Here is a 144,179-nt window from a genome sequence, read left to right as displayed (position 1 = left end):
GATTATGTCATGTGAAATGCTGGACTGCATGAAGTACAAGCTGCAATCAAGATTATCGGGAGAAATATCAATAACCTCAGATACACAGATGACACCACCCTTATGGCAGAAAGTCAAAAGTAACTAAAGAGCCTCTTGATGAAAATGAAAGAAGAGAGTGAAAAAGTTGGCTTAAAACTCAACATTCAAAAAATGAAAAGCATGATGTCCAGTCCTATCACTTCATGGCAAATAGATGGAGAAACAATGGAAACAGTGAGAAACTTTTTTTTTTTGGGGGGGGGGCTCCAAAATCACTGTAGATGGTGACTACAGTCATGAAATTAAAAGACACTTGCTCTTTGGAAGAAAAGCTATGACCAAGCTAGATACGTATTAAAAATAGAGACATTATTTTACCAGCAGAAGTCTGTCTAGTCAAAGCTATGTTTGTTTGTTTGTTTGTTTGTTTTTTCCAGTAGTCATGTATGGGTATGAGAGTTGATCCATAAAGAAAGCTGAGCACTGAAGAACTGATGCTTTTGAACTGTGGTTTTGGAGAACACTCTTGAGAATCCCTTAGATAACAAAGAGATCATACCATTCAATCGTAAAGGAAAGCAGATCTGAATATTCATTGGAAGGACTAATGCTGAAGCTGAAGCTCCAATAATTTGGCGACCTGATGTGAAGAACTGATTCAATGGAAAAGTCCATGATGTTGGGCAAGACTGAAGGCAGGATTATAAGGGGCAACAGAGAATGAGGTGGTTGGATGACATCACCAACTCAATGGACATGAGTCTGAGCAAGATCTGGGAGTTGGTGATGGACAGGGAAGCTTGGAATGCTCCAGTCCATGGAGCTGCAAAGAGTCAGTATGACTGAGCTATTGAGCTGAACTGAAAGCAGTCACCTGTATACAGGTTATGCAATACACATTAAATGGATACTTAAGTCTACAGAAGGCAATATAAACCCTATAAACACATTTCTGGAACTTCTAAATTTAATATCTCAAATTATAAATATTCTCATCTCTTTTTAGGTTCTACTCATTAGCAAATCTCCTGTGATTTATTACATTGTGTATTCTCAATATTTCCTAAAAAATATCAATTTTTTTATTTGTTTGTGAGCTTGATTTGGCATTGTTAAAAGGTAAACTGGAGCATGGGTTTCCTGAGCAACTCAGCTGATAAAGAATCCACCTGCAATGCGGGAGACACTGTTTTGATTCTTGGGTCTGGAAGTTTCCCTGGATAAGGTATAGGCTACCCACTCCAGTATTCTTGGTCTTCCCTGGTGATTTAGATGGTAAAGAATTCACCTGCAATGTGGGAGACATGGGTTCCTTCCTTGGGTTAGGAAGTTTCCCTGGAGGAAGGCATGGCAACCAATTCCTATATTGTTGCCTAGAGAATTCCATGGACTAGGAACCTAGCAGGTTACAGTCCATAGGATTGTAAAGAGTCAGACCTGGCTGAGCAACAAAGCACAGGACAGAAAACTGAAGCATATTAAAATGTTAAGAGATTATTTGAGCTAGGAAAATTTGAATCAGGTAGTGCCAAGCTGGAAGTGTTTAAGAGCCCTCCACCAATATCACAGGGATAAATTATATAAAGATAAGGTGGAAGTAATTAAGAAAATCAGTGATTGTCCATAGCTTAAAGTCTAGTTTGTAATTCATAACTTTGATAGACTTCAGTTCAGTTCAGTTCAGTTCAGTCACTCAGTCATGACCGACTCTTTGCAACCCCATGAATCGCAGCACACCAGGCCTCCCTATCCATCACCATCTCCAGGAGTTCACTCAGACTCACGTCCATCGAGTCCGTGATGCCATCCAGCCATCTCATCCTCTGTCGTCCCCTTCTACTCCTGCCCCCAATCCCTCCCAGCATCAGAGTCTTTTCCAATGAGTCAACACTTCTCATGAGGTGGCCAAAGTACTGGAGCTTCAGCTTGAGCATCATTCCTTCCAAAGAAATCCCAAGGTTGATCTCTTTCAGAATGGACTGGTTGGATCTCCTTGCAGTCCCAGGGACTCTCAGGAGTCTTCTCCAACACTACAGTTCAAAAGCATCAATTCTTCAGCACTCAGCCTTCTTCACAGTACAACTCTCACATCCATACATGACCACAGGAAAAACCATAGCCTTGACTAGATGGACCTTAGTGGGTAAAGTAATGTCTCTGATTTTTAATATACGCTCTAGCTTGGTCATAACTTTTCTTCCAAGGAGTAAGAAAACCTTTTAATTTCATGGCTGCAGTCACTATCTGCAGTGATTTTGGAACCCCCAAAAATAAAGTCTGACACTGTTTCTACTATTTCCCCATCTATTTGCCATGAAGTGATGAGACCAGATGCCATGATCTTCTTTTTCTGAATGTTGAGCTTTAAGCCAACTTTTTCGCTCTCTTCTTTCACTTTCATCAAGAGGCTTTTTAGTTTCTCTTCACTTTATGCCATAAGGGTAGTGTCATCTGCATATCTGAGGTTATTGATGTTTCTCCCGGCAATCTTGATTCCAGCTTGTGTTTCTTCCAGTCCAGCGCTACTCAGAATGTACTCTGCATATGAGTTAAACAAGCAGGGTGACATATACAGCCTTGAGGCACTCCTTTTCCTATTTGGAACCAGTCTGTTGTTCCATGTCCAGTTCTAACTGTTGCTTCCTGACCTGCATATAGGTTTCTCAAGAGGCAGGTCGGGTGGTCTGGTATTCCCATCTCTCTCAGAATTTTCCACAGTTTATTGTGATCCACACAGTCAAAGGCTTTGGCATAGTCAATAAAGCAGAAATAGATGTTTCTCTGGGACTCTCTTCCTTTTTCCATGATCCAGTGGATGTTGGCAATTTGATTTCTGGTTCCTCTGCCTTTTCTAAAACCAGCTTGAACATCAGGAAATTCACGGTTCATGGATTGCTGAAGCCTGGCTTGGAGAATTTTGAGCATTACTTTACTAGCATGTGAGATGAGTGCAAGTGTTAAGCAGTTTGAGCATTCTTTGGCATTGCCTTTCTTTGGAATTGGAATGAAAACTGACCTTTTCCAGTCCTGTGGCCACTGTTGAGTTTTCCAAATTTGCTGGCATATTGAGTGCCGCATTTTCACAGCATCATCTTTCAGGATTTGAAACAGCTCTACTGTAATTCCATCAACTCCAGTAGCTTTGCTCATAGTGATCCTTTCTAAGGCCCAAATGACTTCACATTCCAAGATGTCTGGCTCTATGTTAGTGATCACATCATCATGATTATCTGAGTGGTAAAGATCTTTTTTGTGCAGTTCTTCCATGTATTCTTGCCACCTCTTCTTAATATCTTCTGGTTCTCTTAAGTCCATATCATTTCTGTCCTTTATTGAGCCCATCTCTGCATGAAATGTTCCCTTGGTATCTCTAATTTTCTTGAAGAGATCTTTAGTCTTTCCCATTCTGTTGTTTTCCTCGATTTCTTAGCATTGATCACTGAAGAAGGCTTTCTTATGTCTTCTTGCTATTCTTTGGAACTCTGCATTCAGATGCTTATATCTTTCCTTTTTTCCTTTGCTTTTCACTTCTCTTCTTTTCACAGCTATTTGTAAGGCCTCCCCAGACAGCCATTTTGCTTTTTTGCATTTCTTTTCCATAGGGATGGTCTTGATCCCTGTCTCCTATACAATGTCATGAACCTCTGTCCATAGTTCATCAGGCACTCTATCTATCAGATCTAGGCCTTTAAATCTATTTCTCACTTCCACTGTACAATCATAAGCGATTTTATTTAGGTCATACCTGAATGGTCTAGCGGTTTTCCCTACTTTCTTCAATTTAAGTCTGAATTTGACAATAAGGAGTACATGATCTGAGCCACAGTCAGCTCCCAGTCTTGTTTTTGCTGACTGTATAGAGCTTCTCCATCTTTGGCTGCAAAGAATATAATCAATCTGATTTCGTTGTTGACCATCTGGTGATGTCCATGTGTAGAGTCTTCTCTTGTGTTGTTGGAAGAGGGTGTTTACTATGACCAGTGCATTTTCTTGGCAAAACTCTGTTAGTCTTTGCCCTGCTTCATTCCGCATTCCAAGGCCAAATTTGCCTGTTACTCCAGGTGTTTCTTGACTTCCTACTTTTTCATTCCAGTCCCCTATAATGAAAAGGACCTCTTTTTCAGGTGTTAGTTCTAAAAGGTCTCGTAGGTCTTCATAGAACCATTCAACTCCAGCTTCTACAGCATTACTGGTTGGGGCATAGACTTGGATAACTGTGATATTGAATTGTGTGCCTTGGAAAAGAACAGAGATCATTCTCTTGTTTCTGAGATTGTATCCAAGTATTGCATTTCACACTCTTTTGGCTTAGATTTTGGTTTGCCTATATAGGTGTGTACAGCATTAGAGCTACCTTGTTCTAATGGGTGCTTCTTTAATTAATTTAACAAAATTCACATCAAAGAACTTGAAGCTCAGACATCACTGACTCGGTGTACATGAGTTTAAGCAAGCTCCAGGAGTTGGTGTTGGACAGGGAATCTGGTGTGCTACTGTCCATGGGGTGGCAAAGAGTCGGACATGACTGAATGACTGAAATGAACTGAACTGAGTTCAGAAATATTCCTACCAAATAATCTTCCCCACATATTAGATACAAAACTCCCTGTCCGCCCCCCTTATTCATAAAGTTATTGTCCTATATTGAAACTTGGGAGAATCATCTGAGAATGCATTTTATATCTTTATGTCTGTCTCATAGAGAAAAATCACAATTTATCTCACACAGAATATTTTTGCCATGTGTAGAAGCCTGCACATGTAAAAATTCAAAAATACGCACATGTAAAAATACGATTGTGTTTTTACAATCACTTACCTACATGAAGCAAAGGGCCTGGTATTCAGTATTCAAAAAGCAGTAGTTATATTTGGTAAATAAATATATAAATGGATAATTTGGAAATTTATGTATAAATTCAATGAATTTATTAACAATGTTTGAAGGAAGTTTACTGTTATTCAGTGCCTAAGTCATGCCTGACTGTTTGCAACCCCATAGACTGTAGCACTCCAGTGTTATCCGTCCTTCACCATCTCCTTGAATTTGCTCAAACTCATGTCCATTGAGTCAGTGATACCATCTTATCATCTCATCCTCTGTTTCACCGTTTTGCCCCTTCCCTCAGTCTTTCCAAGAATCAGGATCTTTTCCAATGAGTCAGCTGTTTGCATCAGGTGGGCCAAAGTGTTGGAGCTTCAACTTCAGCATCAGCCCTTCCAATGAATATTCAGGTTTGATTTCCTTTGGTTTTCTTTAGAATTCACTGATTTGATCTCCTTTCTGCCCAAGGGACTCTCAAGAGTCTTCTCCAGCACTACAATTTGCAAGAATAAATTCTGTGGAACTCAGCCTTCTTTACAGTCACACTCTCACATCTGTACATGACTACTGGAAAAAGCATAGAGTTGTCTACAGACCTTTGTCAGCAAAGTGATGTTTCTGCTTTATAATTTAAAAAAAAAAGAAAGAAAGAATAGTGATGGGAAGAAGAGTTGTCTGTCATTTAGGAAAACTCAGTCACAAAATTCCTTACTCTTGCCAACTACACACTGTTACTTACTGTAGACACTTGCTGTCCACCTCTGCAAGGATTTAATCATGTGCTGCTGCAGCTGCTGACATTCAACTGTTACTGAAAGTAGTTAAGGCTGGAGAGTAGAAATGAGAAACTCTGTGCTCTGGTAAAACTGGCAGAACATGTCTTCAAATACATATTTTCAGGACCTGATTTTATGAGCTCAGTCTTTGCATCCACATATCTAGAAAAACATTGAATCCCTTAATTGTGACATCAGCTCCTCGTGACTAACAGAAATTTTTGCAAAGGCTTTTGATTGCATGAACTCCTCTTTCACCAGAATCACATATATTGAACTATCCCTCTCCCCAGACATACACCTCTTTGGAATAGTTTTTCAGAGCTATCTGAGGTGCTGGCTCCTGGGCTGCAGTCCTCCTTTTGCCTCCAATAAAACTTAACTTGCAACTTTCATTTTGTGCATATTTTAAATTTGATACCTTCACCTTCTAGATGGTGGCCCCTTCAGTCCCTTCAGGACAGTCTGGTGCTATGAGGTATGTGCACGCTAAATCTATTTCAGTAGTGTTCCTACTCTTTTTGATTCTGTAGACTGTCACCAGACTCCTCTATCCATGAGATCCTCCAGGGAAGAATGCTGGAGTGGATTGCCATACTCTCATTCAGGGCACCTTCCTGGCTCAGGTATTGAACCCACCTCTCCTGTGTCTGTCACACTGGCAGGCGGATTTTTGTTTTTACCACTAGGGACACCTGGAACTTCATGCAAACTGATTGCAGAATCACCTAAGAAAGTGTTTAGTATTGCCCCTGTTGGTCATATTTTTTTCGTTTATCAGCTCTGCTGCTACTGCTAAGTTGCATCAGTCATGTTTGACTCTGTGTGACCCCATAGACGGAAGCCCATGAGGCTACCTCGTCCCTGGGATTCTCCAGGCAAGAACACTGGAGTGGGTTGCCATTTCCTTCTCCAATGCATGAAAGTGAAAAGTAAAAGTGAAGTCACTCAGTTGTGTCCAACTCTTAGCGACCCCAATGGACTGCAGCCTACCAGGCTCCTCCATCCATGTGATTTTCCAGGCAAGAGTGGAATCCACTGGAGTGGATTGCCATTAAAATCCCTTTAAAAACCCTTAGAGATGACACTAGGGTTAACTAGATTATATACTCTTTCTTCTAACTAGGTATGTATCTTTTTTTTTTCTTAAAGGTAGAATTCAGTGACTGCCTCCTTTTCCTGATAATTCAGTTCAGTTCAGTTCAGTCGCTCATTTGTGTCCAACTCTTTGAGACCAGGCCTCCCTGTCTATCCCCAGCTCCCGGAGTTCACCCAAACTCATGTCCATTGAGTCCGTGGTGTCATCCAGCCATCTCATCCTCTGTCATCCCCTTCTCCTCCTGCCCCCAATCCCTCCCTGCATCAGAGTCTTTTCCAATGAGTCAACTCTTCACATGAGGTGGCCAAAGTATTGGAGTTTCAACTTTAGCATCATTCCTTCCAATGAACAACCAAGACTGATCTCCTTTAGGATAGTCTGGTTGGACCTCCTTGCAGTGCAAGGGACTCTCAAAAGCCTTCTCCAACATCACAGTTCAAAAGCATCAATTCTTTTGTGCTCAACTTTCTTCACAGTCCAGTTCTCACATCCATACATGACCACTGGAAAAGTCATAGCCTTGACTAGACAGACCTTTTTTGCAAAGTAATATCTCTGTTTTTTAATATGCTGTCTAGGTTGGTCATAACTTTCCTTCCAAGGAGAAAGCATCTTTTAATATCATGGTTGCAATCACCATCTGAAGTGATTTTGGAGCCCCAAAAAATAAAGTCTGACAGTATTTCCGCTGTTTCCCCATCTATTTCCCATGAAGTGATCTGACCAGATGCCATGATCTTAGTTTTCTGAATGTTGAGCTTTAAGCCAACTTTTTCATTCTCCTCTTTCACTTTCATCAAGAGGCTTTTTAGTTCCTCTTCACTTTCTGCCATTGGGTGGTGTTATCTGCATATCTGAGGTTATTGATATTTCTCCCAGCAGTCTTGATTCCAGCTTGTGCTTCTTCCAGCCCAGCACTTCTCATGATGTACTCTGCATATTAGTTAAATAAGCAGGGTGACAATATACAGCCTTGACGTACTCCTTTTCCTATTTGGAATCAGTCTGATAATTAGTGTAATATACATTGTCAGTCTGTATAATTCATAAATTCTAAAAATTAAGAATAAAAATAATTATTATTCCATTTTTAAGATCAAACCACTGTGCTAATCACTAGACATAAAAAATAATCCATTAAAATGATGCTTAAAAAATGATGCATTTAAAAACTCACTTTAACACATCTAGCAAATATTTTCCAAAAATATCATGGCAATTCAATCTACCACAGTTAAGGAAGCAGTGTTTATTTCTCAAACTTTTCCATATTGAACACTGCAAAACTTAAAAAAAAGATTTTCAAGTTTTAATTTGAAAATGACATATTGTTTTAATATATACATTTCATTTTAAACAGATGAAACTTAGAAAAATTAGTTTAATCTTATCATCTATCTATTTTTCCAATCATTTTCTTAAGCTTTATTCATATACGTTAATAACATTGTATATATTTTGCATTACAAATCCTCATTTTTAAACATTTTGATTAATTTATACTTAATATTCCTGTCCACAACTGCTGATTTTTTTCTTTTAGTATTTTTTTAAATTATTATTTTGGAAATAATTTCCCAGTAAAAAAAAAGTTTCTCCTAAATTGTACTTAATAAAGTTTCAATAGAATTTTCTGGACAGGAATGCTGAAGGGAGTTACATTTCCTACTTCAGGGGATCCTTTCTGACTCAGGGATTGAATTGGCATTTCCTACATTGGTTGGCAGTTCACTAGTATCAATTGGGAAGCCCTTATAAAGTTTTACAAATCTTTATTTTACTAAGCCTTTGTATCCTAGCCTTTTAAAAATTTTGTTTGGCAAATACACATCAAACAAATAGGTCATTTTCACTTTTTAAAGTACACACTCCAGTGGCTTTAAGTTAAAAACTGTTATCACACTGTATCTCCAGAATTTTTCATCTTCCCAAGCTAAATCGCTGTACCCATTAAAGACAAACAAACAAACAAAAATCTTCCCATCAACTATTTTCTTCAGGCTCTGTTAACTGCCTGTCTACTTTCTGTCTCCACGAATTCTAACACTCCAGGTATCTCACATAAGTGCATCACATTAAAAAATGTTCTCTCAGTCTGACTCCAGTCCACCTGAGGTACTTCCTGACAGTGGCATCAGGCCTATTCCAGCCACAGCTTTGTATCTGACAGTATGATGTTAGTGTCTAGCATTGATTGGAAGCCTGATACATTAAACTCTTCATGACAATCCCTCAAAAAATTGCCGAATTTAACCAGATTGGTAGAGTTTGAAGATAGTCATTCAGGCCACAAATCCAATTTTGTTATTACAGTTATGTAATAAAGCACTTTGAACTCCAGCTTTATCACAGGTGAGAATAGTATCAATCATTTCAGTCACTCGGTCGTGTCCAACTCTTTGCGATCCCGTGGAATGCAGCACACCAAGCCTCTCTGTCCATCACCAACTCCTGACTCATGTCCATTAAGTTGTGATACCATCCAACCATCTCATCCTCTGTAATCCCCTTCTCCTCCTGCCTTCAATCTTGCCCAGCATCAGGGTCTTTCCAATGAGCTCATTCTTCGCATCAGGTGGACAAAATATTGGAGTATCAGCTTCAGCATCAGTCCTTCCAATGAATATTCAGGACTGATTTCCTTCAGGATTGATTGGTTTGATCTTCTTGTAGTCCAAGGGACTCTCAAGAGCCTTCTCCACTACCAAGCTCAAAAGCATCAATTCTTCAGTGCTTAGTTTTCTTTATGGTCCAACTCTCATATCTGTAAATGACTACCAGAAAAAACCAGAGCTTTGACAAGGTGGACCTTTGTCAGCAAATTAACACCTCTACTTTTTAATATACTGTCTAAGTTGGTGGTAGCTTTTCTTCCAAGGAGCAAGAGTCTTTTAAATTCATGGCTGCAGTCACCATCTGTAGTGATTTTGGAGCCCTCCAAAGTAAAGTCTTTCACTGTTTGCATTGTTTCCCCATCAATTTGCCATGAAGTAGTGGGACTGCATACTATAATCTTCGCTTTCCAAATGTTGAGTTTTAAGTCAGCTTTTTCACTCTCCTCTTTCACTTTCATCAAGAGGCTCTTTAGTTCTTCACTCTCTGCAATAAGGGTGGTGTCCCTGCATATCTGAGGTTATTGCTGTTTCTCCCATCAATCTTGATTCCAGCTTGTGCTTCATGCAGTCTGGCATTTCACATGATGTAATCTGCATGGTGACAATACACCCTTGAAGTACTCCTTCCCTAATTTGGAATCAGTCTGTTTTTCCATGTTCAGTTCTAACTATTGCTCCTTGACCTGCATATAGATTTCTCAGATGGCAGATAGGTGGTCTGGTATTCCCATCCCTTGAAGAATTTTCCACAGTTTACTGTGATCCACACAGACTGGCATAGTCAATGAAGCAGAAGTAGATGTTTTTCTGGAACTCTCTTGCTTTTTCAGTGATCCAATGGATGTTGGAGATTTGATCTCTGGTTCCTCTGCCTTTCCTAAATCAAGCTTGAACAGCTGGAAGTTCACAGTTAATGTACTGTGAAGCCTGAATTGGATAATTTTGAGCATTATTTTGCTAGCATGTGAGATGAGTACAATTGTGTGGTAGTTTGAAGATTCTTTGGTATTGCCTTACTTTGGAATTGGAACGATGACTGACCTTTTCCATTCCTGTGGCCACTGCTGAGTTTTCCAAATTTGATGGCATATTGAGTGTAGCACTTTCACAGCATCATCTTTTAGGATTTGGAAGAGCTCAACTGGAATTCCATCACTTCCACTAGCTTTGTTCTTAGTGATGCTTTCTAAGGCTTTCTTGACTTCACATTTCAGGATATCTGGCTCTAAGTGACTTATCACATCATCATGGTTATCTGGGTTATGAAGATCTTTTTTGCATTGCTCTTCCGTGTTTTCTTGCCACCTCTTCTTAATATGTGCTGCTTCTTTCAGGTCCAAACCATTTCTGTCCTTTATTGTGCCCAACTTTGCATGAAGTTTTCCCTTGGTATCGCTAACTTTCTTGAAGAAATCTCTAGTCTTTCCCATTCTATTTTTCTCTATTTATTTGCTTTGACCACTGAGAAAAACTTTCTTCTCTCTTTTGCTATTCTTTGGAACTCTGAATTCAGATGGATATATCCTTCTTCTTCTCTTTGCTTTTAGCTTTTCTTTTTTTCTCAGCTATTTGTAAAACCCCCTTAGACAACTATTTTGCCTTTTCACATTTCTTTTTATTGGGGTTAGTCTTATCATTGCCTCTTGTACAATGTCACTAACTTCCATCCATAGTTGTTCAGGCACACTATCAGATCTAATCCCATGAATCTATTTGTCGCTTCCACTGTATAATCATAAGGGATTTGATTTAGCTCATATGTGAATGATCTAGTGGTTTTCCCTACTTTCTTCAATTTAAGTCTGAATTTGGCAATAAGGAGTTCATGATCCTTAAGAGAATAGTATATGTGATAAAGATTTTGAACTCCAACTTTATCACAGGTGTGTGTGTGTGTGTATTGGGGGGGGTAGCTAACATTCTAACATTTTGCAGCTATAATGCCCACAGCCTGAGTCAAATTTTCTTTACAATGCATGAAATGTACCCTCATGGATATAATGACAATTCTCAGAAGACAAGGAAAACTAGATACTCACAAACCTGTGATTGCTCTGGGCTCCCTGCATTTCCCCCAATAGATATTGCTCCTATAGGTCTGGTTTGTATGCTATCAAACCATTTGTCTTTGACTTCTTTAAATGTTTTTTCTCAGGAGCATGCATGCTTAGTCACTCAGTCACGTCTAAGCTTTTGTCACCCCAGGGACTGTAGCCCACCAAACTCCTCTGACCATGGGATTCTTCAGGCAAGAATACTGGAGTGGGTTGCCATTTCCTTCTCCAGGGGATCTTCCCAACCCAACCCAGCAATCAAACCCATCTCTCCTGCATTTCAGGTGGATTCTTTATCATCTGAGCCGCCAGGAAATCCCTTAAATGTGACTTGCTATCTTCAAATGACCTGGAATCTATAATATCTTACAAAAATATTTTTAAGTGAATGTATGTATCATATACACACATATATGCAATGATTGTTGTAATATGTTTCCATTAAAATATATGTAGATGTTCAAATGAAGTATATTTTAAATTCTCTTCTATTTAATAATATACATTTTATAGTTTAAAAAAATTCTCTTTATTTTAGAGAACAAGCCTTAGAATTGTTACCTTAAAAATCAGTTAATTTTTTTTATTTCTTTTCTTAAATGTTAAAGGAACGTCTGAATCAAAAGATTTATTTTTCTGTCTGTCAATAATTGACTTCCAGTTAAATTCAGAGCACAAAGCATCTGGATTGACTGTCAGAGTATAAGATTCCCAGCAGCTTTATCCTTTATATATTTCTTATCTCTTGGTGGAAAAGCAATATACTACAGTGAGAAGGAAGCCCTCCGGGTATAATACTTAAGTTCTTTTGAAGGCTATATATTCACTACTTATGTAGCATTATAGTATTTTCTATTCTCTATAACCATTAGCCATCTTAGAATTAAATATCATTACCTTTAAAAAACATATCTTACTTTAAGATTATGTGCCTCAAATGGAATTTACTAGCAAGAGGAGAAGGGGGCAAGAGAAGATGAGATCGTTGGATGCATCACTGACTTAATGAACATGACTTTGAACAAACTCTGAGAGACAGTGTAGGACAGAGAAGTCTGGCATGCTGCAGTTCATGGGGTCATAAAGAGTTGGACACAGCTTAGAAACTGAGCAACAAAAACTAGTTCATTATGGGATTCCCAGGTGGCTTGGTGATAAAGAATCTACCTGCCAGTGTAGGAGACACAGGGAGACATGGGTTTAATTACTGAGTTAGAAAGCTAACCCTAGAGGTGATATGGCAATCCACTCCATTATTCTTGCCTGAGAAATCCCATGGGCAGAGGAGCCTGGTGGGCCACAGTCCATGGCGTTGCATAAAGTTGGATGGGACTGAGAAACTGAGTACAGACATACATTAGTTCATTATACAGTTGTAATAAGTGATATTTCAGAAAGTAAAATAATGTAACACTCACATAATAGTGATCTAATGATAAAATTACTTTCCAATAAAAATTTCTGTCTTTAAATTTCAAGTTTTTACAGGATAAAAATAGGAAAAATATTAAAGCTTTCTAGTATAATTAATCCACTCAGAATGTTATCTTTTAACTAAAACTGTTAAACAAATATTCAGCTGCCAGGTAGCTCAGTGGTAAAGAATCCACCTGTCAATGCAGGAAATACAAGAGATATGGGTTCCATCCTTGGGTCGGGAAGATCTGCTGGAGGAGAAAATGGCAACCCACTCCAATTTTCTTGCAGGCAAATTCCCATGGAGAAAGGAGCCTGGGAGGCTACAGTCCATAGCATCACAAAGAGTCAGACAAGACTGAGTGACTGAGCACACACACGTTGAACAAAAATCAATACAAAATAGCTAATATGGGTGAAACAGAAAGAATAGGTTTATATAGGATTTTAAACTTTAGTTTATAATTACAAATACTAGTTAACATATAAATTATGAACAACTTTCATATGTCTTGAAAATGAATAGGCAAAGTAAAATACTGGCACACCTTTTAACTTTTACTCACAAGTCAAGAAACTAGAACTTAAATAATAAATTAAAAATAACTCTTGCTAACTTCATATTCTTAGACTGTTAATTTAAAGACGTAGACTAGACTCAAGAAGTAGAATAAACACAAGTTGACATATAAGATATGTAGATAGATTTTATCTAGGTGGAATGAATGTCTAACAGTGCTTTAAAAACACATTGATATAGTATTTAAATACTTCAGGAGGGTCTGATTAATATATTGCAAATTTCACATGAAAATACACTTAGTAGTTTTAAGAAAAAATACATTTTTCAATTTGATTAGAAAAATTTTTTGAATTTTTATAGAATAGAGATAGAAGGAATATTTTAGTTCATAGATCAGAGATTCATAGAGGTCAAAGTTATGTTATAAGAGATACATAAACACTTGTTTTTATTCTAACTCTAAATTAAGGAGAAGGGATATTAAACATTACTTAAAAGTAAACATTAATAAAAAATATGCCGGTTTTTATTGGTGTAATTTAGAGAAAGCAAGAGATAAAAGAGAAAATAGAAACACAATATTACAGTCAATATGACCATACAAAAAGAACCGCTCAGTTTTTAATTTTAAATCAAGAAACAGTTTCTACAAGCAAATGCAGCAGGTACCTCATCTATGGAAACTCACAGAAGTAGAAAAAATGTGGGGGTCAGATTAGACCAGGTATCACTGCCAGTTAGCTCTGAGCAACAGAAGTGTGTGGACGCAATGAAACTAATTGAACATTAGTCTAAGAATGTACATAATGACTAGAACTTATTCACAAAGATAACACAAGCAGTGAAACTCAGAGATAAGGCAGAATGTCTGCCAGACATCAAGCTGTTAGTAGAAGTGGCAGACACACAGTATGTGATTAAAGAAACCACAATAGTTGAAATAATTTACTGTGTAAATGTCAGTTGTCTGCATTTTCTTCCAGTCTGTTGGTAATGGTTTCTATCCTGACAAGGTCTTAGAAGTGGGGACCTCTAAAATTTCCTGGATCTTAACAGTCAAGTAAACTAAAGATGTGAGAGAGAAGCTTAGACACTTGACACAAACAAGTGTAACCTTTCATAAATTGGCATTACCACACTGTGCAATTTTCCATTTATACTACTAAAACCTTTTAAGTCTTTGTCAGTTAAAATGACTGTCAACTTTGGCACAGTATCTATTCTCTTTTTTTCACAATCTGCATAAACCTGGTTTTGCATGGCCTACAGGACAGAAGTTTATGACCAATAATTTCAACTATTTCAGAAAAATAAAAGGAAACAGAAATTGGTCAAATGACTAAACCAAAGCCCTCAATATAAATTACATATTTCAAAACTTTGAGGTGATATTTTGAATCATAATTAGGGGTGAATGAATTGCTAAAATCTATCAAATACTATTTAGAAAAGTAACTTCAAATCATATTCAAAACTTCAATGATTCAAAATAATATATAGTGCCAAAGTCATTCAGTTTTGGTATAGGTTAAAGTTTTTCTCTAATTATAGTAGATTATGTCCATAGGTGTTTGAAGAACTTATTAAAGAAAGAATACACAAGTAAGTTAGCTAAAAGACAGCTTTTCTGCAGAGTCACAAAATTGCAAGCTTTGAATTATTATTTCTATAAAAGTACACATCAGAATAGGAAGAAATCAGTTATCATTTTACATTACTTTCATGCTTAGGTAAATTATGTCTTCGTGAGTAAAAAATAAATTAAAAAAAAAAGATAAAAGAGGAGAAAAAGAAACAACAATGTCTGGAAGCTTTGAAAAAATACTCAAAATTTCAATTACACAATGCAGCTTCCCTGATGGTTCAGACTGTAAATAATCTGCCTACAATGCAGGAGACTTGGGTTCAATCCTTGGTTTGGGAAGATCCTCTGGAGAAAGAAATGGCAGCCCACTCCTGTATTCTTGCCTGCAGAATCCCGTGGACAGAGTATCCTGGCAGGCTACAGTCCATAGGGTTGCAGAGTCAGACATGACTGAGCAACTAACACACACACACACACACACACACACACACACAGCTTGGTAGGGAAGCATAGGATTTCTGAACACTTTTTCTGTGATTTAGTACTCTATAAAATAGTCACTCATGCCTGACACTTTGCAACCCCATGGATAGTAGCCAGCACCAAGCTCCTCTGTTCATGGGATTTCAAGGCAAGAGTACTGGAGTGGGCTGCCATTTCCTTCTCCACAGAATCTTCCCAACCCTGGGATCGAACCCAGGTCTCTCACATTGTAGACAGACACTTTGCTGTCTGAGCCACCAGGGAAGTCATGGAAAAGAAATGCAAAAAAGCAAAATAGCTGTCTGAGGAGGCCTTAAAAATAGCTGTGAAAGAAGAGAAGTGAAAAGCAAAGGAGAAAATGAAAGATATAAGTATCTGAATGCAGAGTTCCAAAGAATAGCAAGAAGACATAAAGAAGCCTTCCTCAGCAATCAATGCAAAGAAATAAAGGAAAACAACGGAATGGGAAAGACTAGAGATCTCTTCAAGAAATACAAAGAGAACCAAGGGAACATTTCATGAAAAGATGGGCTTGATAAAGGACAGAAATGGTATGGACCTAACAGAAGCAGAAGATATTAGGAAGAAGTGGCAAGAATACACAGAACTATACAAGAAAGATCTTCATGGCCAAGATAATCATGATGGTGTGATCACTCACCAAGAGCCAGACATCATGGAATGTAAAGTCAAGTGGGCCTTAGAAAGCATTGTTACAAACAAAGCTAGTGGAGTTGATGGAATTCCAGTGGAGCTGTTTCAAATCCTGAAAGATGATGCTGTGAAAGTGCTGCACTTAATATGTCAGCAAATTTGGAAAACTCAACAGTGGCCACAGGACTGGAAAAGGTTAGTTTTCATTCCAATCCCAAAGAAAGGCAATGCCAAAGAATGCTCAAACTATTGTACAATTGCACTCATCTCACACGTTAGTAAAGTAATGCTCAAAATTCTCCAAGCCAGACTTCAGCAATACATGAACCATGAACTTCCAGATGTTCAAGCTGGTTTTAGAAAAGGCAGAGGAACCAGAGATCAAATTGCCAACATCTGCTGGATCATCAAAAAAGCAAGAGAGTTCCAGAAAAACATCTATTTCTGCTTTATTGACTATGCCAAAGCCTTTGACTGTGTGGATCACAATAAACTGTGGAAAATTCTGAAAGAGATTGGAATGCCAGACCACCAGACCTGCCTCTTAAGAAACCTATATGCAGGTCAGGAAGCAACAGTTAGAACTGGACATGGAACAACAGACTGGTTCCAAATAGGAAAAGGCATACGTCAAGGCTATATATTGTCACCCTGCTTGTTTAACTTGTATGCAGAGTACATCAGGAGAAACGCTGTGCTGGAGGAAGCACAAGCTGGAATCAAGATTGCCAGGAGAAATATCAATAACTTCAGATATGCAGATGACATCACCCTGATGGCAGAAAGTGAAGAGGAACTAAAAAGACTCTTGATGAAAGTGAAAGTGGAGAGGGACAAAGTTGGCTTAAAGCTCAATATTCATAAAACGAAGATCATGGCATCTGGTCCCATCCCTTCATGGGAAATAGATGGGGAAACAGTGGAAACAGTGTCAGACTGGAGTTTTTTGGGCTCAATGGTGACTGCAGCCATGAAATTAAAAGACACTTACTCCTTGGAAGAAAATTTATGACCAACTTAGTTAGCGTATTGAAAAGCAGGAACCTTACTTTGCCAACAAAGGTCCATCTAGTCAAGGCAATGGTTTTTCCAGTGGTCATGTATGGATGTGAGAGTTGTACTGTGAAGAAAGCTGAATGCCAAAGAATTGATGCTTTTGAACTGTGGTGTTGCAGAAAACTCTTGAGAGTCCCTTGGACTGCAAGGAGATCCACTCCTCTCTCTGAAAGAGATGGGATTTCTTTGGAAGGAATGATGCTAAACCTGAAACTCCAGGACTTTGGCCACCTCATGCGAAGATATGACTCATTGGAAAACACTCTGATGCTGGGAGGGATTGGAGACAGGAGGAGAATGGGACAACAGAGGATGAGATGGCTGGGTGGCATCTCTGACTCCATGAATGTGAGTCTGAGTGAACTCCGGGAGTTGGTGATGGACAGGGAGGCCTGGCGTGCTGCAATTCATGGGGTCACAAAGAATCGAACACTACTGAGCAGCTGAACTGAACTGAAAATAGACAGGTTCATCCTGCCTCTGTGAATACATTTTTCCCCTTAAATGGACAGAATTTATGTATTATCATTATTTTCCTAATGTGATTTATATAAGTATGAAGAGCATTATAAAATATATATGTTATATAGAAAAAAGTATTTTTTTTCTTAATCTGGTAGCTATAATTTAGAGTAGTTCACTTGGTTGAATATCTATATTATTTGAAGTTACTATCTTGAATTTTCATTGGTATATATATATATATATATATATATATATACACATATAACTTTCACTGTTTAACAATATGTACTCATCTGTTAATAACTGAAGATATAACCTTACTAACTAAAAATATTATACTAATGCTAGAATATTATGGGATGATATATGAGGAAAAAATTGTATGTGCTGAGTTGTGTCTGAATCTTTATTACCCTGTAGATTGTACCCTGCTAGGTTCTTGTCCATGGAATCTTCCAGTCAAGCATACTGGAATGGATTGCCATTTTTTACTCCAGAGTATCTTGCTGACCCAGGGATTGAACCTATGTCTTTTGTGTCTTCTGCATTGGCAGTCAGATTCTTTACCACTGTGCCACCTGGAAAGGTAATGTGTATAATAAAGTCAACTTCAAATTGGTACTTGCCATGGGCACTTGCCACCTTATCTACTTCTACAAGGATTAAATCATATGCTGTTGCAGCTGCTGACCTTCAATACTCACTGAAAGGAATTCAGGGTGAAGAGAAGAAATGATGCACTCTGCTTAGAGGGAAAAGCCATTCTAAATTTTCATATTGTTCTTGTCTCTGAGCACTTCTCCCATCCTCATCCACACTCATTCAAGTTTGTTAATGCCAATCTTTGAGTATGGTCTAAATTTGAACACAGAATATTCATTGTAACTGAAGTACCATAGAACAGGTATAAAATGCTACCTTTGAGTATAATTATGTCCTTAGAAATGTCGTTGTTTTTTTTTTTTTTTTGTCTAATATCATTATTCTGTCTTCCTGTCCACTTATGGACATTGTAAAATAAAATAAATAAAAGAAAAAAAAAGGAGTAAAAGGATCTCTGCATCAGTTCTAAAAGGTATGGAAGGCTAATGCTTTACAAGGGACTTACCTAGTGGCTCAGTGGTAAAAAATCTGCCTACCAATGCAGGAGACAGGGATTCAATTCCAGGGTCACAAATATCCCCTGAAGAAGGAAATAGCAAGCCCCTCCAGTATTCTTGCCTGAGAAATCCCATGAATAGAGGGGCCTTCAGGGCTATAGTCCGTGGTGCCACAAAGAGTTTGACATGACTTAGTGATCAAACAATATTTACAAACACGATGTTTCTGCTAAGCTAGGTTTCCAGGTGGCACTAGTGGTAGAGAATCCACCTGTTAATACAGGAGACGTAAGAGACACAGGTTTAATCCCTGGATCTGGAAGGTCCTCTGGAGAAGGAAATGGCAATCCATTCCAGTATTCTTGCCTGGAAAATTCCATGGACAGAGGAGCCTGGTAGGCTACAGTCCATGGGGTCACAAAGAGTTGAACACAACTGAGTGACTTCACTTTCTAATCGTGGATAAATTGTTTCACTTTCTATTATGGTATTAAAACTGTGTTAAACATATATATATATATATATATATATATGATGGTTGAATCATCTGAGAAGCAGGCTTCAGGATAATTTAAACATGCAACGATGTTAGAATTTGGAGAGAACTTCATAAGATTAGGTCAGCCATCTAAGTACAATTGAAATCTGAAAACATAAAAAAACTAAAAACAGATTAGGTAGAAAGTCTATAACTGCTATTTTAAATACTGTTAATCTTCTAAGTCCTGCGTCTACACATGAACAGTAGCTTATTTCACTATTCAAAGGCAAGTATTTAACCACTGCATATAATAGCAAGTATTTATTGGACACGAAAGGCAATGCCAAAGAATGCTCAAACTGCTGAACGCTTGTACTCATCTCACACACTAGTAAAGTAATACTTAAAATTCTCCAAGCCAGGCTTCAGCAATACATGAACCATGAACTTCCTGATGTTCAAGCTGGTTTTGGAAAAGGCAGAGGAACCAGAGTTCAAATTGCCAACATCCGCTGGATCATCAAAAAAGCAAGAGAGTTCCAGAAAAACATCTATTTCTGCTTTATTGACTATGCCAAAGCCTTTGACTGTGTGGATCACAATAAACTGTGGAAAATTTTGAAAGAGAATGGAATGCCAGACCACCTGACCTGCCTCTTGAGAAACCTGTATGCAGATCAGGAAGCAACAGTAAGAACTGGACATGGAACAACAGACTGGTTCCAAATAGGAAAAGGCATACGTCAAGGCTGTATATTGTCACCTTGCTTGTTTAACTTATATGCAGAGTACATCAGGAGAAACAATGGGCTGGAAGAAGCACAAGCTGGAATCAAGATTGCCAGGAGAAATATCAATAACTTCAGATATGCAGATGACACCTCCCTGATGGCAGAAAGTGAAGAGGAACTAAAAAGACTCTTGATGAAAGTGAAAGAGGAGAGTGAAAAAGTTGGCTTAAAGCTCAACATTCATAAAACGAAGATCATGGCATCTGGTCCCATCCCTTCATGGGAAATAGATGGGGAAACAGTGGAAACAGTGTCAGACTGGAGTTTTGGGGGCTCCAAAATCAATGTGGATGGTGACTGCAGCCATGAAATTAAAAGATGCTTACTCCTTGGAAGAAAAGTTATGACCAACTTAGTTAGTGTATTGAAAAGCAGAGACCTTACTTTGCCAACAAAGGTCCATCTAGTCAAGGCTATGGTTTTTCCAGTGGTCATGTATGGATGTGAGAGTTGTACTGTGAAGAAAGCTGAGTGCCAAAGAATTGATGCTTTTGAACTGTGGTGTTGCAGAAGACTCTTGAGAGTCCCTTGGACTGCAAGGAGATCCAAACACTCCTCTCTCTGAAAAAGATCAGCCCTGGGATTTCTTTGGAAGGAATGATGCTAAAGCTGAAACTCCAGTTCTTTGTCCCCCTCATGCGAAGATCTGACTCATTGGAAAATACTCTGATGCTGGGAGGGATTGGGGGCAGGAGGAGAAGGGGACGACAGAGGATGAGATGGCTGAATGGCATCGCTAACTCGACGGATGTGAGTCTGAGTGAACTCCGGGAGTTGATGATAGACAGGGAGGCCTGGCATGCTGTGATTCATGGGGTTGCAAAAAGTCAGACACGACTGAGTGACTGAACTGATACTGATACTGGTTGAACACTGGTAAAACTGCTGTATGTAATTTTGTTATACCATTTCCCTAAAGTTTATAGCTCTATGAAGAAATGTAGCCACAGAATGTACCTAATAGATGCCCCCAACCATAGTAAGCATATTTGATCCAGGTACCTGACAGCAATGATTTGGAATCCACCTCAACATTTGCACTAAATCTGCACTTCCACTTAGGGAACTCTCAGGCATTAATTAAGCTCAGCAAGGCTGCTTTTGTAGACTCATTCCTGGGTCTTTTAGTTTCTTTTTTTTTTTTCTTATGTTTTCAGATTTCAGTTGTTTTTAGATGACTCACCTAATCTTATGAAGTTCTCTCCAAATTTTCTCTAACATCCTTGCATGTTTAATTTACCCTGAAGCCTGCTTCTCAGATAATTCAACCAGCACAGATATATATATATATATATATCTCCACATACACACATTAAAACTGTATATACATACATTAAAACTGTATACTTATATATATATGTATATATATATATATATACAGTTTTAATTCCATAATAGAAAGTATAACAATTTATCCATGATTAGAAAGTGAATTGGCTCAGTCGTGTTCAACTCTTTGTGACCCCATGGATGTAACCTACCACGCTCTTCTGTCCATGGGATTTTTCAGGCAAGAATACTGGAATAGGTTGCCATTTCCTTCTTTAGAGGATCTTCCCGACACAGGGATTGAACCTGGACCTCCCCGATTGTCAGCAGATGCTTTACCATCTGAGCCACCAGGGAAGTCCATTACTACTTGGAAAAGTACAGATGTGTGACTACACTGAGGTCCTCAAAAATGGAATCACTGGACAATCAACTTGTTACACGAGCTGTAGAAAAGAATACTTGTGAACTGATCCTCAGGATCTCCATATAGATTGAAATACATCCCATCTATGGCATGTGTGTGCTAAGTCACTTCAGTTGTATCTCACTCTTTGCTGTCCCGTGGGCTATAGCCCTCCAGCCTCTTCTATCCATGGGATTATCCAGGTAAGAATACTGGAGTTGCCATTTTCTTCTCCAGAGAACCTTCCAGACTCAGAGATTGAACCTGTGTCTCTTACATCTCCTGTATTAACAGGTGGATTCTCTACCACTAGTGCCACCTGGAAACCTAGCTTAGCAGAAACTTGGTGTTTGTGAATATTGTTGTTGTTTGGTCATTAAGTTATGTCAAACTCTTTGTGGCACCACGGATTGAGCCCTGAAGGCCCCTCTATTCATAGGATTTCCCAGGCAAGAATACTGGAGGGACTTGCCATTTCCTTCTTCAGGGGATATTTGTGACCCCGGAATTGAATCCCTGTCTCCTGCATTGGCAGGCAGATTTTTTACCACTGAGCCACTAGGGAAGTCACATGCAAAGCATTATCCTTCCATAGTTTTTAGAAATGATGTAGTGATCCTTTTACTTCTTCTTTTTCTTTTATTTATGTTATTTTATTTTACAGTGTCCATATGTGGACATGTAGACAGCATCTTTTTAAAAGTAGGTTTATAATTTTAATGAACTGAATTGTTTGCATATATTTGCATAGATTTATTTAACATAGGTGTATCTCTAGATATTTATTCATTAAAATATTCCTTTAAGTTATATTTACTTTTCTATCCCTAGTTATTTAAAGTACCTTTTTAACAAATGAGAAAACTAAAGTTCTATTTATATGTGTATTTAGCTTTTGACCTGTTTCTAACTTACATAATATTTGAAAGTTCAATAAAGCATTGAGATTTATTTTTTAAATAAAATAATATAATCTGTTTTGTTTTGTCAGCTAATTAAAAGGAAGATGAGCTCCTTTGGTTGTGTACCTAATGCATTCTGAGCATGTCTATGAGGTTCTAATATAATATGTACCTTCCTTGTTTAAGATAATCAACTTCAAAAGGAAAAGGCAACTTTTATTATAACTTTACACTTACTGCAACATATTTGAAGTTCCTTTTAATTATCAACATTGTCAATAACTCTGAATACTAAACTATCATATTGACCATTAAATCGCTACCATAACAAATAAAATGGTCGCAAGGTTAAAGGCTTGAATCTCGAAACTATTCTATATATTTAGTGGATAGGTGAGGATTCTAACAAGGATAATAGGAGTCATAAATCATTGAGCTGATGAAATTTGATTGAAGAATGAAAATAAATAATGTTTTCCCTCTCTTTCATCTCTTATTTTTAATGTTTTATAACATTTATAATTATCTTAAGTATTAATCCTAGAAAACAAAAACAAATAAGGAGAAAAAAGTCAGTAGACAACCTGAGAGATTTCATTTGAACCAAGACTACCAACATCCATACAAAGCTAGGAAATTATTAGGAATCAGGAAGTGACCAACACATAGCAAACTATTATTAAACACTTTCTTACTTATTATCATTGAGTACAGATTATACTGGATGGTAGTGTTCCTTTGGGAAAAAAAAAAATTCTGATACTTATTTACACCTGATCATCGTTTCATTGTTTGATAAATTTTCATCTTCATTTGTGGATGAATGATCTGAGTCATTTGTGGTTCAACGGTATTTGCATTTCTGCTCCCAGTGTTTAAAAAATATAAACATTTGAATCCATTAACAAGCTTCAATTTATGGCTTGGAAGATTGCTTTATTTTGAACAAATGCTGTTGGATAAAAATCTAATGAATTTACATAATGGAATGTATAAATGTAATGGATTAACAACATTAGTGTATTTGTTGCAGTAATTTACTTTTTCTTTTTAGATGAAAAAGAATGTTTTTAATTTTCCTTTAACAGATATTATTAATCTTGTTGACAATGTGGCTAAACATGTTGTCAGATCTATTTACCACTAACAATAAAAATGTCTTACATCTGAGCCTCTCTGAAAAAAAAAAAAGGCATATAAATTTCTCAAAGACTGTTTTGAATACAAGCAGATATATAGGAAATATTTGAAACATCCAATGAGAAATAAAAAACATTATTATATTCCACTACTTCTAAGAACTTAAAGTAAAAAATAATATCATGTCAAAACAAAATGAAAATTATAGTTATACATTGTCATATATTATTGGCTTCATATATTTTAAATATAATAACATAAGTTTAAAAGTTGCAGGCTTTGCTTTTAATAAATGAGTTTGAAAATAATTATTTTATACCCTTATTGCTATCTAGTTATATAATAGTATATCTGTTATAGTTGTATGTCATTAGAATTATGTTAATTTCATTTCAATTTTCTGAATTATGATAAATACACATTTCTATACCAAATAGTTATAGGTATCTGAAAATTATTAGGAAACCAAAAAATTCATATATATATATATACACATATAGACATATATATATATATCTACACATATGACTTTAATTCTAAGTGGTTGATTAGAAACAAAGTTTACCTTTGTGAGAGTCAAGACCTTAAATTATGAAATGAGTATTATTTAAAGTAAATAAATAAAATGAAGTGATTTAAGAAAGATGGTGGTGTTCCACTAACATATACAAATAGCGAAGAGATTTGAATGGCATAAAAAGAAGAAAGATTTTTACAATACAATAGAACTGAGGATAATACCACCACATACAGAGAAAAATGAGGCTCACCAAAAAAAATCAGTTCTTTCCCATTGTGACCTGAAAGATTGGGGCATTGAAATTTAGGGTTTGCAGTCTGTACAGATAATTAATTAGGGAACAATAAAACAGCTTTCGGAGACAGCAATGGCACCCCACTCCAGTACTGTTGCCTGGAAAATCCAATTGGCAGAGGAGCCTGGTAGGCTGCAGTCCATGGGGTCGCGAAGAGTCTGACATGACTGAGCAACTTCACCTTCGAAGGAAATGGCAACCCACTCCAGTGTTCTTTCCTGGAGAATCCCAGGGACGGCGGGATTGCTTCAAGACTGAAGCAACTTAGCAGCAGTAGCAGCAGCAAAACAGCTTTAATAAAGCCAAAATATTTTCTAGCTTTATTACATTTTAATTCATAATTTATATCTTTAGATATTCTCTTCTGTCTCATCTTTCTGGTTCCCTGCTCTTCCTCTATTATTAAGGGATTGTGTGATTTTACTGAGTCCACCAGCAGAATCTTATTTCAGGTTTGCTGATTAGTAATATTCATTACATCAGCAAAATTCCTTTACCGTGTAAGCAAGCATATTCACTGTGTCACATATTCTTGGATAGTATCTTATTTAGGGGTCATTTCTATCAAATCCCTATTAAAATACTAGTGATATTTTTTTCAAGAAAGAGGAAAAACAGCCCTGAAATTCATATGAGCCAAAGAGGACACCAAATAATTATATATTCTCAGCACAATCTTGAGAAAGAACAAAACTGGATCATCACACTTTCCCATTTCAAAAGATATTACAAAACTACAGTAATGAAAACAGCATAGTGAAAGTTGCTCAGTCATATCTGACTCTGCAATCCCATGGACTGCAGCCCACCAGGCTCCTCCATCCATGAAATTCTACTGGCCAGAATACTGGAGTGAGTAGAGAAGGGATCTCCCCAACCCAGGGATTGAACCCAGGTCTCCCGCATTACAGGCAGATTCCTTCCCATCTGAGCCACCAGGTGAACCCAGGAATAATAGAGTCGGTATCTATGGGGTCACACAGAGTTGGACACGACTGAAGCGACTTAGCAGCAACAGTAGCAGTAGCAGCCTATCTCTTGAGCGGATCTTCCTGACCCAGGAATTGAGCCAGGATCTCCTGAATTTCAGGCAGATTTTTTACCAGCCGAGGTACCAAGGAAGCCACAATATAGTAGGGATGTAAAGACAGATATATAGACTGAAAGAAAAGAATAGACAGCCCAGACATAAACCTATATATAAATGATGGGATAATCTACATTGGTGCCAATACTACACCATGAGGAAAGGATAGTCTCTTCAACGAATAATGTTGGGAAAACTGGATATCCATTAAAAAAGGCATAAAATTGTGCCTTATATTATACAAAATACACAAAATAGACTAAAAAAGGTGTAAAGATTCAAATGTAACACATGGAGCTCTAAAACCTCTAGAAGAAAACACTCAAAGTATTCATAACACTAATCTTAGCAAAGATTTTGCAGGTATGACGCTAAAAGAGGAAAAGTGAAAGTGAAGTCGCTCAGTCGTGCCCGACTCTTTGTGACCCCATGGACTGTAGCCTACTAGGTTCCTCTGTCCATGGGATTCTCCAGGCAAGAATACTGGAGTGGGTTGCCATTTCCCTCTTCAGGGGATCTTCCCGACTCAGGAATCGAACCCAGATCTCCCACATTGCAGGCAGACGCTTTAACCTCTGAGCCACCAGGGAAGCATGACGCTAAAAAGCACAATCCAAAAATAACAACAAAAACATGTGGCTACTACACAATAAAGGAAATACTGAACAAAGTGAAAGCTAACCTATGCAAATGAAAATATTTGCAAAGCACTGTGCTTCAAAACAGTCTTCTTCATCACAGAAGTCAGGTTTGGGGGATATCAAATGGGCAGTTATTTGAAGCTCTGCTTCACTACCATTTTAATAGGGCTGAGAGATGGAAACATTGAACAATGTGTTAACCTTGTGATGGAGACAATCCTCAGTGTTCTGTTGTTGTTCATTCACTCAGTCGTGTCCAACTCTTTACGACCCCATGGACTGCAGTATACCAGTGGCGTTCTAGCATGGACTAAAACTCACTATTCCTGCATATGACCGTAGTTTTCATGGAGAGAAGAAAGATTTTGCACAGGTTCTTAAAAGGAAACATTCAAATTTGTAGATATTATGAAATAGTCCTTCTGATCTCCATCTTGTCAAACACATTGTGAGCATGTTATGACAGCCTGTGGGAGCATAGGCTATCTAATGCAAGCACCACAAGTACTGAAAAATGCCCTTATGCAAGGTGTGCTGTTATTTTTTCAATGTTAATGTTTTATTGGAATGTAAATATATCTGTTGAATAGTGTACAGAGGTATCTAGCCAATGAATTTTTGCAAACTGAATGCATCTGTATAAGCACCCAGATCAACTTATAGAACTTCACCGGCATTCCAGAAGCCCTCTTGTTTTCTACTACTCCCAGACCCCAAAAAAGAAAAACATATCCCTGACATAGTCCAAGTCTTAGATCTGTGAATTTATTGTCTGATCAATTTTGGACTAGTTTTACCATTGTTTCCTCAAATATGTTTTTCTGTTTCCCACTCTGTCTTCTCCTTTTAGAATTCCAATTATGCATGTATGTTAGGGCTTTTGAAGAAATCCCATTGTTAACTGATTCTCTGTTCATTATTTTCTATTCTCCTTTCTGTTAGTGGTTTTGATTTAGTTACTATTGCTACATCTTCATAATAATCCATCTTTTCTTCTATAGTGCCTAATCTGCTATTAATTTCAAACAGTATATGTTACATCTCAAATGTTATAATTTTCTTCTCCAGTGATTTGATTTGTTTTATAAATCTCATATCTACACTGAACATGTTCAGTCTTTTGTTTAAAATTTTAAATCTGTGGAATGAGGTTATAACGTTTTTGACATCTGTTTTAGTCTTGATCTGTCTCAATTTATTACCCTTTTCCTCATAGGGGTTATATTTTCCTGCTCATTTGCTTGTCTGGTAAGTTTTGATTACACCACAGTTATTATGAATTTTGTCCCTTGTTAGTTTCAGGATATTTTTGTGCTCTTCTAAATGAGGTTGCAGTTTGTTCTGAAAGGTTGTTAAGTTAGTTGGAAATTGGTTCTTTTGAGACTTACTTTTAAAGTTCTTCTGGAGGGACTAGCACTGGCAGCAGTCTCGGGCTAATTATTCACTTCTATTGAGGCAGGGTCTTTCTGGGTGCTTGACCAACAGGCCATGGATCCTGACCTTTACTAAATCTGCTCTAATTCTTAAGGGTGGTTCTTTACCCAGACCAGGATAATTGCCTCACATACCTGCTTTGATCTATGTACTGTTGAATACTTGAGGGGACCCAGTATAGATCTCTGGACTTTTCTCACTGCATCTCTTTTCTCTGGCACTCTGCATTGCAAGCTCAAGTGTCTTTGTCTCCCTACACTCTCTGACATTGCCTTACTTAAGGACTCTGTTGTGATTTGGAAGAAGTCACTGGGTAATAAGCTGGGGCAATTGCATGGCTCACCTTGATTTCCATCTCCCAGAGATAACTGCCCTCCATTGCCTGACTGCCAATGTCTTGAAAAGGTTGATTTTATATATTTTCATCCTGTGTTTTTAAATTAAACTAGATTATCCTGGATGCTACTAACATGGACTACATATTTCAACCTGTAATGGAAATGCTTTCACTGAAATGCATTTAATTGTCATTTCATTGGTCTGTGTTAATACAGAAAACCCTTAAAGATAAATTTGTTTTCAATAGAATATTGTTGTCAGTGTCATCATCATTATAATCTTTTATATGATGACTCATATAAAATATCATAAAATCTCATTAAAAATTTCAGTTCAATAAACAGTTGGACTACTTTGTGTAACATAACTGGTATTGATATAGTCACTTGTGACTTTTTTCCTTCATAAAAGTACAAACCTAAATGTATGATCTGACAGATCCAAATGTGTAGTTTTTGAATGAACTACTCATTTGATTCTACTTTTCTGATGACTACTTTTCCCTTGTCAAAATCCTCTCAGTGACGATTGCTCAGACTAAATACACAGATAGTCTAAAACAGAAGTGTGCATAGATAGAGTGGTAGCTGTGTGTCCTTCTCTGACTTTTCTAAACTGAATTTCTTGCTTGCCTGACTCAACAGTCCCCTCCTGATACTTTCAGACATATTCAGTTCTACATAATTAATTTCTTGTATGCCCACCAATGGAATCTGCCAGAACTCTCTTACCCTAACAGATTTTTGGATTTGGCTCTTTTCCCCAGCCATATCCTGCTGCTCCTCATCCCTTTGTATGACAGTGGCAGTACCCTGAGAGGTTGTGCCAAATGATACGCTGATGAGAGAATAATTAAAGTCATTCAATTATCAAGTGTTTATGGAAGATAAAATTTGTGCCAGCAATTGTACTGTGTTATGGAAATATGACATGGACCTGACATATCAATGAATTTTCACAAAAATCTAAAAAACACACTGCTTTGAATGTCTTCCTTAAACGTCTAGCTATGGGCAATGCAGTAGTTCATTCTGACACTGGAAAAAGGAAGTCATGGTCTTTAATTTAATGGCTTACTTTCCAAATATCTAGAAACATGCAATCACAAGATTTACCTATAAGAAAATATATTGATGTTTCACAGATGATGGCTATAAAACATCATTTTATCAGTGTAAACTTAAGCAACAAATCTCCTATTCAAAGGGAGAATATTGATGGTTATTCCATCAATAAACTTAAACTTAAGTATTAGTGCCATGGCTACAATAAGTTGGCTAATAGTCATAACTTACAGTAATACTGGTTATATTGAGTGGAAATTGGAACAGATATGTTTTAGGGTATAAGAAGGAGGAAAGAAACAGAAACTTAGACATGTTGTTATAAAGTTCTTGGTTGTCTAAGTGTTGCCTGTCAGAAAATAAGTTTTCTTTCCTCTTTTAATATTTTAAATTATGAAAATATGATACATTTACAGGAGACTTGGAAAATACAGAACAAAGTTACATGTAGTTCCACTATATGTTGCAATTATTTTTAAGTGATAAATTAGGATTTTTAGTTGGAGTTTCAATATCAAACTCTCAAAAAATAGTAGAATAAATATACAGAAAAGTAGAAGGATATAGTAGAGATTAAAATCACTATAAACCATGTCAGCATAATTAAGATTTATGCACTTTTCACACAATAGTAGCATACAAATTCTATTCAAGTTCCTGTAGACTACAAATTAGGAGACACTGGAACATATCCGGGCACATAAAAAAAGGTCTAAAACAGAAAATAATTTTTAACTTTAGAATCCTGATAACCTATATATTTCCACAAATAAGACTAAAAACAATATTACCTAATTTTTTGGTTAAAAATATTCCAGTTATCTTTCTGGTTGTGAGACTGAGTAGTGAACAAGAACGAATCATCTCAGGCATCATGGATTATGCATTATAGTAGCGATAGAGCTCTTTCTACTTCTCTCTGTCTCTGTCTCTGTCTCTCTCTCACACACACACATACACACACACATAAATATTCACCCTCACACAGACATATATCAACAACCTTTTATTTTGAATGTATATAGAATGGACAAAAACAATTTTCTCTTTTTATTTGAATTTGTGAAACTTTCTCTTAGATTTTTAAGAACTGGACAGCAAATAGCTTTAAGAACATTAATGTTGATGCTGTTCTTTGAAAAATGATTTTATTCAACAATTAACTTAATAATACATTGGTTTGCATCAAGACATGCTTTCCTAGGTTTTTTTTTTTTTTAACTTTATTTTACTTTACAATTCTGTATTGGTTTTGCCATACATCAACATGAATCTGCCACGGGTGTACACGTGTTCCCAATCTTGAACCCCCCTCCCACCTCCCTCCCCATACCATCTCTCTGGCTCATCCCAGTACACCAGCCCCAAGCATCCTGTTTCCTGCATTGAACCTAGACTGGCAATTTGTTTCTTAAATGATATTATACATGTTTCAATGCCATTCTCCCAAATCATCCCACCCCTCTCCCTCTCCCACAGAGTCCAAAAGACTGTTCTAAATGTCTGTATTTCTTTTGCTGTCTTGCATACAGGGTTATGATTACCATCTTTCTAAATTCCATATATATGTGTTAGTATAATGTATTGGCGTTTTTCTTTCTGGCTTACTTCACTCTGTATAATTGGCTCCAGTTTCATCCACCTCAGTAGAACTGATTCAAATGTATTCTTTTTAATGGCTGAGTAATACTCCATTGTGAATATGTACCACAGCTTTCTTATCCATTCATCTGCTGATGGACATCTAGGTTGCATCCATGTCCTGGCTATTATAAACAGCACTGCGATGAACATTGGGGTACACGTGTCTCTTTCAATTCTGGTTTCCTTGGTGTGTGTGCCCAGCAATGAGAAGCTTTCTTAGTTTTTATTGTTTCTAAGTATTTATATCATGATATCCTGCCATGGGTAATTCAAGATTGAATATTGCCATCTGTTTTCCATGGAGTTCCCAACTACTGTCACAAAATACCTTAAACAAGATCAAAAAATACAACACCAATACATGGTTATGTCAGATATAACAACATAGACTTATTCAAATGAGATTGCTGTGCTGTGCCTAGTCACTCAGTCACATCCAACTCTTTGCAACTCCATGGACTGTAGCCTTCCAGGCTCTTCTGTTCATGGGGATTCTTTAGGCAAGAATGCTGGAGTGGGTCTCTTCTACAATGTCTTCTTAGTACTTTTGTGTTTTTAAGGAAATAGGCACTCCTCACTGAGAAGGAATACCTTCTAAAAATGTATATGTCATTGAATTCCTTCAAATAAGCACGTTTCGAATCACTAATAATCTGCATGAGAAAGTAATTATTCTTCATATTTAAACAATTTCATGCAGTCTTTTGTAGCACTCAAAATACATTTCAGAAATTTGATTTCTGGGGTAAAAATAGGGCTGGTGATAGAAAAGCTGTAATCAACTAACAAGAATGAAGTGATAAAAACCATTGGATGGCTCTGGAGGTTGGAATCAGATTGGAATGGAAAGCGAAAAATGTCTTAGAAAAAAATAATATTGAAAAGGCTTTAAAGAGTCTAACCAGAAGGAAAAGACTGACTGCATTTTTTTTCCTTTTTTGAACTTTTGTTTTCCTGTTCTTAATTAAAAGAAAAGGAATAATGGGCATATTAGGAATTAATACATTTGTTAAAATCAATGACTTCCACTCCTAAATCTCTCCACATTATTATTATTATTATTATTATTCCTTTCTCTCATTTTCTAAATCTCCATAGAAAGAAAGATCAAATGACAGAAATTATGAAATTAAATATAGACTTCTACTTTAAATACAATAAAAAATATTATTTTGAAGCACTGATTTTATTCCCTTTATATACATATGCAGAAGAGAGATTGCTGGATCATATGGTAGTTCAACTTTTAGTTTTTTGAGGGCTGTGCATACTGTTTTTTTTAATTTTTATTTTTACTTTATTTTACTTTGCAATACTGTTTTTAATAACGGTTGTACCAGGTTACATTCCAACCAATAGTGTATTGGTGATCTGTTTTCTCCACATCCTAAAAAGTACTTGTCATCTTTATTATTAATAATTTATCTTTGATAATAGCCATTCTGGCAAGTATGATTTGATGTCTTGCTGTGGTTTTGATTTATTTTTCCCTGTAGTGATATTGAGCATCTTTCACATACCCACTGGCCAACTGTATGTAACTATATGAAAGGGTATGCTGCTACTGCTGCTGCTACTGAAGACACTTCAGTTGTGTCCGGCTCTGTGCGACCCTGTAGATGGCAGCCCACCAGGCTCCGCCATCCCTGGGATTCTCCAGGCAAGAACACTGGAGTGGGTTGCCATTTCCTTCTCCAATGCATGAAAGTGAAAAGTGAAAGTGAAGTCATTCAGTCATGTCCAACTCTTCGCGACCCCATGGACTGCAGCCTACCAGGCTCCTCTGTCCATGGGATTTTGTATGCTAGTCAGCTTTACTAAAGTTTTCACTCTGTGTGTGTGTGTGTATATATATATATATATATATATATATATATATATATATATATATATTAGATCATAATGTTTTACACTTTAAATAAAATTATAAATAGCTAGTGCTTACATAGTGCTATGTGCTAGAGATGTTCTAAGTACTGTATAATAGAAGCAAGAATTTTGGTTCATTCTGCTTCCTCCTAATAAATGTATATGTCTGCAGCTTAAATTTTTCTTTATTTTAAAAATTAAATTAAAAGCAATTTAAAATAAAATAGCAAAAATAGTAGTGGCATGATGCATCATTGTGATTATAATTTGTTGAGATTTATTGAGTAGTTACTTATATGTCAATAAATCTATTGTGGGTTTTATTGCATTATTTCTTTTTCAAAATAACTGCATGAAATAAATATTAATTCTATATTACATATCAGAAAGTAGGAGCTAGGACATTTAAGAAATCTGATGTAGATTCAGGAAAATTCAAGACAAGAACATATTTTTTTTTTTTTTGTGCCAGTGGAGATTAGATGGGGTAAATGATTTCACCCTTTTCCTTTTGCTTTTAAGTAAGATGTTCCATGATCTGTGTTCCTGAGTTAAAAATCCTCTGATTAGAGATCATGATTATTTTTCTTTTTCTGGAAAATAAGCTAGAAATATTCCTTGAACTATGTTTCTATGTTTTTTTTTTTAATTAGCTATTACATCAGGCCTCAAATTTATTGCAGGAATAACAGATGACTTAATAGTAGATGCTTTGAGTATACATAGTTTGTCTCATAATGCAAGTAGGGAATCCAGACACACTGGCTGTGACATATACTTCTTCACTGAGTGTTAAACAAGATACAATGTTCTGGACTTTTATGAAAATGTGGAGATCTCTTTGTCAGTCAACAATGGAAGGTTCACAATTGTTACTTGGCCTGACATCTAGTAATCATTCAGATTCAGGCAGGGCTTCATATAAATATTGCCTGGTTTCTGCCTCACAGGTTCCTGTAGAGGCTAAACATTTTGTCTGATGTCAGATAGATAATAATTTACCTTTAAAAATGATTCAGATCACTGTCTGTACCTACCTGAATGGCAAAGAAAAATAATGCTTCCTAATATGGAATCAATTAGATAGTAAATATCTGATAACATGAGAGGAAGTGGAAAATTAGGGAAAGCAATCTTATTTCTTCAGTTTTATTTAAAACTGTGATCTTTGATTTAATGTAGTTATATATCACTTTTTATATAACAAATGGCAGAATTTTTATAACAGATTTTTTAAAAACAAACTTTTACAAAATTTGAATTATGATTTCATCTGAATTTTTTATACTTTTGTCATTAAAAAATTGATATGTCCAGCTACAATTCATAAAAGTCCACCATGGAACAGCTGTCTGGCAGTAGAGATTGAAATGACAAAACCAATATCCAGACAGGTAATAGTAACAAGCAGACTCTGTATTAAAAATCTCAGACACTTTTTATTTTCCAAAGCCACTGGCATGGTGCAGTCCTGATTTGAGAGTAGGAATAGTGCCAGTGGTGGTCCTGAATTGGGTAAGAAGAGAGGAAGGAAAGAAATGAAATATTTGCAAACCATGGAACAGAAGGTGGGCAAAAAAGAGGCTACAGCAACAGCAGCTAACTCAAACATTTGGTAGTAAACTTTTTCAGCAATGCAAAAGGGAAGAAAGGAGAGCTGGACACAGATCTAAAATGGATAAGCTATTGTCATTAAATGTCTTTAGTTTAGAATGTTCTTATTGGACAAAGAAAGCAACTTGTTAATGAGCAAGTGCATCTCCTGAATGATTGGGCTTCCCTGGTGGCTTAGAGGTAAGAGAATCCACCTGCCATTGCAGGAGATGTGGGTTCATTCCCTGGGTCTGGAAGATCCCATGAGGAAGGAAATGGCAACCCACACCAATATTCTTGCCTGGAGAATCCCAAGGACAGAGGAGCCTGGAGGGCTACACTATCTGGGCTTGCAAAAGAGTCAGACACAACTTAGCAACTAAACAACAGAGATCACAAACCTAAACCATCATTTCCCAAACTTATTGTATATGACTTGAGAATCTTAGTAAAATATAGAATCCTGGACCCTACTCCAAAAGATTCTGAATGAGTAGGGCTTAAATAGGTTGCAATAATTTTCATTTCTAGTTAACTCAAAATTGATGTTTATTCTACCTACTAATATTAATAATTGATGTACAGGTACTAGTCCTTGGGATCCATGAACATGTTTTGTTGTTTGGCAAAAGGAAACTTAGATTGCAAGTGGAATTAAAGTTGCTAATCATCTGGCTATAAATCAAGGAGATTATTTGCATTTATCCGTATTGACACAATGTGACTAAAAGTTCCTTAAATGGGAAAGAGAAAGGTAGAAGAGTCAGAACAAGAGAGAGACGGCATCATCAGAAAGACAGGGGTGGCCATTGCTGACTTTAAAGATGTAAAGGTTAATCAGCAAAGGAATGTGAGCAGTGTCTAGAACTTGGAGAAAACAAGGAATAGATTCTTTTCTAGAACCTCCAGAAAGGAATGCATCTCTGCAGATACCTTGATTTGAGCCCAATGAGACCCATTTCTGACTTCTGACATCCAGAACTGCAAAATAATAAATTCATGTTAAGTCAGTAAGTTTATCATAATTTTTATAGCAGCAAGAGAAAACTAATAAAATAGACTATGCTTTGAATTTGAATTTCCCAGTGGACTCCTGTAGAGTGGTTTGCCCTTCCATTTCCAGGGTATCTTCCTGACCCAGGGATTGAACCTGCATCACCTTCACTGGCAGATGGATTCTTTACCACTCAGGCACTAGGGAAGCCCTAGGCTTTGAACAGCAAGGTTTTAGATATTGCAAATTTCCTATCCATGTACTTATGATTTGGAACACTGGAGAGAATTCAAGAAAGTTGGTGGCGCTCATTTATCAGTAGTCTTTACTGGAAAGTCTTTAATATATTCAGTATTATAATTTGCTAATTAAAACAGTGATAGATGTATATAATCCACAATGATCAGTTATACTCTTTCAAGTGTATCTGTTCAACCACAGAAGACTGTTGAAGATGAGCTGTGTTAAAAACAGAAATAGAAGAAAGTGAAAAAAAATACCTTTTATTTCTTCCTTTTAGGGAAATACTAAAAGCCATTTTAACATGGAAGTCTTCCAATGTACCTCATTTGGACAAACTCTCTGTGTTTATCACATTTTTCCTATGTTAAAATGTCAGATGATTAAATTAAAAAGACCCTTTCTTCTTCTTCTTTTTTTTTTTTTTTTTTTTGACATTGGATTGGTGCCATCGATCCATACAGAGCCTTTCATAGCTATGGAATTTACAATATGCTAGTTAATGGCTAGTAATAAAAGCCTATGTATTTGGATATTCTGACTGTCAATATTCAATAAATTTTCATCATTTTATGAAAAGAGAACAAGTGTTATATGTTCTAGGCTTCCCATTGATTGTATCTCGTTATCTTGTTGATTCTTCCTGACATTGTCAGTGGAATGTACACATTGTACAAAGATTGCAATGTGTACCATTGCACAATTGTACAAATTGTGCAAAAAGTCTGATGGAGGTAAACCTCACAGATATGTGCCTATAGCTTTGTGTGAGTTTCCCTGGTGGCTCAGATGGTAAAGCGTCTGTTTGCAATGTGGGAGACCCAGGTTTGACCCCTGGGTCGGGAAGACCCCCTGGAGAAGGAAATGGTAACCCACTCCAGTATTCTTGCCTGAGAATCCCCATGGACAGATGAGCCTGGCGGGCTACAGTCCATGGGCTCGCAGAGTTGGATACGATTCAGCGACTTCAGTTTCAGCTATGTGTATAATTTAGGCAATCACAAAACTTAAACCCTGGTATGCTCAGCCTTATAGTTGCTATTTGACATCATGTACTTAGAATTAAAAAGAAAAGAAAAGCAGAAATGGGTAGGATAGCACTTAGAGGGTGCTGACTAGAGGTGATAGACATATCTCTTCATTCTCTTTCCATTCCATGCCTGCCTTCTTTCAAATGGGCATAAAGCTAGTGACTACAATCAGAGTCCTGGAGTTTTTCTCACTCTATAAATATGTAAATCTTGAGAATAAACCTCCTTGTAACATAGAAACAAAGAATATACTTCTAAGAAAAAGGCATCATCATCATCCTGGCTTTTTGTAGTATATTTTCATAATTTGTCTACCTACATTCTATGGTCATCTTCATTAATGTATGAATGTGTAAATAGATATAAGCAAAAGATAAAATGTGGTACAGGTGAGAAAGATGGATTTTGTGTGTGCTATCTTATCACCTTTTCTTTTATTATCCCATTGGTTAACCTTTGGGAATTTTTCCTGGACAGAGTTGTGTGCTACTCTTCTTCTCTGAGTTACCAAACTTCCTACTTTCAATTTTTCTTTGTTCTTTGGATACAATCCTAGAAATGTCTAATACGCTTATCTACTAGATTAATATGTACTGACATTCTGTAGAATTATGGGGCTTTCATTTTTTGTTCATATTAATGAATGGGGTTATAAAAGTTCCAACTAACTCTGGAGCTAGAGATATTATTTATATCACTCAAGCTTTAGATACTTCAGATCATCTTAAAAATTCCACATTATCTGTCTTCCTAAGCATGTTCCTTATAAGAAAATAAAAGACTTTAGAATCCATAGTAGGTTCTCCCACTTTTCCAGTAGTATCAATCACTCAGGCAACATATGATAGTATTTTAAATGGCATTCTTTAAGAGAAAAAATTCTTTAAATTCATGTCACTGAAGAATAGTTAGGCATATAAATGTCATTGAGAATAATGAAAGTAATTTGCAGTAGAGGATTATGTATGCATCTTTTTTAGATCCATTGTCACCCTGATCTTGGAAAGTTAGAACAATATTAAAACTCTATGAAACATAGAAAGGCTGACTGATTTGAAATGGAGGGTCAATAAAAAAGAGAATATTATCCAGTAATCATTTGTTATTATTGACTCAGGTGCATGAAAGTGCAAGCATTAGTCTTTCAGTTACGTCTCCTCTTTGAGAACCCATGGGCTGTAGCCTGCCAGGCTCCTCTGCCCTTGAGATTCTCTAGGCAAGAATACTGAAGTGGGTTTCCTTTCCCTTCTCCAGGGTATCTTACCAACCCAGGGATCAAACCTAGGTCTCCTACACGGCAGGTAGATACTTTATCATCTGAACCACAAGGGAAGCTTAACACAGATGTTATTCATCTAATAATTATGCATTGACTTAGTGAACACTTGTGTACTGAATGCCTATGACATGCTAAGCACTCAGTCACTCTTCTGAGTTTGAGATGGGAGAGGCAAATATAAATGAAACTTCTTCATTCAAACATTTTATATTCACATGACAGAAGTAGCTATTAAGACATTTTGACTAAAATGTATAGGATGTGAATAGTAATTAATGGAGAAAAAACACAGAAAAAAGTATAGGAAATGAAAATGCTTCTTTTAAACAGAGTGTTGTCAAGCAAGGTCTCTCCAAAATACAGAATATTTGAATAAACACATAAATTCAGTGAGGTAGTGAACCATGCAGGTAACTAAGGACATAACAATTCATTAAAGAGAAGATCAAGTTCTAATCCCTTCAGTTGGGTTATTTTTGAAATTTCCTAGTAAATGCTAGAAGACTGATATGGTAGGATGATGGAGCCAGTGAGAGTCAGAGAGGTGGGATACTCCAGATAACATGTACACCTATGGCTGATTCACGTCAATGTGTGCCAAAAACTATTAAAATATTCTAAAGTAATTACCCTCCAATTAAAAGAAATAAATTATTTTTTTTTAAAAAAGGCTAGTCCATATGAAGACTTAATCAACGGCTGTAAAGACACAGAGAGACATAGAAATTTAGTCAAGGGCTTTGAACAGAGAAATGGCAGTTTATATGTAGAAGTTCTCTGGCTGCCTCTCTGGAGAATAAATTAACATGGGAAGAAAACTGAGGTAAAGAGATACTTTGGGATAATATTGAATAGTCTAATGGAGATATGATAGTAGCTTTGGCAAGATTCTAGTACGGAAATTGATAATACATGATTAGATTCCAGAAACAGAACAAAAAAGAGTTGCTGGTATATTAAGTACAGATTATAGGAGAGGAAAAGTCAAAAATGATCAATTATTTTTGCTGAGCTACTAAAAGAATAGTCTTGACATCAACTGAGATGGAGATATGGCAAGAGGGATAGAAGAAAAGATGTGGAGCTGCGTTTTGGATTTGCCATGTTTCAGCTGCCAGTCTGAGATGAGATTTAAGACCTTGAGTGGTGGTGGTTAGTTGCTGAGTCATGTCCAACTCTTACAACACATGGACTCTAGCTTGCCAGGCTACTCTTTCCCTGGAATTCCACAGGCATTAATACTGGAGTGGGTTGCCATTTCCTTCTCCAGAGGATCTTCCCAATCCAGGAATAGAACCCAGGTCTCCTGACTTGCAGGAAGATTCTTTACTGAGTGAGCTATGAGGGAAGATCCCAGTACCTTGAGTAGGCAGTTGAATGCATGAGACTGAAATTCGCAGGAAAGGTTCAGGCTGAAAATGTAAAATTTGAATCAGCTTACTAATGTTCTTATAAGAATGTGCCCTCAGGCCCTCCTAAAATTAACAAATCAGGGAGATAGGAAGAATTAGCAATGGAAACTAAGAAGTGAAACAAGTGAATGGGAGTTTAGCTAGAAAACTGTTACATCCTAGGAGTCAAACAGATAAAGAGTTTCAGGTAAGATTAAAACAGAAGAGGATTGTGGATTTCACCATCTATACATTATTTATGCTCTGGTAAGAGCAATTTCAGTGGAGAGGGAATGAAACCTCACTACATGAAATTCTACAACAACAACAAAAGCTTAAGAAAAAAATTTGGAACAAGCCACAAAGACATTATTTTCATAGAGTATTTTCTCTAAAGAAAGAAGGGAACAGATTACTAGCTGGAGCTAAAGTTGTATCAATATATGGGGTCGCAGAGAGTTGAGAGAGTCGGACACAACTGAGTGACTTCACTTTATATGCAATGAGAATAAAAAGAAGGGAAGAAACAATATGGAAGAGAGAGTAGATAGAACATCTGCATGGATATCTTTGAGTACATGACAAAGGATGTCACAGGTGGAGCTGCTGGTCAAAGAAAGGAACTTTGTTTGAAGTAGGGGACAGTTCTTTTATAGTATGTGGAGTGAAACAAGAATATATGCATAGATAAGATGGATGAAATGGGGCAGACGGATAGTTTGAAGCTTGTCAATTTTTAAATTATTATTATGGTAATTATCAGATGAGAATGAGGGAAGTGGAGTAGATATCAATAATTTTTATCAAGATTTACATATAAAACCTCACTTTGTATACATATTGGTTAAAGAACTGACTACCAATGTTATATTTGCTTCCCTTCTAATATATTTCTGCTTAATGATTGTTTAACATGTAGGGCTTGCTTAAGAAGAAAATTATTGCAATGGAAAGAAAATAAATTTGCGAATAGAGAGGACTGACCCATTAATATCCAATATTTTCTACTTATTTACTTTGAGTTTTTCTGTGCAATTACTTAAATATATTTGAACTTTGTTTTTTATATGTAAAATGAAGATAAATGTATTCAAATATATTCATCTCATATGTTTTTTGTAAAGATTCAAAGTGTTAGAAAAAATATATTGAAATTGAAAATTTGCAAAAGAGATAACTGAGTGTTCTTCCAGTGCAGTATAAGGCTTTCATCTTTAATTGGCTTTGTATTGATTGGACCATTTTTCACCTTTAACTTCAAGGAAAGAGCATTTTATTTTTTTTTTTTTTTTTTTTTTTTTAATTTTTAGTTTTTTATTTTTTAAATTTTAAAATCTTTAATTCTTACATGCATTCCCAAACATGAACCCCCCTCCCACCTCCCTCCCCAGAACATCTTTCTGGGTCATCCCCATGCACCAGCCCCAAGCATGCTGCATCCTGCGTCAGACATAGACTGGCGATTCAATTCACATGATAGTATACATGTTAGAATGTCATTCTCCCAAATCATCCCACCCTCTCCCTCTCCCTCTGAGTCCAAAAGTCCATTATACACATCTGTGTCTCTTTCCCTGTCTTGCATACAGGGTCATCATTGCCATCTTCCTAAATTCCATATATATGTGTTAGTATACTGTATTGGTGTTTTTCTTTCTGGCTTACTTCACTCTGTATAATCGGCTCCAGTTTCATCCATCTCATCAGAACTGATTCAAATGAATTCTTTTTAACGGCTGAGTAATACTCCATTGTGTATATGTACCACAGCTTTCTTATCCATTCATCTGCTGATGGACATCTAGGTTGTTTCCATGTCCTGGCTATTATAAACAGTGCTGCGATGAACATTGGGGTACATGTGTCTCTTTCAATTCTGGTTTCCTTGGTGTGTATGCCCAGAAGTGGGATTGCTGGGTCATAAGGTAGTTCTATTTGCAATTTTTTAAGGAATCTCCACACTGTTCTCCATAGTGGCTGTACTAGTTTGCATTCCCACCAACAGTGTAGGAGGGTTCCCTTTTCTCCACACCCTCTCCAGCATTTATTGCTTGCAGATTTTTGGATCGCAGCCATTCTGACTGGTGTGAAGTGGTACCTCATTGTGGCTTTGATTTGCATTTCTCTAATAATGAGTGATGTTGAGCATCTTTTCATGTGTTTGTTAGCCATCCGTATGTCTTCTTTGGAGAAATGTCTATTTAGTTCTTTGGCCCATTTTTTGATTGGGTCGTTTATTTTTCTGGAGTTAAGCTGCAGAAGTTGCTTGTATATTTTTGAGATTAGTTGTTTGTCAGTTGCTTCATTTGCTATTATTTTCTCCCATTCAGATGGCTGTCTTTTCACCTTGCTTATATTTTCCTTTGTTGTGCAGAAGCTTTTAATTTTAATTAGATCCCATTTGTTTATTTTTGCTTTTATTTCCAGAATTCTGGGAGGTGGATCATAGAGGATCCTGCTGTGATTTATGTCTGAGAGTGTTTTGCCTATGTTCTCCTCTAGGAGTTTTATAGTTTCTGATCTTACATTTAGATCTTTAATCCATTTTGAGTTTATTTTTGTGTGCGGTGTTAGAAAGTGATCTAGTTTCATTCTTTTACAAGTGGTTGACCAGTTTTCCCAGCACCACTTGTTAAAAAGATTGTCTTTACTCCATTGTATATTCTTGCCTCCTTTGTCAAAGATAAGGTGTCCATATGTGTGTGGATTTATCTCTGGGCTTTCTATTTTGTTCCATTGATCTATATGTCTGTCTTTGTGCCAGTACCATACTGTCTTGATGACTGTGGCTTTGTAGTAGAGCCTGAAGTCAGGCAAGTTGATTCCTCCAGCTCCATTCTTCTTTCTCAAGATTGCTTTGGCTATTCGAGGTTTTTTGTATTTCCATACAAAGCTTGAAATTATTTGTTCTAGTTCTGTGAAAAATGTGGCTGGTAGCTTGATAGGGATTGCATTGAATTTGTAAATTGCTTTGGGTAGTATACTCATTTTCACTATATTGATTCTTCCAATCCATGAACATGGTATATTTCTCCATCTATTAGTGTCCTCTTTGATTTCTTTCATCAGTGTTTTATAGTTTTCTATATATAGGTCTTTAGTTTCTTTAGGTAGATATATTCCTAAGTATTTTATTCTTTTCGTTGCAATGGTGAATGGAATTGTTTCCTTAATTTCTTTTTCTACTTTCTCATTATTCGTGTATAGGAATGCAAGGGATTTCTGTGTGTTGATTTTATATCCTGCAACTTTACTATATTCATTGATGAGCTCTAGTAATTTTCTGGTGGAGTCTTTAGGGTTTTCCATGTAGAGGATCATGTCATCTGCAAACAGTGAGAGTTTTACTTCTTCTTTTCCAATTTGGATTCCTTTTATTTCTTTTTCTGATCTGATTGCTGTGGCCAAAACTTCCAGAACTATGTTGAATAGTAGCGGTGAAAGTGGACACCCTTGTCTTGTTCCTGACTTTAGGGGAAATGCTTTCAATTTTTCACCATTGAGGATAATGTTTGCTGTGGGTTTGTCATAGATAGCTTTTATTATGTTGAGATATGTTCCTTCTATTCCTGCTTTCTGGAGAGTTTTTATCATAAATGGATGTTGAATTTTGTCAAAGGCCTTCTCTGCATCTATTGAGATAATCATATGGTTTTTATTTTTCAATTTGTTAATGTGGTGAATTACATTGATTGATTTGCGGATATTGAAGAATCCTTGCATCCCTGGGATAAAGCCCACTTGGTCATGATGTATGATCTTTTTAATGTGTTGTTGGATTCTGATTGCTAGAATTTTGTTGAGGATTTTTGCATCTATGTTCATCAGAGATATTGGCCTGTAGTTTTCTTTTTTTGTGACATCTTTGTCAGGTTTTGGTATTAGGGTGATGGTGGCCTCATAGAATGAGTTTGGAAGTTTACCTTCCTCTGCAATTTTCTGGAAGAGTTTGAGTAGGATAGGTGTTAGCTCTTCTCGAAATTTTTGGTAGAATTCAGCTGTGAAGCCATCTGGACCTGGGCTTTTGTTTGCTGGAAGATTTCTGATTACAGTATCAATTTCCGTGCTTGTGATGGGTCTGTTAAGATTTTCTATTTCTTCCTGGTTCAGTTTTGGAAAATTGTACTTTTCTAAGAATTTGTCCATTTCTTCCACGTTGTCCATTTTATTGGCATACAACTGCTGATAGTAGTCTCTTATGATCCTTTGTATTTCTGTGTTGTCTGTTGTGATCTCTCCATTTTCATTTCTAATTTTATTGATTTGATTTTTCTCTCTTTGCTTCTTGATGAGTCTGGCTAATGGTTTGTCAATTTTATTTATCCTTTCAAAGAACCAGCTTTTGGCTTTGTTGATTTTTGCTATGGTCTCTTTTGTTTCTTTTGCATTTATTTCTGCCCTAATTTTTAAGATTTCTTTCCTTCTACTAACTCTGGGGTTCTCCAACTCTTCCTTTTCTAGTTGCTTTAGTTGTAGAGTTAGGTTATTTATTTGACTTTTTTCTTGTTTCTTGAGGTATGCCTGTATTGCTATGAACTTTCCTCTTAGCACTGCTTTTATAGTGTCCCACAGGTTTTGGGTTGTTGTGTTTTCATTTTCATTAGTTTCTATGCATATTTTGATTTCTTTTTTGATTTCTTCTGTGATTTGTTGGTTATTCAGAAGTGTGTTGTTCAACCTCCACATGTTAGAATTTTTAATAGTTTTTCTCCTGTAATTGAGATCTAATCTTAATGCATTATGGTCAGAAAAGATGCTTGGAATGATTTCGATTTTTTTGAATTTATCAAGTTTAGATTTATGGCCCAGGATGTGATCTATCCTGGAGAAGGTTCCATGAGCACTTGAAAAAAAGGTGAAATTCGTTGTTTTGGGGTGAAATGTCCTATAGATATCAATTAGGTCTAACTGATCTAATGTATCATTTAAAGTTTGCGTTTCTTTGTTAATTTTCTGTTTAGTTGATCTGTCCATAGGTGTGAGTGGGGTATTAAAGTCTCCCACTATTATTGTGTTATTGTTGATTTCCCCTTTCATACTTGTTAGCATTTGTCTTACATATTGCGGTGCTCCTATATTGGGTGCATATATATTTATAATTGTTATATCTTCTTCTTGGATTGTTCCTTTGATCATTATGTAGTGGCCTTCTTTGTCTCTTTTCACAGCCTTTGTTTTAAAGTCTATTTTATCGGATATGAGTATTGCCACTCCTGCTTTCTTTTGGTCTCTATTCGCGTGGTATATCTTTTTCCAGCCCTTCACTTTCAGTCTGTATGTGTCCCTTGTTTTGAGGTGGGTCTCTTGTAAGCAGCATATAGAGGGGTCTTGTTTTTGTATCCATTCGGCCAGTCTTTGTCTTTTGGTTGGGGCGTTCAACCCATTTATGTTTAAGGTAATTATTGATAAGTATGATCCCGTTGCCATTTACTTTATTGTTTTGGGTTCGGGTTTATACACCCTTTTCGTGTTTCCTGTCTAGAGGATATCCTTTAGAATTTGTTGGAGAGCTGGTTTGGTGGTGCTGAATTCTCTCAGCTTTTGCTTGTCTGTAAAGCTTTTGATTTCTCCTTCGTATTTGAATGAGATCCTTGCTGGGTACAGTAATCTGGGCTGTAGGTTATTGTCTTTCATCACTTTAAGTATGTCTTGCCATTCCCTCCTGGCCTGAAGAGTTTCTATTGACAGATCAGCTGTTATCCTTATGGGAATCCCCTTGTGTGTTATTTGTTGTTTTTCCCTTGCTGCTTTTAATATTTGTTCTTTGTGTTTGATCTTTGTTAATTTGATTAATATGTGTCTTGGGGTGTTTCGCCTTGGGTTTATCCTATTTGGGACTCTCTGTGTTTCTTGGACTTGGGTGATTATTTCCTTCCCCATTTTAGGGAAGTTTTCAACTATTATCTCCTCAAGGATTTTCTCATGATCTTTCTTTCTGTCTTCTTCTTCTGGGACTCCTATAATTCGAATGTTGGAGCGTTTCATATTGTCCTGGAGGTCTCTGAGATTGTCCTCGTTTCTTTTAATTCGTTTTTCTTGTTTCCTCTCTGATTCATTTATTTCTACCATTCTATCTTCTATTTCACTAATCCTATCTTCTGCCTCCGTTATTCTACTATTTGTTGCCTCCAGAGTGTTTCTGATCTCATTTATTGTGTTATTCATTATATTTTGACTCTTTTTTATTTCTTCTAGGTCCTTGTTAAACCTTTCTTGCATCTTCTCAATCCTTGTCTCTAGGCTATTTATCTGTGTTTCCATTTTGATTTCAAGATTTTGGATCATTTTCACTATCAATATTCGGAATTCCTTCTCCGGTAGATTCCCTACTTCTTCCTCTTTTGTTTGGTTTGGTGGGCAACTCTCCTGTTCCTTTACCTGCTGAGTATTCCTCTGTCTCTTCATCTTGGTTATATTGCTGCGTTTGGGGTGGCCTTTTTATATTCTGATAATTTGTGGAGTTCTCTTTATTATGGAGCTTCCTCACTTTGGGTGGGGTTCTATCAGTGGCTTGTCAAGGTTTCCTGGTTAGGGAGGCTTGTGTTGGAGTTTTGGTGGGTGGAGCTGGGTTTCTTCTCTCTGGAGTGCAATGGAGTGACCCGTAATGGGTTATGAGACATCAAAGGTTTTGGGATAATTTTGAGCTGCCTGTATATTGAGGCTCAGGGGAGTGTTCCTGTGTTGCTGGAGAATTTGCGTGGTATGTCTTGTTTTGGAACTTGTTGGCCCTTGGGTGGAGCTTGGTTTCAGTGTAGGTATGAAGGCATTTGATGAGCTCCTATTGCTTAATGTTCCCTGAATTCAAGAGTTCTCTAATGTTTTCAGGCTTTGGGTTTAAGCTTCCTGCTTCTGGTTTTCAGTTTTATTTTCACAGTAGCCTCTAGACTTCTCCATCTATACAGCACCGATGATAAAACATCTAGGTTAAAGATGAAAAGTTTCTCCACCTTGAGGGACACTCAGAGAGGTTCACTGAGTTACAAGGAGAAGAGAAGATGGAGGGGGTAGTTAGAGGTAACTGGAATGAGATGCGGTGAGATCAAGAGAGGAGAGAGCAGGCTAGCCAGTAGTCACTTCCTTATGTGCGCTCTATAGTCTGGACCGCTCAGAGGTATTTACAGAGTTATACGGGGAAGAGGAGAGGGAGGAAGTAGACAGAGGTGACCAGGAGGATAAGAGAGAGGAATGAGTAGGAGAGAGACAAATCCTGCCAGTAACCAGTTCCTTAGGTGTTCTCTACCGTCTGGAACACACAGAGATTCACAGAGTTGGATAGAGAAGAGATGGGGGAGAAAAGAGACAGAGGCCACCTGGTGGAGAAAGAGGAGAGGCCAGAGGAGGAGAGAGTGGACAAGTCAGTAATCTCGCTCTCAGGTAAACTTGGGTAGTGAAGTTTGGGTTTTTAAATGTACAAAATTGACAACAAAGATTAAAAATCTGGAGTAGAGGTTGGATTTTCAAAGATACAATATTAAGGAAAAGCAGAAGGAAAAAGGAAGAAAGAAAAAAAAAAGAATTATTAAAAAACAAACAAAAACAAAAACAAAACAAAACACCAACAACCATCCAAAGAGTATATATGGTGTTTGCCTTAAAAAAAAAAAAAGTCTTTTTTTTTTAAAAAAAATAGTAATACTAGGTTATAGAAATAAAAATTAGAGGAGAAATAGAAGACTTAACAATTAAAAAAAAGCTCGGAAAAAAAAGAAAAAAAAAGCAAAAGGCAAAAAAAAAAAAAGAATGATTTTAAAAATATTAAAAAATTAAAAATATATCTGGCTCTTCTCTGATGTTATGGGCCGTGTGGGCTCACTTCCAAGGTGGTTTCCTCTGTTTAACTTCTTCTGTTTGCTGGTTTTTAGGCTCACTAGTTCAGTCGCGCTGTGGGGAGGGGGGATGCTGCAAACAAATAGCACTGTCGTGTGTACACAGTATCTCTGCCCCGCTTGACCTGTCCTTTCTCGCGGCGTACAAACCGCTCCGGCTCTACGATGCTCAGCCGGGAACCGTCTGGGGCCGGCCCTAGGCTGCGTGCACTTCCCCGGTCCAAGCCGCTCAGGTTCGGCCCTCAGGCAGCCCTCAGAGGCACAAATGCTTCTGGGACTGCGCTTTGTGCCCTTCCCAGGTCCGAGTAGCTCAGGAGTTTGGCGAGCGCGATTGCCGGGGCTTGTCACCTTTTCCACCGCTACCGCTCAGCTCTCTGGGTGGACCGCTGGCGCACCCCGTGAGGCAGACTGTGACTGTCCAGCACCACCAGAAGTCTTAGCAAAGAAGCCTGCTTGCAGTTAGGTAAGTAAAGTCTCTCTGGGTCTGCAATTGCCCCTTTCCAGTCCTTACGGCTCTGGCTGCCTGTCCCCGGCGGGGAATGGTCTGCAGCCGGCTTTTTCCGCTCCGTCCTTTGTTCTGTGCTCAGTCCTGGCGGTGTCTTATGTTCGAGCTTTTCGCGTGGTAGCTATCCCACAGTCTGGTTTGCTAGCCCAAGTTAGATCGTTCTGGTTGCGCGTGGGGCGTTCCTGCCCGATTCTTACAAAGCTCTGCAGCCCGCGCCTCCCGCGCGTCCCTGCCCTGCCCCCACTTCCCAATGGCGGATGCAGGCGTCTGTGCTGCTTTTCCGCTGGGGGAGTTACTGGTGGGCTTGTAATCTCTTGGTTTTAATTATTTATCTATTTTTCCTTCCTGTTATGTTGCCCTCTGTGTCTCCAAGGCTCGCCACAGACTCGGCAGGGAGAGTGTTTCCTGGTGTTTGGAAACCTCTCTTCTTAAAATTCCCTTCCCGGGACGGGCTTCCCTTCCCGGGACGGAGCTCCCTCCCCACCTCCTTTGTCTCCTTTTTCGTCTTTTATATTTTTTCCTACCTGTTTTTGAAGACAATGGTCTGCTTTTCTGGTTGCCTGATGTCCTCTGCCAGCCTACAGAAGTTGTTTTGTGGAGTTTGCTCGGCGTTGAAATGTTCTTTTGAGGAATTTGTGAGGGAGAACGTGATCTTCCCGTCCTATTCCTCCGCCATCTTTTTCTCCCCTTCGGAAAGAGCATTTTAAAACTTAGATTTATTGTTCTTTAAGGTATTAATCAATTTTGTCTGTAACTCCACAATCTTAGTTTAGAATTCCTTTATTAAATTACTTATGAAGACCAAGCTCCTCAAATGCTCATTGAATTGGTTTTAACTTATTTCTGGTTCCCGCATTAATTAATCAGGTAAAAATCATTGGCTCTTTTTTTTATTTACATGAGTAAATATCAATATACAAAATGTATACTTTAACAAATATACAAAATGTATACTTTAACAAATATAATGTTATAATCCCTAATTATAAATATACAAAAGTATACTTATAATTATATAAATTATAAAATATACAAAATGTATATTAAATATATACATTTAAATATACAAAATGTGTACTTTAACAAATGTAGTGTTATAATCCCTAGTTGAGTGTCCACATATGTTACTTTAACTCCCTACCAGCCCTTTCTCATATCTATCCCAATCACAGTTTTCTGTTCCTTTCATTGAAACAAAAATCTCAAATTCTTAAAATTCATTAAGGGCATATAGTTTAGTACTTCAGTTCAGTTCAGTTCAGTCGCTCAGGTGTGTCCAACTCTTTGCAACCCCATGGACCACAGCACTCCAGGCTTCCCTGTCCATCACCAGCTCCCAGAGTTCACCCAAACCCATGTCCATTGAGTTGGTGATGTCATCCAACCATCTCATCCTCTATTCTCCACTTCTCCTCCTGCCCTCAATCTTTCCCAGCATCAGGGTCTTTTCAAATGAGTCAGCTCTTCACATCAGGTGGCCAAAAGTATTGGAGTTTCAGCTTCAACATCAGTCTTTCCATTGAACAATCAGGACTGATTTCCTTTAGGATTGACTGGGTGGATCTCCTTGCAGTCCAAAAGACTCTTTATTTATTTATTTTTTTATTAACTTTTGCTCAGTTTTATTCAGACAGAAAAGTTATTTAGTGTATTTGATAGATTGAGGAGTAAAGTTATAAATAATTGTTTTATAAAAGGAGGCTTTCATGAACTTTTTTTTTTCTTTACTTTACAATAGTGTATTGATTTTGCCATACATCAACGTGAATCCACCATGGGTGTACATGCGTTTCCCATCCTGAACCCCCATTCCACTTCCCTCCCAGTCCCATCCCTCTTGGTCATCCCAGTGCACCAGCCCCTTAAGAGTCTTTTCCAACTCCACAGTTCAAAAGTATCAATTCTTCGGTGCTCAGTTTTCTTTATAGTCCAACTCTCACGTTCACACATGACTACTGGAAAAACCATAGCATCGACTAGATGGACTTTGGTTGGCAAAGTAGTGTCTTTGCTTTTTAATATGCTGTCTAGATTGGTCATAACTTTCCTTCCAAGGAGCAAGTGTCTATTTGTAGTGTCTTTGCTTTTTAATATGCTGTCTAGATGGGTCATAACTTTCCTTCCAAGGAACAAGGGTCTATTAATTTCATGGCTGCAGTCACCATCTGCAGTGATTTTGGATTCCAAATAATAATAACAATAATAAAGTCGGTTACTGTTTCCACTGTTACCCCATCTATTTGCCATGAAGGGATAGGACCAGATGCCATGATCTTCGTTTTCTGAATCTAGAGCTTTAAGCCAACATTTTCACTCTCTCCTTTCACTTTCATCAAGAGGCTCTTTAGTTATTTTTCACTTTCTGCCATAATGGTGGTGTCATCTGCATATATGATGTTATTGATATTTCTCCCAGCAATCTTGATTCCAGCTTGTGCTTCTTCCAGCCCAGCATTTCTCATGATATACTCTGCATATAAGTTAAATAAGTAGGGTGAAAATATACAGCCTTGATGTACTTCTTTTCCTATTTGTAACCAGTCTGTTGTTCCATGACCTGTTCTAATTATTGCTTCCTGACCTTCATACAGATTTCTCAAGAGCCAGGTCAGATGGTCTGGTATTTCCATCTCTTTCAGAATTTTCCACAGTTGAGTACTTATTCCTACTTTGATATCTTCTTATTATCCTAGTATTTGGATATATTTAGTTTGTACTTAAAAAGTTTGATAAATTCTGTTGACTGAATATTATAAGTTTCTAAAGTGCCCCAACAAATGAATTTTGGTTTGGTAGAAATGTTACTGGATTTGGTGAATAAAAGAATTGTGCCAGAGTTTATTTGGTGAATAAATTCTGACTAGATTATTTAAATGATCATAATATCATTGCTTTATCCATAAAATAATGGAAATAAAACCTCTAAGTTTCTTTTTCCAAACTAAAGTACACAATACAGTTTTCTGCTTCTTAATTGGTGCACTGACATATTATTTGAATTTTACTCTTAAAGTTCTAGAAATGTCATATAACACTACCAATTATGGATGCTACAAAAATTAGGTACACATATTGGAATTAAATGTCCTAGTGAAAAATTCCTGAACTCTTATTTTGTGCCTGAAAAAAACTCAAACTCATCAGCTCTACAACAAAGGCTCAATAAATGGTGTATCTCTCTTATTCCACCTCAGCTTCTCTTTAATGACTCCAATTTGATGCTTTTACCAGCTTCTGTTTCAGAAACCAGAATTGGGTTATAGGTCTGCTTTTGTTTATGCATAACATATGTGGTACAAGGTCTGAAATTAACATCCAATATCATGTGCTGCCTTGAAAATCTGGTACAATTTAAAGGGCTTTAAAGTGTCTAACCAGAATATGCCCACTCCTCTTCTCTATGATTAAGGTTCTAGAGCCAAACCATTCTCAGTTAAGCCCATTGACAGTTTAATTTCTAGGTATCAGACTTCATTTCCCTGTCAGCTGGCCGCCTTGTTCAAATAAGTCCTTCACGACCCCCTCCTTGTTGCTACAAACCCTGCCTCCTGCAGGCCTTGCTTGTTCACTCATTCTTAGTGCAGCCTGCATGTGGCCTTGTGTGATATAGTGTTCTCCTTTCCCTGACTGTGAGCGTATGTGACTGATAACCAGCTGTCGATCTCATCTGTCCAAGGTCAGGTGTTATGTGTACCTTATAACCCAGGACGGAAATCCTCTTCTCACCAAAGGGAGAGAGATAAAAAGAGAGAGAAAAAAAGATAAAACACATCTGTTCAAAATCAAGCTTTTTCATCCATCTATCTATAAATCCATTTATACATGCAATAAATACTAGTTAGAGTCATGCCTATATGTATCTTGAAAGGTATAAGTATCTCATCAATGCTGGACATTATGAGAAGTAATTTCCTAAAAATTCCTTCTTAAGAATCTCCTAAATGTATCTTTTCTAATAGCTTTACAACTCTAAGTTAATGTGCTCCCTATAAATTTTTAAAATGCATTTTTTCGTATATATGGACAAGACTAGAAGGAAATGCTTAATATTAATAACCCTATTATTTAACTTAATCACATGATAATGTGCATCAAATTGTTTTTCTTTTTTGAAATGCCACTTATTGCCTGCAAGTTGTTATAACTTGAAAAAGTGCAGCAAAAGTCAAATAATATGAAAGACAACAAACCAAAACACAATAAAACTAACAAAAACAAAAGAAACTTTCTGTGACATCATATTGAAAATAAAGAGATGGAAGGCAAACAGCAAACAAAGAAAAATAAATACATCACTAGGAGATGATTTCTTTGAAGAAAAATAAAGTAGGGTGAGAAGATACAGAGTGACATGAGGTTCAAATTTGATTTGTGGATGTTGATAAGTCTTTTTGGTTATATTTGGGATGAACTTAAGTTGTAAAATAAGGCTAGAAAATATACAAGGAAAGAGACCTGAGCCAACACTTTAAAAAATTGCATTATTGGCATGACCAAGGAAAACGCCAGAGGCCAGAATGTCTGGGGCAGCCGGCAGCCTGAGTGAACAGATGATGAGGTCAGAGAAAGAACCAGTGCCAAAACACACTGGATTTAGGAACAGACTTAAGGTCTTTGGTCCTAAAAAGGGGATAAATCCATTACAGAGTTTCACTAGGGAATTGGAATGAACATACTTACATTTAAGAAAAGGAGCTGTTTGGTTTCTTATAAAGAGTAGGCTGTAGGAGTAAGATACAAAAGTAGGGAGACAAATTAGGAGTCTACTGTAGTGGTCCAGGTGAAACATGATGGCAACTTGAAATGTGGTGATATTGAATTATTCTGACAAAATTGCAGATTGAATCTAACAAAAGTGATGCAATTTCTTGAATGTGTCAAGAAATTTAAGAAAATTTCTTAAATGTTCCTCTTTTTGAAAGTATTGGAAGAATTGCTCTATTATTCCACCACATGTGATACACACACACATACACACATACATACACAAACACACACTACACACAAGAATATATATTTAAAATATTTAGCATTATTTAGCAATAAACAAGGAATATGTTACTGAACAATTAAATACTTTTGCTCAGAGAAGTTTGGGATTTTATGCTAAGTATGAGTTTGAAATATTACAATTCAAATGTTCATGTTTGTTTCACTACTTTGAAATTTTAAGAGGCTTGTTAACATAATTACTTCTTATGATCCCTGGAGGCTTTCTCTATTAAATGCTATTAAAATATTCATTGTATTTATTTTCAAATTTATAAAACAAACTACTACAGTGAAATCTCTATTTAGAGATGCACAATAATGATACAAACTAATAAGCATGGGATGAGCTCAAGAGTCAGAAAATTGTCTAGATCATCTCTCTATTATCCATTAATAAGATATGAGTAAATCATTGACCAACCTCCCTTGACCAATATACATGAAAAATAAATACATGCTATGTGATGATTTGAATTGCAATTAATCTATAATCTATTTCCTCTACAAAGAAATCATTTTGACTTGTACATCTTTTTTTGAGATTATATGTGTGATATATTTCATAATATTACAAACACTTAGATAATAATATGATTTTAAATAAACTAATATTTTAATAAAGTTAATAACTTTAACATTTTTATAAATGGCTATTTTTTCATGGAAAATATGCACACTCTGCTTTATAAGAATTAGCCTACTCATGTTAACAAGTGTACCATATAAATATACATTCAATATTACAATGTAGTATCTTGGGGCACCTTGGATTTGGAATAGAAACACTTTTCCTTGGATGAAAATAAATCTCTAGTATTTTTTGCAGAGAGTTCAAAATTTTATGTTGCACTAGGTAATTAAAAGTCATATTTAAAGTACACATTAAGTAAGGTTATTACTAGTCATAAACTGATATTTGAATCTTGGGAACTTGCAGAGTGTCAATAACTGGCACACAAGGCTCTGTGAAACATCTTAAATGCCAATTTTGATCAAACTTGACAATTTGTTCATTTAGTCCTTTTCATCTCTGAGTCAGTATCTCCAAAATGTTTGAAAAAAATAAAAAAGATAAAATATCTTGAGGGAAAAGTAATAGAAAAAAGAGTCTGGAAAATTCAAAGGGAAAATACTTAAATCATACAATTAGTTATATGTGAGAGTCATATATGAGTTATATGTGAGTAACTTGTTGAGAGTTTTTTTTAATTTAAAACTATTGCATAAATATGCTACAGTAATGTTACTGTATTATAAACATAATTCTGAATTATTGTTTCTTAAAATGTGTTGCCCAAATGCAAAGGAATAAATTCAACTAGAATTTTAATAGTGCAGCACTCAAACATGTATCATTGGATAGCCACCGTTTTCTTAGCATACATTAATTTTGCATCCTTTACATTTGAATGTCACATGATAGAAAATAGAAATGACAAAAAAAGACATAATTTAAAGACAGGAAACTAAATAACTGAAAGCAAAATAAATATATTAATACTTATCTGTTATTTGTCACCCAAGTGTGTAGCTCTGATCAATATTTCCATGATCATCCCAACACACACTTAATTAACAAAGAAACCAAAACAAATTTTCAAGAAATGAAGGAAACAAGTAGTAGCATTTAGCGTGCTTTTTGTGGCATGTGGTATTTTAGTTCCTCAACCATGGATGGAACCCATGCCCCTTCAGTCGAAGTGCAGAGTCTTAATCATTCGACTGTCAGGGAAGTCCTGAGTTTACTACTCATTATACCTTAAAATTTTATATGGACACTCAAGATATGACTCCATCCATAACAACTCCCATTTATCCCATGTTTAAATGCTAAAGCCAATGTAAAGTATAGAGGATGTGCTTGATCATTACTTGTTATGATACTTCTTCTATCTTAGAAGACATTTGGGTACTTTGACTGTTGAAATTCTGCTTTTTAAATCCATTAATATTCTCCATTTAAACATCATTCAAGAAGAATTAACATTCTCTATTTCAGTGCTCTGAAATTATTATTTTCCTATCTTTGGTAGAACATTGGTCTTTATACCATCTTGGAACCTATAGTTTCAGTGTATAGAAACTGTGTGTATTTTCACCACTTGCTTTAAATTATAGACTATTCAGAAGTTGGTTCTATATTGTGTATAATCTTTGGGTCATCCACATGACCTCAATATAATTATTGTTGAGTAATACAAAAATGAACAGTTAAGGTATAACATGTCTTTTGCATCACATTAAAATGTGGGTATGTCCCTTGCCCCAGTGACATTTATAACCCTCAACAGAGACACACTTTTGTACAAGTGTTTCAATTGTGAAGGGTGTAACATAAAACAGTCATTAATTATATTAGGGAAAAAAAGGGAAACTGTAACATAGACAAGAATTAGTTTTTAATAAATATCAACTGATCTAGGCTCAACAATTTTAATTATGATATAAATATCGTTGCATCATATTCAAAATCAAAAATTGAAAGCTCTGTATTTTAATGAACATTTTATCACATAGGAAAATAAAGCAAATATAACATGCCCTTCATCTAAAATATACCAGCTTTTAGAAAACAGGGGCAGCAGTGAGGAGATACCCCTCGTCCAAGGTAAGGAGCAGCAGCTGCGCTTTGCTGGAGCAGCTGTGAAGTGATACCCCACGTCCAAGGTAAGAGAAACCCAAGTAAGATGGTAGGTGCTGCAACAGGGCAGACACACTGAAGCCATAATCACAGCAAACTAGTCAATCTAATCACACTAGGACCACAGCCTTGTCTAACTCAATGAAACTAAGCCATGCTCTGTGGGGCAACAAAGTCGGGCGGGCATGGTGGAGAGGTCTGACACAATGTGGTCCAATGGAGAAGGGAATGGCAAATCACTTCAGTTTTCTTGCCTTGAGAACCCCATGAACAGTATGAAAAGGCAAAATGATAGGATACTGAAAGAGGAACTCCCCAGGTCGGTAGGTGCCCAACATGCTACTAGATATCAGTGGAGAAATAACTCCAGAAAGAATGAAGTAATGGACCCAAAGCAAAAACAACACCCAGTTATGGATGTGACTGGTGATAAAAGCAAGGTCCAATGCTGTAAAGAGCAATAATGCATAGGAACCTGGAATGTCAGGTCCATGAATCAAGGCAAATTGGAAGTGGTCAAACAGGAGATGGCAAGAGTGAACGTTGACATTCTAGGAATCAGAGAACTAAAATGGACTGGAATGGGTGAATTTAACTCAGATGACCATTATATCTACTACTATGGGCAGCAATCCCTTAGAAGAAATGGAGAAGCCATCATGGTCAACAAAAGAGTCTGAAATGCAGTACTTGGATACAATCTCAAAAACGACAGAATGATCTCTGTTCATTTCCAAGGCAAATGATTCAATATCACAGTAATCCAAGTCTATGCCCTTACCAGTAACACTGAAGAAGCTGAAGTTGAACGGTTCTATGAAGAACTACAAGGCCTTGTAGAACTAACACCCAAAAAAGATGTCCCTTTCATTATAGGGGACTGGAATGAAAAAGTAGGAAGTCAAGAAACACCTGGAGTTACAGGCAAATTTCCCTTTGGAATATGGAATGAAGCAGGGCAAAGACTAATAGAGTTTTCCCAAGAAAATGCTCTGGTCATAGTAAACACCTTTTTCCAACAACACAAGAGAAGACTCTACACGTGAACATCACCAGATAGTCAATACCAAAATCAGATTTATTATATTCTTTGCAGCCAAAGATGGAGAAGCTCTATACAGTCAACAAAAACAAGACTGGAAGCTGACTGTGGCTCAGATCATGAACTCCTTATTGCCAAATTCAGACTTAAATTGAAGAAAGTAGGGAAAACCACTAGACCATTCAGGTATGACCTAAATCAAATCCATTATGATTATACAGTGGAAGTGAGAAATAGATTTAAGGGACTAGATCTGATAGAGAGAGTGCCTGATGAACTATGGACTGAGGTTCATGACATTCTACAAGAGACAGGGATCAAGACCATCCCCATGGAAAAGAAATGCAAAAAAGCAAAATGGCTGCCTGAGGAGACCTTACAACTAGCTGTGAAAAAAGAAAAGTGAAAAGCAAAGGAGAAAAGGAAAGGTACAAGCATCTGAATGCAGAGTTCCAAAGAATAGCAAGAAGATAAGAAAGCCTTCCTCAGATATCAATGCAAAGAAATAGAGAAAAACAACAGAATGGGAAAGACTAGAGATCTCTTCAAGAAAATTAGAGATACCAAGGGAACATTTCATGCAAAGATGGGCTCGATAAAGGACAGAAATGGTATGGACCTAACAGAAGCAGAAGATATTAAGAAGAGGTGGCAAGAATACACAGAAGAACTATACAAAGAAGATCTTCATGACCTGGATAATCACAATGGTGTGACCACTCTCCTAGAGCCAGACATCCTGGAATGTGAAGTCAAGTGGGCCTTAGAAAGCATCTTTACCAACAAAGCTAGTGGAGGTGATGGAATTCCAGTGGAGCTATTTCAAATCCTGAAAGATGATGCTGTGGAAGTGCTGCACTCAATATGCCAGCAAATTTGGAAAACTCAGCGGTGGCCACAGGACTGGAAAAGGTCAGTTTTCATTCCAATTCCAAAGAAAGGCAATGCCAAAGAATGTTCAACTACCATTCAATTGCACTCATCTCACACTCTAGTAAAATAATGCTCAAAATTATCCAAGGCTTCAGCAATACATGAACCGTGAACTTCCTGATGTTCAAGCTGGTTTTAGAAAAGGCAGAGGAACCAGAGATCAAATTGCCAACATCTGCTGGATCATCGAAAAAGCAAGAGAATTCCAGAAAATCATCTATTTCTGCTTTATTGACTATGCCAAAGCCTTTGACTGTGTGGATCAGAATAAACTGTGGAAAATTCTGAAAGAGATGGGAATACCAGATCACCTGACCTGCCTCTTGAGAAACCTGTATGCGGGTCAGGAAGCAACAGTTAGAACGGGATGTGGAACAACGGACTGGTTCCAAATAGGAAAAGGAGTTTAAAGGCTGTATATTGTCATGCTCCTATTTAACTTATATGTAGAGTATATCATGAGAAACGCTGGGCTGCAAGAAATAAAAGCTGGAATCAAGATCGCCAGGAGAAATATCAATAACCTCAGATATGCAGATGACACCTACCTGATGGCAGAAAGTGAAGAGGAACTAAAAAAACTCTTGATGACAGTGAAAGAAGAGAGTGAAAAAATTGGCTTAAAGCTCAACATTCAGAAAACGAAGATCGTGGCATCTGGTCCCATCACTTGGGAAATAGATGGGGAAACAGTGGAAACTGTGTCCGACTTCATTTTTTGGAGCTCCAAAATCAGTGCAGATGGTGACTGAAGCCATGAAATTAAAAAACGCTTACTCCTTGGAAGAAAAGTTTTGACCAACCTAGATAGCTTATTGAAAAGCACAGACGTTACTTTGCCAACAAAGGTCCTAATAGTCAAGGCTATGGTTTTTCCAGTGGTCACGTATGGATGTGAGAGTTGGACTGTGAAGAAAGCTGAGTGCAGAAGAATTGATGCTTTTGAACTGTGGTGTTGGAGAAGACTCTTGAGAGTCCCTTGGACTGCAGGGAGACCCAACCAGTCCATTCTGAAGGGATCTGCCCTGGGTGTTCTTTGGAGGGAATGATGCTGGGGCTGAAACTCCAGTACTTTGGCCACCTCATGCGAAGAGTTGACTCACTGGAAAAAAAACTCTGATGCTGGGAGGGATTGGGGGCAGGAGGAGGAGGGGATGAGAGAGGATGAGATGGCTGGATGGCATCACTGACTCGATGGATTTGAGTCTGACTGAACTTCGAGAGTTGGTGATGGACAGGGAGGCCTGGCATGCTGGGATTCATGGATTCGCAGAGTCTGATACGGCTGAGTGACTGAACTGAATTGAGTGTAATTTGTTGCAAAGACCAGAATAAGGATCCCTTCTTTTCTTTCATGTAGTAGAATTTCATGCAATTTCAGTTCAGTTCAGTTCAGTCCCTTAGTCGTGTATGACTCTGTGACCCCATTGGCTGCAGCACCCCACACTTCCCTGTCCATCACCAAATCCTGTAGTTTCCTCAGCTCATATCCATTGAGACTTGATGCCATCCAACGATCTCAACAGCTGTTGTCCCCTTCTCCTCCTTCCTTCAACCTTTCCCAGCATCAGGGTCTTTTCCAGTGAGTCAGTTCTTCACATCAGGTGGCCAAAGTATTGGACTTCAGCTTTAACATCAGTCCTTCCAATGAATATTTAGGACTGGTTTCCTTTATGAATGAGTGATGTGATCTCCTTGCAGACTCTCAAGAGTCTTCTCCAACACCAGAGTTCAAAAGCATCAAATCTTCATCACTCAGCTTTCTTTATAGTCCAACTCTCGCATCCATGCCTGACTACTGGAAAAACCATAGCTTTAACTAGATCAATCTTTGTTGGCAAAGTAATTTTTCTGCTTTATAATATGCTGTCAAATTTGGTCATAGCTTTTCTTCCAAGGAACAAGAGTCTTTTAATTTTATGACAGCAGTTGCCACTGGCAGTGACTTTGGAGCCCAAGAAAAAAGTCTGTCACTGTTTCCATTGCTTCCCCATCTATTTGTAATGAAGTGATGGGAATGGAGGCCATGATCTTAGTTTTCTGAATGTTGAGTTTTTATTTATTTATTTATTGAAGGATAATTACTTTAAGGAATTTTGTTGTTTTCTGTCAAACCTCAACATGAATCAGCCATAAGTATACATATATCCCTTCCCTGTTGAACCTCCCTCCTATCCTCCCTCTCCATCCCACCCCTATGGTTGATACCGAGCCCTTGTTTGAGCTTCCTGAGTGAGTCATACAGCAAATTTCCACTGGCTATATTACATATGGTAATGTAAGTTTCCATGTTACTCTTTCCATATATCTCACCGTGTCCTCCCCTTTCTCCACATCCATAAGTCTTTTCTCTATGTCTGTATCTCCATTGCTACCCTGTAAATAAATTTTTCAAAACCAGTTTTCCAGATTCTGTATATGTGTGTTAGAATGCAATACTTACCTTTTTCTTTCTGACTCACATCACTCTGTATAACAGGTTCTAGGTTCATGCTCCTCATCAGAACTGACTCAAATGTATTCCTTATTATGGCTGAGTAATGTTCCATTGTGTATATGTACCACCACTTCATTATCCATTTATCTGTTCATGGGCAGGGCATCTAGGTTGCTTCCATATTCTAGCTGTTGTAAACAGTGTCGCAATGAACAATGGATTGCGTGTCTCTTTTATAACCCTGGTTTCTTCAGGGTATATGCCTAGGAGTGGGGTTGCTAGGTCATATGGTAGTTTTATTCCTAGCTTTTTAAGGAATCTCCATACCGTCTTCCATAGTGGCTTTCTCCACAACCTCTCCAACATTTATTGTTTGTAGACTTTTTGATTATGACCATTCTGACAAATATGAAGTGATATCTCATTGTAGTTTTGACTTGCATTTTTCTAATAATGAGCGATGTTGAGCATCTTTTCATGTGTTTGTTATCCACCTATATGTGTTCTTTGGAGAAATGTTTGTTTAGGTCTTTTTCCCACTTTTTGATTGGGTTGTTTGTTTTCGCAGTATTAGATAGTATGAGCTGCTTATATATTTTGGAAATTAATCTTTTGTCAGTTTTTTCATTTGCTATTATTTTCTTGCTTATAGTTTCCTATGCTGTGCAAAAGCTTTTAAGTTTAATCAGGTTCCATTTGCTTACATTTGTTTTTATTTCCGTTACTCTAGGTGGTGGGTCATAGAGTTTCTTGTTTTGATTTATGTCACTGAGTGATCTGCCTAAATTTTCCTCTAAGAGTTTTATAGTTTCTGGTCTTATATTTAGGTCTTTAATCCATTTTGAGTTTTTCTTTGTGTATGGTGTCAGGAAGTGTTATAATTTCATTCTTTTACATGTAGGTGTTCAGTTTTCTCAGCACCATTTATTGAAGAGACTGTCTTTGCCCCATTATACATTCTTGCCTCATTTGTAAAAAATAAGGTACCCATTGTGCATGGATTTGTTTCTGAGCTTTCTGTCTTGTTCCATTGGTCTATATTTCTGTTTTTGTGCCAGTACCATACTGATGCAAGGATTCTTCAATATATGCAAATCAATCAATGTGATACACCATATTAACAAATTGAAAGTTAACCATATGATAATCTCAATAGATGCAGAAAACGCCTTTGACAAAATCAGCACCCATTTGTGATTAAAACTCTTCAAAAAATGGACATAGAGTCACAATGGAAGCAAAGTCTCTGATATTCCCATTTCTATAGAATTTTACACTGTTTGTTTTGATCCACTCAGTAAAAGTCTTTGGCCTAGTCAATAAAGCAGAAGTAGATTTTTTTTTTTTTTTGAACTCTCTTGTTTTTTTTGATGATCCAGTGAATGTTGGCAATTTGATCTCTGGTTCCTCTGCCTTTTCTAAATCCAACTTGAACATCAGGAATTTCATGGTACATGCAGTGTTGAAACCTGGCTTGGAGAATTTTGAGCATTATTTTGTTAACATGTGAGATGATCACAATTGTGCAGTAGGTTGAACATTCTTTGACATTGCCTTTCTTTGGAATTGGAATGAAAACTGACCTTTTCCAGTTCTGTGGCCACTGCTGAGTTTTCCAAATTTGCTGGCATATTGAGTGCAACACTTTAGCAGCATCATCTTTCAGGATTTGAAATAGCTCAACTGAAATTCCCTCACCTCCACTAGCTTTGTTTGTACTGATGCTTCCTAAGGTCCACTTGACTTCACATTCCAAGATGTCTGGCTCTAGGTGAGTGATAACACCATCGTGATTATCTGGATCACGCAGATCTTTTTTGTATAGCTTTTCTGTGTATCCTTGTCACCTCTTCTTAATATCTTCTGCTTCTGTTAGGTCCATACCATTTCTGTCCTTTATTGTGCCCATATTTGCATGAAATATTCCCTTGGCATCTCAAATTTTCTTGAAAATATCTCTAGTCTTTCCCATTTTATTGTTATCCTCTATTTCTTTGCATTGATCACTGAGGAAGATTTTCTTCTCTCTCCTTGCTATTGTTTGGAGCTCTGCATTCAAATGGGTGTATCTTTCCTTTTATTCTTTGCCTTTAGCTTCTCTTCTTTTCTCAGCTATTTGTAAGACTTTGTTAGACAATCATTCTGCCTTTTTGCATTTCTTTTACTTGTGGATGGTCTTGATCACTGCCTCCTGTACAATGTCATGAACCTCCATCCATAGTTCTTCAGGCACTCTGTCTATTAGATCTAAGCCCTTGACTCTGTTTGTCACTTCCACTGTATAGTCATAAGGGATTTGATTTAGGTCATACCTGAATGATCTAGTGGTTTTCCCTCCTTTATTCAATGTCAAGTCTAAAATTTGCATTAAGAAGTTCATGAATGGAGCCACAGCCAGCCCCAGTCTTCTTTTTGCTGGCTGTATAAAGTGTCTCCGTCTTTGGCGGCAAAGAATATAAAGAATCGGATTTCAGTATTGACCATCCGGTGATGTCCAACTGTAGAACCTTCTCTTGTATTGTTGGAAGAAGGAGTTTGATACGACCACTGCATTCTCTTGGCACAACTCTGCTAGCCTTCTTCCTGCTTCATTTTGTACTCCAAGGTTTGGTTTGCCTCTTACTCCATGTATCTCTTGACTTCCTACTTTTGTATTCTTGTCTCCTATATTGAAAAGAACATCTTTTGGTGGTGTTAGTTCTAGAAGGTCTTGTAGGTCTTCATCCAACCATTCAACTTCAGCTTATCCAGATTACTGGTTGGGGCATAGACTTGGATTACTGTGATATTGTATGGTTTGCCTTGGAAATGAACAGAGATCATTCTGTCATTTTTGAGATTGCACCCAAGAACTGCATTTCAGAATCTTTTGTTGAATATGAGGCCTACTCCATTTCTCCTAAGGGATTCTTGCCCATAGTAGTAGGTATAATGGGCAATTGAGTTTAATTCACCCATTTCAGTCCATTTTATTTCACTGATTCCTAAAATGTTTATGCTCACTCTTGCTATCTCCTGTTTGACCACTTCCAATTTACATTGATTGGAATGTATATTACAATACATAGATGCTTTGTCCTCACAAATCTTGAGGTTGAAATTATGTAGGGTTCCTTCTTGCTCCTTAATGTTAATTTCAGGGCGTTCCTTCCCTTTTTGATTATACACTTATACAAACATAGAGTGAGAAAAACAGCACAAAATAAAACACCGCTGCTTTAGATCACATGCCATGGAATGTGCTGAACTTCTCCCTTACACTTTTTTTTTTTTAATATACCAAACTCTTATCTCTATCAATTTTGGAAAATAGTAGGAACTGACTCGCATATTTATTCTATATCCCAAATCATGTCATTATTCCCTGAAAATTACATGGGTATATCCATATGGATGGATATTGATATAGCCACCCAAGTCGTATCTTGAACTGCATACCAGCAATGATATTTCACTGTTCAGCATAAACAAATTTCTGTAAGTATGCTCGAGACTTGCTGACTCTAAAAATATCACTTAAAAATTAGTAATTAAAACATCTCCTCAGGGTTTCCCTAGTGGATCAGATGGTAAAGCATCTGCCTGCAATGTGGGAGACCTGGGTTCGATCCCTGGGTCAGGAAGGTTTCCCTGGAGAAAGAAATGGCAACCCACTCCAATACTCTTGCCTGGAAAATTCCATGGATAGAGGAGCCTGGTAGGCTTCAGTCCATGGGATCGGAGTCAGACATGATTGAGCAACTTCACACACACACCAAAAAAAAAACCCAAAACATCTCATCCATTGTCTTTGAACCCACCATTCTCATGACACTTTAATCATTAAATTTTCCTCTTCTTTTTATGCTTCTGCTGGTGTGGCAGAGATCCTCTTATCCACAAATATGACAAATTTCCAAATAGTTTAAACTGAATTTCATTGTTTCCTTCTTCTATATTCTATAGAACAAAACAAAACAAAGCAGTTATTTGGACTCTCCTAACTTAAAATTCTCCACTGGTATCAATATATTTTGAATCTGAGAGAAGATATTTTTCTTTCTTACTTAGAATAATATGTCAATTAAAAATCATCTTGGACCAAAAAATTCAGTTGGGTTTTATAAAATTATTATTTAAGGTATTATAGACACAAGCATACACACATATATATGCATGTGTGTGAATATATATATATATATATATATATTTATTTCAGTTCAGTACAGTACAGTTGCTCAGTCGTGTCTGACTTTTTGTGACCCAATAAACCACAGATGCCAGAGCTCCCTGTCCATCACCAACTCCCGGAGTTCACTCAAATTCATGTCCATTGAATTGGTGATGCCATCCAACCATCTCATCCTCTGTCGTCCCCTTCTTCTCCTGCCTTCAATCTTTCCCAGCATCAGAGTCTTTCAAATGAGTCAGCTCTTTGCATCAGGTGGCCAAAGTATTGGAGTTTCAGCTTCAACATCAGTCCATTCAATGAACACCCAGGACTGATCACCTTTAGGATGGACTGGTTGAATCTCATTGCTGTCTAAGAGACTTTCAAGAGTCTTCTCCAGCACCAGAGTTTAAAGCATCAATTCTTTGGTGTTCAGCTTTCTTTAGAGTCCAATTCTTACATCCATACATGACTATTGAAAAAACCATAGCCTTGATTACACAGACCTTTGTTGAAAAAGTAATGTCTCTTCTTTTTAGTATGCTGTCTAGGTTGGTCATAACTTTCCTTCCAAGGATTAAGCATCTTTTAATTTCATGACTGCAATCACCATCTGCAGTTATTTCAGAGCCCCCCAAAATAAAGTCTGACACTGTTTCCACTGTTTCCCCATCTATTTGCCATGAAATGATGGGACTGGATGCCATGATCTTAGCTTTCCTGAATGTTGAGCTTTAAGCCAACTCTCCTCTTTCACTCTCATCAAGAGGCTCTTTAGTTCTTTCTCAGATTCTGCTATAATGGTGGTGTCATCTGCATATCTGAGGTTATTGATATTTCTCCTGGCAATCTTGATTTCAGCTTGTGCTTCTTCCAGCCCAGAGTATCTCACGATGTACTCTGCATATAAGTTAAATAAGCTGGGTGACAATATACAGCCTTGATGTACTCCTTTTCCTATTTGGAACAAGTCTGTTGTTCCATTTCTAGTTCTAACTGTTTCTTCCTGGCCTGCATACTGGTTTCTCCAGAGGCAAATCAGGTGGTCTGGTATTCCCATCTCTTGAAGAATTTTCCACAGTTTATTGTGTTCCACACAGTCAAAGACTTTGTCATAGTCAAAAAAGCAGAAGTAGATGTTTTTCTGGAACTCACTTCCTTTGTTGATGATCCAGTGGATGTTGGCAATTTGATCTCTGATTCCTCTACCTTTTCTAAAACCAGCTTGAACATCTGAAAGTTCATGGTTCACATATTGCTGAAGCCTGGCTTGGAGAATTTTGAGCATTACTTTACTAGCGTGTGAGATGAGTGCAATTGTGCAGTAGTTGAACATTCTTTGGCAATTGGCTTTCTTTGGAGTTGGAATGAAAACTGACCTTTTCCAATCCTGTGGCCACTGCTGAGTTTTCCAAATTTGCTGACATGTTGAGTGTGGCACTTTCACAGCATCATCCATCTTTTAGGATTTGAAATAGCTCAAGTGTAATTTCTTCACTTTCACTAGCTTTGTTCATAGTGATCCTTCCTAAGGCCCACTTGACTTCACATTCTAGGATGTCTGGCCCTAGGTGAGTAATGACACCATCTTGATTATCTGGTTCATGAAGTTATTTTTTGTACATGTTTTCTGTGTATTCTTGACACCTCTTCTTAATATTTTCTACTTCTCTTATATCCAGACCATTTCTGTCCTTTATTGAGCCCACTTTGCATGAAATGTTTCCTTGGTATCTCTAATTTTCTTGAAGACATCTCTATTCCTTCTTATTCATACTAATTTAAATTATTATAAAAAGTATACCTAAATAGAAAAGAAAATTCTAGAGTTGTACCAACTGTTAACTTATTTGATACTACAATATGTAGTGCAGTAAACAGAACAAGGTGGATCACTAAATTACTTATTAAATAATTATTTCCAGTTAGACTTTAGAAACATTAAGCAAAGAAATGAACTGCCTTTTAGTTAAAATTTTTGAGCATATGATGTGAGAAAATATTAGTATTTCAAATGAAGAGCTCCTTAAGTAAACATGATCAGTCAATGATTTTTGTTTGTTTTCTGGAAATATTCTGTTTTACTGCTTCATAATATAAGTCATTTAATTATGATGTTTTATGGTTAATGTCCCTTCCCAATTTTTTTCCTCTGTAGCCAATTCTCTCATTCACATGCATAATTACACATTGAAAAATTCCAAGCCATAGCAAGTTTAAGATTATTAAACTATACATCTGAGTTTTAAAAAATACTCTAGATTGACCAATTTGTCAAACAGCCACCACTACTTTCCCATTTTCAGATCTCAGCAAAAACATATGCAAATACGAAATCATCCATTTTCATGAGTAAATAGCAAATGGAATGTAATCTCTTAGTTTCACTACTCCACCTCCTCATCATCATCTCAGTGTTATCCTTAAGTATTTCAAAGTTTGAAAAATAAATTTATTTTGCATCATAGAACTCGCACCACAGAAAAGTACTTAAAGTCTGGAGTAGAATAAAAATGAGCCACAGTCAGTGTCAAGCTGGTCTGTAAGGATTGATTTCAGATTTCACTGCCTGTCATTCTCCATTTTTAAAGATTGTTGTTATTTTTAAATTGAGGCACTGTCTCCAGAAGTTGCTATTGAAAGTCTCAGATGACACCTAGACACTAGATAATGTTTTAAAATATATACTGATTTAATATATGCAAAACATTAGAGTCTATATGTATACATAAAACCTGCTATACTAGACATAATTTTTCAATTCTTCCAATAATCAGTATGTTCATTCCTTCATTCTTTAACTAAACAAAGTTTTTAATAGGTATACATGCTTGTTCCTATTCTACCCTGTGGTGACACTGAAATAAACATGTCATGAATTCTGCCTTCCAGAACCTGACAATCAGGAGAGAGAGATTGACAAGAGATAAATATTTATGACACTAATAATAGTCACAAGAAAAGAAGCTTGGATGCTTTCCTTGAGTATGGCTTGCTTTGTCTTTACAATAGCCCTTTAACATAGGTTCAATTCTCATTCTCATATATTGGGAAATGAAACTGAAGCATAGAGGTTTATTTTGCCCTAAGGGGTCACAAAGAGTTGGACACGAATGAGCGACTGACCTGACTGAACTGAAGCTGTACAATGGAGAAGGCAATGGCCACCCACTCCAGTACTGTTGCCTGGAAAATCCCATGGACTGAGGAGCCTGATAGGCTGCAGTCCATGGGGTCGCTAAGAGTCGGACACAACGGAGCGACTTCACTTTCACTTTTCACTTTCATGCATTGGAGAAGGAAATGACAACACATTCCAGTGTTCTTGCCTGGAGAATCCTGGGGACAGAGGAGCCTGGTGGGATACCGTCTGTGGGGTCGCACAGAGTCAGACACGACTGAAGTGACTTAGCAGGAGCAGCAGCAGCAGCAGAAGCAGAGACTTAAGAAAGGAAAGAGAGTGGGAAAGGGCTCCCAAATTGTAGAAAGACTCTGAGGGATGCTGTTATAGAGAATATCAAGTGGTTCAGAATTCTAGAGTATGAAAGTAGAGAAATGGAATGGAGGGATAAGAAAGGGGAAAGTTCTGCAGAAGCAGATCTCAGAGGTTCGATCTGCCAAATCAAACAGATCGTATTCCACCTTGAAGAAAACACGGAGCCCTGAAGTGTGTGTGTGTGTGTGTGTGTGTGTTTTCCCCCAAGGGCTGACACTGCGACATTGGTATTTTAAATGTTCACCCTGGCATTTTTGATGAGATATTTTGAAGAGGCCAAGATGAGAAAATAAAGGAAAATCTTTTGTATATTGTTTTGTTGAAGGTGAAGTCGCTCAGTCGTGTCCGACTCTTTGCCACCCCGTGGACTGTAGCCTACCAGGCTCCTCCGTCCATGGGATTCTCCAGGCAAGAATATTGCAGTGGGTTGCCATTTCCTTCTCCAGGGGATCTTCCCGACCCAGGGATCGAACCCGGGTCTCCCACATTGGAGGCAGATGCCTTAACCTGTTGTGGTAGCAGTGTTAACTGCAATACAACATGAATGTGGGCGTTGGTAACAGAATATATTGAAAAGGGTGAAATATAGATACATTTGTAGGTATAAATTGGAAAATTTAAATGAACATGTGTTCTCGTGCTCAGAGACTAGTCCTTAAAGATAGCTTCCAAGCTTTTTTCCCATGAGTCTTTGCTAAATCTTCCAAGTGAAATTAAGGCTAAAAGAGAGGCATGTAATATGGAGTTATGGGAAGGAAAAATAGTTCCTTCTGAGATGGAAAAATAATTAAAATACTGGCCATTAAGGAAAAGAATAAATAACATGTAGGAAGAAATGGTGATATTGTGGGCAAAGAGAATATCATATTTAAGCAAGCTAAAAGAAAACATCTTTATTCAGGGAATAGTAAGTAAACAAGTTTGGAGTAACGGAAAATAGAAATGAGGAAGTGGTGGGTATATTTCTGTAAAGATACTTTGAGTGGAAGTAATGAAGATTTACATATCTGTTTAGGAATGTTTATATTTAGGTTTGTTTTGTTCCCCCCCCCCCCCACAAACTGTGTCTTTTGTAATAACTGATGGTTTATCTTTGGAAATGTATAACTTTTCAGTTCAGCTCACTCAGTCATGTCCGACTCTTTATGACCCCATGAACCGCAGCCCGCCAGGCCTCCCTGTCCATCACCAACTCCCGGAGTTCACCCAAACCCATGTCCATTAAACTTTAAGCCTAACTATAACATGAAAGTAGTAATTTAAAGTTTCTTAGAAAGGGTAGAATTTAAAGATAAGAAGAGTATCATTTGCATTCTATGTGGCAAGCTTCATATTTACTACCGATGCAATAAAATATTGAAAAATAAAGAATATGAAAATCAAGAAAAATTAGGGCATAGGCTATAAACATGTAAACAGATTTTTGTTTATATACATCTATATCTATAGGTATAAAGGCACAGTTTTTGATAGAAATATGTGATGCACACACTGAAGGAATCAGGCCTTTATCATCCAAAATAATACAAGGGGCCTTCAGAGTTTGGCAGCCAGGAAACCTACTGGGATACATTGTTAACTAATTGCCTCACTAGGAATGTGACACTGAAACTGAACAGTGGAGAATAAGAAGGTTTCAGTCACATGAAGAGTAGAGAGAAAAGTACTTTTAAGAAGCCATAAAAGCACCTGCAAAAGCACTAAAGTAGGACAGAAGTTAGTTTGCTTATGGGATAGCAAGCAGTCCGCTGAGCCTAGAGTGCAGCACTAGGCAAGTTTGAATGGGCAGGGGAGGGAAGATGCAAAAATCTACATTTTATGCAATGATCAAATTTATGACATAAGAAATGAAAGAAATAAGTCTCCCAGAAATCTCTCAGATTTGGAAAGAGTAAAATAAAATACTGATAAGGATATTTATAGATGTAAAAGACCTAAGAAATATAGCCATATTATGAAAATGCTCAAGGCAGTAATTTTCAACGTGGACCATACTTTTGACTTTTGAAAGTATTATCCTTTTTACTTAATTTTTTTTTCTTTATGTTTAGAAATTGCATGTCACATTATGTCCTAAGGTGTAGCTGTTACCCACCACTGGCCTCTGGCAGGTAACATTTTAATGCACTGCTATAACAATGATTCTTGGCAGGAAAGTTTAAAAGCAATGAACTTCAGCTGAAAAAAGTGATGGAGATATATTATTTTCACTTCATGAAATTACTGAATGATACTTCTACTGAAACAATGGATGAATGAACATTATAGATATTGCCATTATTCTTCCAAAGTAATATTTTCTCAAAATATTGTTTTAAAGTTTCGATCAGCTCTGTTAAAATTGCCAAAAACTGCATTTCAAAATCAATATACACTCATAATCTAAAATTTAATAATAATTTATTCTCTTCAACCAATTTCTCTTTGCAAATTATGAGCTTTTTGCACTTTAAAACAGCTCTAATTAAATCTCACTTCAGTAATGTGTATTAGCTCTATGAATTTCTACTGCTGGGTATGACAGCTAAGGAATAATTTTAATTTCATAAAATAGTACAAATATAATGATTTCTGTGTTTTATTGGAACTCCAGGCTTGAAAGACTCAAGTGAAATTTTGTTTAAATAAAATTACACTACAATAATACTTTACATTTTAATGACACAATCTTAAATATATATGATTCTCATCAATAATGGTACTTTTTAAAAAGACAATATATATCATACAGTTGAGTATAATCAATGTGAAAGGCTTAAGACATATATGCCAGTTACTTTAAGTTTAATTCTAAATGTGATGAGATAACAAATTCAATCAAATAAGCACAATTTGGAGACAGTTAGCTAGCTTTATAAGAGAAGAAGCCTGCTGTAGATTGGGATATTAACTATCTTCCTGTTAGCCATATTCCATTCAATTATCAGCACTTTTTAAATAGTATACACTTTTTAAATTAGTAAATTATTAGTATTAGGATACAAAAAGTTTTATGTTGGTTAAACCTGTTTTCATCAGCATAGCAAATACTAGAAATGGTTTTAAGGGTCAATTTAAAATATCCAGGGGTTTGGATTAGCTAAAACATATAATAGTTTAAATATATTCTTCCTTCTAACTTTTAAGAGTAGAATATAAAAATCCTCCCCAGATATACTTCCCGAACTTTTGGAAATAGTAACTACACTGGTTTATAAAGTATCTTGTTTAAGAAGTTTTCAGATTCTTGCACTAAGAATCTGAAATCATCCCTTTAATGCTAGAATTCTAATCTGAACACCTAGTTATCTAATCTTGAGGAAATCACTCATTAAAGAATTTAAAACAGCTATTGGCAAAACAATAAATGTTAAAGCTCTTCTTTGACGTTATAATAAATTATTTGTAGCGATAATTAAATCTAAAGTGAATATCACCATGAACTGTCATTATTTAGTTATGGTCCCCAGTGGTTCAGTAGGTAAAAAATCCACCTGCAATGTGGGAGACACAGGAGACATGGGCTCAATCTCTGGGTGCAGAAGATACCCTGGAAGAAGGCATGGCAACCCACTTCAATTTTCTTTCCTGGGAAATCCCATGGACAGAGGGGCCTGGAGGTCTACAATCCATAGAGTTGCACAGAGTTGTACACAATGAAGCAACTCAGCATGCACACACATTATTAAAAAATAATTTAAAAAATTTTTTTTAGTTTTTTTTTTTAGTTTTTTTTTTTTTTTAAATTTTAAAATCTTTAATTCTTACATGCGTTCCCAAACATGAACCCCCCTCCCACTCCCTCCCCATAACATCTCTCTGGGTCATCCCCATGCACCAGCCCCAAGCATGCTGCATGTAAAAGCCAGCAATTGAGTATTCAGACATTACAAAAACACCTAATCTACCGTCAAACTTCTCTTTCTCACCTGTACAATTTTGCATTTAGCACAGGCTTTTCATTCTCTTTGTATTCTACTCTCACTCTCTTTTCAGTTACTATTCTCAAAGGAAATAATCAGTTGTATGCCTACAATAGCATAAGCCAAAATGTTGTAGGATGGAATAATTTAACTTACCTGCGCTAAACTTAAAAACTACAAATGATGTAAAATAAACAACATAAAAAATGAATTTAAAACCTAGCACACTTGTTCTTGCCACATATATAAATTAAAAAAAAAAAACAGCAAGACTAATCTAAGATGTTGGGAGTCAGAATAGCAGTTACCTTTCAGGCAGTGGGTTGTGAATGAAAGGTGAGCTCAGGGTCTTCTGGATTTCAGTTAATGTTCTGTTTATTGATTAGGTTCCTGGTTACGTGCATGTGCTTTTTGTGTGTGTGTGTGAAAATTCATTAATTTGCTTCCTTAGCATTTTTATATGTGTTTATATTAATTAAATGATTAAAATTGAGAAAACAAGATGAAGTTAGAAAATTAATTTCAGAAAATATAAGAATGATTTACAAAATATGGGAAAAGTAGAATTTTTTTCAGGATAACAAAGTGGAAACTTTAAGGAAAAATTAATGTGTGTTTGTGTGTGTGTGCATGTGTGTGTGTTTGTACATGCACATGTGTATGATAATGATCCCAAGTATTTCATCCAGCAATTAAATTTTTGCTTTTTGTATCATTTAGCTTTATATTTATTATGAATCAATGTACAAATTTCTCTTATTTTCATCCTTAGTACCTCTTTATATATCTCTGACCACTTTTCCCTACCCCATATCATTTCTCAGGTATGCTGTTACAAATGTGTAGGAAATGTAATTGCCTGGGAATAGAAATGAGTCTAACCATTTCCTCTTTTCTTCCGATTAACCTATTTTAAATATCCAAATCAAAATGACAACCACAAAATGAAGGTTCATCAAACTGCTAAAATATATTCAATCATACTTACATTTGTTAGCATAAAGTCATAGTCTTAATGCTAAGTCACAGGTCCTTCCCCCATTTCACAAAACAATTTTATTTCCGTTCTTGTAGCACTGTCTTTGTTTCAATGTCTAGAAATTATTGCTTTCCCAGTTGCTATTCTAAATTCCTTAATGAGTTATTTCTTCAAGAATGGATATGTCCTTTTACTTTCCTTTCCTGTACTCTGATGAGAGATGCTCCCTGACCTTCTCACTTCAAAAGTCCTGCTCATTCTTCATATAGGAACTCAGTCACTTCCTCAATGGATTATCTTCCTAACTTCCCTGACTTTTGGACTAAAGCAGAGAGAAAAAGAACAGATCTTGATGATTTCTTCTCAAGAATATTCTAATTTTATATTCAGAAATTAGGGAACCAATCAAAATGGCCTTTGGCTTCTCTTGGGGTAAACATTAATATGACTGATATCAACATAGTATTAGTCATCAAAATGCAATGTCTCCTTTTAAATTTTTGGGCTGCAATGATATTGTAGGGTTCTGGAAATTAATGATAAATTATGGCTACTATGTAAGAATTCCAGAATATTTTGAGTTTTCATTCTTCAGTATATATTTTAATAACATTGCCAGAGATCCTTTCAGTTAAATATACGCATCAATATTGCCTAAGTTGTTACTGAATATCCCTTTCTCAAATATATCTGAACTTCTTTCTGAATTCATCAGACTTTACTAGGTTATGCTATATCAACATAAAAATCAAAAATCTAAGCAATAGTCACCATTAAAATTAATTTTTTTCTCATATTACACATTGGCTGTGTTTCTGCTTCATTTGTTTTCTTCATTTTTGGGGATATATCTTAAAGATATAGCTCATGTTGGGAACATGACATTTTTAGGGCTTGGATAAGAGAGCCATAGTCTTAATGACTTTTATACCTTTTACTTGGAAATGGAAAATATCACTTCTGTTAGATAAGGGAATGGACTTCCCTGGTGGCTCAGATGGTAAAGAATCTGCCTGTCTAGCAGGTGACCCTGGTTTGATCCCTGGCTTAGGGAGATCCCTAGAGAAGGAAATGGCAGCTGAGTCCAGTATTCTTACATGGAGAATTCCATGGACAGGGGAGCCTGGCAGGCTACAGTCTATGGGGTCACAAAGTCAGACACTACTGAGCTACTAACACACACACACACACACACACAGATGAGAATACCAGACAACCTTACCTGCCTCCTGAGAAACCTGTATGCAGGTCAAGAAGTAAGAGGTATAGCTGCACATGGGATAACAGATTGGTTCAAAATTGGGAAATGAGTACATCAAGGCTGTATATTGTCAACCTGCTTATCTAAGTGATATTCACAGTACATCATGTGAAATACCTGGCTGGTTGAAGCACAAGCTGGAATCAAGATTGTTGGAAGAAATACCAACAACCTCAGATATACAGATGATACCATCCTAATGCAGAAATCAAAGAGGAACTAAAGAGCCTCTTGATGAAGGTGAAAGAGGAGAGTGAAAAAGCTGGCTTTAAACTCAACATTCAGAAAGCAAAGATCATGGCTTCTGGTCCCAACACTCCCTGGAAAGCAAATGGGGGGAAAGTGGGAATAGTGACAGACTGTTTTTCTGGGCTCCAAAACCACTATGGATGATGACTGCAGCCATGAAATTAAAACACACTTGCTCCTTGGAAGAAAAGCTATGACAAAACTAGACAGAGTATTAAAAAAGCAGAGATATAACTTTGCTGACAAAGGTCCATATAGTCAAAGCTACAGTATATATATGGATGTGTGAGTTGGACCATATACAGTCATATATACATATACCATATACAGTATATATGCAGTCATATATGGATGTGTGAGTTGGACCATAAAGAAGGCTGAGAACCAAGAGAATGGCAACCCACTCCAGTATTCTTGCCTGAAAAATCCCATGGACAGAGCAACCTGGATGGCTACAGTCCATGGGGTCGCAAAAAGTAAGACATGACTGAGTGCACACACAACAAGCAATGAAAAATTGATACTGTGGTGCTGGAGAAGACTCTTGCGAGCCCCTTGGATAGCAAGGAGATCAAACCAGTCAATCCTAATGGAATTCAGCTCTGAATATTCACTGGAAGAACTGATGTTGAAGCTGATGTTCCAACATTTTGGCCACCTGATGTGAACACCTAACTTTTTGGGAAAAACCCTGATGGAGAGAAAGACTGAGGGCAGGAGGAGAAGGGGACCATTACAGAGGATGAAACAGTTGGATGGCATCACTGACTCAACGGACATGAGCTTGTGAAAATTTCAGGAGATAGTGAATGACAGGGAAGCCTGGTGAGTTGCATTCCATGGTGTCACACCTAGTTGGACATGACTGAGTGACTGAACAACATATGTCCTAGAGTAGGGCATGGCAACCTACTCCTATTCTTGCTTGGAGAATTCGCATGAACAGAGAATCCTGGCAGTCTACAGTCCTTGGGGTTGCAAAGAGTTGAACATGACTGAGTGACTAAGCACAAACTTCAATACTCTTCTATAGGAAGAGACAGGTGAGAGACACCATATAGGCCCGGTGTTAATTAGAGAGCGACAGCAAATGTATTGACAGAATAATATATTTTATTCCTCAAGCTTTGTATCTCTGATTTGACTCTGAGATGGCTGGAGGAGAAGATCACAATTCTCTTATCTGTTAGTTCAATCATAACCTTTTGTTACTAGTCTTGAATTGATTGATTGATTATTAGGTTTTTCAAGAGAGATCCAAATTTACTTACATGCTAATGTTATTCCAAGGAAAGCCATGACCACATAGCCACCAAAAATGTTTATATTACTACCACAGATCCATTTTAATTATTGAAGTACCCTCTAGATTCTCCAGCAAAGAAATCTGCCAGCAAGATATTTCCATGCTTGTTGGAATTTCCCTCGATGAAAATATGCATCAAACTTTTGGTATTGATTATATTTTCTACACTATCTTTAAAATCACAATTATGGGTTATTTGAGGCTGGCAAATATTATCTATCATTCCCAACTTCCCAAATATTTATACACCTTTCTCTTAACGTGGGATTTGGCATCCTTTTAAAGAATCCACCTACCAATTCAGGAGATGCAGGAGATGAGAATTTCATCCTCAGGTGGGGAAGATCCCCTGGAAAAGGAAATGGCACCCCACTCCAGTATTCTTGCCTGAGAAATCCCAGGAACAGAGAAGCCTGGTAGACTAAAATCCATGGTTCACAAAGAGTTTGATACCACTGAGCGACTGAGCATGCTTACACATACTTCTTGTACAGGTGTGTTTATAGCTTGATTCCTCTAGTCCTTGTGTATCAGGGAAGCACTGGATTCATCTTTCAGAGCTATATATCATATAAGTACTAATATTTTTTGACATGAACTGAAAATTACTGAGAAACATTGTTCATGATTATGACAAGGCATTTCTTTTATCTTTATTTTCTTAGACTCCAGGTATTAAAACCAGGTTTGGATTAACCAGTAGAAGTTCTACTTTGACAACCTACCATGCCAAAAGTCTGAGTGTGACTTCCATATATCTCACTCCTGAAGAGGTTAGAAATATTGAATTTGTTTCTCACTGCCACATAATACATCTGTGTTTGGCTCTTAATTTAAGATAAGAAATCTAAAATGGGTGTTTGTATGTGTTCTTAAGTTTTCTCTCACTTGCAAAACACTGTCACAGATCTCTCAAATTCTTCCTACAATGCACTCTGCAAAATTTTTCCTTAGTGAACACTTGGTTCCAAATGATCACAGGCAATAAGTTAAAATTTCTTTCACCCCTGTGTGCCATGGTCAGCTAATTTAACGTCTAAGCATCATAATAATATGCTTTTATAGCCTTCTGCCTTGTCTGAGCCATTTAATTATTTCTAAATCCCCATATTTTCCTACAGTTCTCTTGCCTACAGTTCACTGTTTAATAGCAATCCATCTTCCAGGCAGGATTATGGATTATAAGTGATAAAAAGTGTTCTCAAATATTTTTTAAAGTCCTAGAGAGAATTAATTAAAGCAATTGAAAGTATATTCTGAAAGGCTTTTTTGAAAATGAGGGTGGGGGAATGGAAAATGAACCAAGAAAATTCCAGAGGTACAGGCAATAGCAACTACAATAAAATCAGTCAGCTAAATAGGATCAGTGCATCCACATGAAGTGGGGTTTCATGTATTTTCTGATCATGTGCTGAATTTAATTCACTTTCCTAACTTCCCTACATGATGGCTTAAGAAATACCCCAAATTAAAATTCCTAAGGAGAAAGATTGTATTTCAAGCCCATGTTACTTGCTCCTTGTCTAACATGGGATGAAGGCAAGAATGATCTAATGACTTGAGATTATGTAGAGAAAGCCTTAGATATGTCTTACAAGAAGAAAAACAAAATAAGTAAAATATAAGATAGGAAGAAGGATTTAATTTCCCAAAGCAAGAATATTAAATGTATGCAAAAAAAGATTTTCAAACTGTGATTCATTTAGTATTTTGTTATATAAAATTTGTGAAATTAATTGGAAATCATAGCTTTTTTAAGGAAAATGTTGAAAAATATTCAAGGATGAAATATTCATCTAAATTAAGGCTAAGTTTATATCTATTAGGATGAAAGTGCCATGCTAGAATAGATAGAGCAAATCTTTCTGAATGTGCTTTCTGAGGAGTAGTTATAATATAGGAAGGAGGAATTTTATTCTAAATTGTTTGTTTCATAATAGCAGAATTTGATTAGTTCCTGAAGGTGATTTGAATGTCTCTTTTGGGATTGGTCATTATGGTAGCATATTTTGGGAGCATAAAACGAGACCTAGTTCTTCCAGAGAAAGTAATTTAGACTTAAGTAGATTTAGGGTCCTGCTGCAGTCAACACTTTACACATATATGTAAGGTTTAAGCAGAAATTCCTTTTATCTTATACGACAAATCAATAGAAAGCTTATACCTATTTGGTTCTACAAGATATTAAAACCTTTTAATATAATTTTTGCAATCCACATTTCTCTGTTTTGTTTTTTTGGGAAGATATTATGCACATAGAAAATGAGGAGTAGGTTCACATTTTTAAATTCTTGAAGTTGGAATGTTATTGAAAAAATAATTCAAATGGAATCTATCCACTCTTAAATGCATTTTATGTTCCTAGGTGTGTTTCTGTTAACAATCCTAAAGTATGCAGACTGTTGAAAAGTATTCTTCTGTATTCAAGAATGTGTAGACAAATTGCATTTGTCTTTCCTTTGACAAATGGAAGTCTCATTCTTAAAGTACACTTGTTTCTTCAAATATTCTAAATTCACTTAAACAAATGCCCTTTATTAGGTAGGTTCTTATAATTTCAGAGATAATGCACAATCCTTTTGTCTTTTGTGGAGTTATATTAATGTCATCATTATTTTAAACAAATATTTTTTACTGATTCTATCATCATTTTTTATTTATATCACTATTACTCTAATATGCTTATAATATCAGTTTAATAGACAAAACAAGAATGTGTAAATAAACAAACATGAACGCTGACTTTTTCACCATCTATATCCTTCATGAGCTGCTTTTGTTTAGATGTATAATTGTGTATGTGTGTGTATGAATGTGTGTGTATGAATGAGTGTGCATTATGAGTGTGTACATGTATTCAAATCTATGCACTAAGAGAAGAGAGATAAGAGTGTAAGGGAGATCTAGGTTGTTTCCATGTCCTGGCTATTATAAACAGTGCTGCGATGAACATTGGGGTACATGTGTCTCTTTCAATTCTGGTTTCCTCGGTGTGTATGCCCAGCAGTGGGATTGCTGGGTCATAAGGTAGTTCTATTTGCAATTTTTTAAGGAATCTCCACACTGTTCTCCATAGTGGCTGTACTAGTTTGCATTCCCACCAACAGTGTAGGAGGGTTCCCTTTTCTCCACACCCTCTCCAGCATTTATTGCTTGCAGATTTTTGGATCGCAGCCATTCTGACTGGTGTGAAGTGGTACCTCATTGTGGTTTTGATTTGCTTTATAATAGCCAGGACATGGAAACAACCTAGATGTCCATCAGCAGATGAATGGATAAGGAAGCTGTGGTACATATACACAATGGAGTATTACTCAGCAGTTAAAAAGAATTCATTTGAATCAGTTCTGATGAGATGGATGAAACTGGAGCCGATTATACAGAGTGAAGTAAGCCAGAAAGAAAAACACCAATACAGTATACTAACACATATATATGGAATTTAGGAAGATGGCAATGACGACCCTGTATGCAAGACAGGGAAAGAGACACAGATGTGTATAACGGACTTTTGGACTCAGAGGGAGAGGGAGAGGGTGGGATGATTTGGGAGAATGACATTCTAACATGTATACTATCATGTGAATTGAATCGCCAGTCTATGTCTGACGCAGGATGCAGCATGCTTGGGGCTGGTGCATGGGGATGACCCAGAAAGATGTTATGGGGAGGGAGGTGGGAGGGGGGTTCATGTTTGGGAATGCATGTAAGGATTAAAGATTTTAAAATTTAAAAAAATAAAAAACTAAAATAAAAAAAAAAAGAGTGTAAGGGAGAAAATTCTTGTTTGAGAAATACAGCTCCTTGCTAAAAACCTATTGAGGGAATTGTTGGGTCACATGGTAGTTGTATTCCTAGTCTATTAAGGAACTTCCAAACTGTTCCCCGTCAGTTTGGTTCAGCTCAGTCACTCAGTAGTGCCTGAATCTTTGGGATGCCATGGACTGCAGCACACCAGGCATCCCTGTCCATCACCAGCTCCCAGATATTGCTCAAATTCATGTCTACCAAGTTGGTGGTGTCATCCAACCATCTCATCCTCTGTCATTCCCTTCTCTTTCTGTATTTAATCTTCCCCAGTATCAGGACTTTTCCAGTGAGTCAGTTCTTCACATCACGTGGTCAAAATGTTGGAACTTCAGCTGCAGCATCAGTCCTTCCAATAAATATTCAGGACTGATTTCCTTTAGGATAGACTGGTTGGATCTCCTTGCAATCCAAGGGACTCTCAAAAGTCTTCCCCAATGCCACAGTTCAAAAGAATCTGTTCTTTGGTGCTCAGCTTTCTTTATGGTCCAACTCTCACATCCATACATGACTACTGGGAAAACCATAGCTTTGATTAAATGGATTTTGGTAGCAAAGTAATGTCTCTGCTTTTTAAAATGATGTCTAGGTATACATGGATTCATGCTGATGTATGGCAAAACCAATACAATATTGTAAAGTAATTAACCTCCAATTAAAATTAAAAAATTATATTAAAAAATAAAATAAAAAGATGTCTAGGTTTCTCATAGCTTTTCTTCCAAAATCAAGTGTCTTTTAATTTCATGGCTGCAGTCACCATCTTCAGGGATTTTGGAGTCCAAGAAAATAAAATTTGTCACTGTTTCCATTGTTTCCTCATCTATTTGCCATGAAGAGATGGGACTGGATGTCATGATCTTAGTTTTTTGAATCTTGAGTTTAAACCAAGTTTTTTTCGCTCTCCTCTTTCACCTTCAAGAGGCTATTTCATTCCTCTTTGTTTTCTTCCATAAGTGTGGTGTCATCTGCATATCTGAGGTTATTGATATTTCTCCTGGCAATCGTGATTCCAGTTTGTGCTTCATCCAGCCCAGCAGTTTGCATGATGTACTCTGCATATAAGTTAACTAGGCAGGAAGACAATATAGAGCCTTGACACACCTCTTTCCAATTTGAAACCAGTCATTTGTTCCATGTCTACTCTAATTGTTGTTTCTTGATTTGCATACAGATTTCTCAGGAGGCAGATAAGGTGTTCTGGTATTTCCATCTCTCTAAGAATTCTCTGCAATTTGTTGTCATCCACACAGTCAGAGGCTTTGGCATGGTCAATAAAGAGGAAATAGATGTTTTTCGGGTATTCTCTTGCTTTTTCAATGATCCAACAGATGTTGGCAATTTGATTTTTGGTTCCTTTGCCTTTTTAAATTCAGCTAAATATCTAGCATTTATTGGTTTGTGTACTGTTAAAGCTTTGCTTGAATAATTTTGAGCATTACTTTGCTAGCATTTGAGATGAGTGCAATTGTGCAGGAGTTTGACCATTCTTTGGCATTGCCTTTCTTGTGGATTGGAATGAAAACTGATGTTTTCCAGTCCTGTAGCCACTGCTGAATCCTCGGAGTTTGCTGACATATTGAGTGTAGCACTTGAACGGCATCATCTTTTAGGATTTGAGGTAGCTCAAATGAATTTCTATCATCTCCACTAGCTTTGTTCCCAGTGATGATACGTAAGTCCCACTTAACTGCATTCCAAGATGTCTGGCTCTAAGTGAGTGATCACACCTTAGTGGCTCTCTGAGTCATAGAAATCTTTTTTGTACAGTTATTCTGTGTATTCTTGCCACATTTTCTTAATATCATCTGCTTCTGTTACGTCCATACCATTTCTGTCCTTTATTATGCTCATCTTTGCATGAAATATTCCCTTGAAAACTTTAATTTTCCTGATGAGATCTCTAGGCTTTTCCATTCTATTGCTTTTCTCTATTTCTTTGCATTGATCATTGAGGAATGCTCTCTTATCTCCCCTTGCTATTCTTTGGAACTCTGTGTTCAGATGGGTATATTTTCTTTTTCTCTTTTGCCTTTCACTTCTCTTCTTTTTTCAGCTATTTGTAAGGACTCCTGGGACTACCTTTTTGCATTTCTTCTTCTTGGGGATGGTCTTGATCATGCCTCCTGTACAATGTCACAAACCTCTGATAGTGCTCCAGGTACTCTATCTATTAGATCTAATTCCTTGAAACTATTTGCCACTTTTACTGTATAATTGTAAGGGATTTTATTTAGGTCATACCTGAATTATCTCATTGTTTTCTCTACTTTCTTCAATTTATATTTGAATTTTGCAATAAGTTCATGATCTGAGCCACAGTCAGCTCCCAGTCTTGTTTTTGCTTACTGTATAAGCTTCTGTAGAAGCTTCTCCATCTTCAGCTGCAAATAATATAATTAATCTGATTTCAATATTGACCTTTGGTGATGTCTACGTATAGAGTCATCTCTTGTGTTGCTGGAAGAGGGTATGAAACAGTATGAAAAACCAAAAAAGATATGACACTGAAAGATGAATTCCCTAGGTTGATAGGTGCCCATATGCTACTGAGAAATAACTCTAGAAAGAATGAAGAGATGGAGCCAAAGTGAAATCAAAGCCCAAGTGTTGTTGTGACTGATGATTGAAGTAAAGTCCAATGATGTAAAGAACAGTATTGCATAGGAACTTGGAATGTTGGGTCCATGAATCAAGGTAAATTGGAAGTGGTCAAACAGGAGATGGCAAATATGAACATTGACATTTTAGGAATCAGTGAACTAAAATGAACTGGAATGGGTGAACTGAATTTAGATGATCACTATCTCTACTACTGTGGGAAAGAATCCCTTAGAAGAAATCTAGTTGCCTTCATAGTCAACAAACGAATCTGAAATGAAGTTCTTGAGTGCAATCTCAAAAATGACGGAATGATCACTGTTTGATTCTAAGACAAACCATTCAGTATCACAGTAATCCAAGTCTATGCCCCAACCACTAACTCTGAACACCTGAAGCCAAATGGTTCTATGATGACCTCCAAAACCTTTTAGAATTAACAGAAAAAAAAAATGTTCTTTTCATCATAGCTGACTGGAATGCAAAAGTAGGATTTCAAGATACCTGGAGTAACAGGTGAGTTTGGCTTTGGAGTACAAAATGAAGCAGGGCAAAGGCTAACAGAGTCTTTCCAAGAGAATACACTGGTCATAGCAAACACCCTCTTCCAACAGCTGTTCCCCATACTGGCTGTATCAATTTATGTTTCCACCAACAGTGCAAGAGGGTTTCCTTTTCTCCACACCCTCTCTAGCATTTATTGTTTGTAGATTTTTTGATGATGACCATTCTGACTGGTGTAAGGTAATAGCTCATTGTAGTTTTGACTTTCATTTCTCTAGTAATGAGAAATGTTGAACATCTTTTCATTTGCTTTCACCATCTGTATATCTTTGGAAAATCTCTGCTTAGTTCTTCCACCCATCTTTTGGTTGGGCTCTTTGTTTCCATGTTGTTGAGCTGTGTAAGCTGCTTATATATTCTGGAGATTGATTAATCCTTTGACAGTTATTTCAATTTCAATTATTTTCTCACATTCTGAAGGTTGTCTTTTAATCTTGTTTATTGTTTCCTTTGCTGTGCAAAAGCTTTTAAGTTTAATTAAGTCCCATTTGTTTATTTTTGTTTTTATTTCCATTACTCTAAGAGGTGGTCAGAAAGGATCTTGCTGTGATGCATGTCAAAGATTCATGCTGACCTATGGCAGAGACAAACAAAATATCATAAAGCAATTATTCTCCACTCTTAAAAAAAATGATTGGTTATATAAGTACTACTCTCTCAATTTGTCTCACCCTCTCCTTCCCACACTGTGTCTAGAAGTCTGTTCCCTACATCTGTGTCTCTATTCATGTCCTGAAAATAGGTTTGCCTGTACTATTTTTCTAGATTCCACATATATGTAATAATATACATTGCCATGTGTAAAACAGATAACCAGTGGAAAGCTGCTACATAACACAGGGATCCTAGCATGGCAGTCTGTGATGACCTAGAGGGATGGATGAGAGGGGCAGGAGGGAGGGTCAAAAGGAAGGGGATATATGTGTGTGTACATATATAAATATGTTTATGACTGATTCATGTTACAGGGCAGAAACCAACACAACATTGTAAAGCAATTATCCTCCAATTAAAAAAAATATAAAAACTGTTGGTGATATTTCAGGCTCAACCATGAGGGCTATGCTAAGTTGCTTCAGTGATGTCTGATTATTTGAAACCCCATGGACTGTAGCCCACCAGACTCCTCTGTCCATGGGATTCTCCAGGCAAGAATACTGGAGTGGGTTGCCAGGCCCTCCACCAGGGAGCCTTGTTGACCCGGGGGCTGAATCCTTGTCTGTTAACATCTCCTGCATTGGGAAGCAGGTTCTCTGCCACTAGGGCCACTTGGGAAGCCCGTAGGTTGTTACAAATGCTTTACATGGCAAACCTCACCAGGAAAGTTGCCCTCCCCATTTCAGACTTCTCTCATAGCCTTTGAAGTGAGATTCAGTCAAAGACACAGACACCTCTGATTGATCATGTTCTTTGCATGTTTGTATTTCTAAAACAGAGGGCTCTATTTCTAGGTAGTTTTTTTCTGAGATCATGAGCAGAGTTATTCACTCAGTCCTGTAAGGTCTGGAATGGGGTGGAAACTTTGAAGGGAAAGGGAAACTTTGAAAACACACCAAGCCACTCTAACTTAGTACCCAGTGATTTTCTACTCTTAGCACTCCGTCTCTTAGGCCAGGGTCCATTCAAGGGCCAGAGACTTTTGTTTGGAGATACCTTGACAGTGAGACAAACCCACCTCTTTATAATCCATCTGACTCTCCACCAGGCCATTGTTTCATAGGAAAAAAAAATAAATATCAGAAAGGTTGGGGCCCTCTCTGTGTTTGGCCTCATATACTACCATGATAGTAGAAGGGAATGGCAACCCACTCCAGTACTCTTGCCTGGAAAATCCATGGATGGTCTAGCCTGGTAGGCTACAATCCATGGGGTCATGAAGAGTCAGGCACGACTGAGCAACTTCACTTTAACTTTTCAGTTTCATGCACTGGAGAAGGAAATGGCAACCCACTCCAGTGTTCTTGCCTGGAGAATCCCAGGGACGGGGGAGCCTGGTGGGCTGCCGTCTATGGGGTTGCACAGAGTCGGACACAGCTGACGTGATTTAGCAGCAGGGGCAGCAGCAGCACTACCATGATAAGTGATTACAAGCTTCTTTGTGCACTGTTAATTTCATTTTTTTTTTTTAATTCAAAGTTGCATCTATTGGTACTCCAACAACCAGGCAGCTCAACTCTTTCCTCAGTTCAGTTCAGTTCAGTCGCTCAGTCGTGTCCGACTCTTTGTGACCCCATGAATCGCAGCACGCCAGGCCTCCCTGTCCATCAACAACTCCCGGAGTTCACTCAAACTCACGTCCATCGAGTTGGTGATGACATCCAGCCATCTCATCCTCTGTCATCCCCTTTTCCGCCTGCCCACAATCCCTCTCAGCATCAGAGTCTTTTCCAATGAGGCAACAACTCTTTGCATGAGGTGGCCAAAAGTACTAGATTTTCAGCTTTAGCATCATTCCTTCCAAAGAACACCCAGGGCTGATCTCCTTTAGAATGGACTGGTTGGATCTCCTTGCAGTCCAAGGGACTCTCAAGAGTCTTCTCCAACACCACAGTTCAAAAGCATCAATTCTTTGGCGCTCAGCTTTTTTCACAGTCCAATTCTCACATTCATACATGACTACTGGAAAAACCATAGCCTTGACTAGATGGACATATTTTGGCAAAGTACTGTCTCTGTTTTTGAAAATGCTATCTAGGTCGGTCATAACTTTCCTTCCAAGGAGTAAGCATCTTTTAATTTCATGGCTGTAGTCACCATCTGCAGTGATTTTGGAGCCCCCCCCCCCCAAATAAATAAATAAATAAATAAATAAAATAAAGTCTGACACTGTTTCCACTGTTTCCCCATCTATTTCTCATGAATTGATGGGACCAGATGCCATGATCTTCGTTTTCTGAATGTTGAGCTTTAAGCCAACTTTTTCACTCCTCTTTCACTTTCATCAAGAGGCTTTTTAGTTCCTCTTCACTTTCTGCCATAAGGGTGGTGTCATCTGCATATCTGAGGTTATTGATATTTCTCCTGGAAATCGTGATTCCAGCTTGTGCTTCTTCCAGCCCAGCATTTCTCATGATGTACTCTGCATATAAGTTAAATAAGCAGGGTGACAGTATACAGCCTTGACATACTCCTTTTCCTATTTGGAACCAGTCCGTTGTTCCATGTCCAGTTCTAACTGTTGCTTCCTGACCTGCATATAGGTTTCTCAAGAGGCAGGTCAGGTGGTCTGGTATTCACATATCTTTCAGCTCTTTCCTAGCACATCTGAATTCCTGGCATGGACAAATTCAGGTTTCTTTTTTTAATTATTTTTATTTATTTTTATTTTTTCAATTGTTATTTTTACTTTATTTTACTTTACAATGCTATATTGGTTTTGCCATACATTGACATGAATCCACCACGGGTGTACATGCGTTCCCAAACATGAACCCCCCTCCCACCTCCCTCCCCATAACATCTCTCTGGGTCATCCCCGTGTAATCCACCCCCCAGAATTCTGGAAATAAAAGCAAAAATAAATAAGTGGGATCTAATTAAAATTAAAAGCTTCTGCACAACAAAGGAAAATATAAGCAAGGTGAAAAGACAGCCTTAGGAATGGGAGAAAATAATAGCAAATGAAGCAACTGACAAACAACTAATCTCAAAAATATACAAGCAACTCCTGCAGCTCAATTCCAGAAAAATAAATGACCCAATCAAAAAAATGGGCCAAAGAACTAAATAGATATTTCTCCAAAGAAGACATACGGATGGCTAACAAACACATGAAAAGATGCTTAACATCACTCATTATTAGAGAAATGCAAATCAAAACCACAATGAGGTATCACTTCACACCAGTCAGAATGTCTGTGATCCAAAAATCTGCAAGCAATAAATGCTGGAGAGGGTGTGGAGAAAAGGGAACCCTCCTACACTGTTGGTGGGAATGCAAACTAGTACAGCCACTATGGAGAACAGTGTGGAGATTCCTTAAAAAATTGCAAATAGAACTGCCTTATGACCCAGCAATCCCACTGCTGGGCATAGACACCAAAGAAACCAGAACTGAAAGAGACACGTGTACCCCGATGTTCATCGCAGCACTGTTTATAATAGCCAGGACATGGAAGCAACCTAGATGTCCATCAGCAGATGAATGGACAAATTCAGGTTTCTTGACTGCTCTATCAAAGAAGACTGTGCATCAGGAAAACAATGGATGTCTCGCTCAACAAAGAAAAACAATAGAAATTAAGGAAACTAGAGTGAATTATAGAATTGAGGTGACATTTAGAGAGAACAATGGTTTTATGTGCCAAAGTAGCACAAAGCTATATTTAAAGGGGCCAATGTAAGGGGTACACTATAAAGTGATCTCAGGGTCCTACTTGGAAACTACAAAGTTTAATAAAATTTAATAAATAATCTGAGAGGAAAGTGTCAGTAGAAGGGAAATATGCTTTAATCAGAAAACCAGCAATCTGGGGAGATGGTGGACTTGTGTCCAGAGACCGGTTTGGAAGATGCTGCTCAACCATGACAGTTTTTAAAGGAAAGGAATGGGAGAAGAATCTCAGTGAATCATGCAGGCAGCACATTCTCCATCTTGTGCAGACTGGGTGACTCTCTCTTCAGATGTTATCTTCCCTCTATGATCCTTAGGATCATTCCAGTATCCTGTAGGATTCCTGTAGGGGGCTTTGGAAGGTAGAGAGCTAATCATTCTTTAACTACTCATTTCTTTATTCTTGCTTCTTTTTATCTGTCAAAAGAACCAGCAGATTAGACAATGCATGGTGTATTCATTCAGGAGAGCATAAGTCAGGAATGAGTTTCAATTGTTTTAGTGATCTCATTCCTATAAATGAGGCTTTTTTGTCATTTTATTTTATTTTGCTTTTTTAAAATAAATTAATTTATTTTTAATGAGAGGATAATTGCCTTCCAATATTGTATTAGTTTCTGTCATATAAAGAAGGAAACAGAAATGGGAAAAGCAGAAAGGGGCAAAAGAGCTGCTTTCAATTGCTGAATGTTAAAAATTAAATGATAATGTTTAGAAAATAGCTAAATGCCTATCACCACTAAAAAGAATACCAAGCATTCAATAGATATGTGCTCTCTTGTGTGTGTTCATATGGGTGTTTGTGTTTTACCTGAGTACATAAAGTGAAAACTATTATGTCCAGTACTATTTGAATGCAGAGTTCCAAAGGACAGCAAAGAGAGATAAGATTTCCTTCCTCAGTGATCAATGCAAAGAAATAAAGAAAAGCAATAGAATGGGAAAGACTAGAGATCTCTTCAAGAAAATTAGAGATATCAAGGGAACGTTTCATGCAAAGATGTGCACAATAAAGGACAGAAATGGTATAGACCTGACAGAAGCAGGAGATATTAAGAAAAGGTGGCAAGAATACACAGAAGAACTGTACAAAAAAGATTTTCATGACCCAGGTAACCATGATGGTGTGATCACTCACTCAGAGCCAGACATCCTGAAATGTGAGGTCAAGTGGGCCTTAGGAAGCATCATTATGAGTAGAACTAGTGGAGGTGATGGATTTCCGGTTGAGCTATTTCAAATACTCTAAAAATTGCTGTGAAAGTGCTGCACTCAGTGTGTCAGCAAAACTGGAAAACTCAGCAGTGGCTACAGGGCTGGAAAATGTCAGTTTTCTTTCCAATCCCAAAAGAAGGCAATGCCAAAGAATGCTCAAACTACCGCACAATTGACACATCTCACTACCAAAGTAATGCTCAAAATTCTCCAAGCCAGGCTTCAACTGTGAACTTCCAGATGTTCAAGCTGTTTTTAGAAAAGGCAGAGGATCCAGAGATCACATTGCCAAGATCTGCTGGAGCATCAAAAAATTAAGAGAGTTCCAGAAAAACATCTACTTCTGCTTTGTTGATTACATCAAAGCCTTTGACTCTGTGGATAACAACAAACTGTGCAAAATTCTTAAAGAGATGGGAATACCAGACCACCTTACCTGCCTCCTGAGAAATCTGTATGCAGGTCAAGAAACAACAAGTAGAGCCAGTTATGGAACAACAGACTCATTCCAAATTGGGAAAGGAGTACGTTAAGGCTGTATACTGTCACCCTGCCTATATAACTTAAATGCAGAGTACATCATGCAAAATACAGGGCTTGTTGAAACAAGAGCTGGAATCAAGATTTCTGGGAGGAATATCAATAACTTCAGATATGCAGATGACACCACTCTTATGGAAGAAAACAAAGGGGAACTAAGAGCCTCTTGATGAAGGTGAAAGAAGAGAGTGAAAAAGCTGACTTAAGAATCAAGATTCAAAAAAAACTAAGATTATGCCATCTGGTCCTATCACTTCATACCAAATAGGTTTGGAAACAGTGACAGAACTTGTTTTCTTGGGCTTCAAAATCACTGCAGATGGTGACTGCACCCATAAAATAAGAAGGTTTTTGTGTCTTGGAACAAAAGCTACAACAAACCTAGACAGTGAATTAAAATGTAGAGACACTACTTTACTGGCAAAAATCTGTGTAGTCAAAGCTGTGTTTTTTCTAGTAGTCATGTACAAATATGAGAGTTGGACCATAAAGAAGCCAGAGTACTGGATAATTGATTTTAAACTAGAGGTTCCATAAAATCCAGAAAGTCCAGTGATTTAACACAACAAATGGCTATTTGTTTATCTGTCAAAGTCTGCTGACTCTTTGGAGATTCATGGATCCAGTCCATTTGTACTGTACAGCACCATCATGTAATGACATGGTTTCCAACACACATTAGCGTGGAAAGAGAAATAAAAGCATAGCTCAGCCCAGAAGCCATACATACAATTCTTTTCTGAAGCTCTTTAGGATGAACTAGTCTCTACCGAAATTCAAGAGGTCTGAGAAGCATAGCTTCCTGTGCTTCTGAAAAAGTGAGGCACACAGCTATTGATGTACACTGATGATGTCTACAACCCTAAATCCAGATTAACTTTATATCTAAAATTGCTATCTATTGTGACTCTCAGTAATGAGTCAGACAATCACATTCCAGACAATGCAAGACTAGAATATGAAATCATCATTCTAAATTCTCCAATTCTCACTAAGAAAAAAATACTATCTTTGTGACTACAGGTCCAGAACACTCACTATTATGGCCTACATTTTTCTTTTCCATTTGTATTCTAGGTATGTTTTGTGGGGTCCTAGAATTGTTTGCTCTGATTCAAATTGTAAAGAATAAGCTTTGTCAAACAGTGACAAACTTTATTTTCTTGGGCTCCAAAATCACTGTAGATGGTGAGTGCAGCCATGAAATTAAAAGACACTTGCTCCTTGGAAGAAAAGTTATGACCAACCTACACAGCATATTAAAGAGCAGAGATGTTACTTTGCCAGCAAAGTCTGTCTAGTCAAAGCTTTGGTTTTTCCAGTAGTCATGTATGGATGTGAAAGTTGGACTATAAAGAAAGCTGATCACCAAAGAATTGATGCTTTTGAACTATGGTTTTGGAGAAGACTCTTGAGAGTCCCTTAGGTGCAAGGAGACCCAACCAGTCAATCCTAAAGGAAATCAGTCCTGAGTATTCACTGGGGGACTGATGCTGAAGCTGAAGCTCCAATACTTTGGCCACCTGATTTGAAGAACTGTCTCTTTGGAAAATACTTGGATGCTGCGAAAGATTGAAGGCAAGAGAAGGGGATAACAGAGAATGAGATGGTTGAACAGCATCACTGACTGAATTTGAGCAAGCTCCAAGAGTTGGTGATGAACAGGGAAGACTGGTGCGCTGCAGTTTATGGGGTCGCAAAGATTCGGACATGACTGAATGACTTTATTGTACTGAACTGAACTGATTATGTCCAGATTTCAGTTGGAGAAAATATTTTTATTACATTTGATTGCACTTTTCTACTGAAATGTCCCTTTCTCCAATTTTCTTTTTTCGTGGGGGGATTCTTCTATCACATGGCTTCCATGCTGGTTAAAACTGTAAAGAAAACACCTGCAAGGTGGGAGACCTGGTTTCAATTCCTGGATTGGGAAGGTCCCTGGAGAAGGGAATGGATATACACTCCAGTATTCTGGCCAGGAGAATTTCATGGACTGTGCACTCCATGGTATCACAGAGTAGGACACGGCTGAGCAACTTTCACTTCATTTCCATCACATGTCACTCTACCCTTATTATTTACTAATTTTATTAGTATCTGGTTTATTGTTTTTGCAACGAAGATAGGTAGACATAAAATCTCTCACACAAAATCTGGAATGTTTTCCAAGTTCCAAATATTTTGTAGTTATTTTCAGAACATAGCTTTCGGTATAAGCATTTTCATAATATTAGAAGTGTATTTCCAAAGTAAATTTTCTGAATTAGAATTGCTCTGTGAAGTGCAAAACATATGGCTTTTAGATGCACTGAAGTCATTTCTCTAGAGACTGGGTGTTTTTTGTCTCCTTCCAGGAACCCATGTGAGTGCCGTTTCCCAATAGCTTCATTAAGAATATACACAGCTTTCATGTTGACAGTTTAATGCATTAGGAAACTTTCTTGCTGCATGTTTTTTTTTATGGAAATTTTCTAATCAGATTTTTTATAGAAAAGTTCATGGTAAATTCTGTAAGTAACAATGCTGTATAGCATGGAAAAATCTGCATTTAAAAAATACAAAAAGTCAGTGAAACAATAGCAAAAAACATCCCCGAAGAAGGCATACTCTTAAATCTATAGGAATAATGTTGCAAAATAAATAACAGGAAAAGAAAATGTAAATATCGAAATTTGGGGAAATCTGATGATTAAGGAATTGTATTCAGTGTGTATTTAAACATTATTTTATTTAACTAGATTTGCATATAGTTTCTATACATCATATAAGAGCCATTTTGTACATTTTTTTTGTGGAATATGTTCTCATAGATTTCATCTGTTTTACTCTCATGCTTTTGGTCTTTTTTTCATCAATTTGTAAAAGCCTTTTATTTATTAAGAATTTATTCTTTAAATCTGATTTTTTTTTGGTAACTATGTTTTTCCATATATAATTTAGTCAGATTTATTAATATTTTTCATTACTGCCTCTAGAATTTTAGCTAATTAGACAGTCTTCTTCTACACCAATGACACAGAGAAGTCTGCCAATGTTTTCCTTTAATGCTCATTTGATTACATTTTACATTTATATTTATGAATAATCTAATCTTTATTTGAGGAATTGACCTGTTTTTTTCATGTCACTATCCTTTTATCCCAAGGTAATTTAGTTAAAAGTTCATATTTTTATTAGTAATTTAAGGTTCCACCTTTCACAAATACTAATTTTCATAAGTTTTTAGCCTATTTCTGTATCTTTTATCTTTTACCATCAGTTTGTTTGTTTATGTGTCAATATTGCAGTCTTAAAAAATAGTTGAATTATAGTTTGTTGAAATATCGTAAGGACTGGTTACACTTTCACTTCAGTGTTTTCCTACAGATTCTTGTAAGGTTTATTTCTCTTTTTTTTTTAATTTAAAATATTTACTTTAATTGGAGGCTAATTACTTTACAATTTTGTATTGGTTTTGCCATACATCAACAGCAGTTACATGCGAATAAAGTGTAATATTTATTTCTTAAATTGAGTAAGACATTCTTTATCACCAAAATAAATATGTTGTTAATTTTATTGCAATCACATTACTTTTAAAATTTATTTAAAGACAACTGACATGTTGTAGAGGTTGAGACATGCTGACTAAGAGGAAGGAATGGCTTTCCATCTGTTCAACTTTACTTGAAAGTTTTTTAAGAGTGTATTATAGATTGTAACTTAACTGTTTATAAGGTGTATCCTACTGATTATGTTGTTAAATCTTTTAAAATTGTACTTATTCTTTGTCAATTTGTCATATTTTTATCTGTGCATACTGTGTTAATGTGTTCTATTTTCAGTGTTTTTCAGAAATTTATTTCTGTATAATTTCTATTATGCAAATTAATCTTTCATAGGTGTTTATTGTAATATTACAATAACAGATGTTCATATTTTTTGCCTTTTATCACTAAAAAAATGTTTCTTGCCACTGTTTGTTGGTCAGAATTGTACTTTTATATTAATATTACAACCTCTACTTTATTCATAGTTTTATTCTATTGATATTTCCTTTTCTCTGTATGTGAGTATGTGTCCTTGGCCATCCTTTTATTTTGAACTTCTAATCATTTATTTATAAATGAGTCTCTTCAGAGAAAAGAGTATTACTTTATTATTCAATATGAAGGATTTTTTTATTAGTGAGTAAAACTCAGATTTTTTATGTGTTTAGTATATTATATAGTGACTATGTCATATTATTTTATTTTTAAATTTCTGTGCTTGTATGTTATATTTAATAAACTTCTTTCTCATTGTATGCAACTTTGCTATGTATTTGATTCTTATGGTATTTAGAATGTTTAGCTGCTTTATCTTTTTATATCTTTATAATGGTCTTAATCTTCTTTAACTATTCTTCAAATATCTAGTCTATCACGTTTACATGATATAAGTTGTTTGCTACCTATTACCTACACATTACCTATTACCTACATATTCAAGAGTAATTTTAAAAATCCAAGAGATTTTTTTTTTTTTTCCCCGTGTTGCTATCAAATTGGTTCAGCTCCATCAATGGAGTACTGAAGTGAGAGCTCTGGGGAGAAAAGAGGAACTCTCTAAAGATAGGAAGCATGATGATGAAGGCTGGAGAGAAAAAGTACATTTAAAATCCATGTATTGAAACTGGACAGAGGTCACGGTTGCTCAACACTGTGAAAGTTTTAAATGCCATTGGATTGTACAATTTATAATGATTAAAACGCTTGGGAATGGGAGTGGTTGAAAAATTGTATGTATAACATACTTGAATGTTATGTTCACAAGACAATTGCATTTAGCATTCTCTATGTACTAATTTCTCAGGGCAGTTTTGAAAAAGTGAATAGACATAGGCTTACAGGACACAACTAAGTCCAAAGGTCTCCTTGTTTAATTCAGTCAGCATAGTGAGGTGCAGTTTGTGTTTGTTTATTTTTAATGGATAAAGTCTTTTGGGTGATATCCATCAGGATAGGGAAAGAGTTAATATGTTCTCTAGATCTCTTTCAATTTGCAGAACCTGCATCTTTGCTACTCATTGTCATGTTTAAAAGGAACAACTCCGGTTCTCCATCTTCTTTTCTTGCAGAAGTAATTATTTTCCCAATGCTGCCATCTCTGGGCTTTTCCAACACCCTCTCTGCTAGGTCTGTGAACTATCAAGTTTCCGACTTGTATTCAAAATTGTTGCACTTAAAATTGAATTTATTTTTTTTCTGAAAGTAGCTTTGCCTGTTCTATTTAAGTTTTTTCCACTATCTTCCTGTTCACTGACCTTTAAAGACTATCTTCCCCTACTCTCAATATCCACAGACTTACAAAAATGGCTCAAGTTCCAGTAGTGTTTCTTTGGGAATTTGACATGTACTTTCATGCTTATGAGTAATTTGAAATGCAGGGTATTCCCTGTATCCCAGTAATGGAGAAGGCTTGGATAGTGTTTGATTATATTTCTATGTCTTTTTGATCTTACATTTTATTTATTTTAGAGGTCACATAGAGAGATTTTTTTTTAATTTTTTAAATTTTAAAATCTTTACTTCTTGCATGTGTTCCCAAACATGAACCCCCCTCCCACCTCCCTCCCCATAACATCTCTCTGGGTCATCCCCATGCACCAGCCAATCAGATGTTCTCCACTTTCCTGGAGAAAATAGAAACTCTCAATTTTAGAAGATTTGAGTATTTGTTGGTAATAAAAATGCATTAGCCATGTTTGGAAAGTAATGGAAAAGGCAATGGAGAGTAAACAGTCTAAAGGAAGAGACAAAGATGAGGACATGAAAGACATAGTTGAAGAAAACATTGTCCGACCTCTGGGACACACTGGACTGTAGCCCTCCAGGTTCCTCTGTCCATGGGATTTTCCAGGCAAGACTACTGAAGTGGGTAGCCATTTCCTTCTCCAAGAGATCTTTATGACTCATGAATCGAACCCAGGTCTCCTGCACTGCAGTTGTATCCTTTGCATCTGAGCCACCAGGGAAACTCGAAGAAAACATAAGTGATATGTGTTGCAGGGAGTGAACTCAACTCCAAGCTCTGCCTCTAGCTTTCTCTCTGTTCTATAAATGTGTTAAACTAATGATATCTAATGTTTTGTGAACAGTGGAATCTCAACAGAAGTAACTTGAAGACACATAGATTTAAGGAACCACTGTAGCTAATTGTGTGTAAAAGACCCCTACTATTTGTAATACATTCTTAGATGCTTCCAAACTTTTCAGTTTCTTTCCCTATAACCACATGAGATTCTTGAACTGAAGCCCTGAATCCAGCTGTGGAAAACAGAAGACCGCCAAAGCTCTTCCTCTTGTACTGTGATGTTCTTACCATATAACATTGCAGAAACCAAGAATCTCACTAAGTCATGGGTTCATTAATTTGTGCTCAATGAGGAAGATGAGATAGGAATGTCCCTTACTAATCCAGAGTAACTAGACTGTGTGGTGGTTTTATTTTTAAGAAATCTATCCCATATGATCTAGTTATATGTTTTCTGAATATGTTACCCCAGTCATCTCTAAATTATATATACAGAATATTTGTACCCTTAATTCTCACTTATTCAAAAACTGTCTGTTACAAAACATTGCTTATGCTGGGTTTCCATAAGATCATTTTAGCTTTTTCTGTGAAAATATATTGGAATTCAGACATTGTTTGGGTGAATGTTGAAATTCAAATAAGTGATTAATGTGATCTCAAAGTCACTCAGAATGCCTGAAAATTTGCCAGTTTGAGTTGGCAATAGGAATCAAAGATCGAGTATAACACCCATAATAAAAATAAAATATAGAAATAGGTTTTTATTTTTATTTTATTTTATTTTAGAATACTGTATTGATTTTGCCATATATTGACATGAATCCACCACGGGTGTACATGCGTTCCCAAACATGAACCCCCCACCCACCTCCCTCCCCATAACATTTCTCTGGGTGATCCCCGTGCACCAGCCCCAAGCATCCTGTATCCTGCATCGGACATAGACTGGTGATTCCTTTCTTACATGATAGTATACCTAGTTTTGATCATAGAAGTCAATATAATATGATGGTTAACATAATAACTTAGGAGTGAAACTGTGACACTTTGGTGATTCTTTGAACAAAAGTAATGACGTTTTAATCAGGACTGAAACTGAGATTTCATTTTAAAAATGTAGAAATATGATTGTGATTTTAGCTATAAGACAGAAATTAAGCAGAAATATAGTCAAGTTTTTTAATTGGGAGACATATAATGCCACCAAAAAATCTTAAATTTCATAGTGTACCAGGTAAAACAATGTAAGTTAAAAACAAATTTTGTTTTAGAGATGTCTGAGAGATTAAAAATGAAGATAAAATGTACTATGCTTTTTATTTTCCCAACCCTCAAAGGCTTTCTGTAAGTGAGAAGGCTGGCAATTGGTTCCCAACAATGTGTCAAGGAAGTAATTAATTCATAGGACTTTTGGACCACATAGTATTACCATCTATAACAAGAGCAACAGGAGACCTTCTGTTGAGAAGATCTGTGTTGTTTGTTGTGCCTCTTGTTTTTACCTCAAGGTATAAAATTTTGTTTGAACTTGACAATTTGTTGTCCTTGCACTTCTATATGAATTCTCTACAGGAAAAAAAAAAAAGTTGTAGCACAGTATCAAAATACAATTGCTCTTTTTTTTTTTCTATTTTACTTCAAAGGTGTGAATTTAAATTCACACTATATGCACATTGCAGGTGTCAGTTAATTTTCCTAAGAAATCATTAAGAAAATATTTTATGGAGTTATACAATTTATAATTGAATATTCATAAGGATAATGAAGTAAGCAAAATAAGCAAGGGTAAATGAAGCTGAGAAATGAAGATAAAGAAAGAAAAGGCTATCATCAAAAATAAGAAGCAATAATTAAAAACTGGCTTAAGTAGCAATATAGTCCCTTGTTACTTCAGTAACCTATTCTTGATTAGAATCACTAAATTTTTCTTTTTTGTATGGTGTATTGTTTCTTTATTGTTCCTTTAAAAAAAAATCTTTACTTTACAATACTGTATTGGTTTTGCCATACATCAACATGAATCCACCACGGGTGTACATGAGTTCCCAATCCTGAACCCCCCACCCACTTCCCTCCCTATATCATCTCTCTTGGTTATCCCAGTACACCAGCCCCAAGCATCCTTTATCCTGCATTGAACCTAGACTGGTGATTCATTTCTTACATGATATTATACATGTTTCAATGCCATTCTCCCAAATCATCCCACCCTCTCCTTCTCCCACCGAGTCCAAAAGACTGTTCTATACATTCTTTTGCTGTCTCACATACAGGATTATCATCACCATCTTTCTAAATTCCATATATATGTGTTAGTATACTGTATTGGTGTTTTACTTTCTGGCTTACTTCACTCTGTATAACCGGCTCCAGTTCCATCCACCTCATTAGAACTGATTCAAATGTATTATTTTTAATGGCTGAGTAATACTCCATTGTCAGAGAAGGCAATGACACCCTACTCCACTCCTTTTGCCTGGAAAATCCCATGGATGGAGGAGCCTGGTAGGCTGCAGTACATGGGGTCACTAAGAGTCAGACTGGACTGAGTGACTTCACTTTCACTTTTCCCTTTCATGCATTGGAGAAGGAAATGGCAACCCACCCCAGTGTTCTTGCCTGGAGAATCCCATGGACAGGGGAGCCTGGTGGGCTGTCGTCTATGGGGTCGCACAGAGTCGGACATGACTGAAGTGACTTAGCAGCAATGCTCCATTGTGTATATGTACCACAGCTTTCTTATCCATTTGTCTGCTGATGGGCATCTAGGTTGCTTCCATGTCCTGGCTATTATAAACAGTGCTGCAATGAACATTGGGGAATCACTACATTTTTTAGAATCACTAAATTTTTCAATTAAGATCACGGTGTCATTAAGAGGAAATAAAATGGTTAATGCTACTCCAAAAGATTCTTACATCTGTACCTAAACTTGAGTTCTGGGCACAAGAGACTAATTCAGTATCATCAAATCATTAATTAACAAAAGACCCTGAGGCAAATAAAATGTATATAAAATTTGACCACACATGATACTGAAATTTGGTTTTCTGTCAAAACGCTAAGAGAGGATATTGAAAGGGTGTTTCTCCAAGAAGCCTATGAAGACAAAAATTATTTCTACTTGCAGTCACCATATCCAAAAGGCTTTCAAATACAATGTATGAGAGGTAAAAAATGACTGGGGAGCTAATTACCTTTATTATGATGATGGTTTGCATCAAAATGCCAGTATTAATTTAGGCTAAATCATGTCATCACCTTTTCTTTTTTCTGGACTGAATGCAAGACTACGCTCCAAAAACAAACAATAGGGCTTCCTTTGTATCCTTTTAAAAGACTAACACATAGATATATTATTTGCTGCTAATAAAAAAAATGAACTAAGAAATATTTTTTGATACCTTTCCTGTATTTTGATCTTGTTTAGGATTCTTCCTTAAATATTCTTCAGGTAAATTCTCCAGTCCTTGTGCCAATTGGCTTCTGTGAGTTGAAACAACACATACAAAGTGTGGGGAAAGGAGCTTAACTAAATCTTCCTATTGGAAAACACCTCCAATTCCCATTCCACTCTGTGTGGAACGGGTAGAATGAAAAGAACCCAGTACAAACGAAGTGTAGTCTTCTTACTATATCCTATTCTAAAAAGCCAAAACCCAGAAAGCATTGCTGTGTGTATGTCACCAGGCTTCCCTGGTGACTCAGTGGTGAAAAATCTGCCTGCAATGCAGAAGACTTGGGTTCAATCCCTGAGCTGGAAAGATCCCCTGGAGAAGGAAATGGCAACAACCCACTTCAATATTCTTGCTTGGAGAATTCCATGGACAGAGGAGCCTGGTGGGCTACAGTCCAAAGGGTCATGAAAAATTGGATGCTACTGAGGCGACTAACACCTCACCATCTGTGTCACCAGTCCCTACCAGCTCTCCTCATTCCTGGGAGATAATGGGATAAACAGGAGACTAGAAATTATGGTAGATTCCAGGAGCACCTAATACCTGAAAGGGATCACGACAGACGCCTGGCAAATATACTGTATTTCCCAAGTGCCATTTTCTTTCATTTTTCAAGTTACTTTAAAGCTTCCCATATTCCTTGAACTTAGAAAGAATGGGCTTTGCCCCAGGCAAAGGAAAATCCTTCCTCTTGTTAAATAAAATCTATCCACTGCCCACACTATACCTGGACTGTGAATTCTATCCTTATCTATTCAATCAGTCCCATTTCTTAATGAAAAGCTGTCACCTCATTAAACTTTATGTCACTTTCTCCTCCAATACTGCACACTTTTTATCTTCTATTTAGAATTAAATTTCTTGAAAAAGCATTGTCTATACTCAACTTTCCCTCACCCTATACAGTTCGAACCCATTCCAAATAGACTTTTACTCCCGCAGCATTCCCTTAGTAAGCATTCTAATGTTCTACTTGTTGCAAAACATATTAGTCATTTCTCAGTCCTCCTCATATTTGCTTATTTTTCTTTTTCCTCCATATATATATATATATATATATATATACACACAAACAGATTTCAGAATACTATTTCTCAATTTTTTTTTAGAAAAAAAAAGTTTTATTTCTAAAACTTATCTTTTCTACCTGAATTACAGGTAGAAATCTCATCTAATTTATAGCCTTGGTGTACCATGTGCTCATAGAAAAATTCCAAATATATATTCCAAAGTTCCACTCAGAACTCTCTCATAAGCTCCCAAATGACATATCTATTAACTTCTCTATGTCTTCTGTTAGCTTCTTAGTCATCTCAAAATTATGTCCAAAATTTGTCATATTATTTGGAAAACCTGACCATTCTGAAGTCTTTCTGATCAAAGTAAATGGCAAGCTCACCTTGCCAGTATAGAAAATTTGAAATCATTGAAATACAATCGCACACCATTGTATTTCACAACCAACAAAGTCCCTTGTTTTTACTTTCAAAATACAACTACTACTTACACATCCACTGACTAACGGTAAATATAAGCCATTATCATTATACTATTGGATGACTGTAATAGGCAGTCTCCCTGCTTTTACATGTATTCCCTTTTATATATTGCTAACCCAATAGCTAGAAGGATATTGTTAATACAGAGGTCAGATTATGCTAATCACTACTCAAAATCTTCTAGTCTGTTCCTTTCATGGAAAAAAGCAAAATCTTAAAATAATCTATACTACATAATACATTATGTAATAGTTCTTCCTTCACTTCATGGGAAATAGATGGGGAAACAGTGGAAACAGTGTCAGACTTTATTTTGAGGGGCTCCAAAATCACTGCAGGTGGTGATTGCAGCCATGAAATTAAAAGACACTTACTCATTGGAAGGAAAGTTATGACCAAACTAGATAGCATATTGAAAAGCAGAGACCTTACTTTGCCAACAAATGTCCATCTAGTCAGGCTATGGTTTTTCCAGTGGTCATGTATGGATGCGAGAGTTGGACTGTGAAGAAAGCTGAGCACCAAAGAATTGATGGTTTTGAACTGTGGTGTTGGAGAAGACTTTTGAGAATCCCTTGGACTGCAAGGAGGTCCAACCAGTCCATCCTAAAGGAGATCAGTCCTGGGTGTTCATTGGAAGGACTGATGCTGAAGCTGAAACTCCAATACTTTGCCCACCTCATGCGAAGAGTTGACTCATTGGAAAAGACCCTGATGCTGGAAGGGATTGGGGGCAGGAGGAGAAGGGGACGACAGAGGATGAGATGACTGGGTGGCATCACCAACTCGATGGACATGAGTTTGGGTAAACTCTGGGAGTAGGTGATGGATAGGGAGGCCTGGTGTGCTGTGATTCAGGAATTGCAAAGAGTTAGACACTATTGAGTGACTGAACTGAACTGATGCACTGCAGATATATGCTTCTTTTAAGGGCTTTATTTCTGCTCTTTTGTTGATCTAAAGGACCCTTTCCCCAATATGTACATTGTTCATTTATGTACTTCCTCCAAGTTTTTCTTTCAATTGCCACATTCCCAAAAGAATATGCCTTCTTTTGCTGTTTGTCTATTGTATACATATATATGACCATATAACATACCAACTTTACTAATTATTTTTAACTCACTTTCTTCAATAAAACATAAAGAAAGTTTTTTTTTTCTCCCCTGAATGTTTTGATCCATAGTAAATATAATATTGCCTGGCATCTAACAGACCTTCAGTCTGTTTTGCTGAATAAATGAGTGAAGGCATTTCTGGTATTCATGATTTCCCTTACTTAAGCTAGGAAAGAAATTATATCCTTCAAACTTGAGTGCAAAGACTTTAAAGCAAGAAAATGAATAATATAAATTCTGGTCTGAAGGTAAGAGATGACCAATGTGCCAGCTCAAAGACAGGAAGAGAGAATAAATTCTCTCATTCCAGGTTTTGTTCATTTTAGGCCTTGAATGGTTTGGATGAGACTCGCCCACTTTGGGGAGAACAATCTGATTTTCTCAGTTGACCAAGAAAAATCTCCTCCAGAAATATTCTCACAACCAGTCAAAATACTGCTTAACCAAATACCTAGGTATTCCACACTCCCGTTAGGTTAGTACATCAAATTTATCATCATAAACATTAAGTAAAATATTGTATCATTGTTATGATTAATTTATAATTAAATAGGTAATTGAAATCCTTTATCTTTATTCTTCAAAGCATTGAAAAAAGCATAGTCATGTTTTATTATACTTTGTGAAAGTTTGTGTTTTATATGAATGACAATTTGTAAAGCTTTAACAACACACAAAAAATTACATACAGAATAATTTCCCCGGTTGCATTCATCACTAAGAAAAAAAAATGAAATGGTAATTGTGCTTTCTTAATACAAAAAAGCATTAAAAAGTAAGAGTCCTGATATTTAAAGGCAGTTGAAACTGTGTAGGTTATTGCTTGCAATATGCCTTTAACACTACAGCATTTCATATTGAAACTATAAGAAAGTATCTTTATTTAAACATCCATTTAAACATTTCTCAATACTTTATTTTGAAAGCTAATATAAATTGAGAGATAAAACAATAATTTGCATTCCAAATTTAAAACAAAATAAAAAATACATACTTTTTTGCTAAGTAGACCTTTATTAAACAGTATTTTTCTAGAATTATTTCCTTGGATAATTCAAATTGTCTCAAATGTTAGGCCAACAATTATATTAATGAGTAAAAAATGTGTCTTCCCTTTATATAACATGGGTCAAAGATTTTAGATAAAAGTATATTTTCAAATCAAATATTAAAAACTGATCATCAGCAAAGCATTGAAAGCTAATATCGATTATAGAAATACCAAACCTGAGTTTATTCTTTGAAGAAAAAAAATAGAAATGGTGTCTTGGATGACCTTTAGTAATCTTTGACACCATCCATATTCAAACCATTTAGTAGTCCTCTTGAATTCTCCCCAAAATATATACCAAATGTATCATTTTCCCCATTTTTAGTATTAGACCATTTATCCAGGCCAAAATCCTCATTAACCTCCACTCCCATAAGAGATTTCTAGCTATCCTTGAACATACTGTTTCCCTGTAAAACAGAGCTATTAATGAGAACTAATCTACTCCTTAACCTGGTGGCTTACAGAAAGAATGGTTTGTTATTGCTCATATTTCTATGGAAGAGCTAGATGTTTCTGATGGTCTTGATTTGGATTGGCAGAGCAGTCCTGGGCTTGGCTTAGACACACTCACATGTCTGGAAGTCACTCTGTTTGGCTAATGGAAGATAACCTCAGCTCAGATTACTGGCTCTGTTTCATGTTTCTTCTCATGCAACCGCCTTGCCTGGGCATCTTTTCATGATGATCCAAGTGAGAGAACAGAAGTGTTCAATGCTTTTGAGACTTAGACTTAGATCTGAAATGCCACATTCCTGTCGCAATCTCCTGGCCAAAATGTAGCTAGTCCAAGACAGATTTAAAAGATGGAGAAGCAGAAATGATGAGAGTTGTTGCAAAGACACATTCCAAGGAATGTAGATATGATACAGGAATTGGGAAAGTGTGGTGGAAAAGTTGGAAAACTGGAGTCAACATTACAATCAATCTACCAAAAACTCAATAACCTACTTTCAAAACAATATCCAGATTATACTTCTAAAATATAAGTCAATGTACTGACCCAAACCTTTAATAACCTATTATTATATTTATAATATATTTAAAACTCCTAATCAAGACTTACAACGTCCTTATGATATGGTTTCTGCCTTCTCTAATCTCATCTTCTATTACTCTCAACAGGGGGCTTTCCTGTGAGCTCATCTGTTTCTTCCCAGCCTGTCAATTAAAAAAAAAAGTAAATATTTATTGAATATTTGCTAAATAAATTAATGGATTAATTAATATGAATGTATTTTATACTAGGATTCATCAACACATTTGTTGAGAAGACAAGTATAGCATTGGGAAGAATCCAAGATTTAGATATCATGTTACCTGATTTTTCCTGTTTGTTTTCCTGTTATCCTTGATAGATATTAGGGGTAAAACATAATAGAGTTGAATTTAATCACATTCCACTTCATTGAATTCTGCCTCAAATTCTGCTAAGATTCAATGCACCTGAATGTCCTTACACAAACACCAATGCTGTTGGAAAACTTTATACAAAAGCAAGAACAAGTTCTTTCTACATCCAAACATTTGAGTATTTTACATTGAGTTTCAAACTTCCATTTATCTCCATATACATTGTAGGACACTTTGCAATACAAACTTTTAGGCTGAAGTCAATAATTGAAGAAAAATGCTATAAAGAATATTGAGTCAAATAGAATTATATGACAGAAAGTATTAATAAATTAGATAAAATATTACTTGTAAATGTACTGAGGTTGATAACTTTAGTGTAAATTTTCTTGTAGTTAAAGAGGGCCACAAAGTCTTCAATATTCAAATTGTTCAAAAATCATTTGTGTGTACGTGTGTGTATGTGTGTGCATGGATGTTTGTGGAAGTGTGAGAGAGAGATTGAAGGAGCACATGATAAAGTGCATGTATAAATGGGTAAAATAATAATGAACTGGGTAAACATATATATTCTTTATAATATTCTTCCTTTTTGGTCTCAAAATTTCATAATTTTATGATTTTTTTCAAAACAAAGTTATACTGTATAGTACAATAATGAATCTAGGGAAAATGTGTACCATTGTACATTGGTGTCACCTACAATATTTAAAGTATTGCATAAAATTTGATTTTCTTAGTGCCTTTTGTAGACAATTCATATATATTATAACCTAATTAAAGAGCTGTCATGTGAGTAGGACTTACTCTTTGGATTCACTTTATATCAGTGTGTATCAACAAAGACTAGGAAGGGAAAACTGAGTTATTGCTATTTTAATTACTGCTAGAGTAGTAATTGATAGCCAGATGTTATGAGACATAAAAACTTGATGTGCAGACACCTGGAATTGAAATTTAGATCTTTTCCTTCTTTACCATGTACCCAGTTGTAGTAAATGCCCTGTTTCATCTCATTGAAATATCCTGTTCTACTATCCTAGCTTGTCTTCCTTTGCGGCAAGAAAAAAAAAATACATTTGATGTTTCCTTGTATTTTCATTAGTTATCTTTATAACATTTTTGTTTCCCAGTGGGAGTGCATTTCCCTAGTGGCATACCTAGATGCCTAGTCACTCAGTCATGTCCAGTTCTTTGTGACCACATGGACTGTGGCCCACCAGCCTCCTTTGTCCATGAATACTGAAGTGGGTTGCCATTTTCTATTCATCCATAGCGACACTGAAGTATATATATCTGGCCAGGTTGCAACTACTGCCTTATAGCTAATTGTACATACAGTCGAGTGAAAGTCATTCAGTTGTGTCCTACTCTTTGCGACCCCATGGACTATACAGTCCGTGGAATTCTCCAGGCCAGGATACCAGAGTGGGTAGCCTTTCCCTTCTCCAGTGAATCTTTCCAACCCAGGAATCAAACTGGTGTCTTCTGCATTGCAGGCAGATTCTTTACCAACTGAACTATCAGGGAAGCCTAGGTTAGGTCTCATCTAAAGGGAGTAATGCGGTTTAAAGTGATGCAAATCATGCTTCAAAAGCTTAATAAAACCTAAAACTTGTGCTGACTTTCCTTAATAACAGAACATCAGTATCAATGCATGCATGCTCAGTCTCTCAGTCCTGTCCAACTCTCAGCTACTCCATGGATTGTAGCCCGCCAGGTTCCTCTGTCCATGGGGTTTTTCAGGCAAGGATACTGCAATGGGTTGCCATTTCCTCCTCCAGGGGATCTTACTAATTCAGTGAGTGAACCCACATCTCCTATGTCTCCTGCATTACAGGTGGATTCTTTACCACTGATCCATGAGGGAAGCCCTCAATATCAATACATGTGGGTCAATATAAATGTTGAAGTCTTTGGGGAAGTATATATCACCATTTTTGAGTGGTATTGTTAATTTGATACTCAAAATGTGCATAAAGTATGTACATTTTGACCCACAAATGTAATAATAGCATCTTGTAATATATGACTTTGAATGAAAACAAATTCATATATGCTTAGTATTTCTTTAATATTCCTGGAGTATCTAAAAAGCACTTAAACTTTGGAGTTTTATTTACTGTTTACCATCAGACTCTTCTTTGGACCTCAGTCTAGCCTCTGACTTTTTTTTGTTGTCCTAGCCATTTGCTTCAATAACATCATTATCCATTACTACCTATCCTCTTCCTTAATCTTGTCCAGGTATATCTTTGTAACCTCCATTATATTAACATCAGTTTTTTTCATCATAAGTTTTCTGCTATGTATACAATTTACCTCAAATGTACTTTAATAGAAGGAAAAGTTGGAAAACACAGCTGGGAAACAGGAAGCCATGCACTGCTGGCCAAATTTTTTCTATAGGTGATTAGAGCTAACAGCATGACATAAATGTCTTCTCTATAAGACAATTGGATAGAAACATTTTTTTTTTTTTTTGATCCTCAACTGAAGGAACTGGAGCAGAAAAGATGAAGTGGTTCCTTTTCATGCCAAATCAAGATGATCTATAGCTGAGTCAATAATAGAATTGCTGGTATATAACATATGTGCCCAAGGCATTGTCTGACGCATAAGAAAAGTTTCAACTTGGTCTCTGACTCTTAAAATAAAGCTAGACATAAGGTCTGTTGAAATTATACAGTTGACCTGTTTAAAATAAGAAGTGATCTTATAAGTCAGTCATTTTAACCTATGTCTGTGGTACATAAATTTAATAAATTTATTCTAGATAATCACTGAACATTAAGTGGAGCTTAAATCAAAGAAAAAAAGCAGCTGTTAATATTTGATTCTTAATGTAGGGTTCTTTCAATTTTCAAATATTTTGGTGCATAAAATGTATAATTAATATTATCATGTAAATAGAGATTGTTTCCCCTATAACCTTGCAGCTTTAATAAAGTGAAAGTGAAAGTTGTTCAGGTGCACTGGGATGACCCAGAAGGATGGTATGGGGAGAGAGGAGGGAGGGGTTTCAAGATGGGGAACACGTTTATACCTGTGGAGGATTCATGTTGATGTATGGCAAAACCAATACAATATTGTAAAGTAATTAACTTCCAATTAAAATAAATAAATTTATATTAAAAAAAGAAGAAAGTTGTTCAGTCGTGCCAGACTCTTTGTGAACCAATGGACTGTATAGTCCGTATTCTCCAGGCCAGAATCCTGGAGAGGATAGCCTTTCCTTTCTTCAGGGGATCATTCCAACCAAGAGACTGAACCCAGGTCTCCCATATTGAAGGCGGATTTTTTTACCTGCTGAGCCACAAAGGAAGCCCAAGAATACTGGAGTGGGTGGGTAGCTTATCCCTTCTCCAGCAGATCTTAAAAATCCAGGAATCAAACTGGAGTCTCCAGTATTGCATACAGGTTCTTTACCAACTGAGCTATAAGGGAAGTAGCTTTAGTAAGAAATATGTTTTTAAGAAAACACAGGAAAAACTGACAGTATATATTTTAAATGGATTTCTTTATTCCTATAATTTCAATGCCTTGACTTTGGATATTGTTGATATATGTTTATAGTCTTACATTGAAATCAGCACTTTAATTCTGTAAATTGCGTAATCAAAGGTTTTATTATTCCAAATGGTAACTACTTCTAATTGTTGAGATGCACAATTGCAGTTATAAAAGGATTGAAAAACAAACCAGTTTCTGGAAAGGGGAACATATGTTCTGCAATTTTAACTGCAATTTCAAGAGACAATGTAATATTTAATTCTTAAGCAAAGAGCTATTGAGAACTCACTATACACATATTCTATTTAGTTTCATGAAACTGGGATTTTCCAAGGACTACTAATAAATAATCAATATGGAGAGATTCTTCATAAGATCTACACAATAGAAATTATACTTTCAGTTCAGTTCAGTTCAGTTGCTCAGTCATGTCCAGCTCTTTGCAACCCCATGGACTTCAGCACACCAGGCTTCCCTATCCATCATCAACTCCTGGAGCTTGCTCAAACTCATGTCCTTCGAGACTGTGATGCCATCCAACCATCTTATCCCCTGTCATCCCCTTCTCCCCCTGCCTTCAATCTTTCCCATCATTAGGGGTTTTTCCAGTGAGTCAGTTCTTCCCATCAGGTGGCCAAAGTATTAGAGCTTCAGCTTCAGCATCAGTCCTTCCAATGAATATTCAAGTCTGATTTCCTTTAGGATTGACTGGTTGGATCTCCTTGCAGCTAAGGGACACTCAAGAGTATTTTCCAACACCACAGTTCAAAAGCAACAATTCTTTGGTGATCAGCTTTCTTTATAGTCAAACTCTCATATCCAGATATGACTATTGGACAAACCATAGCTTTGACTAGACAGACATTTGTCGGCAAAGTATATCTCTGCTTTTTAATATACTCTCTGTATTGGTCATAGCTTTTCTTCCAAGGAGCAAGTGTCTTTTACTTTCATGGCTACAGTCACCATATGCAGTGATTTTCGAGCCCAAGAAAATAAAGTTTGTCACTATTAAACAATGGCTTGTTCTTTACAACAATTTCAATCAGAGCTAACAATTCTAGAAACCCAGAAAACATACCTAGAATACCAATGGATAAGAAAAATGTAAACCATAATAGTGAGTGTTCTGGATTTTCAGCTACAGAAACAACATTTTAATTAGTGAGAACTTAAGAATATAGAATGATGCATTTGTATTCTTTAATAATTTTCTACAGTTTGTTGTGATCCACAACATCAAGGCTTTGGCAAAGTCAATAAAGCACAAGTAGATGTTTGCCTGGAACTCTCTCTTTTTTGATGATACAACAGATGTTGGTAAATTGATCTCTGGTCCCCTTGTCTTTTATAAATCCAGCTTAAACATATGGAGGTTCACTGTTCACATACTGTTGAAGTCTGGCTTGGAGAATTTTGAGCAATACTTTGCTAGCATGTGAGATGAGTGCATTGTGTGGTACTTTGAGCATTCTTTGGCATTGTCTTTCTTTGGGGTTGGAATGAAAAGTGACCTTTTCCAGTCCTGTGGCCACTCTTAGTTTCCAATTTGCTGGCATATTGAGTTCAGCACTTTCACAGCATCATCTTTTAGGATTTGAAATAGCTCAACTGGAATTCCATCACCTCCACAAGCTTTGTTCATAATGATGCTTCCTAAGGCCCACTTGACTTCACATTCTTGGATGTCTGGCTCTAGGTGAGTAATCACACCATTGTGATTATCTGGATCATGGTTTTTTTTTTTTTTTGGTATAGTTTTTCTGAGAAATTTGTATGCAGGTCAGGAAGAAACAGAACTGAACATGGAACAACAGACTGGTTCCAAATCAGGAAAGGAGTATGTCAGGGCTGTATATTGTCACCCAGCTTATTTAACTTATATGCCAAGTACATCATGAGAAATGCTGGACTGGATGAAGCACAAGCTGAAATCAAGTTTGCCCGGAAAATATCAATAACCTCAGATATGCAGATAACACCACTTATGGCAGAAAACAGAGAACTAAAGAGCCTCTTGATGAAACTGAATGAGGAGAGTGAAAAAGGTGGATTAAACTCAACATTCAGAAAACTAAGATCATGGCATCTGGTCCCATCACTTCATGGAAATAGACTGGGAAACAATGGAAATAGTGGCAGATTTTATTTTTTTTTTGGGGGGGGGGGTCCAAAATCACTGCAGATAGTGACTGCAATGATGACATTAAAAGATGTATGCTCCTTGAAAGAAAAATTATGACCAAATCTAGACAGCGTAGTAAAAAGCAGAGATATTACTTTGCCAGCAAAGTTCCGTCTAGTCAAAGCTTTGATTTTTCCAGTAGTCATGTATGGATGTGAGAGTTGGACCATAAAGAAAGTCAAGTCCCGAAGGATTGGTGCTTTTGAACTGTGGTGTTGTAGACTCTTGAGAGTCTCTTGAACAGCAAGGAGATGCAACCTGTCCATCCTAAAGGAAATCAGTCATGAATATTCATTGGAAGGACTGATGCTCCGATACTTTGGCCACCTAATACAAAGAAATAACTCATTGGAAAAGATCCTGATGCTGGGAAAGATTGAAGGCAGGAGAAAGGGATGACAGAGGATGAGATAATCCGATGGCATCACTGACTCGATGGACATGAGTTTGAGTAAACTCCGGGAATTGATGATGGACAGGGAGGTCTGGTGTGCTGCAGTCCATGGGGTCTCAACTCAGTTGTGTCAGTTGGGTGTCAGTTGTATCAGACACAACTGAGTGACTGAACTGAATTGATTCAAATGCTAGTGTTGTATTGGCTGGAATGTGACTGCCTGACTCATACTAGGAGTAACAGTGGATACTATTTTAGATATAAGGTTAATCTAGATTTAGGATTGTAGACATCATCATTGTTCATCAATATCTGTGTGCCTCACTTTTTAGGAAGCACAGGGAGCTATGCTTCTCAGACCGCTTGAATTTAGGTAGAGACTAAGTCATCCTAAAGAGCTTCAGAAAAGAATGATATTTATAACTCTTGAGCTGAGCTATACTTTTCTTTCTATGTCCATGCTAATGTGTGCTGGGAGTCACATCATTACATGATGGTGCTATGAAGTACACAAGAACTGGATCCATGAATCTCCAAAGAGTCAGCAGACTTTGGCAGATCAATAAATAGTCTTTTGTTGTGTTGAATCACTGGGGTTTCTGGATTTTATGGAACCTCTTGTTTAAAATCAATTCTTCAGCACTCAGTCTTCTTTACAGTCCAGCTCTCATATCTGTACATGACTACTGGAAAAACTATAGATTTGACTATACAGATTTTTACCAGCATAGTAGTGTCTCTGCTTTTTAATGCACTGTCTAGGTTTGTTGTACCTTTTCTTCCAAGGCACAAGCATTGTTTTGTTTCATGGCTGCATTTATCGTCTGTAGTGTTTTTGGAGTCCATGAAAATAAGGCCTGCCACTCTTTCCCCATCCATTTCCCATGAAGTGACAGGACCAGATGCCATGATCTTAGTTTTTTGAATCTTGAGTTTTAAGTCAGCTTTTTCACTCTCCTCTTTCACCTTCATCAAGAGATCTTTTAATACCTCCTCTTTGCTTTCTTCCATAAGAGTGATTTTATCTACATATCTCAGGTTGTTGATATTTCTCTTGGCAATCTTGATTCCAGTTTGTGCTTCATCCAGCCTGGCATTTTGCATGATGTGCCCTGCATATACATTAAATAAGCAGGGTGGCAATTTAAAGACTTGGTGTATTCTTTTCCTAATTTTGAACCAGTCTGCTGTTCCATGTCCAATTCTAACTCTGTTGCTTCTTGACCTGCATGCAGATTTCTCAGAAGGCCAGTCAGGTGGTCTGATTTTCCTATCTCTTTCAGAATTTTCTAGTTTGTTGTAATCCACACAGTCAGAGGCATTAGCATAGTCAATAAAGCAGAAGTAGATGTTTTTCTGGAATTCTCTTGCTTTTTCAATGATCCAAAAGATGTTGAACCCTAGGTTGAAGGATTTTGATTGTTATCTTGCTAATATGAAATGAATACAATTGTGCCATAGTTTGAACATTCGTTGGCATTGTCATTCTTTGGGATTGAATAGAAAACTGACCTTTTCCAGTCCTGTGGATACTGCTGAGTTTTCCAAATTTGCTGGCTTATTGAGTACAGCACTTTCACAGCATCATCTTTCAGGATTTGCAATAGCTCAGCTGGAATTCCCTCATCTCCACTAGCTTTGTTTGTAGTGATGCTTCCTAAGGCCCACTTGACTTCACACTGCAGGATATCTGGCTCTAGGTGAGTTATCACATCATCGTGGTTATCTGAGTCATTAAGATCTTTCCGTATAATTCTTCTGTGTATTCTTGCCACCTCTTCTTAATATCTTCTGCTTCTGTTAGATCCATACCATTTCTGTCTTGTATTGTACCCACCTTTGCATGAAATATTCCCTTGGTATCTCAAATTTTCTTGAAGTGATCTCTAGCCATCGATTTGATTTAAAAAATAAAAAGTCTAAACGTGCTGTCTTTCTTCATAGGTCTGTTCACTAGAATACTTTTAAAATTTCTTAAATTGAGTCTCTGAATTATTTGAAAGCCTTCAATTTATATGTTTATTGCATCCTTACTATATATGTGTATGTATATATTTGAAAATATATGCACTTCACATTTCCTGATCTTAAAATGGGACTATTAATATTCTCATATTAGAGATTGGTTTAACATTAAACAAATTATTGCATGACTGTTGGGTGTTTCTGCTGGCAAACTATTGGACACAATTTAGCTGGCATGATATGTTCAGGACTCTTAGCATCAACATCTGTGTAATGAAGTGGAGGGAGGTAAAAATGAGCCAAAGGAGTAGTTCAACTGCAAGGTAGTGGCAGGGCAACAGTTTCAGCCAACTACTGGAGGGAATTTTAAATTGAGACTGTCCTTGAAACCTTTTCTGTATTGAGCTGAAATCTTCAGGCCTTTATACCCCATAAGATCCTATCATTGGATATGACCTACTTGGAAAGGGAAAATGGCTGGTGGCACCATGTGATTTTCACTGTTCACCACAATTTGAACACATCTAAGCACATTGTAAATGCCTGCCAATTTTTTATAACAGCCAAATTTATATTCCCCTTGTTAATCCATCCATTACATTTGGGAATATACATCAAAATTAGACAAAACTGCTATAAACATAAATTAGTTGCATCATTTAAAAATGTAATATATTAGTGATTCCAAAATCTTATAATTCTCACTATGAATGAGAAGTCTATAGTGCAGAAGGTAGAATTTATATTTGGCTTTTTTTCTCTTTGAAATTCCATATTCTCCTGATCTCAATAATTGCTTTTATGGCATCTTGTCTTGGGGCCAGGATAAAGTTATTTTGAAAGAAAAGAGAGAGATAAAGGGGTGGAGGAGGACAGCTTACTTCAGCTCTGGCTTCAGGGAGTATAAGGTTGGTCCTGTCACCCATGAAGCTTTTGGTGCTCATGAAGGTGAAGTCGCTCAGTCGTGTCTGAATCTTTGAGACACCATGGACTGTAGCTTACCAGGCTTCTCCGTCCATGGGATTCTCCAGGCAAGAATATTGGAGTGGGTTACCATTTCCTTCTGCAGGTGATCTTCCCGACCCAGGGATCAAACCTGGGTCTCCCTCATTGGAGGCAGATGCTTTAAACTCTGAGCCACCAGGGAAGTCCATGGTTGATTCAAATCTATGAGATCAACCACTGGCAGTGCTCAAGACTGATATATCTCCTGCACATGGCAATTCCTATTGTCAATACTCCTTTACCCCATTTCCAGCAGCTTATCCCATTGAGACTTCTGAGCAGTAATCTTGCAGTTTCAGGCAAGCCATTGTGACTTGCTGCCTTTAAAATTTACTCAATCCAATGAATTTCCAAAAATTCACTTTGTCACTGGGAAAACTCATGCATCCTTGTGCTGAAAAGCATGAAAAGACTGATCCCAATCCAGTCCTCTCTCTCTTACTCTTCTACATTAGCTCCAGGTAGCCACTCTTCTTTGGAACTTGTCAGTTGTAAGGTTTCAGAGTTTATGTCCCTGGAGTCAGTGGTAGGTGTGGCAGTGTGGTCATGCGTTCCTGTGGTCAGTTGGTCATAGTGATCACCTAGTCAAGTGTCAATGGTCAAGAGACACCTTCTTCACTGTATTTATGATTGTGGGAAGCAAACTCCACCCTTCACATAAGGCTATACTATCAGAAGGATCTTGACAACTATATTGAAGAAAATAACTTACTTATTGATTTCTCAATTCCTTTATATTGAGTTTGAAAATGATTTAATGGTGGTTAAATCACTTTGGAGAGTCTTCATAAATAGTTTAATTACTTATATTAAAACTGGAGAGGGCAGGGACACATGGCATCACTTTTTTCAACTAGCTGTCTTCGGTTGAAACACCAGAAGACAAAGAATCTTACTTAATATTCTGTCATAGATTTTGTTTTGTTTCACAAGATATGCTTGAAGGATTAAAAGTTTATAATATTTGACCTATCATTGCATTATGAAAAACATAATATTTCTGAGAATCAGACATTCTTAAATCTAGTGCAAAACAAGTGAACAGAATTACTGCAGTGAAGTGAAAGCCATTCAGTCGTGTCCGGCTCTGCAACCACATGGACTATAGAGTCAATGAAATTATCCAGGCCAGAATATTGGAGTGGGTAGCCTTTCCCTTCTCCAAGGGATCTTTCCAACCCAGGAATTGAACCTAGGTCTCCCACGTTGCAGGAGGATTCTTTACTAGCTGAGCCACTAGGGAAGTCCAAGAATACTGGAGCGGGTAGCCTATCCCTTCTCCAGTGGATCTTCCTGACCCAGGAATCTAACTGGCGTCTCCTGAATTGCAGGTGGATTCTTTACCAACTGCACTATCAGGGAAACCCAATGTATATAGACTTTGATCTGGTAATTCTATTTCATTAATTTACCCCATCAGTTCAGTTCAGTTCAGTTCAGTTCAGTTCAGTTGCTCAGTCGTGTCCTACTCTTTGCGACCCCATGAATCTCAGCACGCCAGGCCTCCCTGTTCATCACCAACTCCCGGAGTTCACTCAGACTAACATCCATCAAGTCAGTAATGCCATCCAGCCATCTCATCTTCTGTCGTCCCCTTCTCCTCCTGCCCCCAATCCCTCCCAGCATCAGAGTATTTTCCAATGAGTCAACTCTTCTCATGAGGTGGCCAAAGTACTGAAGTTTCAGCTTTAGCATCATTTCTGCCAAAGAAATCCCAGGGCTGATCTCCTTCAGAATGGACTGGTTGTATCTTCTTGCAGTCCAAGGGACTCTCAAGAGTCTTATCCCACAGACTCGGCAGTGAGGGTGGGATGATTTGGGAGAATGGCATGGAAACATGTATGATATCATATATGAAACAAATCACCAGTCCAGGTTTGATGCATGATACTGGATGCTTGGGGCTGGTGCACTGAAAGGACCCAGAAGAATGGTATGGGAAGGGAGGAGGGAGGGGGATCCAGGATGGGGAATACGTGTATACCTCTGGCGGATTCATGTTGACGTATGGCAAAACCAATACAATATTGTAAAGTAATTAACTCCAATTAAAATAAATAAATTTATATTTACAAAAAAGAGTCTTCTCCAACACCACAGTTCAAAAGCATCAATTTTTCAGCACTCAACTTTCTTTACAGTCCAACTCTGGCATCCATACATGACCACTGGAAAGACCATAGCCTTGACTAGAGGGACCTTTGTTGGCAAAGTAATTTACCCCATCAGTTCAATTCAGTTACTCAGTCATGTCTGACTCTTGGTGACCCTATGAATCGCAGCATGCCAGGCCTCCCTGTCCATAACCAACTCCTGGAGTTCACTCAGACTCACGTCCATCAAGTCCACGATGCCATCCAGCCATCTCATCCTCTGTCATCCCCTTCTCCTCCTGCTCCCAATCTCTCCCAGCATCAGAGTCTTTTCCAATGAGTCAATTCTTCACATGAGGTGGCCAAAGTACTGGAGTTTCAGCTTTAGCATCATTCCTTCCAAGGAAATCCCAGGGTTGATCTCCTTCAGAATGGGCTGGTTGGATCTCCTTGCAGTCCAAGGGACTCTCAAGAATCTTCTCCAACACAGTTCAAAAGCATCAGTTCTTTGGTGCTCATAGAAATACTCAAATAAATTTCTAAAAAGAATTTTTGGGGACAAAAAGTTAGAGACAAATTAGTTGTTTATCAGAATGGAGATTTATTTGGTGATTTATTTTTCCAATCTACTCTAAATGGAATTTAATTCTGTACATATGCTTAGTTGCTCAGTTGTGTCTGACTCTTTTTTGTAATAAGATAATAAATTAGTTATCTATGATACTGAAAAGTGATTGTAAGGTGAAGAAAGATTCAAAATTACAAGATATAATAGAGTATTTCATTTATTTTTAAGTGTCAATACATATGCATATACATATGCACATGCATATATTAGATATATATTAGATATATATTTACATGAAAATGTTTTGGGAAAATCAATAAGCAATTATTAGGGTAGAAAAATCTAAGCAGATAACTCTTATTTGTAATTAAAAAAGAAAATATCTTATGTTATATAAAACAGAAATATTTAACATAATTTAAATAATATATATGACTATATGGAGTCACTCTGTCATGTCCGACTCTTTGCAGTCCCATGGACTGTAGCCTTCCAGGCTCCTCCATCCATAGTATTTTCCAGGCAATAGTACTAGAGTGGATTGCCATTTCCTTCTCCAGGGGATCTTCCTGACCCAAGGATTGAACCCAGGTCTCCCACATTGTAGACAGACGCTTAACCATCTGAGCTACCAGGGAAGTCACTATAGTGAATTATTAATACTTGTTCTATAATTTATGAAGTTATGGATATCAAGTTATTCAGTAAATATGAATTTGAAATTTACAGAAACATAAATACTGATTAAATAAATTTATAAGGTTCTAAAAGATATTAATAAAAATATTAAGGACTGGGGTTTATAGTTTTAATAACTTCCTTAATTTTTTAAACATAATTTAATAAAATTTGTGATAAAATATAAACTATAAAATTTAAGCATATTAAAATATAAGTAAGCAGATAATATCTTTTGAATGAAACAATTATATAATTATGGAAACAGGTGATTAAAGAAAATTGTCTACCATTTCTGACATTCAAGTTAGAAGGAAATGAATTTTGATCTCCTTATTCTGACACTCAAAAGCAAGAATAAAAATTTCTTTGTGGAAAAGTCGTCAGAAAGACAAGGACAAATGCTTACAAGGCAAAGAATCTATATAGACATTTTCCCAAAGAAGATATGCAGATAACCAAGAGGTATATGAAAGGGGCTCAACATTTCTAGCCATCAAGGACAAGCAAATCAAAACCATAATGAGATATCACCTCACACCTGTTAGAATAATTATTCTCAAAAAAAAAAAAAAGAAAGAAAGAAATAACAAGTGCTGGTAAGAATATGAAGAATGTTCTGTGCATTTTTCATGGGAATGTAAACTATTACAGCTGCTATGGAAAACTGTAGACAGTTTTCTCAAAAAGTTAAACACAAATCTACCATATTATCTAGCAATCCCACTTCTGATTATATATGCAGTGGAAATGAAAATCGGATCTTGAAGAGATATCTGCACTCCCATGTTCATTGCAGCATTATTCACATTTCTAAGATATGGGTAATCTAAGTGTCCATCAATGGAAAAATGGATAAAGAAACTGTGGTTTACAAATACAATAAAATATCAGTCAACAATGCGAAACAAGTATATCCTACCAGGTGACTATCTGAGTGGGCCTTGAGGGCATTAGGATAAGTGAAAAAGTCAGAGCAAAACAAATACTGTATGGTATCATTTATGTCTGGTATTTTGAAAAAGCAAAAGTCAGAAACAAAGAGTTGAATGGTGATTACCAGGGGCTGAGAAGAGGAGGAAAGACAGTATTTTGGTCAAAGGCACAATCTTCCAGTTAGAAGATAAGTTATGGGGATCTAATGTACAACAGGATTTCCCAGGAAGTACCAGGGGTAAAGAATCTGCCTGCCAAAGGGTTCAGTCACTAGGTCGGAGGGATCCCCTGAAGAAAGAAGTGGCAAGCCATTCCAGTATTCTTGCCTGGAAAATTCCATGGACTGAGGAGCCTGGCAGGCTATAGTTCATGAGGCCTCAAACAGCTGGACATGGTTCAGCACGCACAATATACAATAGGGTGATTACCCTAAACAAAAGTAGTATATATTCGAAATTTGGTAAGAGAGCAGATGTTTAATGTTATTACCAAAAAAGAAATGGTAATTATGTGGTATGATGGAAGTGTTTGCTGTGTTGGTCATTATTTGTAATACACGTGTATTAAGACATTCTACACTTTAACCTTATAGATGTTTTATATCAACTGTATCCCAACAGAACTGGAAAAACCTAAATGAAGAAGTTGTTCTACTTTTCTTTTTCTTTCTCAAATTTTCCTGTTTGGTTTGTTTTTGGCATAAATTTGTCTACATTTTTTAAAGACAGCAAGCTTCTTTCTTTTCCCCCTAGACTACAGCAGAATACAAAAAAGAAAAAAAAAAAAGATAAAAAATTAGATTACTTGTGATGAGTGCATTTTAGAATGCCATTGAATTGAAATTGTAATGTAATTGTTTCCTTGAGGCAATGAAATGACTATGACATGTCAAAGAGTTTTCCTTGATCCCTTCAAGAAAAAAACAGGAATAAAAGTATTCAATACAAACAAATACAGTACCAGGATTAAAAATAAAAGTATATATACAAAATAAAAAGAAAATCAAGGAAAAAATATTCAGTTTTGGTGAATCTAATACATAACCTTACAGAAAAATATCTGGAAATAGATAACAGGTTTTAACTAATAATTTCTATTTTAAAAAATTCTTAGCATACTATTTACTCATAATTAGAAATTAAATAAGTATGTCTACTACTTGCAATTTCATCCTGGATTAATTGTGTCTAAACATGAGTGTCCTATTTCCCATGTATTTTTTTTTCTATATTTAGGGGATCTTATTTTAATAATTTATTTCTTTAAAGATAAATCCAGATGTTTTTGAGAATGAATTAGCTTCCTTTGTTTTCAAATTTTGAATGAGCACATAGTATGGGATTGTATCTCCCTGTATCACTAGGTTTTTATTTTTTTCCTTCCTTCTCTTCCTTTTTATTTCTTTTTCCTCCTCTCTTCCCTTCCCTTCCTTTCACTCAACTTTTCTCTGCACTAACACAAAGTTACAAATGTAACATACACACATTTTCAAAATTAAATCAATCTCTAGAATTCCATACTGCTAGAACAACAACAAAAACAAAGACCTATACATGAATATTTACTCTAGTAACTTTGTCCAGACAAGATTGTGGAATATAGTTCCAGTTCTTAAGACCTAGTAGGCACTGTCCCTTTACTTGTACTTGCAGCCTTCTCTTGAATTCTGTGTTACTACCTTTACAGAAAATCTCAGTATTTTTTTTTTAATAAGCATTGATTTTTACTTTCATCCAAAATAGAGAATACTTACAGTGTATGAAAAAAAAAAAAAAAAAGTCCCCAGACATAGTCTCCCTTTTGCTTGGATTCCTCACAGCAAGATGGCTTCTTATATTGTAGCTCAGTACTCTGAGTGAACATGTTCCAGAAAACCAGGGAAAAGCTGGGTCATCTTTTTTTTTTTTTTGGGGGGGGGGGTCATCTTTTATGATGTGGTTTTGAAAGTCACACAGTGTCACCATCACCATAGTTTGTTTCTCAAAGCTGTACCTTTTGAAGAAAGAATGGCTAGGGCACTGTGTAAAGAAAGCATGTGGAAAAAGAGATATTGTTTCTTCAATCTGTGAAAAATATAACATCTTCCACAATGGGATCATATGTTCACAGAACCTCTCAGAATTTCCCTACAAACTCCTAATAATTTTAAAGGAGAAGAAGTGCCTGTAAATTATCAAAATTAAGAGAGATGCCTACCTGGAGGGGAAGGATGAGGTGAAAGGATAGTTAGGGAGTTTGGGATCTACATGTACGCACTGCTATGTTTAAAATGGATAATCAATAAAGACCTACTGTATAGTACAGGGAACTCTGTTCAAAGTTATGTGGCAGCCTGGATGGGAGGGGAGCTTTGGGGAGAATGGATACATATATGTGTAGAGTTGAGCCCTTTCACTGTTCACCTGAAACTATCACAACATTGCTAATCAGCTGTATTTCAATATAAAACAAAATATTTTTTAAGAGAGATGCCTGCCAATGAGAGGTATTAGAATGCCAATCTCCTCCACCGTACTTAGATCCAGTTCACCTAGGTAAGATCATCTCTCTTAATTATGCAAATGTGGGAATGTAGAAAGACATTATTCCAGGATTATGATATTACTAAGGGATTAAATCTTCTGTTCTTATATATATCTAGTATGTAAGGCTTGTCCTTGTAGAAGATATCACCAATTTTAAAAGGCTATCTTAAAATGTTCAAAGCTGACTTCTTACAAATTTCCATTCCCTAGTATCACACTATTTTCACTTTATGGTGCATATATATAAGATATAAAGCAATATACTACCACTTCTTCCCTTGAATTTACAATGTTATCTCTTTGTTTGAGACAAGCATCCAGTCATTTTCCTCCCTCTTGTCACAAGTGCATATTGTTGCTATGGTTCTTTAGATAATTGTCTTTCCTTTTTATTGCCCTATTTCTGGCGGACTTCCACATCACAGCTGCTGTAAGATAATATGAATGACTGCTTAGTAAAAGATAGTTTTGAAGCTGCTGACCAGGAAAATCTACTTTTGTACAGGAGTTAGAGATTCAGCAGTACCTCTAGGATCTCTCTGGAGAAAGTGAAAAGTGGCAAACTGCCTGGTTATGTGGAACGTTTTTAAATTATAGGTAGCACTAGTGTGAAAAAGCCCACCTGCCAATGCAGGAGACAAAAGAGATGGGGGTTGGATCTCTGGGTCGGGAAGATCCCCTGGAGAAGGACATGGTTATCCACTCCAGTATTCTTACCTGGAGAACACCATGAACAGACGAGCCTGGCAAGCTACAGTCTATAGGTCATAAAGAGTGGGAGAGGACAGAAATGATTTAGCACGTAGGAACTCAAGTTATGTTTGTCATCAAGTCAGGAGTTAGAAAGGGATCCCTCTCTTTCTTTGTATGATAATCAAAAGATTTATTTCCCCATAAGAAAGAAAAGTAAGAAAGTAAAGTTCCCGACTCTCTGCAACCCTATGGACTGGAGCCTACCAGGCTCCCTCTGTCCATGGAATTTTCCAGGCAAGAGTACTGATGTGGGTTGCCATTTCCTTCTCCATTATTTCCTCATAGGGCTATAGGATTGTAAGAGATTGGTTTTTAGTCAATCTGGCATTGAAATAAGTTAAAATGTTCTTTGTAATTTTGCCTGTCCTCTGAATAAGATTACTATGTACTATTAGAAAAAAAAAAAGTGCATTAGTTGTTCAATCATGTCTGACTTTTTGTGACCCCATGGATTTGTAGCCTGCCAGGCTCCTCAGTCCATGGGATTTTCCAAGCAAGAATACTGGAGAGGGTCACCATTACTTTCTCCAGGGAATCTTCCCCATGCAGGAATTAAATCCCAGTTTCTTGTATTGCAGACAGATTCTTTACTGCCTGAGCCATAAGCAAGGACTTAAACTTGTTACTAAATGTAAATAAGGACTCATTTGTAAACTTTCATTTACAAGTTCAGGTCACAGCAGAACACAAACATTTTGAATAATATTTGAAAATTGAAGATAGCCTATTATGTAAAAATAAAATTATAAGTGGATAAAAATAAAAACTGTAGGCAAGATCTGTTTTTCTACACTTTGTGTGTGTGTGTGCTCAGTCGTGTCTGATGCTATGCGACCCCATGGACCATAGCCCACCAGGCTCCTCTGTCCATGGAATTCTCCAGGCAAGAATACTGGAGTGGCTTGTCATTTCCTCCTCCAGAGGATCTTCCTGACCCAGGGTTCAAACTCATGTCTCTTGTGTCTGATGCATTGGCAGGCAGATTCTTGACCCCTGTGCCATCTGGGAAGCCTCCTTCTACACTCTGGGAGAGGTAATAAAAAGAAGTGAAGAAGTTAGAATTATAGGTTTTTTCATTAAATATTAAGAAAATGAAAAGCTAATCATCTGCCCTGTCTGGGAATTTTGAAAATGTATCTCTTTGAACATTATTATTTTAGAAAGTTTTGATGATAGGTGAAACATATTCTCTGAGGAAAAAAAAAAGTCACTACAATAACATTTACATCTATAATTGGAATAATCAATGTGAATCCACATCTTTTATAAAACATTTCATCTAACTCTGTCCATATTATATGAGACTGAAGAATATCAGAGTGTCCTTGCTTTCTACTCACTCTCTATTCATCACCAGAATTTTTATTACATCTTACTACTGTCCTCTAAGAAACCATGAATGTAACTGATTTTCATGGCCCTAGGATGTAAGGAAATGCCGTGTTGGATCTGGTAACACTGCTGTTAATACATGGGTGCTATAAATGATATATGTAGTATAAAGAGATACCTTGTAACTCTCTATGCAATATTTGAAAATGTCACTTTTAACAATATTATAAGCTGTAATAATGCTGATTGCAAATGTTGAGTCTGCAAAAGACTGTGATTCCCTGGTGATGTTCAAATGAGAAAAGACAATGTAAAACGCATTGTTGTTGTTCAGTCCCTGATTCATGTCCAATAATTTTCGACCCTATGAAGAAAGTCAGTCTTCCCTGTCCTCCACTATATCCTGGAGTGTGCTCAAAATCGTGTCCATTGAGTCAGTGATGCCACCCAACTCTCTCATCCTCTACAATCCCCTTCTCCGCCTGCCTTCAATCTTTACCAGCCTCAGGGTCTTTTCCAATGAGTCAGTTCTTCACATCAGGTGGCCAGATTATTGGAGTTTCAGCTTCAGCATCAGGCCTTCCAAAGAATATTCAGCATTGATTTCCCTTAGCATTGACTGGTTTGATCTCCTTGATCTCCAGGAGACTCTCAAGAATCTTCTCCATCACCACAGTTCAAAAGTATAATTCTTTGGCACTCAGACTTCTTGTGGAAATCCACTAGACCATTCAGGTATGACCTATATTAAATCCCTTATGACTATACAGTGGAAGTGAGAAATAGATTTAAGGGACTAGATCTGATAGAGTGCCTAATAAACTATGGATGGAGGTTTGTGACATTGTACAGGACATAGGAGTCAAGACCATCCCCAAGAAAAAGAAATGCAAAAAAATCAAAATGGCTCTCTGAGGAGGCCTTACAAATAGCTGTGAAAAGAAGAGAAGTGAAAAGCAAAGGATAAAAGGAAAAATACAAGCATCTGAATGCAGAGTTCCAAAGAATAGCAAAGAGAGATAAGAAAGCCTTCCTCAGTGATCAGTGCAAAGAAATAGAGAAAAACAACAGAATGGGAAAGACTAGAGATCTCTTCAAGAAAATTAGAGATACCAAGGGAACATTTCATGCAAAGATGGGCTCAATAAGGACAGAAATGGTATGGACCTAACAGAAGCAGAAGATATTAAGAAGAGGTGGCAAGAATACACAGAAGAACTGTACAAAAAAGACCTTCACGACCCAGATAATCATGATGGTATGATCACTCACACTCACCTAGAGCCAGATATCTTGGAATGTGAAGTCAAGTGGGCCTTAGGAAGCATCACTATGAACAAAGCTAGTGGAGGTGATGGAATTCCAGTTGAGCTATTTCAAATGCTAACAGATGATGCTGTGAAAGTGCTGCATTCAATATGCCAACAAATTTGGAGAACTCAGCAGTAGCCACAGGACTGGAAAAAGTCAGTTTTCATTCTAATCCCAAAGAAAGGCAATGACAAAGAATGTTCAAACTACTACACAATTGCACTCATCTCACATGCTAGTAAAGTAATGCTCAAAATTCTCCAAGCCAGGCTTCAGCAATATGTGAACTATGAACTTCCAGATGTTCAAACTGGTTTTAGAAAAGGCAGAGGAACCAGAGATCAAATTGCCAACATCTGCTGGATTATGGAAAAAGCAAGAGAGTTACAGAAAAGCATCTATTTCTGCTTTATTGACTATGCCAAAGCCTTTGACTGTGTGGATCACAATAAACTGCGGAAAATTTCAAAAGAGATGGGAATACCAGACCACCTGACCTGCCTGCTGAGAAACCTGTATGCAGGTCAGGAAGCAACAGTTAGAACTGGACATGGAACAACATACTGGTTCCAAATAGGAAAAGGAGTACGTCAAGGCTGTATATTGTCACCCTGCTTGTTTAACTTATACGTAGAGTACATCATGAGAAACGCTGGGCTGGAGGAAGCACAAGCTGGAATCAAGATTGCCAGAATAATTATCAATAACCTCAGATATGCAGATAACACCACCCTATGGCAGAAAGTGAAGAAAAACTAAAGAGCCTCTTGATGAAATTGAAAGAGGACAGTGAAAACTTCGGCTTAAAGCTCAATATTTAGAATGCTAAGATCATGGCATCTGGTCCCATCACTGCATGGCAAATAGATGGGGATACAGTGGAAACAGTGGCTGACTTTATTTTGGGGGAGGGGGGCTCTAAAATCACTGAAGATGGTGATTGCCATCATGAAATTAAAAGATGCTAACTCCTTGGAAGGAAATTTATGACCAATCTAGACAGCATATTAAAAAGTAGAGACATTACTTTGTCCACAAAGGTCTGTCTAGTCAGGGCTGTGGTTTTTCCAATAGTCATGTATGGATGTGAGAGTTGGACTATAAAGAAAGCTGACTGTCAAAGAATTGATGCGTTTGAATGTGATGTTGATGACTCTTGAGAATCCCCTGGGCTGAATGGAGATCCAACTAGTCCATCTTAAAGCCGATCAGTCCTGGGCATTCACTGGAAGGACTGATGTTTAATCTGAAATTCCAATACTTTGGCCACCTGATGTGAAGAGCTGACACATTTGAAAAGACCCTGATGCTGGGAAAGATTGAGGGCAAGAGGAGAAGGAGATGACAGAGGATGAGAAGTTTGGATGGCATCACCGACTCAATGGACATGGGTTTGGGTAGACTCTGGCAGTTGGTGATGGACAGAGAGGCCTGGGGTGCTGCAGTTCATGGGGTTGCAAAGAGTCAGACACGACTGAGCAACTGAACTGAACTGAACTGAACTTCTTTATGGTCCAACTATCACATCCACACAAGACTGTTGGAAAAACCATAGCTTTGAACATACAGACTTTTGTCAGCAAAGTAAGTCTCTGCTTTTTATATGCTATCTAGGGTGGTCATAACTTTCTTTCCAAGGAGTAAGTGCCTTTTAATTTCATGGCTGCAGTAACCATCTGCAGTGATTTAGGAGCCCCAGAAAATAAACTCTCTTGACAGTTTCCATGCTTTCCCATCTACTTGCCATGAAGGGACTGGATATCCTGGTCTTATTTTATTGAATGTTTAGTGTTCAGGCAACTTTTTCACTCTCTGTTTTCACTTTCATCAAGAGGCTCTTTAGTTCCTCTTAGCTTTATGCCCTAAGGGTGGTATTATCTGCATATCTAAGGCTGTTGTTATTTCTCCTGGCAATCTTGATTCCAACTTGTGCTTCATCCAGCCCAGCATTTAGAGTGATGCAATCTGCATACAAGTTAAATAAGCAGGGTGAAAATATACTGCCTTGACACACTCATTTCTCAATTTTGATCCAGTCCATTGTTTCATGTCCAGTTCTAACCATTGCTTCTTGACCTACATACAGGTTTCTCAGGAGGCAGGTAAAGTGCTCTGATATTGATTGTTTTGATCTACACACAGTCATAAAATGCATTAAAAATATATATTATGTTACTGAAGAAACATAACTAGAATAAGATACATTTATATTTTGTTTTAAAATTGTGCTTATAGTAACAAAGTATTTAAATGTTTGTTTTCTCTTTTTAATGTAATATTCCTTGCAAGACAGGAATTAAATGTAATACATGTAATTGAGCCAGCTTTATGGGCCTATGACTCCTGAAGTTGCTCAAAACCCAGTGTTTTTCTGGCCTCTGTTTTGTTCAATGTTCTGATGTCAATCTTAAAAATTCTTAATAATTTCATCTTTGAAATTTTGTTTTGCCAGAAAATAAGAAGACCGTTTTACATGCAAGCAAGTAGAGTAAATACACACAGTACACATGTCCAAGTTCTTTGATGTCCTATTCATATACCTGATGAGCACAGGATTCTGGGAAATCTACAATGCATGGTAGTTTAGTGAGAGTCAAAGCAAATACAAATTATACATGTTATGGTAGCATACCCTGTGTTCACTTTGAGTCTTGCTGAACTACATTGCACTGGGGGGCCATGGGGATTCTGTGCTCATTTCATCAATAACTATGACTGATAATCTACGTCACCTGTAGTTTCTAGAGACTAAACTTTCTAGGTGCAATCTTTTGTACTGATTAGCCGCTAAGGCTAAATGAAAGTGAAAGTGTTAGTTGCTCAATCATATCTGACCCCATGGGCTGTATAGCCTGGCAGGCTCCTCTGTCCATGGAATTCTCCAGGCATACTCCAGGTATACTGAGTGGGCAGCCATTCCCTTTTCCAGGGGATCTTCCCAACCCAGAGATGGAAACTTGGGTCTCCCACATTGCAGGCAGATTCCTCACTGTCTGAACCACCAGAGAAGCCCAATGCTGAATATCATTACATAAAAGTAAAGGAAAAAATAAAACAACCCATAGTTTCTTCTCTTTTCAAGTCCACTCATGCCCATTGGTAAGCAAAAGTAGAGTGTTTTGGTAGTATGTGTAATATCAAAAGTTGAAATAAGCCATAGTTGAGTTAGGCTTGTACAGTGTTTCCATTTTTTTTCCTAAGAATGAAATGCATATACAAATATGAGTCACAAAACAGAATGTTTGTAATTTTAATGATTTCATGCATGCTCATATATATATATATATATATATATATATATATTTAAAACTGACTGCACAATGTAAGTATAAATGATCATAGTCATTCTAACATGTATACTATCATGTAAGAATTGAATCGCCAGTCTATGTCTGACGCAGGATACGGCATGCTTGGGGCTGGTGCATGGGGATGACCCAGAGAGATGTTATGGGGAGGGAGGTGGGAGGGGGGTTCATGTTTGGGAACGCATGTAAGAATTAAAGATTTTAAAATTTAAAAAATAAAAAAAAACTAAAAAAAAATAATAATTTAAAAGATTAGCTTTTCTTTAAGTAAAACACAGCTTTAAGTGTTAAAGAAAAGAGCACTATAATACTTATATTAAAAGAGAGGCAGAAGAAAGGGAACAGCTATATAATTTAGATCCTTGAAAGGGGGGCTTTTCCTGCTTTTTTGAATGAGAGGTCCAATGTTATCATTTTGCACTAGGTGCCACAAATTACAGAGCTGGTACTGAACGCTGTAAATATAAAGATTAAAAATGTTGTGATTAAGTGTTGTTCATTCAAGCAATACAGGATTTGCATTCAATAATTATTTGTGGTAATTAATAATATAAAAAGGCTTTTAACAGAATGCATAAAAATTATGTGAAATTTGAAACTCTCAATTATTGGTATATTAGAAAAGAAGGGAACTTTTTCAATATAAAAAAGGAAAATTAAAAAATATTAAAAACTAAGATTATTTTTAACACACACACACACACAAAAAAAAGACTGAATGATATCTCTTGAGCTTAGGAACAAAACAAAGATATCTATTCTTACTGATTTTATACCACATTGAAATGAAGACCTTAGCTGTTACATGAGAAAAATGATTACAGGTTATAAATATTAGAAAGGAAGGTTGAAAAAAAACTTTAGTCATAGTTTTTTATAAAAGATATATTAATCTTGTATGGCATTACTAACTGACTTCTTATTTCTAATAGAATTTTTATAAAATATTTAGAACTTTCTACATTGCTGACCACTGATATGGGATGAAATATTGTCTTCCAGGTTTCTATACACATTTAAGTCTATTTCTCATGCTTCCTAAATTTTATTTCATTGTTCAACAATTTAGTCATATGGTATTATTACATGGTTTTAATATCTGAGCTTTTAAAATAATTTTTGTATGTCAAGATTGAACACACCTTACTGTTTCTTTTTACATGGTTTTCTTTAACATATTTTATTTATATTTAAATTTTAAATGAAATTTATGATCAAGTTGTCATTCCAGTGAGATCATTTTATTTTCTTAATAAAAACAATAACTGATTTATTTATTTTATTTAGGAAATTTCATTTATTGGATTTTTTCATGGAAATGTGTGTGCTAATGGCCAAATAGTTTGAACCAAGAACCTAACTATCTTGGATATTCTTGGGGAAATTTAAAATATAGCATTTAAAATGACTATGAAATTGTCATTATTATAATAAGTTTATATTTTTAATACTTGTTATTCTAAGGTAAAATAAATAGCAGTGTTAAATAATGTCATTTGACTTTGTTTCCAGATGTCAAATATACATGAATTAATACATATACATGTAAATATATATGTTCAAAAATCAGCACTTGAAAGAAATGGAAAATATTTTCATATAAATATAAATTATTCAACCACAAACAAAATACATTCTTGGTGCAATTGTCAGAGCTTTACATACTGTCCTAAATTTTGAATATCATTTCTGAGATAGAAACCTTAAGGACAAAAGAATAGCTATGAATAATGAGAAACAAACCTGCACAAGTGAATTATGGTTTAAACCTTGTCATGTTAATAAAAGGTGACAGGAGCATATTATGCTGCTAGATGAAGTTTCAAACTTTATTACATGATTTGATTTCACTGAGATCCATGGAGATAAAGTGAAATATTTAGTGACATCCATTTTTTTTTAAACCATTTCCTCCTCAGAAACAGATCAAAGAATACAGGCATACAGTTTATTGTACCTGGCACCCTAATAAAAATTCTGAATACTTGCACAATTGAATCAGTTCTCAGTTCCCTATCTATCAAAATTAGCAATTCATAAACCTAGGTAAACAAAACTTCTTACAAATACATAAATATCCTTTTAGTTAAAAAAGGATAATGAGCATGACATTGAAAAGTAAGTAGAACAAATACTTTAATATGTACTGCCCCGAGCACAAATGGAGTTAACAGTCTGTCAATACATCAATTTTACTGTACTTCAACTGTAAAAGATTCAACTGTAAAAGATCATTCAAACAAGAACATAGCATTGCAGTAATACTGTTTCCCTACATTTATCTAGCCATCTTTTATGTTATTCCAACTATTTATAACTCAATATATATTTAATTTATATTCACACCTAGAAATATCCCTTTCAGTGTTCCCAGAAAAAAAAAAGTACTGTTGATGATATATAATTTTTTTGTGTGTCCAGAGAAATAGTTCAAATTTTTTTTTTTTTTAGAATTTACTATACAAGAGCAAAGACCTCCCTTCCTCAAATTTGTGTGTCTTATAATTCTGGACATAATATTGATTTAAGAATATGCAGCATAATCAAAAAAGTTAGCTCCAAAAATAGATAATAAAATTCACTTTCATGTTTATAAAAGTAAACATCTTCCTTCACTCCTTCCTACTCAAATCAGTGCGATTTTTATTTTCTAGCAATCTGTTTATTTGAAAATTTCTTCATGATCTTATTGGTTTCCTTGGAAAAGCATTCTATTTTAATTCTTTGTGATACTAGATTCCCTAGATTTCAGATATGCTCAAGGACTTGATCAGGACACTACTATGGAAAACAAAGGATAGCCTGTGATTTATGGCAGATTATGGATTGATTAAATTTAGTTATACATGACTAGGCTTCTGGTAAAGTTAACTGGAGCACCTGGAATAAGACAGACACATTCTTTCCTGATGGAACTGAGGAGCTGGTGATGTGAGTTAACACTAGGTTGATCCCACACATTCTTGGTACTTCACATTCTAAGCATGTGCTATTACTTAGGCCAACCTCATTTCCAAGCTATATTACAAATCATGAGTATATCAAATTGTACCATAGTTAATTCCCATAAATCCAGCCCCTGTTCTTCTTCATTTTGTTCATGAGGTCGCCGTGACTGCCATTTCATACAAGAAATTAACAAGCATCATCAGTTGTTGCCCCATCACATCTCCTATGTTCATTTTATAAAACACTCATGATAATGTACAAGTGATGATCTTATGTGACCTTGGTCAGGCAATACCTTTGGCATGCAGGATTTTTCACTGGGAATTGAAGACTAGGGAAGCATGAGACACACCTTTGTGAAGGAACCATCTGCTATTTGTGAAGGAACCATCTGCTAATAGTGAGCGTACCCACTCCAAGTAAAAAATAACTTATATATCATAATTCCTTCCCCTGCTACTCAACAATCTCTCTCACCTTTGTAACAACCATTTACTAGGTATATGAAAATCAGCAATTAAACTCTCTGAGTCATTTTATTTTTCAGTGACTTTTTTTGTTTGTTTTGTATTGAATACCAACATTAAGTAAAAGCAATTAATTTGATGCCTAGATCTGTACTCTTGTATGGCTTTCTTTTTTCCTATTCTTTTTTTCAAGCATTATGTTTTACAAGATGCATTAGAGAGCTCAGCATATTTAATTATGTCAACAATATTTATGGACACATAGTAATATGGATACAATTTAAGATAATGCTTCACCCTCATATGACAGATTATATTTTCCAAAAATTGTCACTACAATATCTCCAGTTTCTTGTGTTCTCTTTAGAACTTTGCTACTTTTCTATCAAATGGCGTAACATATGTACCTTCCTACTGAACTTTGGCATAAGCGATAAAACATGACTTCAGAGGCTAAAAGACAAGGTAGCTTTTCCTGGTTGTCTCTCAGAATGCTCACTTTTGGAACCAAGTCACCAGGCTTTGAGAAACCCAAACAGTCACATGTAAGTATTCTTGATGAAGACCTAACATCAAACCACCCAACATGTGGTAGCATGAGAGTTCAAATAATTCTATATCCCATCACTGTCCCAAGAGATGTCATGTTGCTGACTTTCCCCAGTAACTCCTGCCAAAATTGTAGATCCTCGAGTTAATAAAAGACTCTCATTGGCTTAAGATATTACATTTTATAGTGATTGTTATAAAGTGAAGGTAGTCTGCTTATTGGGTAATATTTTGATACTCTGAGCCTCTCACACCCTTCTATTTTCCCCTGGGGTTATATACTGCATACTTTACTGAAGTCAATTGTACAGTGATTCCAAATTTTGTTTTGCATCATTTTGTAGGTCTCCCTCTTTTTCCCATTATAAGTAAAAAATCATCCAAATAAGTTAGCTTTAGCAAACACTAACAGGATTTTTTTTTTCTTCAATGGTAAATCTGACTGCTAAAAATATCTTTTAAAAAAGAGAATGAACATAGTATTCAGTAGACTTCTTTATTAGACATGTAATGCTTTTAAACATTAGCATACTTTCCTAAGAAACTGAAAAAAATATTGGGGTTGATGTTGGAGAGACATTTAAGTAGCACATGCTTATGTTCCTTGGGAAATACCAAATGTGATACAGAATAATGGCTATATATTAGCAGCTTGATAGTTCCCTATTTTTTTTCCTCTTACAATCTATTTTTTTTTTACTGTATTTGCATATTCCAACGTTGGTAGAGCATTCAGACCTACTCTTGGTTCATTATGTATCTTAATCTTCATGCTGACGCTAAGCTTTACTGTTAAAGCATGTTGACCTCTCTCAGGAATTGATTTGCAAATATGGTTTGTGACAACTGTCTTTAATGTTCTAGAAATTTCAGGGTAGTCCTAGAGTTTTACATCTTTCAGTTTCTCATAGTTTAACCATCATCATCTACTAGCACATTGAAGGCCATGTGTCTTTACTGCAATGACTCAAAGAAAGCTGCCATAGACAATAGAGAAACTAATGGTCTGGCTGTGAGCCAGAAAAACATCATTAACAAAACAGGTGGCAGACTGGATTGTACCATAGGTAGTCGTTTGCCAAACCTTCTACTGAAATGAGAACACTGTAGAAATGTTTCCATTTAATATTTGGCATCTTCACAAAGCCTAGTTTCATTTATTATTTAAGCATTCTTCTGTCTACAAAATGGTTAAGAATAAATATATGAATATATTTTAAAGGTTTAATGAGAGAGAAATCACAAAATATATATTTTAAAGTTTAGCCAGTATCACAAATACAATTTTAACTTGCAAGAAAAATTTAAAATCTTTGGAATTAAAATATGTTTGATGATGACAATTTGATGATTATCCCAGGAGTGGTCTAATGAAAGTCACTTAAACTAAACACCTGGATTCATTAGAGAAAACAGTAGCTTCTTTGGCAGGCACAAAAAATATTTCTTTGAGTTTTGTTGTAAATAGAAAAAAATGTTTTGAAATTGAAAGCATAGAGAAACATATGCTGAACTTTTAGTCTATAAATAAAAAGCAAGTTAAAGTTCAAAATGCAACTAACGGTAATTAAAAAGTTTATTTCTTTGTTATAAATATAGTTCAAGCTTACAAGTAGTAGCCAAAATGCATGAGTTAATTAATCCAGTTAAAAGTAGTTCTGGCTCACTATTTACAAATCACGTATAAAATAAAGAACCAACCAAACAGAAACTATTTCCTTATGAAGCTTGTTTTCTGCTAGGAAGTATAGATAATAATGAAGATAAATATATGACATGTGAGGAGTATAAAATATAAGGATAAGCATATAATAATTATAGAGAAAGAGGGTATAATTTTAAATATTCTAAGATCATGGGGTCACAAAGAGTTGGACATGACTGAACGACTGAACTGAACTGAAGAATCATTAATGAGAATGTTTCATTTGACAAAAGACCATGTTGTGGTTATTTGTTGTGTAAGTATTGCTTCCATTGCGTGCATTCTCAGGCATGTATCTGACTCTTTGTGACCCCACAGACTGTAGCCCTCTAGACTCGTCTATCCATGGAAATTTCTAAGCAAGAATACGAGAGAATGTTGTCATTTCCTCCTCCAGGGGATCTTTCTGACCCAGGGATCAAATTCTCCTCTCCTGCTGTGGCTGGTGGATTCTTTACCACTGAGACACCAGAGAAGCCCTTTTGCTTCTTCTGGTTCATTGTCTCCCATTTAGTTTCTGCAGTCTTGTATAATTTTATAAATGTTGCTTGAAATTCTTCCTGGAATAAGGTAAGGTATGTAGAAATAACAGTATCTCTGGTTTTGTGTGTTCTTTTTAGAACTTTGCTACTTTATGAGCAAATGGCAGAATATATGTACCTTCTTATTGAACGACATCATAAGTGATGAAATATGATTTATGATGCCAAAAGATAAGGTAGCTTTCCCTGCTTCTCTCTTCAGGATTCTCAAACTTGGAACCAAATTACCAGGCTTAGAGAAATACAAGCAGACTCACAGAGGTGTACTTGATGAAAACTCTTTTTAGAGGTAACAGAACCAGTTCTTTTCTCTTTCTTTCTCTCTTTCTCTCTCTCTCAAACACACACACACAGACACACACACACACACATACACACACACACACACCACTCACACATAATAGTAACAACAGGGATGGAGGAAACTTTGAGAGGTGATAGCTGAGCAACTTCACTTTCAAATTTCCCTTTCATGCATTGGAGAAGGAAATAACAACCCACTCCAGTGTTCTTGCCTGGAGAATCCTAGGGACAGAGGAGCCTGGTGGGCTTCCGTCCATGGGGTTGCACAGAGTTGGATACGGCTGATGTGACTTAGCAGCAGTAGCAGCAGCAGCAGCAGCTATGAACTTGATAATGGTGATGGTTTCACAGGTATATACTTATTTTCAAACTCATGAAGTTATAGCTATTCAATATATACAGTTTTTCACATGTCAATCAAACTTCAATGAAGTGGTTTTTTTTTTCTTAAAAGATGTTAGCAGAAATGTGATAAATCTCAATGTTATAATTTTAGTCAATAATATTGTATTAAGGATGATTTCTTAAATTTCATAGATGCTTTGCTGTTGCTCAGTTGCTGAGTCATGTTAGGCTCTTTGCAACCCCTTGGACTGTACCATGCCAGGCTTCCCAGTCCTTCACCATCTCCTGTAGTTTGCCCAAGTTCATGTCCATTTATTTGGTGATGCCCTCCAACCATCTCATCCTTTGCCACTTTCTTCTCCTCCTGCCTTCAATCTTTCCCAGCATCAGGGTCTTTTCCAGGGTGTCAGCTCTTTGTATCAGGTAGCCAAAGTATTGGAGCTTCAGCTTCAGCATCTGTCCTTCCAATGCATATTTAGGGTTGATTTCCTTTAAGACTCACTGGTTTGATGTCCTTGCAGTCCAGGGGACTCTCAAAAGTCTTCTTCAGCATGACAGTTTGAAAGCATCAAATTTTAATGTTTAAAATAAAGAGAGTCTCTAAGAAGTACTGACAGGAACTCTCTACTAGTTTTATAAATCTTTAAGTTCAGCATTATCTCAAATATTTTTAAATGACTGTTAAAAAAATATAAACATTGCACATATATGTTTTATGAAGAGATAGGCTAGTAATTTAAATAATTTTTCATATTAATTTTTTCATGATCTCCATTATGAAAAAAGATATAGTACCCAAATATAAATTTGCACTGACAATACTAACTTTGATAATAGTAAAAATGACACATAAAATAAGACCTAGTGTTTTAAGATATCCCTTATAACTTAAAGTTAATCTAGTAAAATACCAAGAGGTATGAGAGTTTTACCACTTTTCTATTTTTATTCACATCTGAAATTCAAGTTTTCCAACAGAGAGGGATGTTATGGTATTTGATATTCAGATAATAATTTTTAGCAAAATATTATTTTAGGAAAGTATCTGACTTTATTTTAAGGAGAAGAATGTGAGTGCAACTTAAATATAAATATTATCAGAACAATACAATATTGTAAAGTAATTAACCTCCAATTAAAACAAATAAATTTATATTAAAAAAAGAAAAATAAAATAGAAAAATAAAAATGTTCCCAGACATAAAAAAAAATATTACCAGAACATTCTAAAAGGGTAATTAATATGTAGCTATACCTAACAGGATAAATTAATAATATATATGATATAATAAATAATCAAAATATATACTTGTTTGGTTAGCTCATTTATTTAGTTTTTTATTTCTGCATACAAGATTCAACTATACTTTAAAGCTTACTTTTGCATTTCATTTTCAAGTGTCATGAATCCTCAGAAAATAATATGGATAACATGATTTTTCCATTTTATAAACGTCACAGAAATTACCAGAGAGGAATCCTGAATCTTGTTAAATTTTATTCAGTCTACCAATCATTATCCATAAAAAATGTATTAAGTCATTATTCAGTCTTCTCCATGATTTCAGGAGGAGAAGTGCTGAATACAGTTATGCTTCTCTATTTCCTCTAACTTTCTTATCACTTTTGTTGTTATTATCATTTTGTTGTTATTCTCACTCAGAATCATTGTTTAAACTCTGTATCCTCTTCCATATTCAATTTTTCCTGCAAATTCTTCTACCCCACATTTTATATTTTGAATATTTCTGTAACTATTTTCTGCATGGCTGTGAAGAAAATGGAAGATGCACAAAAACATGTTTGTCTGCTTTCATTATGGTTAGCAACTAGGAGCACCACCAACCACATCTGCTTTGCACAAACAAGAAAAATATAATTGAATATAAGTGCATTCAAGGCATGACTGAAGTTTTGTGGATGGAGCCTATGTATCCGTGTTTTTTAAATATTGCCTGGGACATGTGCATCTAGGGTTAATTCAATTGGTGTAACGTGTATGCTTTGACATGTGTCAACAACTTCGGTCTCAGGGCCCCTATGAATTCTTAAAAATTACTGAGCATTCCTAAGGACTTCCATTTTGATGAGTTATATATTAAAGACGCTTACTCCTTGGAAGAAAAGTTATGACCAACCTAGATAGCATATTCAAAAGCAGAGACATTACTTTGCCTACTAAGGTCTGTCTAATCAAGGCTATGGTTCTTCCTGTGGTCACATATGGATGTGAGAGTTGGACTGTGAAGAAGGCTGAGTACCGAAGAGTTGACGCATTTGAACTGTGGTGTTGGAGAAGACTCTTGAGAGTCCCTTGGACAGCGAGGAGATCCAACCAGTCCATTCTAAAGGAGATCAACCCTGGGATTTCTTTGGAGGGAATGATGCTGAAGCTGAAACTCCAGCACTTTGGCCACCTCATGCGAATAGTTAACTCATTGGAAAAGACTTTGATGCTGGGAGGGATTGGGGGCAGGAGGAGAAGGGAACGACAGAGGATGAGAGGGCTGGATGGCATCACTGACTCGATGGACATGAATCTGAGTGAACTCTGGGAGTTGGTGATGGACAAGGAGGGCTGGTGTGCTGTGATTCATGGGGTCGCAAAGAGTTGGACACGACTAAGGGACTAAACTGAACTGATAGGTCAATATCTACTATATTAGAAATTAAAACTGAGAAAACACAAAGCTATTTATTTATTTTAAAAGAGTAGTAAATGGTTTGTACACTAACAAAATAACATTTAAAGAAAATGAACAGTAATTTGCAATCTAATAAAAATAATGAGAAAAATAGACTTTTTTTTTTTCAAATCTCGTTCAGTCCAGTTCAGTCACTCAGTCGTGTCCGACTATTTGCGACCCCATGAATTGCAGCACGCCAGGCCTCCCTGTTCATCACCATCTCTTGGAGTTCACCCAGACTCACATCCATCGAGTCAGTGATGCCATCCAGACATCTCATCCTCTGTTGTCCCCTTCTCCTCCTGCCCCCAATCCCTCCCAGCATCAGAGTCTTTTCCAATGAGTCTACGCTTCGCATGAGGTGGCCAAAGTACTGGAGTTTCAGCTTCAGCATCATTCCTTCCAAAGAAATTCCAGGGCTGATCTCCTTTAGAATGGACTGGTTGGATCTCCTTGCTGTCCAAGGGACTCTCAAGAGTCTTCTCCAACACCAAAGTTCAAAAGCATCGCTTCTTCAGCGCTCAGCCTTCTTCACAGTCCAATTCTCACATCCATACATGACCACAGGAAAAACCATAGCCTTAGCTAGATGGAACTTAGTCGGCAAAGTAATGTCTCTCCTTTTGAATATACTATCTAGGTTGGTCATAACTTTTCTTCCAAGGAGTAAGCGTCTTTTAATTTCATGGTTGCAATCACCATCTGCAGTGATTTTGGAGCCCCCCAAAAATAAAATCTGACACTGTTTCCACTGTTTCCCCATCTATTTCCCATGAAGTGATGGAACCGGATGCCATGATCTTTGTTTAATGACTGACAAATTAGAACACAGCTGGATTTTTATGTTTGTGTTCCCATTTAATCTGTTGGTATGTAGCCTATGATAAACTTCACTATGTATTCTTTAGGAACTTTGAGAAAACAAGAACTAAGGAATTATTCTTATTTTTAGGGAGATAATTTTTACCTGATAATGGTTGTTGTCCAGTTGCTAAGTTATGTCTGACTCTTTGAGATTCCTTATAGTCCATATATGGACTCTATCCTCCACTAGTTCTGGAAGTTTACTCAAATTCATATCCATTGAGTCAGTGATGCTATCTATCCATCTCATCTTCTGCCAGCCCCTTCTTTTGCCTTCATTATTTCCCATCATCAGGGTCTTTTCCAATGAGTCAGGTCTTCACATCAGGTAGCCAAAATAGTAGAGCTTCAGATTCAGCAATAGTCCTTGTAATGAATATTTAGGATTGATTTCCTTTAGATTGACCAATTTGATCTATTTGTTATTCAAGGAACTCTCAAGTATCTCCTCCAGCACCCCAGTTAGAAAGAATCAATTAATTACTTGGTGCTTGGCCTTCTTTATGGTCAAACTTTCACAACAGTACATGATACTGGAAAAGCAATAGCTTTGAGTATACAGACCTTTATCAGTAAGGTAATATCTCTATTTTTTAATATGTTGTCTAGGTTGGTCACAGATTTCCTTTCAAGAAGTAAGTGTCTTTTCATTTCATGGCTACAGAGTTGCCAGAGCATGTCAAATAGTTATTGAATAAATATACTCATGTTATTATTTTAATCAACTGCTAGGATAATACATGAAAAGCTATTGGAAGCATTTCTGCAAATATGTTTATTGTATAAAGAGAGAGAATTTCATTCTTTACTACTTTATATACATATAATAATTAGCTTAAACTGATTTCAGTTCACATGTAAAAGAAAATTTGTATTTGTTATTGCATCAGCTACTGTACTAAAGAGTTAACAGCAGTTAATGGACCCTCAAAGGAAGGGTCCTCTTAAAATTAATAGAGATGGCTTAAACTACTGGGATAGATTTTGAAGGGAAGCCATATGAATAAATTTAGTGAGGGAAATAAAACTCTAAAGGCTTCTGGGAAAAATAGCAAATTAAGTCTTGTTTGTAAGACAGTATATTTTATCTGTGAAAGTAATTACGTTAACATCTCAAATGTGGCAAGAGATAGCTAAGAAGACACAGTAGAGTATATTTCATGGCCAAAACACAACAGAACTCTGGAGTAGGCACTGAAGTGGGAGGGAATATTAAGAGTTTTGTCTTAGAGAAAAGCAGGGAGGCCAAAAATTTTGATAAATAAGAGGGAACACTTTTGAAATGCTGACCCACTACAATGTCAATAAGGATGTTGTTTTAGTTTACTCTTCCTCCACAAACAGTATCACAAACTTAGTGTTATCACAAACTTAGTGTCTCAGAACAACACAAATTTATTATCTTACAGATGTAGAATAGAGGTACTTTCCAGTACAAACAGCAAGGCTGAATTGTTTCTGGAGACTCTAGGGGGAAATTCACCTCTTTTACATTTTCAGGTTTTAGAGGCTGCCTGAATTCCTTGGCTCATGGTCCCTCTCTCCATCTTTAAAGCTTATCTCACTAACCTCTGCTTCTTTGATGACATGTACACTAAGACTCTGAACTTTCTGCCTTCCTCTTTCATACTAGGATACTTTTCTCCTTTCAAGATTCTTGACTTAATTACATCTGTAAAGTCCATTTTTCCCATGGGAAGTAACATATTCACAAGTTTGAGGGATTATGACAAGAACATCTTTCGATGGCATTGCTCTGCTTAACTATTATTCCAAGTGAAATATTTGTATGTATTCTGATTATTCAAAATATAATTAACAAACACTCATTATAAGTAAATAACTGAATAGAATCAGTAGTATCTATTGAGGCTTTAAAATCTAATATTATTTCAAAATGAAAGTCTTCTTTTTAATATAAATAATTTAAATAATTAGCCAGTACATTGTTTGAATTCAGAATGATGTCTTTATCCACCTCAAAACACATATGTAACAAAATATCTTGATTGTATCAATCTACAATTAATGAGCTATATCAATTAATTGCATCTTTGATGCATAACTAGCTGCAAGCATGTATGTTTTCAGTTGTATTTTCTGTTTATCAAAAATCATATTATGTACAACAATAAGTTGAGGATCCTTTCAATTAAGGCTATTTAAAGAGGCCTGAATTTATAGTTTAGAAGAAACTTGATTAGAGAGAGAATTAAGAGAAATATATAAACAAAATATTTTAGTTACAAAAATTCATGAATAAATATTTGCAAAGCAGAAAAAATACTACAGAATATTAAACAAAAGTCCTTGGTGACTGGCATTTTCAAACATCTTCCTTATTAGACAATGCTTCTTTTATGTATAAATGAACAAAAGTATTTCCTTACCCCAGAGAAATTGTTATAGGCAGGTGTTAGCCAGGAGGGTGTAGAGGGACAAGGTAAAAATGGAGAAAGCATGTAGACATTCATATTGCTTTCCCTCATATTATTATTGCTATGAGAAACAACTATCCATTTTAAATAAAATGGATAAAGTGTAACACATAAATATTATATTCATAAATACTGGGATAATGATTTGTCTAAATTGATTCAACACTTTTATAATTTGTGCTCTATTCAAAGTTATCATAAAATATTGGCTATATACATTCACTCTACAATGTATCTGTGTACTTTGTTTATCCTGTACATAGTAGTTGGCATTTTCTAAGCCAGTAACCCTGTCTTGCCCTTCTCCCTTTTCTCTTCTGGCTGATATCCACTAATTTGTTCTCTATATCTGTGAGTCTCTTTCAGTTTTGTTATTTTTTTTTTTCATATTCCGCACGTGAGCAATAGCATTCTGTATGTGTCTTTCTCTGTCTGATTTATTTCACTAAGAATAGTACCCTACAAGTCTATTCATGTTGTTTCAAATGGTAGAAACTCATTCTTTTTTTATGACATAGTAAATGCATCACTACGAACAAAGCTAGTGGAGGTGATGGAGTTTCAGCTGAGTTATTTCAAATCCTGAAAGATGATGCTGTGAAAGTATTGCACTCAATATGCCAGCAAATTTGGAAAACTCAGCAGTGGCCACAGGACTGGAAAAGGTCAGTTTTCATAACAACCCCAAAGAAAGGCAATGCCAAGAATTCTTAAACTACTGCACAATTACACTCATCTCACACGCTAGTAAAGTAATGTTCAAAATTCTCCAAGTCAGGCTTCAGCAATACGTGAACCGTGAACTTCCAGATGTTCCATCTGGTTTTAGAAAGGGCAGAGGAATCAGAGATCAAATTGCCGACATCTGCTGGATCATGGAAAAAGCAAGAGAGTTCCAGAAAAACATCGATTTCTGCTTGATTGACTATGCCAAAGCCTTTGGCTGTGTGGATCACAATACACTGCAGAAAATTCTGAAAGAGATGGGAATACCAGACCACCTGACCTGCCTCTTGAGAAATCTATAGGCAGGTCAAGAAGCAACAGTTAGATCTGGACATGAAACAACAAGTCAAGTTAAGGCTATGGTTTTTCCTCTGGTCATGTATGGATGTGAGAGTTGGACTGTGAAGAAGGCTGAGTGCCAAAGAATTGATGCTTTTGAACTGTGGTGTTGGAGAAGACTCTTGAGGGTCCCTTGAACTGCAAGGAGATCCAACCGGTCCATCCTAAAGGAGATCAGTCCTGGATGTTCATTGGAAGGACTGATGCTGAGGCTGAAACTCCAATACTTTGGCCACCTCATGTGAAGAGTTGACTCATTGGAAAAGACCCTGAGGCTGGGAAGGATTGGGAGCAGAAGGAGAAGGGGATGACAGAGGATGATATGGCTGGATGGCATCACAGACTCGATGCACATGAGTTTGGGTGAACTCTGAGGTTTGGTAATGGCCAGGGAGGCCTGGTGTGCTGAGATTCATGGAGTTGCAAAGAGCCGGTTGTGGTTGTACAACTGAACTGAACTGAACATATATACAGGGGCTTCCCTGGTGGCTCAGAGGTTAAAGCGTCTTCCTGCCATGCAGGAGACCTGGGTTCGATCTCTGGGTCAGGAAGATCCCCTTGAGAAGGAAATGGCAACTCCCTCCAGTATTCTTGCCTGGAGAATCCCGCGGATGGAGGAGCCTGGTGGGTTAAAGTCCATTGAGTCACAAAGAGTGGGACACGACTGAGACACTGAGCACTATTAATACATATATATATATATATATATATATATATATATATGCCATATCTATATTTTCACTATTCTATTGATAGTCACTTGGGCTTCTTCCATATTTGTCTTTTTTGTAAATTACTATAAATAACACTTCAACGTACATTGAGGTGCATGTATCTTTTCTAATTAGTGTTTTTATTTTTCTGGAGTGTGTACCCAGGAGTGGAATTATTAGACTATATGGCAGTTTTTTTGGTATTTTGAAGAATCTCCATACTAAACAAATATCTCATTTTTGCATAAAGTAAAACTTTGTTTTGCATAAAGTAAAACTTTTCTATCATTTTTATTATCTAGTATGTTAAATTAGATCAATGGTATGGTTTTATTTAAAATATTAATTAAGGATTTAAATAAGGATTAAATATGAATGAACAGACCTAGGTGAAAGGCAGGTTAATAATACTATGAAACACACTTCAGTAAATCTGAAAACAGGTGCAATATTATTCTTTCAATAGGTAAAATTACTACTAGAAATGAACACTGAGAATATAAATACAACAATGATTAATTGCATGGAAACAATTATAAGATTATGAAAATTGGTAATCATTACATTATTAAATATTTGTATTTATTAGGTTATATATAAAATTACACTTTAGCCAACAGGTATGATAAAATATTTACAAATGAAGGACAATTTACATACTCAAATGACTATAGATATGGACATTTATTTCTGTCATCTATGTCAACTGAGATAAATCAAAATAAGCTAATTTTTAAGCTCTTAATAATTTTTATCCTATTTATCATTTGCTGTGACTTATTCAGTAGTGGTAAAGCTTATGACAGACTAGGGTCACTTCTTTTTATCCATCTCATTCTTGGAGGGCTCTAAAATTGACTTGGCCACGTGAGAAGAATTGACTTATTGGAAAAGACCCTGATGCTGGGAAAGATCAAAGGAAGGAGGAGAAGGAGATGATAAAGGATGAGATGGTCGGATGGCATCACTGATTTGATGGACATGAGTTTGAACAAGCTCCAAGAGTTGGTGATGGACAGGGAAGCCTGGAGTGCTGCAGTCCGTAGGGTCACAAAGAGCCAGGCATGACTGAGCTACTGAACTGAACTGAAAATTGACTTGAGCCCGATAACATTTTAAAATATTGCTTTTCTGAATGAATTATTATGATAACCAGTAACCTGGTACTGGAGAAGGCAATGGCCACCCACTCCAGTACTTTTGCCTGGAAAATCCCATGGATGGAGGAGCCTGGTAGGCTGCAGTCCATGGGGTCACTGAGAGTCAGACACGACTGAGAGAATTCACTTTCACTTTTCACTTTCATGCATTGGAGAAGGAAATGGCAACCCACTCCAGTGTTCTTGCCTGGAGAATCCCTGGGATGGGGAAGCCTGGTGGGCTGCTGTCTGTCGGGTCACACAGAGTCGGACAAGACTGAAGTGACTTAGCAGCAGCAGCAGCAGCAACAACAACCTGGTAGCACCATAGTTTACAGAATAAATCCACACATACACTTTGGAATGAGAGCATTTCAAGATCAGAGGTAAGTGCACAGCTCAGATAATCCAGTTGTGTGTTTTTAAGGATCCAAGTCAATATTAGGATAGACTATAAGTTTCACTACAATTCATATGTAAATAAATGTTAATTTAATCTATTAGTAAAATTCAGGGAGTCAGAATTTGATTAATTGTGTCTGTAGTATATTTACTTGATAACAAACATCTACAAATTAGATATGCAGTATCTTTACTTATTTAAATCTAATGTATACAAGAGTAGCAGATACTTATTTCAGTTACAAATTTAAGTGTGTAAGAAATATATCATTCTTTATGTTCCCATAATTAAATGTATATAGTTTTTATTCTGAATTCAACAGAGAAACAAAATACAACTTGCTCTGAGGTTTCATTTACGTTCCAGGACCACTGATTGTACTGACCATGTACTTATTATTCAGTCTCTAAGTTGTGTTCAACTCTTTGTGACCCCCTGAACTGCAGCATACTAGGCTTCCCTGTCCTTCTGTATCTCCTGGAGTTTGCTTAAATTCATGTCCAATGATTCAATGATGCTATCAAACCATGTCTTCCTCAGCAGCCCCCTTCTCCTTTTGCCTTCAGTCTTTGCCAGCATCAGGGTGTTTTCCAATGAGTCAATTATTTTCATCAGAAGGCCAAAGTATATGAACTTCAGCTTCAGCCTCAGTCTTTCTGATGAATATTCAGGGTTGATTTGCTTTAGAATTGACTGGTTTGATCTCTTTGCTGTCCAAGGGATCCCCAAGAGTCTTCTCCTGCACCACAATTTGAAAGAATCAATTCCTTGGCATTTAGCGTTCTTTATGGTCCAACTCTCATGTCCATACATAACTATTGGAAAAACCATAGATTTGACCATATAGATGTTTGTCAGCAAAGTAATGTCCCTGCATTATATTATGCTATCTAGCTTTGTCATAGCTTTTCTTTATAGGAGCAAGCATCTTTTGATTTCATTGTTGCTTGTCACCATCCACAGTGATTTTGGAGCTCAAGAAAATAAAATGTCAGTGCTTCCACTTTTTTCCCTTCTAGTTGCCATGAAGTGATGGGATCAGATGCTGTGGTCTTAGATTTTGGATGCTGAGTTTTAACCCAGCTTTTTTACTCTCTTCTTTCACCCTCCTCAGAGGTTCTTTAGTTCCTCTTCCTCTTCATTTTCTACCTTTAGGGCGGTATTATCTGCAAATCTGAAGCTGTTGATATTTCTCTTGGCAATTTTGATTCCAGCATGTGATTCCTCCAACCTGGCATTTCTCATGATGTACTTGCATATAAGTTATTATAAATAAGCAGGGTGACAGTAATATTTAAATGTCAAGTCATGGGTTTGGGGTAAAAATAAATATATTTTTAACTAAATATTTGGTTTTTATATAAATAAAGATCATAACCACACTAGTGGCATATAGTACCATTATAATACAACAGTTCAACTTGAGAGTTTGCAACGGTAGCTGAAAAAGACCATATTAAAAGAAAATTAATGAGACTAATAGATGAAAATTGTAAGTAGCAACAGACTTATTCACTCAGCTCCTGAGTATTTCAAGTTTTATAGTATACATTAAAAATGATTTCTTCCATAAACATTATAAATTCAAACTGTCATATTTTCATGCATTTTGCAAGTGGCACTGATTTAATGCTTATATGATAGTGACACTCAGAACATATCCCAGTTTGAAGTTTACAACAGCCACACGCTAAAACAAACACAACATGTTCTGTTTCTTTGCCCTGATAACACTTATCATTCATCTTTTCAGTTTTATTCAGCTTCTTACCTTAAATATGTTCATTTAAACTTTATTTTTAAATGGAAAATTATAGAATTATGTGAAAGATGAAAAAAAAAAGGTTCAATCTGATTGTTTGCCTATTGAGGAACACCCAACACCAATACAGAAAAATTAATTTGCCTTCATTGCATTATTATTATAATCTTCCTAGTTCATCAGTTACTGATAAAATAGCTAATGGTTATACTCAGGGCTGGATTTTTGCATTATTTGTTGTTTGTTACATGTAGAGAAATTTTTGACCTTCAATTTTTGCTTGTAAAACTCATAATTTGCATATACAGAGTCCTTAAGAGTAATTGAGCATGGTATCATGGGTATATGCATATGTCCAAACTCATCAAGTTGTATTTGTTAAATACGTGTAGTTTTGTGTATTTATACCTTAATAAAGCTGTAAAAAAGAGTAATTAAGCATGAATGATTCATTGTTTTTTTTCACCGAATAATTTGACGGTGGTATGATGCTTATATTTGTCATTAATATTCATTAATTATAATGTGTGTTTAATTTCATTGAGAACAATAAAGCCTAAATTTATGTTAAAGCAGACACATTTAGGCTACTCTATTTCATTTCCTCTGGTATCATATTGCTTTAAGTAATCTTTTTTTTTAATGCAACAATAATGTTTGTGTGTTTAGCATACTGTAAATTGCTTGAATTTAATGAATTAATGAAAAAATATTAAAATTGAATGCAATGTGATCATACTGCTTTATTTCCAAGAAACTCAAAAATCACAATTATGCAAAAAGCCACCTTTAAATAATGTTTGGCTCATATTATCACCATCTGCTCTTCTTTTTCAGTCTACAAAGTATGAAACCTAATAATTTTATAAATTATGCTTGGAAACTTATAGTTGAGCCAAAATAATTCAAAATATTATTTGATGCTTTATTCAGAATTTAAAGTCACTGTTAAGTGAAAACTGTTTATCTAATAGAGACGTGGAAAGTAAAACTTCTTGTATATTTTTTTTATTTTAATCAAGTTGACAGCTCATTTTTAAGCATTCAAATTTACTTGTTATAATTTAAAAATTATTTTTTGATAAGCTAAGTCCCTGAGGTGCCAATGAGAGATTCCTAATGAAATAATAAAATTAGACTCATTTAGCTTCTCAAACGATGTTATGTAATATGTATGCAAGTGCCTGGTGTGAAAGATATACTTAATATACAAATAATCATTCAGTGAAAACACTTGTCCTCTTTACGTGCTTCCTTTGAAAAGCAACACAGTAGAGATGAC

Source organism: Ovis canadensis, chromosome 16, assembly GCF_042477335.2.
Source record: "Ovis canadensis isolate MfBH-ARS-UI-01 breed Bighorn chromosome 16, ARS-UI_OviCan_v2, whole genome shotgun sequence".
Classification (NCBI taxonomy): domain Eukaryota; kingdom Metazoa; phylum Chordata; class Mammalia; order Artiodactyla; family Bovidae; genus Ovis; species Ovis canadensis.
The sequence above is the reverse complement of the archived record's forward strand: the minus strand, read 5'-3'. Positions refer to the sequence as shown.